This window comes from Alosa sapidissima, chromosome 8 (genome assembly GCF_018492685.1).
Source record: "Alosa sapidissima isolate fAloSap1 chromosome 8, fAloSap1.pri, whole genome shotgun sequence".
In the NCBI taxonomy this organism is placed as follows: Eukaryota; Metazoa; Chordata; class Actinopteri; order Clupeiformes; family Clupeidae; genus Alosa; species Alosa sapidissima.
Window position 1 is genome coordinate 10,936,267 of NC_055964.1, and position 144,179 is coordinate 11,080,445.

General features: G+C 44.7%; 4 protein-coding genes across 6 annotated transcripts; 2 read left to right on the forward strand and 2 right to left on the reverse strand.

The window, feature by feature from the left end:
- Positions 1–29,085: 29,085 nt before the first annotated feature.
- On the forward strand, positions 29,086–94,852 carry dapk1 (death-associated protein kinase 1). 2 transcript variants are annotated; one of them, XM_042100923.1, is made up of 26 exons: positions 29,086–29,360; positions 29,885–30,057; positions 53,632–53,853; positions 56,121–56,259; positions 57,064–57,193; positions 58,332–58,380; positions 58,541–58,567; positions 61,215–61,367; positions 62,350–62,395; positions 62,507–62,596; positions 63,114–63,206; positions 65,937–66,056; positions 67,667–67,765; positions 67,995–68,093; positions 69,058–69,156; positions 69,780–69,977; positions 71,130–71,327; positions 72,528–72,626; positions 76,128–76,205; positions 77,182–77,398; positions 79,692–79,877; positions 80,257–80,454; positions 83,164–83,302; positions 83,500–83,620; positions 89,703–89,891; positions 90,984–94,852. In XM_042100923.1, the coding sequence occupies exons 2-26, from the start codon at positions 29,996–29,998 to the stop codon at positions 92,370–92,372; spliced, it is 4,440 nt and encodes a 1,479-aa protein (XP_041956857.1). In that variant the 5' UTR covers positions 29,086–29,360; positions 29,885–29,995; the 3' UTR covers positions 92,373–94,852. The 2 variants fall into 2 exon arrangements, with proteins under 2 accessions (XP_041956857.1, XP_041956858.1); XM_042100924.1 differs by having other exon boundaries at positions 29,086–29,261.
- A 3,221-nt stretch (positions 94,853–98,073) lies between these two features.
- Positions 98,074–101,948, forward strand: ctsla (cathepsin La). The gene is made up of 8 exons (XM_042100888.1): positions 98,074–98,191; positions 99,159–99,293; positions 99,389–99,511; positions 99,692–99,844; positions 100,433–100,657; positions 100,817–100,985; positions 101,126–101,243; positions 101,359–101,948. Exons 2-8 carry the CDS (start codon positions 99,171–99,173, stop codon positions 101,456–101,458), a joined length of 1,011 nt encoding a protein of 336 aa, XP_041956822.1. The 5' UTR covers positions 98,074–98,191; positions 99,159–99,170; the 3' UTR covers positions 101,459–101,948.
- A 959-nt stretch (positions 101,949–102,907) lies between these two features.
- fbp2 (fructose-1,6-bisphosphatase 2) lies at positions 102,908–111,548 on the reverse strand. Of its 2 annotated transcripts, XM_042100886.1 has the most exons (8): positions 111,241–111,548; positions 110,305–110,467; positions 109,830–109,922; positions 109,223–109,231; positions 108,282–108,422; positions 107,680–107,817; positions 105,457–105,576; positions 102,908–103,258 (listed from the first exon to the last, which is right to left on the reverse strand). In XM_042100886.1, exons 1-8 carry the CDS (start codon positions 111,411–111,413, stop codon positions 103,070–103,072), a joined length of 1,026 nt encoding a protein of 341 aa, XP_041956820.1. In that variant the 5' UTR covers positions 111,414–111,548; the 3' UTR covers positions 102,908–103,069. The 2 variants fall into 2 exon arrangements, with proteins under 2 accessions (XP_041956820.1, XP_041956821.1); XM_042100887.1 differs by lacking the exon at positions 109,223–109,231.
- Positions 111,549–116,189: 4,641 nt separating this feature from the next.
- On the reverse strand, positions 116,190–119,011 carry fbp1a (fructose-1,6-bisphosphatase 1a). The gene is made up of 7 exons (XM_042101956.1): positions 118,705–119,011; positions 118,334–118,496; positions 118,148–118,240; positions 117,914–118,054; positions 117,524–117,661; positions 117,209–117,328; positions 116,190–116,695 (listed from the first exon to the last, which is right to left on the reverse strand). Exons 1-7 carry the CDS (start codon positions 118,872–118,874, stop codon positions 116,507–116,509), a joined length of 1,014 nt encoding a protein of 337 aa, XP_041957890.1. The 5' UTR covers positions 118,875–119,011; the 3' UTR covers positions 116,190–116,506.
- Positions 119,012–144,179: the final 25,168 nt, after the last annotated feature.

Genomic DNA, 144,179 nt, shown 5'->3' on the forward strand with positions numbered 1-144,179 from the left:
CTCCTTAAAGCACAAACATAGCATCTCTTGTAGGCAAAATGAAACAATGGTGTCAGTAAACTGCTGTTTACTCTGACAGATTCCCTCCAAGCCTGCAAAGAAAACCCCAGACAACGTTCCCATTGTACAGAAACAGACTTCTTCTGTGGGGAGTTTCAAGTCCCCTTCTGCCCAAAACCAAATACAAAAAAGAAAAACGTTCAAATGAAATTATCATGTGTGTTATATTATATTTCAGTCTCCAAAACATATCTGTCAGAATGTCTTAAATTTAAGTCAATTCCCAGAAATCTGAGCTGGTTTACTGATGACATGGTGGCAGATTGCAGACAATGCCTTTCAGCGACTGATTGGATTATGCTCTATAATCTGTAATCTGCCTTTGAAAGAGGAGGAGACTGCTTTCAAAGGCCACTGATTCTTGAATTGTAAAATGACACTTTTCTTGGCACAGAATACTCTTTGCTCTTAAAAATGTTACAGGACATATCTAAATACAGAAGACAAACTGACATATAATGTTTGAGTAAAGACTTAAGAGAGGTAAGAGAGGGATAAAAGATTGTATCTGCTGCTGTGGTGACGTTCTGGTTTTGTTGTTGGTTATTGGCTATCACAATCGCTGTGACAAATCCAACTCTGCTGTTGAGTACAATTCCCTGTTTGCTTTGGCACCTGTGCAAAATCCTCTGAATTCCCTCACTCTCTCTCTCTTTTCAAGGAGAAAAGCCCTGTAAACACATTAGCCTCTTTCTCCTCTCTCTCTCTCTTTCCCTCTCTCTCTCTTTCTCTCTTACGCTTGTGCCTGACTCCCTGGGTGCTCAGACACGACTGTGGTTCTGTGGGATTCTCACATGTAAACAGTCATGTTTTACCACAGCTTCTTGCGAAACCTCAAATTTGTCAGTTACACAAGTCATTTAGTGTTTGTGGCCTGCAAGGTGCAATGAAGGTACTCGGGGTATAAACCATAATCTAACAGCCCTGGATGAAGGAGCTGTGGTCAGTGGCTTGTGGCAGAGGTATCCATGTCTGAGAAACAAGTCCTCCTGCCTTTAAACTTATGATCAACAGGATGGGGATAGAACGTAGGAAAAGCCATTAATAAAAAAAACATGTAATCTTTTTATAACCATAAAAAATTTCCGCTCAGGGCATAGATTTTGACAGGAAGCTCTGTTCTCTTTGGCTTATTTCTGGTGGTTTCCAATGATTTACTCTTTCAACGATTAGATTGGATACTCTCACAGTTCCCACCATCCACTCCCAAAAACACAAACAACAGGCTTTATACGGGGCCGACAAGACACAGAACAGACCACCGATGTCACTCTCCGGGACTCGTCACAAACAGAAGGGCTCATCCACGAGCAAACCAGACAGCACACTCAAGGCCTCTGACCGCAAAGTCCACACACACCCCCGCCCTAATCCCCAATCCCAACGTACTCCCCCACTCCAAAGTGTGTGCGGAGGAGTTTGGCCAGCAGGCCTGAGACTCTTCTTTCCCCTTGTGTATGAAAAACTTGTGGTGGAAAATTGTCACCCCTCCGTGCTGGTCCTGTTTGTTCCCCCTCCCCACGGCTGCATGCTAACCAGATGCTTCAGTCTGAGGAGAAACAGAAACAGATAGAGAGAGAGAAGAAGAAGACACCCAGGGAATGAAAAGAAGGGATCAGAAAGAGAGAGAGAGAAGACAACCAGGGAATGAAAAGAGGGGATAAGAAAGAGAGAGAGAGAGAGAGAGAGAGGAAGAGGGAGGGAGAGCTAGCCACCTCTTCCTCCTTCACGAGTGAGGAAATGGTGGAGGCTCTGGTGAAATACTGCGCCGTCTGAATAGAGACGTGTGCATATCTGATGATTCACGCCTGCGGGGAGCGAGGGCGAGAGGGTCAAGGCAGGGGAGAGGGGAGGTGGGGAAGGGTAGGGTGGGGTGGGGGTGAGGGTGGAGGTGGAGAATGTGGGGGTTGGGGTGCGGAGGAAAGGCAGGGCTCCACCGTGAAGCTGAAGAAAACACATGCCGGCCTGCCCCTGATATCTGTGTTAGCTTCTGCAGCACTGAGGCCTGTCCATACAGGCTCACCTCGGCTGCTGCCTCCCCCGCCCTGCAGAGCTCCAGCCCTGGGGCACCCGGAGTCGGGTGTAGGGTTACCGGTCCGGGAGCCCTGGGTGTTCCTGGAATCAGGGGGCTAACGCCCAGGCTAGATGGATGTACCACTGGGAAGGGGGCATACTGTATAAGACCCGTCAGTGCACCTTAAGGAAGGTCAGCGCTTGGTCTGTGCAAAAGATGGCAAAATCAAAAAAATCAAATTGAGATACAGCAGTGTGACCTTCACTGAGCGCGCTGTTGCTAAATAAGACAGCCGCACGTGACTGGGCTTGATTAAGTGCTGACACGGAAAAGCACAACATCAGGAGGAGTGTGTGTGTGTGTGTGTGTGTGTATGCCATATCTGTAAGAGCAACATATTTTGGGGAAAAAAGAGAGACAGAGGGAGAGTCAGGGAAGGAAAGAAACAGGCTGACACTTGACCTGCACCATGTGTATTCTCTGTGCCTCATTAACGTGACAAGTGAATTAAAACCTCAGAGTGAAAGAAGGAGAGCGAGGAAGAGAGAGAGGAGAGAGCGAGAGGAGAGAGAGAGGGAGAGAGAGAGGAGAGAGAGAGGAGAGAGAGAGAGAGAGGAGAGAGCGAGCAGAGAAATGCAGCGACAGCCAATGTGCTCCAGCTGTCTATCTGAGCTTCATTAGAAACACAAACAAAACAAATCAAGCCCTTCGAAACCCAGCTCTTTCTAAACTGGCAAAAAGCATCGCTGTCATTACAACTTTTCTAGACACTCACAACCCTCCTCCCCCCTTTACTCAGTCCTTTCTCTCCGTCCTCTTGTCTTCTCCTCTGTCCATGTCATCCTTTCATTCACACACGCTCATTGTGCTGGCAGAGTGGAGTAAAGGATTCTGCCAAAGGCCTCGTTACCCACAAGCCCCTTCAGCTTTGACACCAGCTGGCTGTTCACCTCCACCCTCTCCAGAGTGTCAAAGGGGTCTCCCTGGCTCCTGCCTCAGGGCCCAGACCTCTACTCTGTAGCCAGAGAGAGAGAGAGAGAGAGAGAGAGAGAGAGAGAGAGAGAGAGAGAGAGAGAGAGAACGAGCGAGTGAAACAGCTGCCCATCCCAAACTGTGTCAACGAACACAAGATTATTTTAAGATGGGGGGCCCCTTTGAAATATTGTCACTCAGCCTGTAACCAAATACCTCCTTGAGCCTGGCAAGATTTATGGCTCCGGCTCACTTCATTGACCTCGCAGCTGCATTAATGTCTCTTTCCTGTGATGTCATTACTGGACATGTGCATCTATTGAAGGACTGGAGCACAGAGATAGGGCATTGCTGTTTTCCCTTTACACTTTAGCCAACATAGCATGATGTTACAGACAACTGAAGCCTATCATAAAAAAGGGCCCATCTCATGTGTGGTGTGTTTTTAATAAAGTTATGAGTTATTAGACAGTCAAAGTCCCTTTTATGCACTTCCCCTCACATGGAAAAAGCAAGCTTGTGACTAGTATCTCATAACCTCATGTAGCCTCTTCTTGCTTGCATGAATACTGGTTGAAATCTTTGCTGGCTGTATTGAGAAATTTGATTATGATACTGTTTGTTCATTTATAGCAGTTAGTCTTTTTAATAATGCTTCTTGATGTTATTACAACTGATGACTGAAACTGTGCATCTGTCTATGTCTGCCATCAAACCCTAGATAAAACAGAATCATTTGTTCAACAATCCATCTTCAAATTATTTTTCCTAAGTCCTTTTAAATGCATGTTGAAAGTACTTTAAAATATTGTCTATTGTAGTTGTAATATGTGGTTAAAAGTATGTATTTCAGTATTGTGCATTCATTTTTGTATTTTTGGTATTTGTGCATTTTCCGTGGCTTTGCAAATGAAGCAAGAACATTTTCAGACTATGAGCCATCATGATCATCATCATCATCACCAAGTTGACTATCAGCTGGAATATTTAACAGACCCACAATTCTGTAATTGGTACATCTCTTGATGTACAGTTTTTGCCTTTCAGAAACCTACAGTTGGGTGCCCTCTAGTGGCCACTTGTGGGCATCCAGGCCTGAACGTTTGCAGTAGTTAAAATGTATTTGATTAAATAAAGAGAAGGATGTTTTATCCACCTTCAGAATATAAGCTGTTTCTTAATATTCTATAAGGGGGGGGGGGGGGGGGATAAAATGTTGACCCTCTTAGAGGTAGAGCTAATGTAACCTGGCAGCTCAGAATGATGACATTTGAGTACTCTTCAGAATGTCCAAAGTAAATAAATAATAGTGTAAAACACAATTTTATAAACGGAAAAAATCAACATACCATGATTACTATAAGTGTTATAATACTCTATTGTACTTTAATAACAAAGGTATACAATTCTAGTGTACTTTAATAACAAAGTTATGAAGTATTTAAGTGAAAGTGCAGTGAATAGAATGTTGCAGTGATATGTAGGGATGTTGTTATTACACGGGATCTGGTAATATACTCCCCCTTTAACCTCAAAACCAATGTGTTCTTCCAGTAGTTTACAAAGATTGGACACTTGAAGCTTGTAACATTTTTTTTTATTTACCCACATAATCCCTCTGCAAGGGGAGCTGCCACGTTATGACTCACCTAATCAACTCACCAAATCCTGACATTTGTTTGGTTTGTTTCACCTGACAGATTCTGGACACATAAAACTCAAACATGCCTTCTGGAGAAGGAGGGAGGCATGGCTCATTTGCTGGCATGGGGAGTGAAATTTCCTTGGATACCTGCTCATCTGTCAGCGGCTCCTCATCCCTCATTATGAAATGTATACGAAGGCTCAACAGACTGAGAGCAGTGAGACATCAGTCAGCCATAGGCAAACAGGAGGCGGGTTCAGACGCGGGTTATGTTGCTGTGTTTCGCCCAGCGTGGCTACTCCGTCTCTGTGGCTGTTACCGAAGCGACAGATGAAAACAAATCCAGGAGCCATCGTGTGTCTGGAAGGGACAACCACGGCTCTGTCCGTTCCCTAACAATTAAAGAACCTCACCAAACTGCTCATGTGTTTGACTAAAGGGGAGACCACACAGAGTCTTCATGTTTTGATTCTAGTGATTCAGCTGTGGACTTGAAAAAAAAAAAAACATTCTCTCAACCCCCAGGTGATTGAAAGAATAACATGTCAGCTGACTGCTGGGCAAATTGCAGAATCTGCGCGCATGCAGCACAAAGTCTGAGGAAGTGACATCATCTGCAGGAGACTGAGCAGATGGTGTCTGGGCTGCTTTCCAATGTGGGCCCTATATAAATAATTCCATCTATTCATTTAATCTATTTTGGTTTTAGTTCACATTTGACCTTACTCTTACTGTTCTATATATTTTTAGTGATCATTTTAATTGATCAATTGCTGTGTATGCTCAGATTAGGTCCCCATTATTGGTTCCTGTGTTATTTTTACACTAAATATTTGTAATGGCATTCGTTGGTTTAATAGTGATGCAGCTGATAGGAATGGGACATTTGTAATTGTAATATTTTGGCAAAGTCTGTGAGTAATAATTATGTGAACATTCTTCATGGTCTACCCCTATAGACATGACGGAGTAGTCATGAGAATGTTGGTAATTGTGGTGATGATATGATCTATGCTCGCACATTCATTTCCTTCACTCATTTTTCATGTTGGCTGGAAGGTTTTTCCCTTCACAACCAAAAACAATTACTCCACCAGTCAAACGAGAGGAAGAATTCCAAGAAAACCCATGTGGAGTTGCGAAAGCATGGATCCTGCACCCACTGGGGACCTCAATTAGAGCAAGAATTGGACTACACTTAAAAGGCCATTATTTCAATTACAGCACAGGTTGATGAGAGGTTGTACCCCTCCTGGGGAAAGACCACCTTCCTCTGCTTGGTGATACAGTGAGGAGAAGCACAGTATGTGTCCAGGTGTGTGATTGTTTTTTGTATGTACCATAGGTAGCGTACATGTATATGTGCCCATTAATTGTACATAGATGTTAGTGTGTGTATTTTAGTACTGTAGGTACAGTGTGTCTGTATGTGTGTGTTTGGTGTGTGTGTGTGTGTGTGTGTGTGTGTGTGTGTGTGTGTGTCCTTACTTGAGGCTCGATAAACATTTTCTTCCTCTCAGCTGAACTTCCAGTGGCCTTGACCTCTAGTGCCTGACAATGAAAATCAAATTAGAATTAATTGCCACTCTATCCACATCCATCAGGGTGCCAGGCATAACAGCGAGCAGAACAGCATTAATATTAAAAAAAAGAAAAAAAGAAAAGAAAAATCACTGAAAAGAAAACAAATAAAAACAAAAATGACTAGCCTTGGCGGGGGGCTACATTTCAGCCTCATTTTTCAAGACGGCTAAATGAGGTGTTTGTTGGCGGGCAGCCGCTGCGGGATATAAACCCGGTGAGTGTGTGTGTGGGTCAGCTCGGAGCAACCTGGGAATGAGGGCAGTTGTGTTTGCTCCTTGTTTTTGTTTCTGGAGTTCTGAGGGGTTCGCCGGTGGCACAATATGTTCACAAGACAAATCATCTGATTCATGTTCCCACCCTTAGCCCAGGAATGCACCAGCCATCTGACCAAGTGTGCAAGACATGTTAGACACAGGTCAGAAGGAATGGTTTGCCTCAGTTTGCTTATTTACCCATATCAAAGGAATAACTGCCCGAGGAGGGAGGGTAACAATGGTCCTGTTGAGGGGGAAATATGTTATGATATGATATATATGTCAACTAGATGTACCGCAGAGCGGTACAAAATATGACCGCCGCCCAGTCCAGCACATTTTTTCCACAAAAATAAATCACGCGGAAAGGCCTATATGATTCTAACTGTCTCACTAAATTGCATTATCCACACTCAATTCTCACTGGTATCTGCTAGACAACAAGTACCAAAACATGATTAGTTCATAGATTTCACATGTAAAATTCATTTTATACAACCCCACCCCATCTTGCCTGTTCATAATTCTGAGAAATTCTTGTGTGCATGTGTGCGTGTACATGTTTATGTTAATGTGTGTGCGTGTGTGTGTGTGTGCTTGTGTGTGTGCCTGCGTATGTGCCTGTGTTTGTGCATGTGCATGCACGCGTACATATGTCTACTGTGTGAGTATGTGTCATACGAATGATTACTGTGAATGTATGTGTGTGCGTGTGTAACTGTTTATGCACATGTGTGCACATGGAATGGGTTAAGATCACCCCTGGAGGCAAACATACAGAAAAAATTGGTCTCCTAGGCCCTACGGTTCTCGAGATATTCACAGAAAACTGTCTCCGGCCACCTACAGGCCAGTTGGTGTATAGTAACATAAATTAATTTATTGTGTGGCCCCCCATGAACGAAATTCCACGAAACTTGGTGTGCATTCAGAGGGTGTCATAATGATCCTACACTTCCAATTTCGTGCAGTTTTGACTATGTTAGGTCACAGATACCTGCGATTACAACACCTCATTTTTACTTTTTTGTGTTTAACTAGGTGGCGCTATACATGAAATGAGAGGTTATGGAATGGGTTGACATGGCCCCTTGAGATCAACATACAAAAAAAATGGTCCTCCTAAACCCTACGGTTCTCGAGATATTTACAGAAAACTGTGTCTGCCCTACCCTTCTTTCGGGGGTCCAGTCCAGCGGGGGGGGGGGCTACAGATCAAAACGAAAAACGATGGTTCCATGCTATCCATGTGGGGTTACATGCCCACCAAGTTTCGTGTACCCTGGTCTTACAGTGTCCCGGGAATCCTTGACGGAAATTTGGACATGCGAAAAAGAAAAAAAAAAAAATCTGACTAAACCTATATGACCGCCGCTTCGCTGCGCGGCGGTCATAATAATATAGGTGTTTCTTCTTATCTGCTGGAATTTCATATGATTCGAGGAGGTTGCCCCTCAGCAGTTTTTTTATTATCATTTTGGGTGTCAAACCCACTGAGGAACTCCTTTTCACGTTAGGCCAACAATTCTGCACTTTTGAAACCACTGTGGTTTCTGCACTTATGAAACCACTGTGATGACAGAACAGTGTACTCCAACACGGAAATCAAAGCTATGTGCAAAAAAGCTACAATAACTTGGTCTCTAAGATGTGAAGTTGAGTGCATGTCGTTAGTGTGCCTAAATACACATGTGTGAGTCATGTTGCTGCAGTTTTAGGTCTACAGGGGGGGCGGGGGGGATCCCACACCCCGTGAAAATTACACAGTCGTGTTTTCAGAAAAGCATAACTTGTTACACAAATACGCAAACAAACAAAGCCGAGGCATAGCTAAGGTCTCCAAATTGCTATGTGTGTAACCATCAAATTACAAGGTAACATAATAGTTTATATAGCTATAAAAGCCGTAATTATGTATAGTGGCTTCATAAATACTTTGGATCTCCAATTTGGGTCTCTCCGAAAGGCTAAATACCTTTCTGTTAATTTGCTCTCTTTCTTGTTGCCTTTGATGATGTCGCTGTGGTGAGATTGAACGTTTAAAAATAATAGGGTTCCTGATTGAAACAGTTGACTGGGAGCATGCGGGCATATCGAGGGAAATTATTTCCCCCTTCACTCGGATGGATACAGGGCCAATAATAAAACGCCGCTAATCGGAGGGGAAATGTGGAGAAACCCAAATGGATTTTGCAGTGAGGGTTTTTGAACCTCTGCTTCATTAAAACTCCTTTTCTGTTTTTGTTCAGGCCCCATTGACTGTAGCAAATCTTTTTTCATCTTTTTTATATGATTTTACTTGGTAGTTTGTCATTAAAATATGATGGGGCATTAGTGCATGCCAAGTTCCTGAATTCTGGTACTTGGCATATGCAGACATACAGTATTACACTCATATGTATCAATAACATAAAGAAAGGAAAGACTATGACAAAAGTTAAAAGGGCTGGGTTTTGGTGTCTATTCTTGTTTCTCAGCTCTGAATGGGAATATAAAACTCAATTCCAGTCAAAGATTTATGGTCTCTGCCGGCTCTGCGTATGATTGAACTATAAGAAGGTCGGACACTATCGTCCACCCTGTGCATATTAGTGCCAAGCGGGCGGCCCAGCGCAGGACTTCTGCAGTTACACAGGGGGCAAGCCGTCTCTGGAGGAGATTATGGATTTTATGAAAAGCGGCGTCAAATCCCATTGGATGTGACGGTGCTTTTGAACACTGGAATCACTGACAGGGGCGGAATGAAGTTAATTAGATATAGGAGTGGTCCAACAGTGTGCTCGCTGAACTGTGACGCATGGGTCGCTGCTCACTCCCCCCTCCCTTCCCAATTTGACTCATGGCACAGTCTCACCACAGACACTCTCTCCGTTCCCAGGTTTGGATTGCTGTATTGTAACCATGTGTGGGTCGTTTGTGGAATGGAAAAGAAATTGAGAAAAGAAAAGAACAGAAAAGAAAAAGAGTATTTTCACTGTGTGAAGTAAAGTGAAACCATATTTAGCTAGCACTTGTGCACTGTATAGGGAGTGGGGAATTTGGAGAGCTCCATCACTACCGAGCCAACACAGACAGAAGTTAACAACATTTATTGTTTACAGTATACACTTACCTAGAGGCATATCAATTTAAAAGCATACATACATTACCTGTACCACTATAGTCCCTGTACTATTTGTCCCTGTAACCTTTGCAGATTTGAAGTTGTACTACATCAACAAACATTTTGGATGTTCTCATGAGGAAGTGCTCTATGGTTACAGCATTCGTCATCGTACTGTGCAAGTGAGCCAGTGTTGCCACACAATCACATTAGGGAAAAAAATACCCCTGGCCCACTGTTGATCAGGCTCCAAGAGCCGAGGGCTAATGTGCACCGACGTGGAAAGGGGCACTGGGAGGGCTGAGCATGGTGCTGGTGGGCAGCACACAATGTTCCATGACAAGGTCGCCGGGGGAGAACCTAGGGGTGGATGACGGGTGTTGGGTAGAGGGTGGGGTGTGGTGAAGTGAGTGAGGGAGTTGGGGGGGGGGGGGGGGGTAATGCTGCCACACCCATGCTGGGGTTCACTATTCCGCTGTTTCATCCCCTCCAGTCCGCTGGAAAAGAACCTTTCAAAACAAGGTAGGGCCACACTCGGGGGCCACTTCAGCTCCAAACCTCTCATTTCCCCTACTTACTTTTACTCCAGTGCATGTGAAAGTAAGGCGTCAGGTATTTGTAATGGTCTTCATGCACATACTGGATGTGCAATGTGTGCTTCAGCTTTGGTTTGGTTTCTTAAGACATTTAACTCTTTTTTGTGTTACCTGATTGAGCAGTGTTTGATTTCAAATTTCAACAAAAAACATAATTTATTTACTTAAGCATTCATGATTCAGTTAGCCTCTGAAAAATAAGATTTGTTTGCTAAATTGTGTATCAACGCTCATTATCACAAGTGGAACACTGAAATCACTGACAAAGAGAGATACATTACATGTAGGCTACCATTCAGATTCTTCTTGTGGTCTGATTTATGACATGGACTAAGCCATGCACATGGGCAACACCACCTTCTTCTAAAATAGCTCAGTGTAGGGGAGTATCATCAATCAAAATAATAACCAAAAGAATTCCAAGCAAAGCAGAAATTTGGCATGCCCAAATTCTCCTGGTAAGCCATGGGAGGGAGGCGGGTAAACACTTGAACACATCTGAAAGTCAATGCTCTGGGCTTCGCTTCACATTCTTCTCCTGATTCTCAGCACTGAACTGGCTCTTCTTCAGACACCCCCACACACAAGCCAACTGTGATCAGTTGAATCAGAGCCTAGATGAGTGTACTGATAGCAATCTCCTAAATCACGGTGCAGTGTCAGTTACAGTGTTGTTGCTTAATTTTGTATTTTGTGTCCTCACACAACCACACACAGTAGTGCAGGATGGGTTTGTAAAGGGGTGCATATGTTTGTGTGTGTGTGTGTGTGTGTGTGTGTGTGTGTGTGTGATTTCCCGTGCTTTATGAGTATAAAAAGTATGAACCCATACTGTAAGTCTGTATATAATTTGATTTGTATGCAAAAATATGCAATACCATGGATGTTTGATTACCTAAGGGGGGCTCAGGGAGTTACAGGCCCTGGTGGAGCTGGTCACAGCCCTGGTTGAAAGCATGAAGAAAAGGGGTGAGATGGCAAAAATATGAGGAGACAAGGATCAATAAATTTTAAAGTACATGCAAAAGCTGCCTCTGAGATGGTCAGTCAAAATAAGGCCTTGGAAAGCTGCTCTCTGGTGAGCCTCAGATTGCTCTTGAATGTGCTGTCCTCCATGTCCAAAAAAATCATCCATGCTAATCCTGTTTTTAGGACAGGCAGTTTGTCACTCTCCTGGAAATGTATCATGACAGCCCTTTAGCAAACAAACCTGAAGGTCAGTTATCAACATAGGCTATGCTACACAAACATATCTTAGGTAGGCAACAGGTATGCTGTGTGCTTCACATAATGGCATGTACATAAACAATATAGAAACATGAACAAGTAAAAAAAAAAATCCATCTATAAAACAGTTAGATTATTCACAATTTGCATTTTGCTGCATTCTCCTGAATGAACAAATCAATAAGTGTTTTACCAACGTAGCAGGTAGAGATTAAACGTGTCTGCCATTTTTCTTTTCACTCCAACAACAAAAGCATTTGAACATAATGCACTCGTAGCTCTGAATTCACAAATGGGAAGTATCATCTTCCTGATAGCATGTGAAGGCGGCATAAACTGGGAAGTGGTGACATTGCTAATGTTCATAGGCTAGCTAACCAGAAGGTAACATCACACAGTTACTCAAAGGTAGTCTTGGAAGTACAATCCAATACCAGTCACCTGCTCTTATGAGTATAATACGATACGAGTACGCTTATGAGTATAATTACGAGCAGCACCAAATTCCTGGGGGTGCACATCAGTGAAGACCTCTCCTGGACCACCAACACTGCATCACTGGCGAAGAGAGCTCAGCGCCGCCTGTACTTCCTGCGGAAACTCAGGCGAGCAAGTGCTCCACCAGCCATCATGACCACATTCTACCGAGGCACCATTGAGAGCATCCTCTCCAGCTGTATCGCTGTGTGGGGCGGAAGCTGCACTGAATACAACAGAAAAGCCCTGCAGCGCATAGTGAACACAGCTGGAAGGATCATTGGTGCTTCACTCCCCTCCCTGAAGGACATTTACACCACCCACCTCACCCGCAAGGCGACCAAAATTGTGAGTGATTCAAGTCACCCCGCTCACAATCTGTTTGATCTACTGCCCTCTGGGAAGAGGTACAGAAGCCTGCGCTCCCGCACTACCAGACTCACCAACAGCTTCATACACCAAGCTGTAAGGATGCTGAACTCTCTCCCTCCTCTCCCCCCTCCACCCTCAGCTACATAACATCCTGGACATTGGACCCACAATGGCCGCCTGCACTACTCCACTTGCACACTTGCACACTTGTACACTTTACAACTTGGTGTTGTTGTCCTGAAAACACAACACTTCTGCTGCTCTTACATAACTTGCACCACTATGCCACTTTCTTTATTACTTAGGTCAAACAGAACTACCCAAGCCTTTTATTGGCCTGACTTTGCACTAGTATTTTATTGACTGTCCATGCACAATTTCAACCAAATTTTGCTGCTCTTATTTTTTCATTATTATATGTGCCCTCTTATTTACTTATTTACTTACTTTTTTGTTTACTTGAATGTTATGTTTGTCTGTGGACTTAAATTGGTAAAATGTCTTGTCTTCACCGTGGGATAGTGAGAAACGTAATTTCGATCTCTTTGTATGTCTGGAACATGTGAAGAAATTGACAATAAAGCTGACTTTGACTTTGACTTTGACTTTATAACATAAAAAATAAGGAAGTAGGTTACACTTTACTTGACAGTAACGACATAAGACAGTGTCATGTCACTCTTATGTCAATACTGTCAAGTAAAGTGTTACCGGAAGTAACTTAATTGAAACAAATAAATTTTTTATCTACACCAAAATGTTGTCCTGGTAGCTCTCACACAGCTCCTAGGTGGGAAGTCCCCAGTTCAGGTGTGACGTACCCCTCCTTGACTCCCACTTCCCAGTTGCTCATGAATGAAAACACTGAAACACCGGTAGCATTGTCAACTAATTACACCTTTTCCATACCAGTCATTTATCTGGTAAAGGAGGTGGGACAGGCTTAGCCTGGTTAACAGCAGGCCGCTTCTCAAATCTCAAGTGAGATTTAGAGTGGGTCTGGAAAGGCTTCATTGAACTTTCAGGGTTGCTATCAGCAGTGAAATTAAACTTAAATTGGTGCATTAAACTCTTACCAAATTGCTTCAGAAGTGCAGCAAACACATCTTTCTTGTAAATGAAGGTTTTATATGCAGTTGTTTTCTCAATTCAAAAGAAAGTACACATCCATATCTGTTTAATCCTGTCGCCATCAGAGACACAGAGGGGCTCTGCATCTTTGAGGCTGAGCCTAGGCCTAGCTGACTGATGCACACCATGGATAAAACCCGGGAAAGGATTGTTTATGAAGAGGACAATCAGTCAATCAGCATTGCAAGTAGTGCTTTGAAGACAGCTTGATCTGTGCTGGCTGGACACTGTATATGGTTCTGGTTCATAGGTGCCACTATATGATCAAGGTCGTCATCAATGCTACTTAGGCATGTAACCCAGGACTTGAAGAACTTGGCAGACATGCAGCACATGCTTCTGTCTGGACTTGAAAAAATCAGGATATCATCAATATATAGGATAAACACAAACGTTTGAGTACAGACAAAAGGACACCTATTCAAAAGTTGACTAGTACTTATACTGTCAACCCCTTATACTGTCATCCCCCAGGAACATGGTACTGCACATAAACGGAAACATAGCCTACATTGCAGAGCCACTTCAACTTAATTTATGGTGAATAAACGTTACACTACTGTGCACAGCCCTATGCTTTTCTGACGTGATGATGCTAGCACGTTAGCAGCGGTTAGCTAACTATGCTAACGTTGTACAAGTCTCCTCCAACAAGTGACCATCATATTACACACAAAGCTGGCAATGCTGAGAACAATAAACATCCTTGTTTATCTTACTTACATTGAGTTAGCTGTGTGGCTTAATCTACAGATGTGGGGCCTGTACTACGAAGGGAGCTTAACCTACCCAGATGTAACCCAGGGTTACTTTGTTAAACCAGGGTTGACAAAACCTGGTTATCTTAAGTGGTGTTAATCGGTACTACGACGCTGATTATGAAGTTGATTTGTTGAGCCGGGGTTAACTATAGACAGTAAAAGAAATGGACCACAGACTCCGTCGTTTTCAATGGGGGGGCACTGAGTCAAATAGAATGATTTTTTAGTTGGTCCCCCCAGTACTGCGCAGACTCACACTTAACTTCGTGACGTTAGCCATCGAACTGAATCTTGTAACTCATATGATAGATACACAGAAATTCTTCTCACACTTCCTTCGCCTTCAAAGTCATCAAAGTTAAACATTTATTTATGTACTATTATCATTCTCACCAAGTCGTGTTAATGTTGAAGCTACCATACATGATCATCTTCAAAAACAGTCATGCTAAAACAAAACAAAAAAGTTATAGCCTTGAAGCTAATCTTCTTTCCACTTTTCCGACCTACGGTCAATCCATTGAAAACCTCTGAAATGATTAGTGCCGTTTTGAAAAAAAAAATTAGGTTTACTTTTTTTATTATTATTAGGTTGCCTCTGTAATGCTTTACCTTAACATACGGTCGTGTATGCTAGGTTTTGCTTATGAGTTACCGTCATAGACAGTAAGGTGGACTGAGCTTCTTATCCAAACAATACGGTTATCTCCCTACGGCGCGAAAGAGAGATTACGTCAAAGCTAGCTTCCCTCCAACCGAACAAGCTAACCATTCTTCTTACGGGTAACCAACGTTACGGACGAGGTAATGGAGTCTGTTTTGCCTTTGTAGTGTTTATGTAGATTACACAGAAGCTACAATATCGGCACAGGATATATGTTATATGAAGTTATGGTATTTCAAAAAAATCCTAGAATGAATGGGCTTCTATGGGAGTTAGCAGAGAGGTGGTCCCTCCAGCCTACGTCGATTCTTCTACTTCCGGGAATTCGCCTGCCCCCTTGGGGTTAACCTGTGCGCGTTCACATAAAAGGGGCGGGTTGCAGCGCAAGTCACCACTTTCAATGATGACGCGATCACCTTATTTTACGGATGAGGAATGCACAATTATTATGACAAGTTATGAGGAATTAAAACCCACTCTACGACAAAAATCAAATACGTCGGCAGTGAGCAAAGCAAGGCTGTTGGCAACGTATTACAGATCGGGTAGCCTAAATGCCTAAAAGTAAAGTTTTATTCCCACATGTTCTTCAAATATGTGTTACGGAGGATTAGTAGCTTGCGGAATGTCTGAAATGAGTTGAAATAATTAAATAGCCTAATTTGAGTTCATAGAAAGGCCTACAGATGCAACCCAATTCAGAAGTGGGCATAGATTACAGTAATAAGGATAATTGAATGTTTAAGTAGCCCCCATTGACTGATTTAGTGTATGCCTAATCCTGTGAACATTTCAGATGCAACACCATTGCCAAACGCACATGGCAGCAGGTGAAAATGAAACACAAAAACATTATTCAGAATAGTAGGTTTATATAGTTATAGCTTGCATTAATATTTCTTAATTATGAAAACATGTAGGCCTAGCTTATAGCCTTCACTTGGCCTCTGTTTTACAGCTAACAAGAAACAGTGTCTTCGAACACTACTGTAGGAGGAAAGGCACCAGAGTGTTTTACAGTAGCAGAGGAGTTGGCCATCGCAAATAATAGTGGAAGGCCGATTATGGAGGGGGTTGAGGGAGGCATTCGGTCGGATTCTGGTGCTGTGGAAATGTGTAGCCTTTATGTGCAGGGTACAGTAATATGACATTCAATTCAACAAGTTTGTTAAAATGGTGATTTTTATTTATTAGGCCTACTGTAGGCTATGTCCGATTTATTTTAGGCTATTCTTGCTCAGATGTTCAGCATACTGTAGGCCTATGTCCGATTTATTTTCGGACATACAGTATTCTTACATCACCGATTGAATACATGAATGTCCACGTACGGGCATTGCTATGAGACGTCTTCCTAGATCATCTGACAAAGATAACGAATTCCCTCGGCTGACAATCTATATCTTCATAGAGAATATCGTCCGGGTAGGCTATATATATTTTCTGGCGGTCTCTAAAAACAGCCCTGCGAAGAGAATCCCTCACGATTTGCGCTCCAATGTCGTATGGATCATCCAGTTACGCCGACATGTCTCGGGAGAAATTGTTAGTGGAGGGGTGGTACTTATAAAGGGTGTGGTTAACGGAAACCTCGGGTTAACCAAGAACATAACCTGGTCGGAGCAGGTTTGAGATAAAGCGTAAATTGCCATGGCAGCATACCTCGGTTAAAACCTATCCACCTTTCGTAGTACGGGTTAATCGGGAAGTTACGCCACACGTGATCAAGTTACTCTCGAAGTTACCCAGATAAGCCAGAAACCCCGCTTCGTAGTACATGCCCGTGGTGGTGGAGCACTGTTTGTTATGGTTTGCTAAGGAGTAAGTTAACCCTTTGCTTAAAATAGGGGGGAGCTGGAAGGATAGAATTTAATCTAATTTAATATAATTACAGAAAGCATAATCAAGATTGAAAGCCATTATTCTGTGTATCGGTGTTGCCTTAATCCCATACATGTCGTTTGGCCGTACTTTTCAACTCACATCACTATAAAATCCCATGAAATCCCATAAAACCGGACAAAAATCAGCTGCTCCCATTGAATTTCTATGGAGCCGTATGTGTGTCTCCCTGCGCGGAGCTACTGAACTGCCATTGTCTCATCTGCGTTCGATGGGCGGGGCTTGCGACCGGTCAATTGCCCCACCCACCACTCTTATGCAGACCATGGTGAAATTAGTAAAGATAGCGGCTCCTTGTAAACATTTGAAAGCAGGGGAAACCAGAGGAAAGGGGTACCTGCCCTTGACAGTAAGACCAGGGTAATTGATGCAGGGCCACTTCGGGGACATTAAAGTTTCTTTACCTTACCTTACCTTACCTTATGGAGAGGAGTGGTTTCTGGTGTGATGTCTACAGCGCAGTCATAAAGCTGATGTGGAGGCAAATTGATGGCTCAAGCTTTGGTAAAACCAAAGACATCAGGGAAATCAGAGAATTACTGGGCTTAGGAAAGATAATCATACACGTAATCGAAAGACAAAGATTTTAAAAATATCTCCTGTATCCAGAAACCTACTTAAGACAGATGAAAGTGTTATTTCCATTATGTTATTATGACCGCCGCGCAGCGAAGCGGCGGTCATATAGGTTTAGTCAGAATTTTTTTTTTTTTTTTCTTTTTTTTTTTCTTTTTCTTTTTTTTTTTTTTTTTCTTTTTCGCATGCCCAAATTTCCGTCAATGATTCCCGGGACACTGAAAGACCGGGGTACATGAAACTTGGTGGACATGTAACCCCACATGGATAGCATGGAACCATCGTTTTTCGTTTTGATCTGTAGCCCCCCCGCTGAATTGGACCCCCCGAAAGGAGGGTAGGGCAGACACAGTTTTCTGTGAATATCTCGAAAACCGTAGGGTTTAGGAGGACCATTTTTTTTTGTATGTTGATCTCAAGGGGCCATGTCAACCCATTCCATAACCACTCATTTCATGTATAGCGCCACCTAGTTAAACACAAAAAAGTAAAAATGAGGTGGTGTAATTGAAGGTATCTGTGACCTAACATAGTCAAAACTGCACGAAATTGGAAGTGTAGGATCATTATGACACCCTCTGTATGCACGCCAAGTTTTGTGGAATTCCGTTCATGGGGGGCCACACAATAAATTAATTTATGTTACTATACACCAACTGGCCTGTAGGTGGCCGGAGACAGTTTTCTGTGAATATCTTGAGAACCGTAGGGCCGAGGAGGTCCACCTTTTTTTTGTATGTTGGTCTTAAGGGGGCATGTCAACCCATCCCATTACCACTTATTTCATGTATAGCGCCACCTAGTTAAAAATTAAAAAGCAAAAAATTAGGTGTTTTCATCTCAATATCTCTGGCTGACAAGGTCAAAACTGCACGAAATTAAAAGTGTAGGATCATTATGACACCCTCTGAATGCATGCCAAGTTTTGTGTACTTTCGTTCATGGGGGGCCTTACAATAAAATAATTTATGTGTACATTTAGTGACGTACACCAACAAGGATTCCTGGGACACTGAAAGACCGGGGTACACAAAACTTGGTGGGCATGTAACCCCACATGGATAGCATGGAACCATCGTTTTTCGTTTTGATCTGCAGCCCCCCCGCTGGACTGGACCCCCCGAAAGGAGGGTAGGGCAGACACAGTTCTCTGTGAATCTTTTATGGTATGTTGGTCTCAAGGGCCCACATCAACCTGGCTCATAATCACTCATTTGTGATTTGCCCCTCCCCCCCCCCCCCCCCCCCCCCCTCCCGCCCCGGTCAAAAATGAAAATGCAATATTATTCTGCTTTAATCGCCCCTATCTTCAGTTAAGATGTTCAGAACTGCACCAAATTGTATGTGTATGATTGACCTGGCATTCTCTGGGGGTATGCCAAGTTTCGTAGAATTTCATCCATGGGGGGGGCTAAAAAAATTAGGTTATGTGTACATTTAGTGACTGTACACTCATTGGCCTGTAAATGGCGGTGCACACATATAAACATGCACACACACAGGCACCCACATACTATCGGTATTAGAACGGCCGATACATAATTACAAATTCAATAGGATCAAAAGAAAGCCAAAATATTCATCATCATCATCATGGCTGCATTTTCAGTATTGGCGATAAGTAGTCGTTTGTCCACTAGATGGCGCATCGTTGCAGTGAGACGTAATTTTTTTGGAAGTTAAAAGTGGGTTGAAAAAATAATGGACACTTCCTACAAGGACTGTAATTTACCGCAGCGAACATCTAATAAGGACAGGACGATGTTCACATGAAGTGTAAGTGAGGATGAAGTGAGGATGTTTATCGGACATGCTTGGTTTTTACTGCAGGTACGTTAATCTTGTAATATCAATAAGGACCTAGGTAATGTTACCGTTAGCGTTGGTTGAGTGATGGAGGCATTTGATTTATTGCATTTGTAGAAAACTATACATGCGGTTATACCAAGCAAATGTATAGCAGCACTGTTTGTATCTTTCGACTGTCATTTATTGCACGTGCTACAAAATCATTCTGTGCAATGGAAGATTTACCAACGTTACACCGGTCTGATACAGTTTTGCCTATACATGCGTGAGACTGAGACGCCTGTTTATTTTGTTTTAAGTGCGTGCAGGGTGTGAGAGGGGAATCGATGTGCTTTGATTCCAGCTTGGTAGTTGTAGTCTGTGAAATTAAAAAGCACGTGTGTGTGAAGTATCCAAACAATGACACCTTCATTTCATTATGGCTGCTTTAGCAACACACCTTAAGCTACTGTGTAGTGGGTCCCATTTAGAAGTGGCTACTTCATTCGCGCTTTCCTTGACTCATGGAACTGCGTGAATGTTATTACAACTTTTCGCCACGATATGACAGTTTAAGTCTGCTTGATACTGTAAGTCGTAAGCCATTGGTTTCCAAAGGAGATTTTATTTGTGTCGCCAGCATAGCCTATTGACAATTTATGTTGTAAATAGGCCTACCTTATAATCCTACCTGTAGCTTAGGGAAGCTAACCGCTTTCTATTAGGATCTAGTTTGTTAGTTACAGTTTTGTCATAACTCCCTAATGCATTTTTGCATTTAGAATAGCCAGAGCGTGTATATCTCAATCTGAAAATTAAACAATATCGGGTGCCTATGGACTAGGCTGGGTGAACCCAGCCTGATCTGCCCGCTATTTATTTTTTGATTTCTTAAAAGATTGAGCTTGGTCTGATGAAAGCCAGACTAGCCATGGACCTCAGTTACACAATGCAAGGGAACATGAATCAGCCTATATTTGCACGAACAATAACGGACAAAAGCTCTTCAACTTTGGCCCGTTAAAATGTGTATGAACAGTCTAGCGACGCATTTCATCAAGGCCCATTTGGACATGTCAGTTATTTGCACCACTGGTTAGATGTAAAACAGCATTTCGTTTCAGACTACTGTTACTTAATTTGTGCATTAACAATAACGTTTCAGACTACTGTTACTTAATTTGTGCATTGACAATAAAGTATTACATGAACTAAAGATGACTAAAATCTTATGTAGAAGAAGAAATATTCACAAAAAATCCATCCATCCAAAAATGACCTTTGTTTTTGATAGCTGTTGAAAACGGCATGGAACTGACAGAGATGTTTTTGTTTATAAATACATAAAAAATAAATAAATAAATAAATAACATTATGCTGATACCTTTTGCTTTTCCCAAATACAATGTAGCCTACAGGTGTAAGTGACCTTTCATCAATCCAGTTTCAATGGATGAACTGTGATGACCTGCCCTACTTGTGATTGTTTAGAGATTTTAAAGGTTTTATAACAATGCTACATCTTCTTTGGCTATTCTACAATCTATTCACCTTTTCAGCACAAGTAGGCTACTTTCTGTGCAGCCGCACACACACACTCAGGCATGCCAAACAAGCATACACAAAAGTTTCAAGAGTGGGGGATGGAGTAAAAGATGGAGACAAATTGAAGTGTGATTTATTTTCGCGGAATGGATGTACAGGACTGAGCGGCGGTCATATTTTGTACCGCTATGCGGTACATCTAGTTTTAACATCTGTTGGAAAAAAAATCTGCCAAATGGTTCTGCTTGTGGGTCCAAGGAATGGAAATATGTCAATGTTATGTCTTTCCTGCTACCTCATGTGCAGCCAAGAAGGTTAGTATGCTTTGTTCAATTATAGGTAGACATGCTAAATAGTGCTGAAGACAAGAAAACAATTACTGTTATTGAATAGTAGGTCAAGTAAGTGAAAGTGGTTTTGCCTACAAGGATTTTTACATGTTTAACACTCACTGGCCTGACTTCTAATGCTTTTGTTGGACTACTACACTGATACTGAATACAGTACATCTACTAACTATTTTAACTTGCATTGCCTACAATTTCACCATGGTCTGCATAATTGGTGGGTGGGGCAATTGACCGATCGCAAGCCCCGCCCATCGAACGCAGATGAGCCAATGGCAGTTCAGTAGCTCCGCGCAGGCAGACACACTCTGACAGCTTCAACATACGGCTCCATAGAAATGCATTGGGAGCAGCTGATTTTTGTCCGGTTTTATGGGATTTCATGGGTTTTATAGTGATGTGAGTTGAAAAGGACGGCCAAATGGCATGTATGGGATTAAGGCACTGGATTTTAGAGCCATGGAAAAAGATATGGAGGCAGGGCCATCAGGACAGACCTCAAGACCTGCAACTCCACTGCCTTCTCTACAATGGGCTACTACTACTTCCCCCATCCCACTGTTAATAGGGCAGAGGTCTCCCACCCCCACCCACCAATCCCGATTGCAAACTCTGAAAGTAGCCAGGAACTGCTTTGAAAATTATAAGCATGTTTTGAGATATATACCACAGATACTGAGAAAAACTGCAAATGCCCAAGTCCAAGTCCAACATAAGCTTGCATTTTGGAAGGTGACTTGTTTGGCAACTCATGGAGGCCTGACATGCCTTAACCTATCATCCTCTTGACAGGATGAGTTTTCGCACTCCTCCGGGGCATCAAACATGATACATTTAAGGGTGAGGGCCAAGGAGAATTGATCATGATTAGTGTGTGTTGGTGGCAGTCTGTGTATGTGCTCTGTGTGTGGCTGTGAGTGTGTGTGAGTATCTGTGCCAAAATGCGTGTGAGTGAATTAAATGGGCAGGAATTGAACTCGGAGGAGGGGGTATTTTCTTATTTCGAGCAGCTGTAAAAACAAGTGTGATTTATGGCCACACCTGTGCCCTGTTAATGAGCCAAATGACACCGCGGTGCTCGAGCCCCGACAGGCCAGCCCCTCTTACCCCCTGCTACACCACCCCACCCCTCCCCTCCACCATGCACCTCCAGTCTCCTGTCACAGGCCAGCCCCTCTTACCCCCTGCTACACCACCCCACCCCTCCCCTCCACCATGCACCTCCAGTCTCCTGTCACAGGCCAGCCCCTTTTACCCCCTGCTACACCACCCCACCCCTCCACCACCTCCAGTCTCCTGTCACAGGCCAGCCACTCTTACCCCCTGCCACCCCACCCCTCCCATCCACCACCTCCAGTCTCCTGTCACAGACTAGCCTCTAATACCCCCTGCCACACCACCCAACCTGTCCCCTCCACCACATCCAGTGTCCTGTCATATTGATGCACTTCGCCTGGACGTGTTTTTCAAGCACTGGGTCATCTGTGTGTGAGAACAGGAATAGATTGCAGGACTAATGTTACACTGAGACTTTGAATTTGATGATCCACAAAGTGTCTCATTTGATCTCCACACTCTCTCTAAATATACAGTAATCATGTCTCAAAGGTGATGAGATTTTTATTGAATTAGCTTACGTTAATAGATATTCTGGGCTGGAGGAAAAGCAGGTCCAAGAAAAACAGTGTGAGCTAAGAGGCGGTGAAGCCTATTGAACTGAATGAGAATGGGGAGGGGAGGGAGAAGCAGGTGCCTGTGTCTCTCCAGGTTAATTAAACAAAGCAGCAGAGAGGACCACACACAGCTGGCTCATAAGACAGCACAGGGAGCTACACTGAAGGGAGGTGGGGGGGGGGGGGGTAGAGGGAGAGTGTGTGTGTGTGTGTGTGTGTGTGTGTGTGTGTGTGTGTGTGTGTGCGCGCGCGTGCGCCTGTAAGGGAGGGGCATATAAATGATTGGAAGAGAGAGAGGGCACGCAAGTTATGGGAAAAGCCAGGGTATGACTTGCAGATGGCTATTAGGGGAGAGTTTGTGTGAGTGGCTGAGAACGTGAGAGTGAACAAGAAACTCCAAACCAGGAGACCAATGGGACTGTAACTATGCCTGTATCTGTGTGCGTTTGAATATGTCTGTACGTATGTGTACTGTATGTATGCATGTGTGTGCTTTTTTGTATGTGTGTGTGAGAGTAAACTCTGAAATGAGACGAGTGATGCTAGAGGCCAAATTCCTTGCAACAGTCAAACCTCCACCTCTGCCAGGCTAGAGGAACAACATTAGACAAAAACCTCAGGGGGACAGGAGACGGAGAGAGCTGTTTCTAAGAAAGGCCTCTGGAGAACTGATTCCACGCCAAGCTTACTCAATAGTCTCTGTATTCCAGACCGCCTCACAAACCATGGCCTTTCATTTGGGTCAGATACTCTTTCTGCATTGCACTCATTACATCTTGGTAAATTTAAAAAAAACAACAACATTGATCCAGGGATGAGGTCAGTCCTCGCCATTATGTTCAAGCTGTGCACAGCATACTTAGAGCAGCTTTAAGGCTTCTCAAACAATGTTTTGTTGCGTGAATTGAACAATTTCAAACACAAGAGGGCGCTTTATCTCTACTGCTTTAAACCACTACCACTGAGAGCTAGTCAAGATAAGGGTTGTTTTTAAATCAGTAGATTTGAATGAGGGTCACAAATAATTATACTTCATTCAAATATTCGGCATATAAAACAGCAATCTTGTATTTATGGAATTGCATTTATGAGGGAAAATCAATGCATGGACCTAAAAAACATACAGGGAATGTATTTTCTTATAATGCAATGTACATTGGCATCAGGAGTAGCTATTAAGCATGTCATCTTATCATTGTCATACATCACCGTATAAATAGCCATTTCAGTGACATGACTTAATAACGTTACCTGGTTTGGTACAGTACCACTATATGTTGTGGCATGTCTAGTACTATATGTCCGATTGCACTTGGACATTACAGGTGGCATGTCGCTGTACATTGTGGTAAGCTATGAATATTAGTGTCTTGACCAGATGACCTAATAACATGTTATTACCCTTTCTTTAAATGACCTTCATCATGGACTCTTGATGGTCTGCTGCAGGCTTATGAGGCATCAAACAGGATTCATGTAATGAAGAGATGGGGTAGATTTAGTGTGTAGGGTTTTATTTGTATGCATATGTGACTGTATATGTGTATTGTCTGGTTTTGTTTGTACTGTATATGTGTGGAAATGCTCATTCATGGAAGTCTCATGCTACACAATACTTTCAAAAAATCGAAATTGCGCTTGACGCCCAGCAAACCCTCAGTCAATGCCTCCATGACTCACTTTTCATACAGCTGCCATCAACCCGCTGGCCTGAGTGCGCTCTCTCTCTGAGGCGAAGAAAAGGGAACAGTGCCGTAATAACAGAGCTTGGCCCAGATGCCTGCCTACAGCAGCGATCTGTGATGACAGATCAGCCTCTCAACACTGAAGTCACTGGGACTTAATTATGAGTTATTGCCATTAAAGTACCGCTGTCAAACATGGCAGTGCACTACGATACAACATCCTTTCATCAAAGTGATGAGTGGAAGTTCTGATATTGACAACACGACGTCAAGACAATCTGTTTGTTTTGGTTACAGAGGAGCAACTAGCCTACCTCTCATTGCAAAACATGTCTTTTGTACAGGAAGAGAGACACACAAGGTGCTGAGATTATTTATTTGCATGTTAGGTAATTGGAGGTTAGAGGACATGATTATGTGTGTTGCGGCGTGCAATTAAACACAGATTTAACGGTTCACACAGACCTGCTCAGCCGCAGCAGAGAGGCTGACTCACTCCACACCTACACGCACTCGCCAGGACCTACGTGCTTGACGAGTGCTGCTGAGGGAGGTTGACGACACCCACGCAGACGCCCTCGCACAGGAGCACTCAGTGTAAACATAATTATGCTCTCAGAATTCTCAGGCTCTCTAGCTCTCGCTAGCATTTTGTCTCTCTCCACACACACACACACACACATACACACACACACACACACACACACACACACACACACCTATCTCTCGTTTTCGCTCACTCATTCTGTTTGTTTCTCGATTTGTTTCTCTCTTTCCCTCTCTCCACTCTCTATCTACACAAATACACACACACACACACCTACTGGCAAAAACACTACATAGATCATGCTGATAATACCAGTGAATATCAGACTGAATTGCAGACATCAACTGCAGATCTTGTTCCTGAGTGAGAACTCATCATTTTGAGAATATGGGAAGCAATCTGGGAAAATCCTTCACATGGTGCAATTTTACCAACTCATGATTCTGATACCATCCTAGCAACATCCAAGATTTTGGGAGGATGGTATCCAGGATTTTGCTAGGGGACAGTGTCCAGAATGTTGCTAGGATGGTATCAGAATCTTAAATTGGTGAAATTTCACCAGATAGCGTTGAAACGGAGCAAAAATCAAGGATTTTTGAGTGCACTATGTGAAGGATCACATCACAGATGTGTTGTTTTTTACAGATACAGGAGTGTTAAATTCCTTGTGCTTGTTGCAGAGTCACTAACAGAGCAGCCTATATTTCATTGAAAAAGACCCGCAACACCTCCAGAAGGCTCAACAGCGGTGTCTAGAGTCCCAGACCCACCCCCTCCACTTTTGTCATTCCTCTTCATTGCTGTGGTGGCCACTAATTATATGATCATCAACATAACCAGCCAAAATGCAAGCCCTTGATGCGGGCACCAACAGCTGCCACTCCAGAAACACAATAAGATTTTACAAATCAATTCAGTTCAGTCAATTCAGGTTACAACATAACTCCAACTAGCCTGTGAGTGGCCAAGCCGTAGTCATTGGCTTGCCTTTTCAGGAGCCTCAGATAACCGTTTTACAGATCCTTCTAGTGACCGCACTCAAAAACAAAAGTCCAACAAAAGTGATATGGCTGACTTTTCTCCAACGCCTATCTCCACTGAATTGCTTGTAGTTGCCCCGTGGCCACTTCTCTTTCGAACAAACAAAATTCTACTGCCCCTTTCATTTGCCTTCAAAGTGTTAACTTCAGCTCTCTTGTTCTCAAGCAATCCCGTCAGTGATTTTAAAGCGTGATTATGTCTCCAAGTGTAACAACCCTAGGTCAGGCTAGTTTTTACAACCAGACAGAATATGCTTTAAAGAGCCATGACCCAGCTGACTGCTTGTCTTCACCAACCCATTGACTGAGGTTCTGTGGAGTTGGAAGAACATCATAAGTGGCTCCTACAATGAATTTAAAGCGGTTAGCACCGGTGGCCCATAGCTCTCTCCAGCGGATCTTCCCCTTCTCAACACCATTTCCCCGAGCGCCGCTGTTGAGTCCCCGAGCGCCGCTGTTGATGCAGGCAGCTCACTGTGCCGGGATTAGTGTGTGCTTCACTTCACTGTGTGTATGCTGTGTGTGTTTCACTAATTCACGGATTGGGATAAATGCAGAGACCAAATTTCCCTCACGGGATCAAAAGAGTATATATACTTATATATATACTATATACATGCTCTTGCTCACGCTGCAGTGCGCCTTGTTCAGCTTCCTCCCTGTTTTCACTTTTGGGGCAATGTTCTTGGTGACTGGATCTTTGGACTGTGACCAAGTCATCTACCGACTGGTCTTAGCACAACTCCTCCACCCAGCTGGTCATTGGTAACTCCAAAATCCCCTTTCCATACAATTCTACAGTGCTTCAACGACGTGGCCAAGGTGAATAAACTAGATTGTAGTACCATGTCTGCATCTTAGATTTCTCAGATATCAGAGAACAACACGCAGTGCGGTGCTAATGGGATAATGTGAAAATCACGTATACCACACATTTACCAGAACATTTACCACCATGGTAGAGACACAATCCACAGATCGTATAGGCTGCAATTTACTGTGGAACCAGAAGATGGTGCTATTGCATTATAATACCAAATCAGTGCTGTATGCAATGGATCCCATGGATACAATGATGAAGCATCATGCCATTTAGGATTGGGTCTGGCTCAACAGTCACTCACATCCATAGTGTAAATGTGTATTTTTGTCAATATGCCTACTGTCAAAATATGTTTGGATATTACACCTTAAAACATCTATAATTTCACTTCATGTAATCATTAAACTAAATACACATGTTGGTATCCCTCTATGTTTTCAGTCCCTTCTGTACCCTTAAAAGAGTCTTTTCAATCATCACATTGATATTGATTGAAACTAATTCATATCAGTGTTTGATCACTCTCACTAGGCAGTGTTCTGTACGTGAGATGCTCGCTCACTGAACATGACAGCGAGGGGAGGCCCTTTCATCTTGTGTCAGCTTCTGGGGAAAGGCCACTACTGATCGCCATTGTAAATGCTCAGTCAAGGTGAAACGCAACATGTCTGACACTCTTACCACTGGCTCCCTAGGATGCCTATAGCACCAGACTGGGGGTTATACATCAAATTAACCTCACTATGTTTCAGGAGGGGAGAGAACATGTAACTGGCACCAGCGGTTGTGCATGAGTCAAGTAATTCTATGTCCATGCATCCCCTGGGACACCGGGGAATGCATGGAGAAAGTGGAGAATATAGATAGTGGGTTTCCTATTTTTTCAAAAACGATCCACAGAAGTAATACAAAAGTATTATAATAATGTTTTCTTTTAAAAGCCCCTTTCGTTTAAAAAAAAAAAAACAGTTGTAGCTACAGTAGTATCACTCACTATTGTCCAAAATAATCACTTGTTACAAACTTGTAAGAAACTTGTAAGAAACCTGATTACAGATAATTGCTGGGAAAACACTGACTTGTCTTGCACAATAATCCTCTCTTGAGCCCTCACTTACTGTATGTGATAGTTGTAGAATTATGAAATACCAGTTGAAAAAAAGCAGATGTGTAGATTGGTCATTATTTCTGAGAAATGATGCACTACCTTCTCTCTCTGCCCAGACACACCCTAGACTAAGCTATCCACTTTTTAACTAGATAACTCTTTTACTAACACTTTTGCTCCTTTACTCACCCCATGCCACCTTCTATCCCTGCCCAATTGGCATCATCATGTCCCCCTTTCCTCCTCTCTCTTTAGGCTATTCTGAAGGCATGTTTACATGATCACATGTTTACATGATCACATGGAACCATGGAAATATAGCCACACAAAGGCATAACCAGAAAAGCACATGCAGATGTTGCACAACCAAATTCAAGTTTTTGAATATCTGCTTATTTTGGCCACAATATCTGGACTTATTTTTCTACACTGCCGTTCAAAAGTTTGGGGTCACTTAGAAATTTCCATTCCCCTCCATTATAGACAGAATACTGAGATCAGTTGCATTGTTTTTTTTTTTAATCAGCACTTTTCAGATTACATTATGTGCTTACATCATTGCAAAAGGGTTCTCCAATGTTTTCTCAGTTAGCCTTTTAAAATGATATCACATTAGTAAACAGAATGTGCCTTTGAAACATTGGATGAATGGTTGCTGATAATGGGCAATGTAGATATTGCATTAAATATCAGCCATTTCTTTCTGCAACAGTCATTTGCAACATTAATGATGAAAGTGTATACCAATGCACAGTTCATATGATTATAGCCCTGTTCAGCTCCCAATGGCATAAGATAGAGTGGCACAAGGAAATGATAAAAAAATATCATTATACATTATTGTTTAAAGAAAACATACACATATCACCCATGTGTTCACGAATTTGTACAGAATGGCAGGAACTAATGTCACCACCATGCAGAAGCTCTGTGAAACAAGCTTTTATGACACGTGTGTTATTAGTTTAATTGGCACTTTTAGATCTCCTAGACATCACCGTTACTTTAGGAAAACAAGGAACATCAGAGCTTTACTCAGTACTATTTCGTGTGTTCATGCTGATGGTTACCTTAAAATCTTTCTGCATGGGAAAGACATCCTATCGACAATCAACTCTATACTGCCTCCTTGAGACGGAAACATTTCGCCACTGGTGTTGCATTACACATTCGTCAACACGCACACACACAAGGCGGCACACACAACGCACTCACCAATAGTAGTAGGGCTACATTGTTACAATACACCCATTTCCTGTAACATTTTACTTTCATGTGGCATACGAAACGGTCGTTGCTTCTGTCGCTTTACACTGGAGTTCACCTGCCATCTGGACATGGACGTCTGCAGGGAGTAAGAGGAGGTACTTTTGAATTTTATATTGCTCATTTGTATCCCTAGAGAGAGCGACAACGTAGGCTTGTGCCAAAGGAACTGAAGAAAGGTGTCGATTCCGCTTCAGGTTTGTTCTATCTTTTGTGAATTCCTTTTTTCCTGAACAGTGTTAACCTTTTGGCGAATATATTGAAATATTTGGATGGGCTTACGCACCTGCTCTGTTAGTAATTATAACCGGACATTGCACAAAGAGCTGAGCCTTACGTTAGAGTCCGTGTTCTCTAGGCAACGCCAAACCTTCAGCTGTATTGCTTGTTTATGACCCAGTTGGGCTTTTGATACACTATACATTTAGAAAGTGTACGCTATGTCAACTTTGAACACGGTTCGATGCCGTAAAGCTTTTTTTATATTAATTCTTCACTTAATATATCTATTTGCAGAGTAACTGAGTGGGAGTGTGGTTGTGAACGAGGCTCTCCTGAAGTGCGTTCTACCCGGCTTCTTCTTTACTAAACCAGCCTCGAAGTGCACAACTAAGGCTAACAATAAACGTTGCTTTTTGCGTGAACATATGCGTAGCGTAGTTGAAATCACATTTTTACAGAGTTCAGCATATAACGCCCATGCCTTTGTTCTCTTTTGTAGAGCAAACATGAGAGGGGTCCGACGTAAACTGTCAAGAGGTTGACAGAGATGGGTTGCTGAAAGCGGGGGCGCTGATTTGGGAATCCCGGGGAGCAGGAAGCGCCCATCACCATGACCGTCTTTAAACAGGAGAATGTAGAGGACCAGTACAATATAGGAGAAGAACTCGGAAGGTAAGTGACTATTAAGTCATTTTTGCAGTAATTTTTGGTTGGTTTAGCTGGCGACGGAAGCGGGGTGTGGTGTGTGGATTCTGGGGTGCAGAAGGGGCTACGCGAGTAGCGCACATAGACTTCAATTGGTTATGGATGGCTGCTGACTTAGAGTAGTGAAATTATACGAGGCAATTAAACTGATCGATTATTTGGTATCTGTATAAATGTTTCTCAAGTCTGTACTCAGCCATTGACATAGAAGAAAGCGATCCTGGGCACTTTGTCGTAGCTATGTGCAGCTTAAATAGGTTCTGATAAAGAATGACATGATTGATGTGACTAATTTGGGTTGCCATGACAAGTTTCCACTCATGTTTATTAAACCTTTGGAGAGTAATCTTCGTATCTGTCTGTGGTCGATCCATCATTAGACATGTTCCCTGTATAGAGCGCGCATGGGAGCAGTTGCTTTACACAAGTGCTCTGGACATGTTCGTATTTCGGTTGTGTGGGAGGCGTTTTCTGTGTGCCCAAACCGCTCTCTCATTGGTGAAAATCAAACTTAATCAGACTGGTCTGCTTTTGAAATAATATGGAATATGGAACTGCGTATAGTCTACTTGTCTGATTGTATGCCAATAGGATGCACACATGTCTCACAGGATTTAACAGTGAGCTGGATTGTGTTACCTAGAGGAATATGAGCGCACCGTGATTTGGGGTATTTCTAACCACAAAGTGCTTCCTAAATGTATCTCAGGGATTTTGCCATGCCCTGCATGTCAATTGCTTTAAATTGATTGTATGACTCTCTGTCTCTCAAATAAGCATGGGATAAAGGCAAGCTGCTCCACTGTGTGTGTGTCTATCTGTCTGTCTGTATGCACCAGTCACTAGTTTGTGAAGCATTGCATTCAATTTGAGTTGTAATGGAGAAGTACTGGCACATAAAGTGGATTGGGTTGCGCTTTGGGATGGGATGGGAACTGTTGGTAGAGTAGGAAAGGATGGTTTGAATGCTCACGCATGGAGATGTCCCCTGTGTGAGTATTCAAATTAGGATTGATCATGCAATAGACACCTGGTTCTGTAATTGACAGACATTTGCATATTGATCATTTGACTATTGATTATTGAACTCGCCTAGTCTTGTGTAAAATATATCAGCTTTTTGTGTTTTATTCCCTCTTTGTAGACATTTCAGCAGAAGGTCAGAAGAAAATGCAAAGTGCATTAATGCCATCTCATTTCAGTACAGTCCCCCTACTCACACTATTTCTCTGCAGATCAGCCAGCAGATCTTTTGTTTTCGTTTTGTTTTACTCAGCCAGTGTGACCTGTTTCCTAATTCTTTTACACACTTGAGACCAAAAAAAGCTTCCAACCAGTCAGTATTCTACCCCCGACTTTGTCTCAGACTGGCGCCCTGCCCACTCAGAATGGGAAAGGAAACCATCCAAGCGGAGAGAGAGAGAAGTTGCTGGTTGTAGTCATGCATGTTTTCATTAAAAAGCAAGGGCTATTACACAGGCCAAGACTGACTGGGCATAACTCATTTGATTGCCGAGGTGGGTCGGCGGCGCATCTCCCCCCTAATGCATCTGTGGCACGTCTGCGTCGATTTCCTCTGACATCCTTATGGTGCCTCTGGAGAGTTTCATCTTGAGAGTAGAGACAGATAGAGATAGAGAGAGAGAGAGCAGTCTTTTCCCGCAGTGTTTTCCCGCAACCCTTCCCGCAGTCTTTCCTCACAATGACTCCTCATGAATCTTAAGATGCTCGGGAAGAAAAATAGATCACATTGGCCTACAAAAGTGTGTCATGAGGTCACCACTGCCGGGTCTGTGGATGTACCACTCCTAAGTCTGTGACAAGGAGCACAGGCCTTGGATAATGATGAATGGGAACATTAGCCGTGTGTCTTGTACATTGCAGGCAACACCTTTTAATGGATTAGCATTAATTAGGCTAGTCGGTTCAGCTAGGCTGGACCCATTTTTTTGGGTGTATAAAGTAGAAACGAGTCTCCCGTGTTTGATTATTGAGAGCTAGTGCTGGTTCAGAGCTCTCAGGGAATTATGTGTTTAGTCTGTCTGTGTGGAACAGGGATGCTTGTCTGTCTGTTTGTGACTGAATGGAAACTTGTTGGAAATTGCTCAGCAAAATAAATACATGTAGAGAGTGATGTTTGTGATGATGCCATTGAGCTCCTGCCTATAAGGTGTACCAGCATTTTCTCAGCAGCCACCTTCAGTGCCCCCCCCACCCCCCACCCCCTCCTAGTGTTTTGTCTTGAAATGGGGTATTTCTTAGCCCTTAAACTCTTCTTTTGCCCTCTCTTGTGATCCCTTTTCAAAGCCGTGTGTGTGTGTGCGTGCATGCTTTTAGGCTTGTACATCTCTGTGTGTACGTGTTTGTGTGTACATTCATGCTTGTACATCTGTGTGTGTGTGTGTGTGTGTGTGTAGCCTGTGTTTGGGGGGGGGGGGGCTAAACTGAATCGGCCTCTTGTGGAGCTCTGAAAGCATTTAATGGGTCCACATCAGAGGCAGGCTTGTGTGCTGCTCAGGATGGGGGGTTAAACACACAGCCCCACTCGATGGGCGCCCAGAGCAGGCCCGGAGACTGGAGAGGAGGAGGAGAGGGAGAAGAGGGAGAAAAAGGAGCCCCTCTTTATTTTTGCCCCGGTCTGGTGCAAGGGTGGTCGGTATAATAGAGGCTGGGATTTGAATGGGGCTTGTTGGTTCGCGTTGGCACCGCCACAACGTCCTTCCCTCAGCAAGGCAAGTACGATTGACTGCCACAGAACAGCACAGAGGGGTCATTTTGGGATTTAAGTGTGTGTGTGTGTGTGTGTGTGTGTGTGTGTGTGTGTGTGTTGTGATAACCTAGTTCTCCAGACATTTTGCTTAGCTCTTTTTCTTCTCTTTGGAGTCAGAATTTGACATTTGCGCTGGTTTGAGCCATGATATTGAAAAGGGCCTCAAAATGCTTTTTAAAATACCTTTCGTGCCACACGCCATCCACACACTGGATTGATAGTCCTGGGGAAAAGGTTGTGCTGTCTAGAAGCAAGTCATTATGACACGCCAGTGCAGCAGTTGAACACACTCAGACCTAGTTTTGAGGGCACACACACACACACACACACACACACACACATACATACACACATATGCAGTCAGTTCAAGGAGGGCCCTCTTCAGTCAGCTGGCAGCAGGTGGATGACATTTGCAGAAATGTTTACTCAGTGAGTCTGCATGAAGCCTCATTTAACATGCCTGGGTAGTGCCAAAGAAACCGGTGAGGAGGCCTGGTCCGGTCATTAGTGAAATGATCAAAAAACAACATGCAGACATACACCCTCATGCACAGGCACTCTTTAAAATATGGACATCTACCAGCCACTGGCAAATAAATGGTCATATTCACCAGCAACTACGTAGTAAATAATGATATTGAGATGTCTCAGCGGCTTTCTTATTTTACCAGCCTTTCGCTGGTGGCTGGTGCTCATTTCCATCCCTGAGACACACACACACACACACACTCATTCAGCAGCAGTGATATCTGTGTTACAGTGTCAGTAGGAGTCTCTGAGGCTGCGAGGAAGACTGGTTGCTCGCAGAGTGTCCCCACTCCTAATTGGTTCCCCTTTTTTGTCTCCTCGGTGGGTGCTGGGATTGGGAGAGGGAGGGGCCCAGGGGGAGGGGAGGGGCCGGCACTGCTGCAGTCTTTTCCACCCTATGGCTCAGCCCCCAAAAATGTAGGCTAATGGTCTGGTCTGAGTTGAGGAGGGTGGGTGGGGGTGTATACGAATGCATGCCACAGTTTTCAGGGTCAGTGTGTGAGCTGGCTGGAGGTGAACTGTTTTCAGAGAGCCTGGCTCTCCAGGAACGTATTCCCGCTCTAAACTTTGGATTTGGATGTGCCCAGGAACCGTCCCGTAATGCTATGCGAAGATGCAAAACACATTTCTGAGGGAGTGACCTAGATTTTCCTTCCCGATACAGTGTGTGTGTGTGTGTGTGTGTGTGTGTGGGTGTGGAGGAGGGCAGAAACTCTAGATTGCTGAGCCGGACTGTCACGATAGCTACTCCTCATGATGAACAACTACTTCTCCACCCCCACTGTCCCACACCAACCACACGCCACCCCCCCCCATCCATGTACAATTACAGAAATGAGAGTGGGAGCCTTGAGTGATCTGAGTGTGTTGTCAAAGTCAAAATGGCGTGTAGCTTTAATGAACATCCCTGTTTGAAGTTGCTCAAGCCCAGAAATCCCATGTAATGGCTTAACTTAACATGGGGAGACCACACCAGGAGTGCTTGCCTTGTGCAGAAAGTTCAGCTTTTAAGCTTCGAGTGGTGCCTAATGAGATCGATGAGAGCTCTCTCTGTGTGTGTGTGTGTGTGTGTGTCTGTATGTGTCTGTATGTCGGTCTGTCTGTCTGTCTGTGTGTGAAGGCAAGGAAAGACATGATGGAACGTAAGACAGTAAAAACAAGCCCCATTGTCTGGCCATCTAAGCAAGTCAAGGATAATGGTGAGAAAAAGAGAGTGGCCCAGGGTCGTTCCGCCTCCTCCTCCTCCTCTTCCTCCTCCTCTCCCCCTCCTCTATCTGTGTGGAGTCATTTTGTCTGTCTGCGGCACACGCTGCATCACACACACACACGTCACATTGAAGACAGCCGTCTCCAGCAGAGACTACATCAAAGCTGTTAGTTGGTGGTGGTGATGGGTTGGGGAGGGGAGGTGCGGTCATGTACAAAGGTTAGGTTCACTGTAGCAACCTGCACTACTGTAGGCTGCAGCCCCACTGCTTTCCACACAGAGGGCCATTACACACACACACACACACACATACAAACACATAGATGCAAATGCTGCTTTTTCTATGCTTACTTGTGTTTGTATATACATATATTGGGCCTACTGGTAAGCGCTTTGGACTTATAACCTGAGGGTTGCCGGTTCGAACCCTGATCAGTAGGAACGGCTGAGGCTACCGCCACTACCCCTCACTGCTACCCGAGTGCTGCTGTAGCAGGCAGCTCACTGCGTCGGGATTAGTGTGTGCTTCACCTCACTGTGTCTTTCACTAATTCACGGATTGGGATAAATGCAGAGACCAAATTTCCCTCACGGGATCAAAAGAGTATATACTTACTTATATACGTATACTGCGATATGACTGCAAACGCATGGACACACAAATTTACACATACATACATACATACATACACACACATACACACACTCTGATACACAGGCACCAACACTGTCTTTTCATTGTTTTTGGTGTCCCTTTTAAAATATGCCCCCTCACCCCCACCCCACCACACTCCTCTGTGCGCGCGCACACACACACACACACACACACACACACCTTACCTTACCTCCAGTTGTTGTGTGTCGTGTGTTGTGATGGTAGAGAGCAGCGCGGCTGTTTACGGGGGACGGGGCAGCAGAGGTGCTGTGGCGTGCAGGGGAAACTCACTGAAATCAAAGCCCAGGGTGCCGGCCATTGTCTGCGCCCGCGCTCCACTCTGACAAATGGAACGCCGGCCACAAAGGATGGCGTGAGCTGGGGATGCAGAGGGTGGGAGGGGTGTGGAGGGACGTATGTGCGTGTGTGTGTGTGCATGTGTGTAAGGGGGGGTGTTGTGTTGTGCCTACCCACCCCTCCTCTCGTTTGTGTGTTGGCCCATTACTGGTGCTGGACCATACAGTGAGAGACCCAGTGTCAGGCGTGGGTGCCATAGGGAGGATGTCCTGTCATGCGATCACCATTGTGTGCAAAACGGAGTATTTGTCGTAATATGCTAATGGACATTAGTAATGGCCATTAGTAATTTCACTTTAAAACCAGGAATTTTTTCACTGTAAAGCAGGAGTTGACCCCTTAAGCACATACGGCACTTTGTGCTGTACAAACTGCCGTGTGAAGTGCATGAGTAGAACTTTAGCCTGTGTTGTCATTGATGTGTATCTAAGATTATCCTACGTTGTTATCAGTAAATTGTATATCAGTCAGTATCATAAAACCAATTTATTGGCGGCCTCTCTTTCTTCTCATGGTTTTATGTGCTCACGCTATTGTACATTGTCACACATTCCTTACAATTAATTGAAGGGTGCTCAGGAATCTGACTAAGCAGTGTGGTGGCTTTATTCTTTTAGTCCTCTTGCTGCTTCTGCAGTTCTTCAGGTGGATTATCCTGAGTAATGATGGAGATAAGTGACAGGCATGCACTGAACTCCTCTCAGCTCTCTCTCTGTCTCCCCTCTTGGCCTCCTCTTGTGTACACACACAGTATACTAATGACTCAACAGTGATGTGTGTGTGTGTGTGTGTGTGTGTGTGTGTGTGTGTGTGTGTGTGTGTGTGTGTGTGTGCGCACACATGTAGGAAAGCAGTCAATACGATCAATAACTGACCCCCCTTCCATCCCCCCATAGATGCATGGACTGGTCTGCTATGTTCTCTCCATTCACCTGTTAAAAAGGTCATTTTCAGCACTTCAAAACAAACCAGCCGTTCTACTGAAACAACCTCACCTGTTTTTTTAAGCCACCCACCCCCCCCCCCCCCCCCCTCGTGACAGCGGGCTCAAATATTATCATTAGAGTTGATGGCCAAGGACGAACGGTAATTTCTTCCCCCGTCTTGGTTCAGCGCTCAGATCATGAAATGTTTAGCCACAGCGGTGCTGGAGGTTCCCCCCCCCCCCCCCGTCAGACCTAATCCGCTCCCGCCATGACATCTCATTTCACCCACCTCCCCTACAGCCTCTCCAAATTGACAATGCTTGCCATATATTGGCCAGGCAAGGGGTCGTCCGTATGCGTGTCATCGGTGATGATATGGCCACTCAACGTTGTTCTCCTAGCCCACAGCAGAGTTACATTTACGCCTTAGCTGTTTTATTGCTGAAGATGCGAGGTTTTATATTCATCGTACACAAAGGCTGGCAGTGAAAAGGATTGATTGCTCATGCGGCCTGTCAGCCAGCATCTCAGCAGGTGTCGAGAGTGATGTATTGTGGCGACCATTGACACACACAGTCACAATTGATGCTCCTTACTCTCCATGCGATTTATTGTCCTCTTAAACCAATTCAAGCACAGCGCCGCTGATGGTGGGCCTAACACACTCTGGCAAAGGTATTAAAATTCATCTGTCAAGAGGGAGAGAGAGAGAGAGAGATAAAAAATAAAGAGATGGTTCTTGAATATGCTATGCAGCTATATGCTGTAAGTGTCATTGTTCCGCTGCTGTCTGCCACTACCTTGGCCACGCTGTCGTTGCCTGGTTACTGCCATGCTCTTGGCTGGGCAGGATTTCCGGGTATTTTCTCCCCAGTTAGGCAAGTTTTCCTGTGGCACCAAAGATCTCGGCAGACAGCGTTTGTCATGGTTTTCCTACCGGGGTCTTCATTTGAGAGTGTCTTCTTGACAGTGGCATGCTTTTTATCTTCTGTATAACTCTTATTCACACCTTCTAATGTGTGCATGCTTTTTTACTCCTGCTCATGGTTTTCCAAAACCACTATTTTTGTTTCTGAGTTACGTATTATGCACATTTAAGCCATTTTTTTTTTGGATGACTTCAAACAATGATAAATGTTAATGATTTTTTTTTTTGTCACCCATATTTACATTCTGCAGTGTCCCCATTATGTTGACAGTGAAGGAGTGGAACGTGTCAGCAGAAAAACTAAATGCCATGAAACCAGCCCACAGGGCCTCCTTGTCAACGGGCCCGCATGTTTTGACAGCAAGCAGTCCAGCACGAAACTAGGTGAATGTCAGTTTCAGTCCACATGGGGCCCTTTCAAGATAGGACAAGGTATGCACAGGAGGGGGTTGTTTGAGACGCACACACACAGGTTGTCCTCCCCCCATTCGGTTGCTACGAGAACCACCCATTTATTGTGTGTGTGTGTGTGTGTGTGTGACTGCTCATTTGTTTGTGTGTGTGTGTGGCACATGCTTAATATCAGTTGGATCTGCTTGCCTTAGGTCTCTGTCTATTAGGCCCACTTTACCTAATGGGACCTGATTGACTGGGATGGAAACTGCTGAACACTCTTTCCCTGTGTTTGCTCCCATTAGTCACACTTATTTGATTATATGACAAATGGGCACTGAATCAGTGATGATTCACAGGTGTAAAGAATGGAATCGGGGCGGGACGGGGCTGGGGGGTTGGGTGTAAATGCCCCCCCCCCCCCCCCCAATAATCATATGAAACTGTTATAGGGCATGACGGGGGCTGATTGGGGCCCAATGTTCAAAGCAAAGGTTCACCCCTACAACCGATGACATGCCGCATGCCACCATTAGATATTGAAGAAAAACCCAAACATTGTACTGTACTGTTGTACCTCTCTCTCTCTCCTTGACGCGTGGCATCTTTGATTTCTATAATCCCCGGCTTAATTATTTATGTGTGGCCTGTGCTGTGGTGGACAGGCTCGGGCGATTTCAATGCATACAGATGAGTGAGATTCAAACAGCGGGGAGCGAGGGGAACAAGACGTGCGCTGACAGCTTTACAATGGCGCCGCTCTGTTGCTGGACGAGAGGGAGAGTAAACACCTAAACATGACTTGACTGCAGGTGTCTAAAATTAAGCTTCTCAGTATGCTGTGAACACACTGTTTTGTTAACCACACACACTCACAGTAACGCACACTTTTTCCTCCAGCCTGGAGATGTTAATTTCTCATTAGTAATTTGGTTTGTGCAGAATGTTGTGACACACACACACACACACACACACAGAGGTAGACACACCTCAAGTTTCGTCAAGTTCTGATACAGTGGTGCAGGCAAATGAAAAGACTAGCATTCTCTCTTGTGACCTCTGACCCCACAGTGGTCCTCTGAGACAGCCAGTTCCACTTCCTGGAGCGAGGAAAAACAAACATGAAAGAAGAGAGCGTGCTAAAAAATGTCCATGTCTGAAAGACTATACCCCCCCACACCACCACCACCACCACTACCCCCAACCCAAAACACTGCCCCTCCCCCCAGCATATTTTCTGCAATGCTCAGTCTATGAATGCAAGTCAGGCTCTGGTAATTGCAGTGGAATTGATGCTTATGGAGCCTAGGCTGTGAGGGAGGAGGGGTGAAGCGGGAGGCCCTGTCTGCATACTCAAGGCCTTAGAGAGTCTTAGCAGAACACAATAGTGTAGGTATTACACATATACACACAGTATATTGTGTATTGGTTTCCTTTCACAGCGCATACATTTTTTTTTCTTGAATTTCCCCTTGAGGATCAATAAAGTATCTATCTATCTATCTATCTATCTATCTACACACACACACGCGCACACGCGCACACACATAAACAACCCTTGGAGAAGCATTAGTAGAATTTAGTCCTAGTGTTTCTGAACACACCCCAGACGCCACTCTGCAAAGCCCCCCAAGTATCCTTGGCTGAAACCTTGGGAGTGCATCTGGGCTCGTGGTAGTGCTGTTTCCTTGGTTACTCTGGCACAGTACGCTAGCGGCACCATTGTGGAGCCGTTGCGTAATGTGTGCGGTTTCGGGCTGATCCAGATTAGTGGGCTCAGATGTCTCTGAACTGTCCACCCACATTCATTTTCAGCTAATAAACACAAACTGACTCACATTGGCATTACCAAGCAAAATTATGCACATTTGAATAAGTGCTTGGAGGGACCCCTTTTTTAAAGACCTGCAGTACTGTGCCCACCTGTGTGTGTGTGCGTGCGCGTGTGTGTGTGTGTGTGTGTGCATGTGTGTGTTTTATTATTAAACCCATAATCTAAGCCTGTTTGTTTTCTAGATTGCCACTTGGCAGTTCTCACATCACGACTCTTGGTTTCTTTATGCATGCTCTGCTTTGTGCTGTTGCATTCGGCCTCGGCAGATGTGTTGTGGAGTGGGAATGTTCCACAGTATTATGATTCTGCTGGGTAAGGGTTTCTGAAAAAGACAACATGGCGAGATGATAAATTAAAAATCCAATTAGACGTAAACTGAGATAAGCATTGTGTGAAATACAATAAAAGAGGTGGAATATGGTGTCATAAAACAAGAGGAGAATCTTACAAAATCTTACGAGGGATTTAAGCAAGGCAGCTGTGAAGGGAAGTGCTTCAAGATTGAAAGGTTGTGTCCAAAGCCAAAGTTGTGTAGTTTTCAATTAGTTACCTGGCCAATGGGCTTTTCAGTTCAAACCACTGATTTGTTATTATGAAAAATTAAAAAAAAAAAAACATTTAGTGCAGTCATGTCACAAAAGAGCTCTCAAGCTGCAGCCCCTGTAGAAGTGAATGCACTTCAGTTTTTCTGTCTGGGTTGTAGATGCCCAGGAGGCAGTTGAGGGGACATTTTGGGAAATGGGCAGGTTTTTTTTTATTTTCATTAACGTTTTTGTTTGTTTATTTCATTATTTATTTCGGAATGCAGATGCCATGGCGGCCTCTCAGCCTCGCCCAAATGCACCCATCAGGTCGGGTCATGTGCGGCCGACACAATTCAATTTGCCCGGGAGGAAGAAAATCCCTGCTCTGAACACAAAGCCATCAGTAAAGTTCGCCCCACAGTATTGTCATCCGACCCCAGCAGTGGTGCTCATTCCAGCTCGTTGTAACCTTTAGAAACAACAGCCTCAGATTGGGGTTGTGTGCCCGCATTTGTCTTGCTGAATAAAAAGTAGCGGATTCAAGCTGAATGGGACAGCCGGACTGTAGATGCAAAGCTGAAAATGTGTTGTGTTGTTAATTTCTTTAAACTCTGAATCTCTGTATGGTGGCCAACAAGAATGATTTAACTTCAACAAGCGTAATATTCTCCATATTATCCATCTAAAATCTCATATGCCGTTGTATTACTTTCTTTACATCTTAAGTTCCTGTCCGTGACTGAAATAATTATTTTTGTGACTGTAATTGAGTAGCTGAATCTGAGGTGCAAGAAATATTCAGAGACAATAAGCTTGTGGTAGGAAGAACTGAAAGAGCAGTGTTTACCAGCGGGTCTGCTCACTGTGTTTTTCTGATTTTGTTTTGTTTTGTTTTGTTCACAAGGGAACAGTGCAGCGCAGTCTTAAGAAATCAAAACACTTTGTTGCAACACAAAAGCCACCATTTTGTTAAAGTCGCTGTGCAAACCCTCTTCTTAGTTTCATCCTACAAGCCAAACACTGACTCTGCCTGTTTCAAAGCTTACTTCCCTTGAGTGTCCAGGCCATAACCATCAAGGTTAGCTGACTCATGGCCCTGGCTTTTGACACATTGGTAGACGCATGTTGTTCATTCATTTTTCAACCTTTTTATATAACAGGTTAGATTTGGCAAATGACGCAGAAGGTGTTTCCATAATAGGAAGTCCTTGCCCTGTCAGGACAGCCAGGCTGGTTTGGATCACTGTCTCCCAGTGGGCCTGTTTGACTGATCTGGCTCTGTGTATTTATTGATCCTCATATGACCCTGCTCCCTCTCTCTCTCTCACACACACTCACACTCACTCACACACACACACACACACACACGCGCAAGAGCATATTGACATGTAGTGCACACATGCACACCATCTGTCTTTGGAAGCCTTTATTTAGTTTGTTTTATTGAATGGCATCTGTCAGTTTGAAAAAAGAACTGAGTTGAACATATTAACCTAAGAGCTATTGTGAAAGAGGCCTAACATGAGCTTTGTGTGTGTATGTGTATGTGTGTGAGTAAGATGGTAATAATTACTCGGCAAACATTCCCAGAGCGCAAGTTGGAATTTGGTGAGAAAATGTTTGAGTCGGGACTTTGTTTGAGCAGAGATCTTTGCTTAGGCTATGAGATCATGACCAAGGCCCCTTCTCTCAGGCCTATCTGCCCAAAGAGGGCAACACAAACCTACAGCCAGATAGCAAGCCTCACTGATACACATTACACACCACAGTCCCATAGATTTGCTCAGCTTATCAGCAGGGTTTGGGCTTTGAAAAGTTGTGAGAGAATCTCTGCCAGAGACGGAGCTACTCCCGGAGGAGGTGAGTGCCAATGCTGCAACTGCCTGCTTTTAATGACTCCTGTCAGACTGTGGAGAATATCACAGTAAGCTGCGCAGTGGGAGACACACAAAGTGTGTGTGTGTGTCTGTTTCCCTGTGTGTGTGTGTGTGTGTGTGTGTGTGTGTGTGTGTGTGTGTGAAAGAGACTCCTAGAGAGAGAGACTCCTAGGTGTGTCTTCTGTTTGCAAAAGAGAAAAGTGCATATCCTCCTGCAGAAGTAACATTTCACAAAAGGCATTGTCATCCTAATGCCAACCATCCTCCTTTGTTTGTTTAACAGATCAAGCCAGATTGGGCTATGAAATAAGCCCAGCATAGGGCACCTCTCTGTGTAATGCAATGTAATATTTCTCCCCCTGGCTATAGAAAGCGGAGCGATGTCGTGGCAGACTTCAACAGTCTGGCAGCCCCCTTGAATCGGAGGGTGAGCCAATGGCAGGGCGGTACAAAAGCTGCTTTGTCACGGAACCTTGCAGGGGTCGAGACACAGGCGGTGAGATTACATGGAGCTGTTATTATTACCACAGGACTGAACTGGGCAGCGCTGAAATCTACTCTAGTGTTTGCGTCCCAAAAATGCATAACAGTGAGGGGCGGAACGCCTTTATTTTAAACCTTGCCAGAGGTGTAGGCCAAATTATACAGTATGTAACGGCCGTTGCCAACCAACACAAAAAGGGACATGGATTAGTTGGCCCTTGGATGAGTTATTAACTGTAATTCTCAACTCCAAGAACAATAAAAACAACATTGGGTTGTTGCAGATTCTAATTCAATTCATATTATATTAGACCCATATGCTGTGTAATTTGTACCAGGTTTAATTGTATTATTGTTGTCATTATTCAGTTTAATTCAATTCAGTTTTATTTATTTATATTGTGCCGTTAACAATGAGCGTTATCTCATGGCAGTTTGCAGAAGCCCATAATTGCATCAGTACTGTAGATGAAAATGGCTGGCAGCTGATCTTGGCAGAGCAGCAGCAGCAGGGATATATTTGTGGATGTACCAGATGAAACTGGTGGCTGTAGGAGGTCCACACCTGCTCCTCTGTAGCGTTGGCTGGGTTGGGTCAGCTCCAGAGCCCTAGCCGAGAGTCCTCACCGGCAGCCAGCCAGCCAACCAGCCAGTGTGCCTGGCAGTGGCTGTGAGCTTCCATCAGTGGTGTGAGGCCCATGGAGCCTTTCCCCCGGCTTTTCCTCAGCTCATTTTCTCATCTCTCGTTCACTCTCTCTCTTGTCCCCCCCCTCTCTGACGTCAGCCCCTCACACGAGGTGAGATCGCACTCCGGCTCTCCGGCGAGATGTAAACATGGATCCTGTGCAGATGAGCGAAAGGACTCTCTCTCTTTTCCTCTCCTCTCTTCTCTCCCATCCTCCTCCCCCTGTTTTGGCCAGGGGCAGTTGTGTGCCGTGAACCCGGTGCCTCTGTAATCTGAGCCGCGCTTGCAGGACAAAGGTGGCTTGCCTACTCGTTATGAATTTTGGGCGGGGGGGGGGGGGGGGGGGTGGGCGGCTTCTGCATGTCATAACCAACCTGCATGGCTACCAGTGTGGCTTTGCTTAATTGTGTGGGATTTTTTTTGTCTTTGCCCATCCCCCCCCCCCCCCCCCCCCCCACACACACACACACCCACCCCCAACACTCTGCGCTATTTTTCAATTACTCACATGAATGAACTAGCCGGCTGCACTGAATGGAGATTGAGAGATGAGAGGACACCCCCTGAATCTAAATGCAATGTCTCAAGGCCCCAAATGGACCCCGTTTGAGCAGACGCAGCATTTTTATCCCAATTAAAAGCCGCACTGTAGTAATGAGTGCTCATATTTTTCTTTGGCTCGCAGACCTGTGGACATTTAATTACTGAAGAGATGGCTGTTTGCACTGTGGACAAGAATACATTATCAACGCTTGTACTGATATTTTATTAGGACAATTTCCAGTTGGTCAATAGGTGAATGTTTTCTTTTTTTGGAATCTGTGCACAGTAGTATGTCTTTGTCGGGTGTGACATTTGTGGGGTGGGAGGGGTCAGGGATCCTGACATTTTAGGCAGAATTAGAGTGCGTTTGATGCACCCATCAGTCATACTTTGTGCTGGATTATGGCAGGATTGAGGCCAAAGATTAGGAGGATGGTTATCCCCCCCCCCCCTCCTTCCATGTCTCTCTTTCTCCCCCAGCTGCTTTGCCCCCACTCTCACTGAGACCCCGACCCCAGAACAGCAGCTCTGTGTGTGTCTGTGTGTGTTTGTGTGTGTCTGTGTGTGTTAGAGATGATGCTTTTGGGTGGACACTGTCTCTACTAATGAAAGATCTCATGAAAAAGTAAGCAGGGGGAATGCACACCCAAGTAGAGGTGCTGGCCAGGAGCTCATCAAAATATGGACAGAGTAGCTGCTCAATAACTCTCATCTCTTTTATTATATATTGAAGGCTGACATTTCGGGTTCACAGGGTTCCCTTCTCTAATGAACCTTGATAAAGGCAGTTTGCCGAAACGTCTGTCTTCAATAAATAATAAAAGTGTGGCTACTTTGTCCATATAATGAAAGATCTTCCCTCAACACCCAACACTCAAGACCTGTGTGTCTGTCACCTAAGGTGTGTTTCACTACCACTTAACATACTATTATTATGTACATGCACACTATAAACACACACACAGACACACACACACACTATGCCCTGTTCAGTCAGCTATTAAAGAAACTAGATGTACCGCAGAGCGGTACAAAATATGACCGCCGCCCAGTCCAGCACATTTTTTCCACAAAAATAAATCACGCTGAAAGGCCTATATGATTCTAACTGTCTCACTAAATTGCATTATCCACACTCAATTCTCACTGGTATCTGCTAGACAACAAGTACCAAAACATGATTAGTTCATAGATTTCACTTGTAAAATTCAGTTTATACAACCCCACCTCCATCTTGCCTGTTCATAATTCTGAGAAATTCTTGTGTGCATGTGTGTGTGTACATGTTTATGTTTATGTGTGTGTGTGTGCGTGCTTGTGTGTGTGCCTGCGTATGTGCCTGTGTTTGTGCATGTGCATGCATGCGTACATATGTCTACTATGTGAGTATGTGTCATACATATGATTACTGTGAATGTATGTGTGTGCGTGTGTATCTGTTTATGCACATGTGTGCACATGGAATGGGTTAAGATGACCCCTGGAGGCAAACATACGGAAAAAATTGGTCATCCTAGGCCCTACGGTTCTCAAGATATTCACAGAATACTGTGTCTGCCCTACCCTCCTTTCGGGGGGTCCAGTCCAGCGGGGGGGCTACAGATCAAAACGAAAAACGATGGTTCCATGCTATCCATGTGGGGTTACATGCCCACCAAGTTTCGTGTACCCCGGTCTTTCAGTGTCCCGGGAATCCTTGTTGGTGTACGGTCACTAAATGTACACATAAATTATTTTATTGTAAGGCCCCCCATGAACGAAAGTTCACAAAACTTGGCATGCATTCGGAGGGTGTCATAATGATCCTACACTTTCAATTTCGTGCAGTTTTGACCATGTCAGCCAGAGATATTGTGATGAAAACACCTAATTTTATGCTTTTTAATTTTTAACTAGGTGGCGCTATACATGAAATAAGTGGTAATGGGATGGGTTGACATGCCCCCTTAAGACCAACATACAAAAAAAAGGTGGACCTCCTAGGCCCTACGGTTCTCGAGATATTCACAGAAAACTGTCTCCGGCCACCCACAGGCCAGTTGGTGTATAGTAACATAAATTAATTTATTGTGTGGCCCCCCATGAGCGGAATTCCACGAAATTTGGTGTGCATTCAGAGGGTGTCATAATGATCCTACACTTCCAATTTCGTGCAGTTTTGACTATGTTAGGTCACAGATACCTGCGATTACAACACCTCATTTTTACTTTTTTGTGTTTAACTAGGTGACGCTATACATGAAATGAGTGGTTATGGAATGGGTTGACATGGCCCCTTGAGATCAACATACAAAAAAAATGGTCCTCCTAAACCCTACGGTTCTCGAGATATTCACAGAAAAAACTGTGTCTGCCCTACCCTCCTTTCGGGGGGTCCAGTCCAGCGGGGGGGCTACAGATCAAAACGAAAAACGATGGTTCCATGCTATCCATGTGGGGTTACATGCCCACCAAGTTTCGTGTACCCCGGTCTTACAGTGTCCCGGGAATCCTTGACGGAAATTTGGACATGCGAAAAAGAAAAAAAAAAGATCTGACTAAACCTATATGACCGACGCTTTGCTGCGCGGCGGTCATAATAATAAACATACACACAAATATGCATTTTAATCTGTCACACACCTCCTCCATCACATGCACACACATACGTTCACAGCCAGCCACCATTCACCACAGATTCACCCACAAGCATATTTATCCCAGCAGATCATTTGCTACCGTGAGTCATGAGTCATATATACTGTCATTGTATGATGCTAAGGGACTTATAGAATTGTATTTCAAGGGATTTGCAGAATTTGGTGTTTGATCTAAATACCTAGAGACTGGGTGCTTTTTAAACAGCCAGGAAAGATGAGAATGCCCTGTGGCATTAAGAAGATCAATATTTGAAAGCAGTGGGAAATGCCCCCCTACATAGACAGACACACACACACACGTCATGCTGAACGACTTGCTTGTCCACTTTTGATTAGACAATGACATCTGACCAAAGATCCTGCTGATGACTTGTGAAGGCAGCTCACTTCCCCTTTCCTCTGTACAGCTGACTGCGCTGTGGGACCAGGTCAGGTTGATGAGGGGAACTGGGAGCGTGAAGTGAGGCACTCTAGTCGGGTTTTAAAGAGCGCACTGTGGGCCCAGCAGTGGAGATAACTGTGTCTTTCTCAGAGGGTTTATTGCACATTCTAAGCACTCGTATCTCCCTGCTTCTAAATGTACATGGCCATCGGGAGTAGAGGCTGCTGGGTAATACTCTTCGTGATGGTTAGGTAGTACAAAGCACCTCTCTCACCCGAGATTAGAATTTGAATTTTTATTGGGAAGCAGTCTTTCTCTCTCTCTCTCTCTCTCTCTCTCTCTCTCTCCATTGACATGACGAGTTCCTGTGTTGTCAAAGCATGCACAGACATGAATCCAAATATAATACTATTAATACATCATATAATACTATTAATAAATCATAATATCAATACGCTGAGTGGACCCTGTCTCTGTGAATGTGGTAGCCTAAGGACAGGTCAGGGCCGGAATGGTTCCCGAGGGCCGCTCTTGTGCACCTCGGCCTCGGCCTCCTGACAGAAACACCTGTGTGCTTATCTGCTCACAGGGCCGTGGGGAATCTGACTGCCAGCGGAGATGGGGCTTTCAGCAGAGCCTGCCATTGCCTCAGCCTTAACAAAAGCTTTTGTTCAGACAGCTCGCAATTACCTGCAGATCCGCCCCCACAGTCTTAAAATGTGTAGAAGAGCTGCTTGAAACATCCCTTGTATTTTTCTTTCTCCCCAGGCTTTAGTCTTGCATTTTGTACTGTCTTGTCTTTGCTGTGCAGGGCTAACCATTTTTGGATTAGAAATGTGTCATTTGTCAACGTCTTTGACATAATTGAAGGCTTCGCAAAAATGAACCTTTTAAAGGGACACCAGGCAACGTTTTCGTGTTGATTAATCATCTTCGTAAGTCGGTATATGGTTAAATTACTTATTACGGGGCGAAAGAAGGCTCTCTCGCCCACCCCTACTGCCTGTAGAAAGAATATTCCACTTGCAAATTCGGTGTATCCTACCTGCCGACCGAAGCAGGATCAATTTACAGCACAGAGGCAGGCTAATGAAACGCTAGAGATTGTTGCAAACGTGTGTATAATGGCAGAGCCTGTGAAGAAGCAGCGAAAACCCTTGACGGAAGACGCAAAGAAAAGGAAAAGAGCTTCAGACCGAGCGAGGGGGAGTTTCGTAGAGAAAAATCATCAGGCTTGCCTGGTGTGCCTTTAAAGTAAAACGGCTAATACAGAACCACACCATGGGCAGTCTCCAGTAGGATGACCAGAGAGATGTTGGGCATGCCATGCACAGCTTGTGCCCACCATATAATAGTATCGGCTGGCAGCAGGCTGAATCGTGAGCCCAAGTCCCAATTCTCCATCCACGCTCATTGTTCCGGTGCTAACTCTGGTGTCATTACAGTGCGTTCTGGGAGGAGGTGTGTGAAAATTATAAAAATGATAAGCCTGACCAGCCCCCCCCCCCCCCTCCCACACACACACACACACACACACACACACACACACACACACACACACCTTATCCCAGAGTATGGGAGCATCCCCTGAAGTATGGTTCAGTGTTTGGGATGTAAACAGCTGCTGTGTGTGTGTGTCTGTGTGTGTTGATCACTGTAATAGAAGCTTGGCCGAGAATGGGTGCCATAAAGCCATAAATACCTTGGCCCCCGTGGCGTTAGACCAAAACACACACGCAGACACCAACACCACTAACACTCTCTCTCTCTCTCTCTCTCTCTCTCCCGTCTCTTTCTCTCTCTCTCTCCCGTCTCTTTCTCTCTCTGTCTCTCTCCACCCACTTGGTTTGTGTAATGCAAATGTCTTGTTTTAGTTCGTCCCTTCCCAAGGACCTCAAGTAGGCCTCTCATACAGTAGGTACAAGGAAAACAACAAGGAAGGGGGAAGTATGGCTGGCAGTTCACATAGGTCCACTTCCCAACACTCCCATGCATCCCATTACGCCCCTTTCAGACTTGTGGGCAGAAGACACACACACACACACACACACACACACACAAAGAATAGAGTGACTAAGGAGAATCTCATTCCTTGAACCAGCATGGCTGGAAAGGAAAACAAGCGCAGCCAAAAGAAACAGCAACCTAGCAACCCACACACCTCCACACACACACACACACACATGCAGACACGCGCGCGCGCGCACACACACACACAAAACCGATTGTGTTAACTGGTGGTGTGAGTAAAAATAAGGAGTTTTTTTGTTGTGGTTCCTGTCTCCAGATGCTTATTAAGTCATGCATAATTAGCTTGGCTGTGTGCATGGCTGCATCCTCCCAGTGTTTTGTTCAGGAGGCCAGAACGTGGAGATTCCCCTGGAAAGGGATCCCACCAGCTGTGGAGGGGTTTCCTTCCGTGTGTGTCTGAAATGTGCTTCTAAAACAAGCTACAAATTCACAGTGAAGGGATGACCTGAAAGGGATTTCTTCTTTTTTTCTGTTGCTACTTTTTAGCATCATTGGGGCTTGACAGGCTTGATCCTCGCCCCTTACCGAGATAACTCTGATCCATCTTCTTCTCCCTCGGGGAAGCAAACACAACCCTCAAACACAACCCCTTGTGCTCGGTCTGCTCTGTGTGCTCAGTCTCCCTATTAGACGAGAGCTTGAGTGTTGGAGTGATTCAGATGACCCAGATGAAACGCATAGCCGCTGGCATGTAAGTGGATATCTGGTCCGTATCCGGCCCAAATCCGGTCCGTGTCCGTGAGGTCTGGGTCCCCTCTACTCTGAATGAATGGTGGGAGTCGTGGCTGAACTCCGTCACGATAATGCGGAAGCCTTGATTATGCTGAGCCCCTAGCCCCACCCAACCCGACCCACGCAGGGATTACCCAGCCCTTGCGAGGGGCGTAGTGCCTTTTTTCTCCCCGCACACAATGTAAAGCCATGGAGATGGAGCCAAGGTCATGTGAGGCTGTGGAGGCCTTAACGCTTCACTGGTGGCATTTCCTGACGTTTTCCTAACCCCCCCCCCCCCCTTCTTCCCGGAAAAACGTGGGATTGTTGTAGCATTAGCAGTGGCTACACTGGCCAGAGCAGGAGATGAACTTTAAGTTCTTTTAACTTCAGTTTTGTACCGTATTGCTGATAATGCAGCACCTGCATATGCTGGTCAGCTATTGTTAGGAATGGAAAAAGATACGTATGAATGATAAGCAAATAGGGCAGCCTCTTTTGCAAACCACAGACGAGAAAGGAGCCAGAAGATGTAAAGTGAGGATTAGCAGCAGAGGGTCTGTGTGGGAAGGAAGTAGCACTTGATCGCAATCATACACATAATTGCAGCTAAAAACCTGCCATCTCATGGTTCCCATTTCTCTCAACTACTCTACCCAACTTGTTCTACCTCTCTTATTCTCATATCACTTTGTGTCCCTCTCTCTAGCCATCTCTCTTCTTTCAAATTTTCAAATTCAAATTCAAAGAAGCTTCATTAGCATGACTTTTTGGGTACAGTGTTGCCAAAGCCAGTGTTAGATAGCACAGTAGAAAGACAAAAGAAAGGAAATAGACATACAGCAATGCGGGTAAACACGTGAACACAAAATAAACAATAGCGTGTGTGTGTGTATATGTGTCTCTCTCTCTCTTAGGGCTGTCACTTTACGTTCGAAAATCGATTGCACAATCGATTGGACCAAACAACACAAGTTTCGAAAACTAAAATAGGGAATCGATTTTAACCAAATATAAAATAATTCCGAAGTGCAGAAAGCATTGCGAACGCTAAAAAGAAAATTACCACCAATTTTACGCACCGGGAACAGCTGTTTCAATCAGCTGCTATGCTGCTCGTGTTTTGCCAAAAAATGGAGGACAACGCGATCAACCTGTGCGACATGTAGAGAGACGAGTGATGGGCCCTAATAACTTGAGGAGTTCGATGTGGAAGTACTTCGGATTTTTGGTATATCAAACTATGGAGAAGAACAAAGCGGTAGGCTACGCAAACTGTGCAATCGAGTTATACGTAGGCGAAATTTGTTTGACATTTCTAATCGTAAACACAGACACAGCTAGGTTGAAGCCTGCAGTCATGTCACTGATGTAATGGCAGTCCACTCGGCTTACTGGTTTTCGAGAATGTTGCACTTCTGTTTGTCATTGTGCACGGAAACTTCACGCCAATAAATCAGAAATATTGCTGGCTTGCGTCTACAAGCGCCCTCTTTACGTTGGTCCTGCAGTTGTTTGTGGATTGGCCTATATTTGGCGTTGAAAATGGAAACGTCTTTAGACATAAAAAATCGATTTTACAATCGATTCAATGAACACTTATGTCTCAAAAATCGAACAGGATTTTTTCACAAAAGTGACAGCCCTACTCTCTCTTGCTCGTCCACACACACACTGCCTCGTAGAAGTCCAGTCACGGCCCTTTTTGCACCCCCCTCCAGCCAGGCCGTGAGTGATGTCACCAGCAGCGCATAATAGGGCTGTGAATCTCCACAGGGGTCAAGAGAGGGGAGGGAGGAGCTGCACTGCCTATATATATATACACACACACACACACACACACACACACACACACACACACACACACACACACACACACACACACATACATACATACTCACAAATACACACACACACACACACACACACACACACACACACACACACACACACACACACACATACATACATACTCACAAATACACACACACACACAGACACATACACAGACATACACACACACACTCCCTCTCACCCAACACTACCATGGAAACGGGCACAGCTAAGCACCCATGCCCACCACTGATTTAGCGCTGTCACAGATCAAACTGCTCCAATATGCCTGAGTGCCAGAGGCCCTGTTTTGAGTCCCCCCTGCGTGCTCTGGCATCAATTTACCAGCCTGGTCCTGTACTGCTACCACACAGCCCATTGAAACGGCCCAGTGTTGCACAAGTGATTTTGTGTGGTTTGTTAACAGCTCTCCACTTTTGAAGGCACCATGCATGTATTGCTCTTGCTGCTTGTGTCCGTTTGGCCTGGAGTTGAAGTGCTCCGCTGCACAGTGCTGCTGAACACGTGTGATGGTGAGCAACCAACCATGCTGATGCGTGTCCAGTTATATTGCTTTTGTAGGCCACCACCACCACATAGACTGGCCATCTCTCTCTTTCTCTCTCCCTCACTTTCACTTTCCCTCTGTTTGTTTATCAGTCTCTTTCTCACCACCCCCCCTGGTGTCCCATTGGCATGCAGGCCCCTGTGTCTGTGCAGAGGCTCACATATATGACTGCAGATGGCCTGTGTGGATGTCTCGGGGCCTGATTGGTGCCTGACTGACAAAAGGTGAGCGGGAGGGAGGCTGAATGAAGGCCCTGTAACTCCGATTAGCATGAGAAAAACACTCCTCCAAGGGACCGAAATGGCACTTTGTTGTCTTATCAGAAAGTCATGATGAGAATCATCCTCTGCAAAGTGGTCTGCCGTGCTGATGTGTCACGTTGTCCCCTACATTTATGATCTTGTAGGTGGATAAATCTGCTTTGGTTGTCACTTGACTTTTTTTTCTTGTCAGCATGTACACAGTGATTTCTATACTTAGCAACTCGCTGCTATAAGCAACAATATGCTTTGTTTGTGATGGAGCAATAAATCTGCCCTGGGTCATGGACACTGTTATGAGGAAGTGAGGCTTTATATAAAAAAAAAAACAGAAGTAGGAGAAGGAATGAGAAGCACTGAGTCTACAGCGGTGGCGACAGTGTGGGTGTGTGTTGCTCAAACCCTCGAAGCCAAGGAGCCAAGCATGTCGGCAGAGCCCTGCCAGAGTGCCCTTGTTGACTGATCGCTCAACTCCAGCACTGCCAGATTGGCATACCGGTGCTGCCAGGGTTGTCCATCCACTGATGACCATCAACGCATGATGAACCAGCCCCAGCTGGGAGGAGAGCCTCGGGAGCTCCCAGAAAGCCGAGGACACTTGCACACCTGAGTGCTGGCCCACTGGCCTGTTCCCTGGCAACACATTTACAGTTCACCCTGCAGTCACAACACCCCTTTCACATCACATAAGGCTAAAATCACCCCAAAAGGTCAAGCACTAGCAGGACCCCACGTCTAACTCGGCACGGCCCTCAGAGAATGAGCGCAGCAACAAGCCATGCGGTGACTGAGCGCTGCGGAGGGACTTGTCACACATGACCTGGTCCGACGCTAGAGCAGCCTGGGTCACTGCAGGTCCTTGGCACCGTTAGTTAGATGAGGTTGGGGCACAGTGCTGTACCGACTGCCCCGTGTCACACTGCCCGGCGCGTGCTGCTGGGCCACTGCTGGTTAGCCAGAGCCTGACTTCCGCTCCTGCTTTTGCACTTTTAATGGCCGCTGTCAGTGACTCCTGCCAGACATAGTTAGCGTCACGTCGGTTTTGAACATGTAACTAGCTAATGAGTGTCTTGACTGACAGCAGGTGTTCTTATACTGCGACTGAGCGGTGCTTGATTTCTCTGAGTGTGTTATGCAAGGTGAAGGCTCTCCTTCAAGTTTTTTTTTCCTGTGTGTAGGTGTATGATTATGTGTGTGCACTTTTGTGTGTGGTGGTTATATCAACACAGGATGGTTATGGTCTCCAGACATCTTGCTTTTCGTTTAAATAGTGTGCACGGGTGTGTGTGTGGGTGTGTGCGGGTGTGTGCGTGTGCGGGTGTGTGCGTGTGCGTGCGTGTGTGTGTGCGTGTGTGTGTGTGTGTGACCGGACTAACAGTTATTTATCTCCCCTGTCTTCTCCTGCAGCGGTCAGTTTGCGGTGGTGAGGAAATGCCGAAAGAAAAGCACAGGTGTGGAGTACGCCGCCAAGTTCATCAAGAAGCGGCGCAGCAAGTCCAGCCGCCGCGGGGTCTCCAAGGACGACATCGAGCGCGAGGTCAGCATCCTCAAAGAGATCCAGCACCCCAACGTCATCACGCTGCACGACGTCTTCGAGAACAAGAGCGATGTCATCCTCATCCTCGAGCTGTGAGTGTCTCTCCTTTCCAATCAGGGTCATCCCAAGGTCAATGCATATCACAATCTCTGAGATATACAAACTAAGGTATTCAGTTACAGGAACTAATGGTGGAGATGTGGGAACTATTGTAGTGAATGATAGGAATAAAGGCTACTGGCATTAGCAATGGAGACCTACACAACAAGCAGAGCTACATTGTAAGTTCATGTGTGCGTGTTTTCAGGTTATTTGCTCAATCCTGCTAATAGGAGACTCCACTTTTGAGACAATTGCTATGCTGATCTCTGACCGAGTCCTTATCTCTGCCATCATCTCACGGAGGTGACTCATCTCGAAGTGTGGCTCCTGAAGCCACACAAGGCACCGTGCAACTGTGGCCCGATCTGTCTGGCTAGGTCTCTATATGCACGCTCAGGGAGATGTTTATCAACTCATCAACACCACAAGCCCCGAGACGAGCCACTCCGTTCCTCGTTTACCCTGCATATCGTGCAGCACTGAGTGTCGGCAGTATCCTGAAACACATATTGATATGCTGAGCTGTTTGTTGAGTTCATGCGAAGGCAAGTAAATGTCAGGGGCGGGGTGGGGAAATGTGGAGAGCAAGTAAGTCGCAGAAGTGGTCAATATTTGTCTGAAAACCCTGATGACGCAAGTGGGTTTGAGAGGAGAGGAAGTTAACACCGCGTCTGACTGTGGAAAGCACCACAAAACCAAGTGCCATGATCCTGTTTTCCGCCTTTGTTTATTGAATTGGAGAGGATTACACAAATGAGTGAATAAATCCATAATCACAGTATGCTAAATAATTAGTATCTTGCTTGTTGTGCAAACACAATTCAGATTTGTTGTACATGAGAATAGGGTGTTGAATGGCCTACTATTGTACAGTATGCTACAGTTTATGACTTAAAAGTTGTTTTACATTTTAAGTTTCGCTTCCTGTGTTCAACGGACTGTATTTAATTCAGTATGAACAGTATGTATTTTAATCAGTATGAGCAGGATTCATTTGAGCTGAAATCAGGTAGTGGTACTTTTGGTGGTTTCTATGGTGGATTATATTTCCATTTTTGTATCATAATGCCATTTGCCCTGGGGACTCCCAAAACATGTCTCCTGGAAGAGCAGGTTGCCCCCCCCCCTCCCCCTCACAGGTCTGTTGTCTGGCAGACATGGTTACTGTTAAACAAGGCTGCCCCACAGCAGGTTTTTATGTTTTTATGTCCTTTGTTCACATTTTGTAACATATTATCCATTAGCGCCCTCTCTCTCTCTCTCTGTCTCTCTCTCTCTCTCTCCCTCTCTCTCCCTCTCCTTTGCTCAGGTTAAGTGCTTTGCCCTGAAGGCGCCACAACAGCACTGCAGCCTGGAATTTCAACAAGTTTAGGTTACATTAGGTTACAAATTCTCCACTTCACTGCTCGGCCTCCCTGTTCTCAGTTATTCTATACGGCACCCCCCCCCCTCTCTGTTCTCACAAAACATCATCAGTTGTGTGTGTGTGTGTGTGTGTGTGTGTGTGTGTGTGTGTGTGTGTGTGTGGGAGAGTGAGAGAGAGAGAGTGTGCGTGTTGTTCTTGTGTAGTGTGTAAGCGATATGTCTGTGCCTGCTGATTGTTTTTGCAGCTGGGCTGGACGTGTCTCTGTGTGGCCGTGGTGGCTGCGCCCAGTCGAGCGGCTCTATTATCGGAGCTTTATCACGGTGTTAGCACACAGCTGCCCTCCTGTTTCCTCTTCCTGCTAAATAAACAGGCCTGCGATCCGGCTTATGAAGGCCACACATACACTCATACATACACACACACACACACACACACACGCACACACACACGCACACACACACACACACACACACACACACACTCATACATATACTCATACATATTTACACACATACATACACACAGATACACACACACACACACACACACACACACACACACACACACACACACACAGACACACTCACGTAACTACCCACATACGAAACCACTGATTACTGACCGTCCCTCAACCCCGGACTTCAGAGACCATCAGAGGGGCTGGCTGGCTGCGTCTCTGCTTGAAAGACCCCCCAAGGCTCTGGCAGTCTAGCAGTCTTAACAGCAGTCTTTTCAGTTTGCGTGCAACTCAAAGTTACTTTTCCTGAGCAAACACAGTAACTATAGGGCTATAATTAGAGCATTTACTCAACCGGATGACTGGTGAACTTTGACCTCTGTGGTGTATTTGTGTGTGTGTGTGTGTGTGTGTGTGTGTGATCTGCCCTGCAGCGTTGCCGGCGGAGAGCTCTTTGACTTTCTGGCCGAGAAGGAGTCGCTCACGGAGGAGGAGGCCACCGAGTTCCTCAAGCAGATCCTGGACGGCGTCCTCTACCTGCACTCCAAACGCATCGCCCACTTCGACCTGAAGGTCAGCACCACAACCTCCTCGTCCACCAACCCCCGTTCACCCGTCATGTCTGCATAACCGCCCCAGTGCTTGTTATTAGCCGCTCTAAAATCAACCAACCAGCCACAACAAATCAATGCCAGTGCTTGTCACGGTATCCCTCTATATCTGTAATTTGTCCTTGACATTGTTTACTGTTGTGTAGTTATGAGGCAGACTGAAACAAGTCACTGTGTGTAGCATGCTTGCTCATCTGCACTCAGTGGTCTGGTACATAGCACTTCCCTGTTAGCCAAGACGAGCAGAAGTAGGTCACGGAACAGGTAAATCAGGTAACACGGCAAATTCTTGTGAGGGAGAACAGGAACTGTAAACGGCTTTAAAGATGAACTGACACACAAACACGATTCTCTGATCTGTTGTTGTGGTCTTCCGGACATGAAATATGACCGGTGTCAGTTTTCTGCCTGAAGCTTTCCACGGAAGTCAATGATGTGTTCTCTCAAATATTTGCAAGCAGACCAGTTCATTAAAAGTGAATTGGGCCATTCATGTAGTGTTTTCATGGAAGAGGTGTGTTTGGAGCCCTGGCTGCAGTAGCCCACTGCTTTCTAGAGAGGGCTTCCCCAGGTTTGCATGTGATTTCCATGTGTGGTGGCGTATTTCCTGATCCTGTGTGAAGACTGACCTGTGCCTCCCATATCACTCTCTCCATGTCTCTGTGCTCTTTCTTTTCTCCTTTCTTTTGTCGTCTTATTCCCCCTTCTCTCCCCATCCCCCCCCCAATTTCTTTCATTTCTCTCTCTCTCTCTATCTCCTTCCTAGCCGGAGAACATCATGCTGCTGAACCGCTCGGCTCCTCACCCGCGCATTAAGCTCATTGACTTTGGCCTGGCCCACAAGATTGATTTTGGCAACGATTTCAAAAACATTTTTGGAACTCCGGAGTTTGTAGGTCAGTGGCTTCCACTGGTCATCTGGTCATAAGGAAAGCTTAGAGCAAAGATCCTTAATATAATTATATTATATATAATTATCAACCGTCTCTGCTTAGAGGAATCCATTAGAGCATTTAAAGCAAAGATTCTAGAACAGAGCTCTGTTCTAGAATCTTTGATTTAATGCATCCTCCTGCACTAGCATTGGTTTTTAGGGGTGAGGAAATCGGAGTATCTGATGTGCAGTGGGCTATGATCTATTTATGAACATTTAGGTTGTGTATCGGGTTTGGCACCGATTGACACGTCCACAGAATCTGCCCAAATTGAGTGAAGTGGCTGATTTAGCAGGCCCTTGGCCCAGTCCCATCTCTCTCTATCTCTATCTCTATCTCTCTCTCTCTCGCTCTCTCTCTCTCTCTCGCTCTCTCTCTCCCTCAGTCAGGCCTCTCTGTACCGGGGCCAGTGGTGCCAGCAGGGAGCACTGAGACGGAGGAGATAATAGACCTCCAGAGTGCGTCACCCCGCAGATGAACTGCAGAGAGCAATGGCCAGCTAGCCAGGCAGTTAGGCAGGCCCCGTTGTCCTGCCCACTGTGCACACACACACACACACACACACACACACACACACACACACACACACACACACACACACACATCCCTCTCACCCGTGCGCACCCACTCCATAACCCCCCTCCACACACACACACACACACAGTCACAGGAGGCTCTGGGTGGCAGGAGATGGCATGGTGAAAGAGAGGGAGGGGGTGAGCAGCAGGAGGCCACCAGATGCGCTGAAGGCAAACACACACTCAAATGCAGCAGACGGGCTAACTGTCCCCATAACCAGCCTGTCTGAGGCCAGGCTGCTCTTAGGCACACTCTCCCGCTCATACAGATTCAGATGCAGCAGAGTTTGAGCTGATCATATGAAAGGCAGTTACTGTCTGCTCAGTCCTTTATTTTCTATATTTATGACCACTCTCTGTCAGGCTTTAAATAGACAATGTAATGAAGCCTGCAATGTGCATATGCTTAACAAATGTGGCCTTGTCTAAACTGTTTTGTGTGTGTGTGTGTGTGTGTGTGTGTGTGTGTGTGTGTGTGTGTGCGCGCACATATGTGTGTGTGTGTGTGTGTGATCGCACAGCTCCTGAAGTGGTGAACTACGAGCCCCTAGGCCTGGAGGCAGACATGTGGTGAGCACTAATGTTCCCCTGCACACACTCCCAGACAATTATTCATGCGCTATCATTTCTCCATTTAACTCCCTCTTTATTTCCCCCTCCTTTTCTCCCCCCCCCCCTTTCCCCTTTTCTGTCTCTCTTTCCCCCTCTTTCCTCATTTATTCCATTGCAGGAGTGTCGGCGTGATAACTTACATTCTGTAAGTATTCATTTATTCAAGACCATAACAGTAATGGTGATTTAGCACCGTGCGTTGTGTGAAATATGTGCACGGCGTGTGCAACTCCCTATTGACTCCACTAGCGAGGCCATGTGCGTAATTGCGGTGCCGTTATACAAAGCAGGGAAATAAAACCTGATGGAACAGTGGCATGTGATTACGATCAGCAATGGTGCCGCATGCTGTAAATCATTTAGGGGTGAGGGAGGGACTCTTTAGTTTGGTGGAGACACTGCTGGTGAACAGCATGGGCACATGTTGTTGTTGTTGTTGTTGTTGTCACTAAATGGGAAATGTGCTCGTTGTCGGGTGGTTGGGAGGGGGGAAAATTGTGTGAGTTATGGGAGTACCCATGGAATGGAGGGAGACTAAAGTGAGCCATTGATTGTCATGCTGATGCCGTATTGGTGGCGTGTCTAATAGCCGGGGTCACAGAGGCTCTGTCCCCCGGGTCAACCTAAAGCCGTGGCTCTCTCAGTGTGTGTGGCGAGAGCACTTTGGAGGAGGGTTGAGGGTTGATGCATGTTGGGCATTGGGTACAAGGTGAGCTGCAGTGTGTGTTTGTGTGCCGATGTTCAAGCTGAAGAAGAACTGTGTGTGTCCATATGTGAACTTGTAATGTAACTGAAAAATAGTGTGTATGTGATTGTGCTGAAGAGAGCCTCTATCTGTGTGTGTGTGTGTGCATGCATGTGTGTGTGTGCATGTGTGTGACAGAGGTAAAGCAGGGCTGTGTGTGTGTCTGTGGGCTCCAGGTTTGTAGTGGAGCAGATAAGAGGTCGTAAGAAAGGAGGAGTGGGCTGTGTGAAGAAAACCAGAGCACCTCTCTCAGGCGTCTGCTGCCGATAAGCATCCGCTTGCCTGGTCTCACATGCACATAAACAAGCGCGCGCGCACACACACACACACACACACACACACACACACACACACACACACACACACACACACACACACACACACACACACACACACACACACACACACACACACACACACACACACACACAGTGTCACACACACACACACACAGTGTCACACACACACCCCTTGGCCCTGTCCTGACCCTGTAATGCCTAAGAGCGTCCTCTTCTTTCCGCCTACTTCCTCCCTCTCCTCTCTCATCTCTCCATCTCTCCACATCCTCCAACACCGCCTTCTCATCCTTCTCTTCCTCCACCCCCACACTCTCTCTCTCTCTCTCTTCTCTGCTCCTCCTCACAGAACTGCCTCTCTCCACATCAGATGTTTTCTTTCCTGCTGCTGTCCAATTTTACTCCTCTCCTCTCCCTTATCCTTCTCACTCAGGCTTCCTGTCTGTCTATCTTATTCCATTCTCTCTCGTGTCCTTTTTAGGCCCCTCCTTTTGAAAGCTACTCTCTTGCTTCCTTCTCTCTGCCCCCCCACTCTCTATCTTACAATCTCACTTTTCCTCCCACACATGTTACCCACTCACTCTCCACATGTCTATCATGTAGTCTCTCTCTCTCTCCTCCCCTTTCTCCTCCTCCACCTCCTCCTCTCCCTGGTCCTGAGTTGTGCTTATTCCTCAGCTTGGCATCTCCATGTCTCTGTAGCTCCAGACCTCTTTTCCTCCTCTCTTCTCCCCTCCCCCTCTCCTCTCCTCCATTCTCAGCCCCTGGGTCTGGGCCTGACATCAGGCTATTATCACCATCATCCACAGTCTTTTTCTCAGGTGTTTTGCCCCTCCTCATCTCCATTGCTGCCCCCCCCCCCCCACACACACACACGCGCGCGCGCACACCGCCCCCACCCCCATCCCCATCCTCCTTTCTCACCGAGTTCCTCCAATCACGTCTGTCAGCCCACGGTCGACAGTTAATTGGCTGTATGATCTTTGGCTGCGTGACCCCCTCCCAACCCCCCCCTGCAGTAGCTGCCACGCCACCATAATTTAAGAAATGCAGACAAAAAAAAAACAAAAAACGAAAAATGGGTTGGGTTGGCTTCCACCCGTGCCACCTACAGACGACTGGCGGGGAGGCTTCCTTAATTAGCCATTTGGGCGATAAGAGGGAGGCTAAGGGAGCGCATGAGGTCATCTCTCTGCTCTCTGCCACAGTCAGCACTCATTACCTTAAAGAGGACTTAGAACCTCTGCCTGTGTAAGCATGTCGCAAGAGGCTTTATTTTAGTTTAGTTGTGAATAAATGAATAAACCCCATAAATGGTGTCGGGCAGTGAATGTGTGTGAAAACACTTATCAGGGCAAATCCCCTTAACACACACACCACACCGCTTAAAATTCCTGCCGTACAGTAAACAAAAAAAACACAGACGGGCAGATTGTGCATGAGCCAGTTGAGATTTACTCACTTGCATTTGACTTGTAATTCCCTGCTTGATATTTTGCCACTTTGACCTAACCCAGACACAAGCTATTTAGTCACAGTTAAGCAAAAGGCTTCGCTAGGGGACCCTTGTGGAGTTGGAGTTCTATGATTAAATTGTAGGTAATTGTATGTTGATTGTCGATTGATGGTAGGGGGTGGACCTCCCCATGACCCATGTCCTTACTTAAGCTCAATGGTCTGTCTGACCAGATACAAAGAAGGGAAATGATCACAACACTTCCTTGACCCCCCTCCTTCCCCACCCCCAACAGTCTGAGCGGTGCATCCCCGTTCCTCGGAGACAACAAACAGGAGACCCTGGCCAACGTGTCGGCGGTGGATTATGAGTTCGACGAGGAGTACTTCAGCAACACCAGTGGCCTGGCCAAAGACTTCATCAAGAGGCTGCTGATCAAAGATCCCAAGTAAGACACTGCCCCCCCCCCCCCCCCCCACCACCACCACTACCACCACATTCACCCCCTTGCTAAATGCATTAGCTTTGAGACCAGAGATTAACTCTGAGTTGACCACATAAAAGCAATACAGCATTTTTTGTCACCAGTTGGCATTTGCAAAGAGGCAGCAGTCACGCCACAGGATGCCATTAAAACCCAAAGTGTCGAGGCAGCACTACGTGACATTTTAATTACCGACATCACTAAGGTCGTATCACGGAATGGAAATGCAAAACGACAACAAAACAAGGCACGGCACACAGCGAAGCAGGAAAACAGGAACATGAAGTGCATCCGTGAAAGCCTTTGACCACGGCACTTCCTGTTTGGCTTGTGCACTTGCTTCGGCTCATCCTCCGCAGACCAGATTGTGGTAGGCCATCTCTCGGCCGCCGCCCGTCACTCGCTCAGCTAGCCGCTCGACGCCGCCGAAGGCCGGCGTCTCTCCCACCCTCTCGCTCTCATTCAGCTTCACAGGGCTGTTGAAAAGGGAAGCACAGCTCGTCTAATGTGGAAGTTAGCTGGCAGCGCTCCTTACAGCACAATGGCAGAGCCAGCCCACACAAGCATGCTCTTTAAAAATGCACCACACCACACCTGGGAATTACGATGTGTCTACTGATAACATACTGTATGCGCTACTGAATGGAGCGCAGACATGAAATCTGTCAAACAGCTTTAGCTTTCATGTATATTTCACGTGTCATATTTCACTGCCCTTGTAAGGTGTTTGTCACATGAAACGACAAATCAGATAGGCCTACACCATGTTTTATGCTTTTTTTTGTCGTGCGGTTTTTCTCTTACAAATTTTCCTTCACTTTATTTTGTAAGGTGGTTTAGATGATTCATTTTATTAAAAAAAAATATATATATATAAATGTTTATAAAAAACATGTTTGCTGTGTTAAGTATTTTTTTGTCTGATTCTGTTTGTCCTCCCCTGCAGAAAAAGAATGACTATTCAGGACAGCCTTCAGCATCCCTGGATCAAGGTTTGGGTCATCTGTTTTTTAATGTGTATGAAATGAATTTCAAAGCTGAAAAGATTGGCTCGGGGCGAATCTCACTGTTGTTCTGTCCCTCTCTCTCTCTCTCGGTCCCAGCCAAAGGACACACAACAGGCACTTAGTAGAAAGGAGTCTGCGGTGAACATGGAGAAGTTCAAGAAGTTTGCCGCGAGGAGAAAATGGAAGGTTTGTTTACAACTCGATGCCACTCGCAGCAGTTGTTTGTACTTTCAAGGTTCTTTTGAATCTCAGAATCGCGAACGTATATACTTGAGAAAAAGAGATACACTGATAAAATGTCAGCTGAAAATATGGACGTTAGAAAGGATGTGGTTGTTTGTTGTCCCAACCAAGATGTGTCAAGCGTTGGTAGAACGTTGCAGTAAAATAGCACCATAGTATGTAAGCCACAGTGGAGCAATACCCATAACATTGCACAACCACAGAGGTTGAGGCGAAAACTTGTTAGTGTTATTCAGAAGCATCGAAATGCTGAGGACTTAAATCCAGTCTGTTCATGTGTACTGCTACTCCCAACAGGCATGCTGTCTCAATTGTTCCGAATTGTTGCCTTGTGTCATGGTGTATGCAACACTCTCTTTCCCTCAATTGCTAAACTCTCTCTCTCTCTCTCTCTCTCTCTCTCTCTCTCTCTCTCTCTCTCTCTCTCTCTCTCTCTCTCTCTCTCTCTCTCTCTCCATAGCAATCTGTGCGGCTCATCTCGCTGTGCAACCGTCTGTCGCGTTCCTTCCTGTCCAGAAGTAACATGAGCGTGGCGCGCAGCGACGACACACTGGTAAGACGTGGCCTTTGACGAGGCGAAAGGGCAAATGAGCCCTAACCACACACACCACGCGTGCCATCTCACCTAATTACCTGTCCACAGAGCCAGGGAAAGAGACCACATCCATGACACACACTCTCTGCTGAGTCAAAGGGAGAGTTCATTACACTAAAGCACTCCAAAAACACACACACACACACACTAATATATATATATATGACAATGGAGGTTTGTTCTGGCTGAAGAGGTGTGGACATAATCCCTGAATACTCAATTCAGTTTTAATGTTTAAAGGTGCCATGTGTAATGTCCGCCAAAAAATCAATTCATACTCCACATTCCATAAAAGATGGGGGCAGTATACCTCCAGAAAGTGAGTTGGTCTACCCTAGAGTAACAACCTACGTGTATTGCAATTTGACAGTGTATTGCAATTTGGCTGGTGGTTATGTTGCCCGCATACCGCCTCCCATGGCCGAAACTGGTATTGACACCTGTCGGGCTGTGGCTAGTAATTTAGCATGCTAATTCAGGTTGATATCTCTGCAGCACTATACCTTGTCATTTTTTTAATGACATCATCGCCCTAATTTCTTCTCATTCTTTTGATGAGTGTAGCTCATTTTTTGGATATTTTTACCTCAATTCTTACACATGGCACCTTTTAACGCTCGATTTTGTTTTTGTTTACTTCTCTCTCTACACCCCCCAAGGCTTTTAATCATTCATTGATTCATTACAGACCCAGGGGTCACAGTGGGTAATCAAATACAGAATTTGTTTGGACCTCCAGACTCCAGGAAGTGAAGGTGGAAAGAAACATAGCACACAGGTGTCCAGGCTCCCTCGAAGGCCCTGTGCATTTGTGATTTAATGATTGGCCAAATGGGAACAGTCAGGGCCTCTGTTTTGCAGCTGCAATGTGAATAAATGTTCTTTTGACCTCACATTGCATGTAGAAAGGGGTTAAGCTCCCCGCCATCCTTTCTTGGGAATGGCTAAATATCAAGTCAGTTTTGATAAAAGTTTAATTCATGCAATTTTAGTGGTTTTTAGATAGATATATAATAACCACCTCAATCTCAAACTGATGTAGGCTTCAGCCAACAGAATAAACGGATGAACGGATGGTATCAGTTTAGCCCTGAGGTTAGCTCATCTCCTGAGTGGCTGCGAGATGAAGATCTCAGACCGATTTCTCCTGCCGCCTCAGCTTGGTTGAAGAGGAGAGATAACATGCACATGCCTTTGTTTGCGTGTCCCGGCCACCTCCCTTTTCTAACCGTCATGACACCCACTGAGCCTCTCTCTCTCTCTCTCTGGGTGTGCAGTCGGGGGAAGAAGAGAACCTGTGGTTTTGCTGTTTTGTATACAGGAAAAGGGTGTGATCGACACCCGTTGCCGAGACGACGTGCTCTTAACCACAGATTTCCCCTCCTGTTTTTGGCAGATGTGAGGGGTTTTTTTTTTTTTGTTGTTGTTGTTAAAGCCGCCACCCCTGTCTCCCCAAATGGCTTTTAAAGGGTCTTCCTTTATGGTGGGTGCATGTGTGTGGCTGGAGACAAACCCAAAAGAGGAGGCCAGGGTGCAGTAAAGCGCATCCTCTCTTTGTGGGACAGAGGAGCAAGATTGTGTTGGAAATGTGGCCATTAACAGAGGGAGATTGGCCTTTTTGTCGTGCAGCCACTAGTATGACCCACTTGTCTTTTGATCCTTGTAATCTGACCCAGTGGTAGTTCCATCAAAATGAACGTGTGTGTGTGTGTGTGTGTGTGTGTGTGTGTAAATAAGTAAGGGGAGTATCTGTTAATGTGCGTCGATCTGTAAGTGTGTGTGAGTGCCTCTGTGAAATTGTGTGTATTTGCTGTTTCTGATCGTCTTCCACTCTCTATCTGTGTGTGTGTGTGTGTGTGCACAGCCATAGGAGCTGTCTTGGCTGGCAACAGCAGTCACAGCGCTGCTGGAACACCGGGTTTGTCAGAGCAGCGTGGGTTGATCACTCCTCTCCCTCCTATCCCTTCTCTCCTCTGTTCTTCTCTCCCCTCCTCTCCACTCCTTCTCTCTCTCTCTCTGTCTCTCTCTCTCTGTCCTTCTCTCTCTCTCTCTCTCTCTCTCTCTCTCTCTCTCTCTCTCTCTCTCTCTCTCTCTCTCTCTCTCTCCTCTCCCCTCTTCTCCATCCTCCTCTCTCCATCCCCTGCCCGTGGTCATTCCAGCGAAGCGGTGCAGCTGAGCGTGTAGAGCCTCGGCTCTGAGCTGTCACAGCCACTCACCCTGCAACCGACGAGAGACCGAGAGCGGCAGAAAGCGAGGGGGGGGGGGTGCACGAACAAACGCATGAAAATCACCACTTTCTTTTGCAGAATTCTGCATTATTCAATAGCATTAGCCGGGTGGGCTGTTTGTTTGCCGCTGCCCGCCACCGTATTGTGTCACACCAACAGGATTTGGCCACGCCGCGTCTGTTTAAAGAGATTACAGTTTCCCCTATCGGTGTCTGTCGAGTGACGTGACGGGGCTAATCCGCGTCCGCACTTTGGCTGGAACACAGGGGCTTTCAGTTGTGGTTGCTCAAAAAGCGCCGGTTCATGTAGTCAAACTTGCCCACAGTGGATTAATCACTGTAACTTCACCTCACTGTGGTCTCCTGTTTGCCCATCAAACCTGTATTACCCATAGCCTACAACCAATAGATTAAAAAAAGCTATCAAAGAACTTTTTTGTTCTTTTTTCTTTTCTGTGTAGGATGAGGAAGACTCCTTTGTGATGAAGGCCATCATCCATGCCATCAATGATGACAACGTGCCTGGCCTGCAGCACCTGCTGGGGTCCCTGACCAGCTATGACATCAACCAGCCCAACAAGGTTAGACCCGGCAGGGACGAGGATGAGCAAGAGAAAATGGGTTGCGTTTTTGCAGACACTCTCTAGCACGCAATCACACACACACACACACACACACACACACACACACACACACACACACACACACACACACCACACACACACACGTCCGTTCAACTAAATCAAATGCATGGAGTGAGTGATGGAAAGACAAGACAAGACGAGGGGACCAAAGAGAATGAGAGACACAGAGGGAAAGAAATATGCTCCCTCTAGTCTACAAAATGAGTGCCTTTTCAGTTCCTTTGCCCCAAAGAAGCAAAAGTCTTATTCACGGTGATAAAAGTAAATCTTCCCTCTCAATTCCCCACACCCTTACTGCATTAGCTGTTGGTTAAAAGCCTCCCTTTGTTGTGGAGAGATGTGAAATATGTCTAGTCTGTGGGCGTATGGTTTTTTTCTGTGTGTGTATTGAGATGAGATGTTGGAGTATTAAGCATTACTGTCCTATCACATTCAACTTTTCTAATTTATCAAGCAGTACGGTAAAAAAAACAGAATAGGCCATAAAGGTTTTTGAAGTGTGTGAGAAATAAATCTGAGCGTCATCCTTGTGATTTCCCCCTCGAGCCCCACACCAAAGGAGGTGTGAACGGCATCTCTGCGGCAGCATCTCTTTGGCGATTACGGGGAAAAGCACAGTTGCCTTTGAGGAATGGATAGATGGGGGGGGGGGGGGTCCGTGGGGCGTCCATGGGTGACATGGACGCCCCACGGTATACTGTAGTCTGTGCACTGAAGTGAGGCGGACAAGCTTGCCGCTGATTGCATCGCTCAGACCCATCCAGCTGTGTGTGTGTGTGTCTGGGTGTGTTCGAGAGATGGGGGTGGATGGAGATGAAGCATGTGTGTTTGTGTGAGGAGAGTGTGTTGATGTGTGAAGTGTGTGCCGATGTAAGAAAGAGGAATAAGAGCCAGACAGTGATTGGGAGTGTGTGTGTGTGTGTGTGTGTTAGAGTGTGTGTGGGGGGGGGGGGGTGTGTGAGGGGAACATTTCCCATAGCTCATGCATTTATGCAAAACCACATCAGAGCCAGCATGCTCAGTGATTTAAACATCTCTCTCTCTCTCTCTCTCTCTCTCTCTCTCTCTCTCTCTCTCTCTCTCCATCCATCTTTCTTTCTTTCACCCACCCTCTCTGTCTGTGTCTCTTCTCCCCCCTCCCATCTCACTCTCTCTCTTCATCACTCCCTGGCTCTTCTGTCAGTACTTAAGCCACCACTGAGAGATGGGGTACTCGCAGTGTTGCAATTAAGTGTCCGCTGTGTCGACGATCATAAACGATTTTACCCTAATTGTGTGGAACTCACACTCCCTCTCCCCTCCCTCACTCTCTTGCCCTCCCTCTCCTCTCCCTCACACTCTTGTCCTCCTCACTTCTCCAAAGTCATGTTATGAACCTAATGATGATGAGACTGTCATAGCCACTATATTATGAGTGCACACCCTTGCTGCAGAAATCATACTCTGATGCTGATCTCTCTCATTCTCATCCTCCTCTCTCTCTCTGTGTGTGTGTGTGTGTGTGTGTGTGTGTGTGTGTGTGTGTGTGTGTGTGTGATACATTTCAGCATGGAACGCCCCCCTTACTAATTGCAGCCGGTTGCGGGAACATCCAGATCATTGACGTGCTGATGAGAAAAGGAGCCGAGATCCAAGTTCATGACAAGGTGCAACCCCACTGACACCACAGTCTCTCACTCACTCACTCACTCACTCACTCACTCACACACACACACACACACGTTTCCACCTCTCCTGTCTTCCCATCACCTCTCACCTTTTCAATATTGCATTAGAACAGAGGCCTTAATGGAATATGGAGTCCATTATTTATCGATGTGGCCATCCTTAGAGCCTTGAGAAATGTCTCTGTGCCCCTCTCTCTCCGTCTCCCAGTCGGGTGCCAACGCTATCTACTACGCAGCCAGGCACGGCCACATAGAGACCTTGAAATTCCTCCATGAAAAGAGATGCCCTCTGGACACCCAAGATAAGGTGCGTCCCGTACACGTACACACACACACACACACACACACACACACACACACACACACACACACACACACACACACACAGAGAAACACCATGTGAGTGTATGGATGTATGTGTTAGGTGTTAAGTCACAGTATCAGTGGGTATATGTGTGCACTGGTGGCTTATCTGTGTACCTACACACAAGCTATAGGGGTGCCTACTTTTATGTGTGTTCATGTATATATGTGTGTCTGTACATCTGAGTGTGTCTGTGCAGGGGAGGGTGTGTGTATATCAATGTGTGTGTGTGTGTGTGAACTTGTCTGTGAAGGTTAACTCTCCTCTAGCTCCTTCTGCAGGGCAACACCGTTTTGCCACTCCTCTGACTTGCTTGCTCATAGTTGCCATGGCTACACCGCCGAGCTGTGCGATGCAGTCTGTGAAGACTGTGTGTGTGTATGTGTGCACATATCCATGTGTTTTGTGTTCAAAGTGTGTGTGTGTGTGTATGTATGTATGTATGTATGTATGCATGTATGTGTGTGTGTGGCTGTGTGCTTGCACACATGCGGTCGGCCTTCCAAATCCCAGTTGGCAGGAACTGAGGCAGAACCTACTCAGACACGCTTTGCCAGACTGTCGCCTCATTATGGGATGCAAATTGTCCTCTAGGCCTCCCCCCCCAGCCTGACGTTAGCAGTTAGAGGGCTGGTCAGCATTTGGCAGCAGTTAGCACTTGCTGTGCCCATCAGCATCCACCCTCTCCCCTCCGAGCACTGAAAGGGCCATGGGGGAAACTCCTGGGCCGTGTCTAAAGCACCTTGAGACTATTTTTAGCTGTTAATGGCACTATTGTATATGAATACAATTGAATTGAACTGAATGTGTTCCTGTTCATTTTTGTTGTTCTCCATCCCTTGTTAACCTTTTCTTTTCCTCCTCTCACCTCCTCTCTGTCTCCCTCTCTTTTTCCCCCTCTGTCCAGTCAGGAGAGACGGCACTCCACGTCGCCGCGCGGTACGGCAACGTGGACGTGGTGCAGTACCTTTGCAGCATTCACGCCCATCCGGACCTGGTCGACAGGGTAGGTAACCCCACCACCGACGTCTTCATGGAACCACGCGCACATCTGTGGGAACATGTGGGAACACCTAGCTGGCCAGTCCTGATTAAATAAGCACCATCACTTTAGCCACGCTCCCATTCCCTTCCTCAGCCCACTCTAGCACTGGTAGTTTGTGGAGAAATGTACATACTTCAGCTTCTCCGGGGCTAATTTAATTCACTTTTAGTGACATTTTTATGAAAATCTAGAGATAAGATTTGGAAATGTGGAAATGCATATAGACATTTCATAATGTTTGCTGTAGATATGTCTGTGTGCATTTGGGCTCTATGTGTGTGCCTGCACCATCTGTCCTCCTCTGCAGAGTAGACTGGCCACACATTGTGAATACAGGACGATAAGTAATTCCCTGACCCGGGGCATCCTCTCTCCACCACATCATCGCACTCTGATCATACCTGCATTACGTAACTCAGCTCTGCCGTCAGCCCACAGGCTGTGGGTTGTGCCTGAGGTCAAAGGTCAACTCCTCATGCCCACAACTCTTTCTCTTTCTCTCTCTCTCTCTCTCTCTCTCTCTCTCTCTCTCTCTCTCTCTCTCTCTCTCTCTCTCTCTCTCTCTCTCTCATTCTGCGCTGCAGGAGCATGAGACACCATTGCACTGTGCAGCGTGGCACGGCTACTCGTCGGTGGCGCGGGCTCTATGCGAGGCGGGCTGCAACGTGAACGCACGCAACCGCGAGGGCGAGAGTCCCCTGCTGACGGCTTCCGCCCGTGGCTTCAGAGACATCGTGGCCTGCCTGCTGGAACATGGGGCCGAACTGACCTCCACCGACAAGGTAAATTCAGTGCATAATGAACACATGTACATAATGTATGCACCATCAGGTTAAAAAAATGTGCTTTGGTGACATGATGTTTACAGCTTCCCACCTACCTACACTACATACTGTATGCACATGTAACCTGCGTTAGTTTAGCCCTGCACTCGCCCTGACATCGAACACAGCACCTCAGATTGGGAGTGGAACGTGAGCTAAAACCCATAGGCTCTAGCATCTTTTGCAGCACCTCAGATTGGGAGTGGAACGTGAGCTAAAACCCATAGGCTCTAGCATCTTTTGCAGAACCTCAGATTGGAAGTGGAACGTGAACTAAAACCCATAGGCTCTAGCATCTTTTGCAGAACCTCAGATTGGAAGTGGAACGTGAACTAAAACCCATAGGCTCTAGCATCTTTTGCTAGCACATCTGTTAAGGCACCGGGAGGAAGGTTTACACAACGTGCATACTACACAGCTACGTATCAGCTAGCTACCGTAACACACACACTGTTGGATACACACTCCAGATAAAAATGGGAGGCAACCTGAATGTCACTCTGTTCCTTATGTTCCTTATCTTTTCTCTCTCTATTTCTAACACACACACACACACACACACACACACACACACACACACACACACACACACACACACACACACACACACAGACTCTAATGAAGGCTTCCCTCCTACGCTCCAAGCTATAGAGGCCAGTACTTAACCACTTAGAGGATCATCATCTGTCAGGCTAGTGTGAAATAAAGGATCTTATAGGGCCAGTCACCTGTCCTAGTCTATATGCTGTAGGTGTACCACTGCACCAGTAGCAGGGAAAATCAGTTACTGAGTTCTGAGTTTCTGAACATGTGAGCAGTAGCTCTCTCTCTATCTCTCTTTCTCTCTCTCTCTCCCCCTCTCTCTGTGTATGTAGGAGGGTGTTTAGAGGACATGCAGGAATTAGGGGCGCTGGGAAATAGTGTGTAAATGTGCATCGATGTGTGTGTGATGAAATGATGAAGAGATGCATTTGTGCTTGCTTAATGATGGATGTGATGTGCAGAAGAGGGAGTGAGAGATAGAGACAGGGAACATGCATGTGTTGTTTTGTTATAATTTAGCTCATGTTCACATCTGTGTGTGTGTGTGTGTGTGTGTGTGTGTTGCAGGACGGTCACACTGCGCTGCACCTGGCCGTGCGGCGGTGCCAGGTGGACGTGGCAAGATGCCTGCTTGCCCACCTCTGTCCCGCCGACCACCAGGATCGCCACGGAAACACTGCCCTCCACATCGCCTGCAAGGATGGCAACCTGCCCATTACCATGGCGATCTGTGCAGCCAAGGCCAACCTGGACATCCCCAACAAGGTGAGTTACCCCTCCCCATGACCACAATACAACGGTCCAACATCTAAGGCTCTCAGTGCAGGTACACGTTACATAAGGATAAGTAAGTGTATTTGGTACCTTCACTGCAAAACATGTCTACAATTGTTAGTTGTGGTAGCATATTGCAGATGTCTTCTTGCTAGTCAAATATAAGAAAATCCGAAAAGCAAAACTTGCTAAACGGAGCAGGCATGCAAGCTTTCTTGTGGGTTCTCTGAAATGTGAATGTAGTAAAATCATTTTCAGAATCATTAACACAAGAACACATGTTCACAGAACACAGGTAACTCTTTATACACATCAAATCGTTTATGTGTAAATGCCAGTAGCCACACTGCAGTGGCAGTGGCACTGGCTGTGTAGAGCTTACTCATGCTCATCAAGAGCCATAGAGAACACATCATGAAATCCAATTTAGCCTCCTGACATCCCTCTCCCCCTGTGGGGATAATGCATTGTAAGCAGGCCTTGCCCTCCACTGCGGGGGCCCCATATCTGCCCCACAGCTTTGCCCAGTGCATCACATAAAGAGTGCTTGGGCTCCAGGAGGAGTAATGGGTTTGAGTTTGCCTGCAGCCCCGAACATCACCGAATGTTTTTTTTTTTTTTTTTTCTCTCTTCCTCGATCTGCGGCGTTTTGCTCGTGATGCGTGTCTGGAGAGGCACTCGCATCTCTCAGGGACACACACTGGTTCTGATGGAAGATGGATGTTCCGTCATGCAGGGTTTTAGTTTCTGTCGGCAAAAGGGCGCTGCCATTAGCTCGGAACTGAAACCGGCCTGTCAGCACCACCGCCCAGCACCCAAGTTGAAGCACCACCACCACCACCCCCTCCAACCCCTCTTTATTGCAAAGAGAGTTGTGCTGCAGTTAGAAGAGAAGACTCAGCAAAGCAAACCCTCTGCATGCAGTTTGTCTTTTCTATTTCTTTTATTTTTCAGCAGTTAGAGAAACAGAAAGAGATTAAGAGGAGGACACAGAGGGAAGTTAAAGAGACACACTGAGAGGGCCATTAAAAGTTTGCAGAAATAATGTTTCCTTTTTGGCTTTAAACAATAAAAAAAACTCAGCTCGCTTAGATGAATCGACAGAGGTGTGTGTGTGTGTGTGTGTGTGTGTGTGTGTGTGTGTGTGTGTGCACTAATGGTTGCTTTCCTCTTGTGTTTGATCCTCTACAGTTTGGAAGAACCCCGCTGCACCTGGCGTCCAACAGTGGTGCTCTGGAGGTGGTGCGACACCTCTGCGTTGCCGGGGCCAACACAGATGCTGTCACCAACGTAAGCAACAGTGATTTATATACCCCAACCACTCGCACAACACATCCATCAGCCGTACCTGCAGTATGGTCAGTGATGCCACGGGAGTAATGATCATTTTGAAATCTGATATGGGGGAGAGGAGAGAACAATGGAAAGAATGGACAGAAGCAAAAACAGAAAAAGATTGAAAGAGAGGATGAGAAAGGAGGAGGTAAAGATAGATATTGAGACATGAATCTTATCATTGGGCTCGAGTAAATTCCCTTTATGCCGCGCAGACATAATAGGAAAAAGGACATAATGGCTTGGAGCCAGGCCATCTATAATCAACATGAAGGTTGTGTTCTGGCTGGCTTGGTTATAACCCAGGGGAGTCTGCTAGTGAATCACAGCCCAGACGAAGTGTTGATTTACCGTGCGTTAGGAGGCTAATGACACATTTTCATTTTCTCTCTTCAAATAGCAGTTCATTTGTTTGTGAGAGGCAATATTAATATCCATTTTCCATTCTGTGACTGTATGCGAGGAGTCTGAGAGCTAGCGAATAGGAACAGGGCGCGTGTTTCCATTCGACCGGCCTCTGCTGGAGATTTGTCTCTGGAGTTCTGAGCTCAGGCCTGAGTATTCGGCCTGGAATAATATATGGGAAGCAACTAGGCAGTGATTGTAATCTGCTAAGACATTGATCGCTCGCAAGTCGGAGTCATTGCAGAGAGAGAGAAAGTGTGTGTGTGTGAGTGTTTGGTACACTGTACGTACATTTCACCATTGATTTTTTTCTTTTTTTTTTAGCTTCCTGTTGGCTGTTGTTATGGTCTCCATATGTAGTATTTCCTTTTCATTGACTCTGTAAAATGTATGTGTGTGTGTGTGTGTGGCAGAGATGGAGAGAGAGAGTGTCTGCCTGCACTTGTGATGTGTGTCAACCAAGAGCGATTCTTCTTTTTTTCCCATTTTCCCCAGAGAGCAACTCTTAATTAAAAAGTGGAGTAGCATCTCTCTGTGTTCCCCCTGAACCTGTCTGGTGGAGAGTGGGAGGAGGGGGGGGTGGAGGGGAAAAGGTGAAGGACATCTGGCTTTGAACAGACAGGGGAACATTCCCAATCAATAACCTTCACCCTCACTTTCCTCTTCAGGCCTGCTCTGGACACAAAGGTCACTGTGTGTGTGTGCGTGTGTGTGTCTACACGTGTGTGACTGTTTCTTGACTGACCAGGTCCAGGGCAATGGCTGGAATCAGTGTTTTTTCCCTCGGCCACTGGCAGTGTTAATATTGCATGATGGCTGATGCACTGTACGTGTACATTATAGAAGGCCCCTATGAGAATCCATAATTCATTCTTGGCAGCAGGGTCTGCACCTTCTGAAATAGTAATGTACTCCCAATGGCTGAACTAAATCTCTATGAATTGTGGTAAGGTTGGAATAGTCTTTATCTCGTTTTTATTTCCCTGCATTTCTCGTATTTATGACTGCAGTTTATTTTTGTTTAAATAATGTTATTATTTATGAGCTCCTATGTATGTTATTTATTATTGTTTATTTGTCTTGTCCTGAGGCTGCTTGTGTGTTGCTGTAGCACAGACAATGACTCCCTCCATATCAGCCTGCTAGCAGAGTGCAGGCGTGGAGTTTGCTGAAAGTGGCCAAGATTTCAACTCCTCTAGGAGATGGACACTCTTCCGCTCCCCCCTGTGTTGAAAAAGAACACCCCTGAAAGTGTTAAATCGATAGATGGTGACCCATGGGCTCTAAGCAAGAGAGAGGGACAAATAGAGCGAGGGAGGGAGGGTGGAGAGGAGAGAGGGATGGCTTGTGGAACACCAAGTGGAGGAGTGCAGTGGCAGGCGGCAGCTGTTTTGGCCGGGGCGCAGGCACTAGCAGCAGCTCTGTTTGTGCATAATGGCCCATAACGGCTCATTTCCACACGCACGAGTCCTCACACTCCACTCAGCAGCCGACACACAGGCCGACCACTTGCTCTCGCACTCCCTGGCTTCTACTCCTCTCCTCTCCTCTCCTCTCCTCTCACAGCTCTCCTCCTCCCTTTTCTTCTTCTCCCCTCTCCTCTCCATCCTCCTCCCCTCTCCTCTCCTCTCCTCTCCTCTCCTCTCCTCTCCTCCCCTCTCCTCTCCTCCCTCCTCACTGTTTCAGCTGCTCGTCCTCGGGATATGAATATTAAAGTGTGTGTGTGTGTGTATGCTTAGGACTGTGTGTGTGTATGTGTGTTTTAGGTGTATTGGCACGTTCTCATCAACATGTTCGGCCATGTGTTACATTAGTGCACATGTTTGTTTGTTGTTGAAAATTAAAATTATTCTGTGCAAATACGGACCGGTTCATGTAGACATTTGCTGATATGATATGTGTGTGTGTGTGTTTGGGTGAAGGATTATACCTCTGTAGGATCCACCACTTAGTGTGTGTGTGTTGTGTGTGTTAGTTACTGCAGCACCAGCATGTCTGATGTGGTGCTGAGTGAGGTCTGGCCGGTGGGGTCGCACTGCTAGCTCAGTGGGAAAGCGGCACGTTATGGTGAGCAAGTGCTTCTCCTGTGGTCTCAAGGTGTGTGTGTGTGTGTGTGTGTGTGTGAACATCCTTGTTGTGTGTTTGTTGAGTCTGCATATATTGAGAGTGCTGAAATGTTATGTTTATGTGTGTGTGTGTGTGTGTGTGTGTGTGTGTGTGTGTGTGTGTGTAGTATGCATCATATGCACATGTAGTGTGTCCCAGTGGTCCTTAGCACAGCACGTCCACGCTTCAGTTGCAGTCCAGTGAAAGGCCGTCAGTAATCGACCGCTGCCGCCCGGTGTCTCTGTGTTATGGTCACGTTAAGCCTGCCTGCCTGCCTTCCCAGGGATGCATCCACACTTTTAGCCAGCCTATCGATTTGCACACTCTAATGATCTCTCACTGGTGTGAGCGCAGGGCCTCAATCAGCCAATCCGCAGCGATCCTGCGGGCAGGGAGTCGGGACGTGTGTGTGTGTGCTTGTGTGCTTGTGTGTGTGTGTGTGTGTGTGTGTGTGTGAGAGAGAGGTGGGGGTAGACTGGCACACCTCTGGCAGCACCTATTATAGTGCAAGAGGTCCCAGTTGACATGAGGGGAAGATGGAATGGGAGTCTAATAGACCTGTCACTCACTCAGCTGAGCGCAACTCGGCAAGCTGTTATTAACTCTAAGCTGCCCCACTGATGTGCCATCTTGTGTGTGTGTGTATGTGTGTGTTCTGGGCTCACCAGGGCTTAACTGGAATGACTCTCAATACAGTCATGGCAGACATTTCATGGAGTTTGATAACTGCACTTAGTGCAAGGCTTGACCACGTGAATATCTCTCTGGATGTCCAGATGGCTTTCCTTCCCTCAGCTTGTTCCCGCTTCACCTGAGTGACCCTGCGGCTCGTGTTCCTCTCTGGTTCTGTGCGCGTCCTGTCATATTCTCTCCAGTTCCTCATCTGTTTGCTCCGGTTCCATAATCCTCCTCCTGTTGTTGTTTTTTTTCCCCCTTCTATCTCAGGATGGCAAGATGGCGGAGGACCTGGCCGGTGCAGAGGGTCATGAGCACATCGCCCTCCTGCTGAGCAAACTGAAGAAGGTAAGAAAGTCAGCTCTCTCTTTCTTTCTCTCTTTCTTTCTTAATTCAATTCAATTCAATGGTGCTTTATTGGCATGACAAAAAAGGGCATTTGCATTGCCAAAGCAGTCATATAAAACAGTGCACAGACATAGATCTAAACTGCTCTCTCTCTCTCATATCCCCACTGTATATGGCCTCCTCTGCTAGGCCTTCTGTATTGTATTGTACTGGGCAGCACCTTTAGGGCATTTATTGATGGCAGTGGTCAGCCTTGTGGCCTACGCTGCACCATAAGGAAGGTGTGCAGTGTGAGAGTGCAGCTAGAATCATCTCAATTAACATTCCCTGAATAGATTAATATCTAGCTTTATTACCTTATCATAGCCAAGATATATATTGCAATATAATATTTTGTGCAATGTGTTATGGGTACCATCTAAAGGACACTTTAATGGCATTAAATGCGATGCATAGTCACTCCTGCTTTACATTTGTCTTCTTTATGTTCATGGAGACATGCTAAACGCGCTTTTAACACACTATGTAGGTCAGCAGAGTGCAGTTGGGATGTGGGTAAGCAGGTGGGGGTCTCTCCGACCCCATCTCACATCTGGTTAATTAGCCTCTGCCTGTGCAGTTTTTGTGCTAATTGGTCTCGTCTGCTTCAGACAGTGTCATAAAATAATTGCTCTCACAATGCATTCATTTCATTTAGGCTTTTATGGCTGTGTAGCTTAACCTGGTCCATAAAAAGGAAAGTCTTTCATTTACTTGAAATGATATAACCTTGACTAAATTCAATTCATTTCTGTCAAAAGGTTTTGTACAAGGCGCTCTGGACGAATCACAAATCCGATTAATATACTTTTGGCGGCATGCCATTTGGTTTACACACACACACACACACACACACACACACACACACACACACACACACACACACTGGCACCCATTGGCTGTGGTGAAATGTAAATGGCTGTGATTGGTCCCTCAGGACAACCATAAAGTGGGCTACATCCAGCAGCTGCGTCCCTCGCAGACGGCCCAGCCCCGCATCAAGCTCAAGCTGTTCGGACACACGGGCTCCGGCAAGAGCACACTGCTGGAGTCACTCAAGTGCGGCATCCTGCGCAGCTTCTTCAGGAGGCGCAGGCCCCGACTGTCCAACACTGCCCGCCACCCCGCCTCCCCCATCAACTCCAAACCTGCAGGTAGAGCACGTTCACATTCACAGTCAAAAACAGACGTACACTCATTGTTTACATTTCAGTAATCATTAAAAGCAGATTGTTTTGTCCAACACTACAAACATACCTGTTCATCAGCATATGTGCTTCCTGGGTGTGGAACCCTTCATCATTTTGGTGTTAGCTAGTTGCTCTATCAGTTTGCTCCACATTGATATTGGCATTTGCTAGTCAAGCACTTACAATACGGCACACAGTACCAAGAACACCTGAATGTGCACAAAGAGATAACCTCAACCCTGAAGCAGTGCCCTTCATCTAGATTGGCACAAACGGCACATTCTGTTTTTTTTTTTCGAGGTTAACACTTTATACCCTAACTCAGACCTGCTAGTTCCAGCCATACAGTCTGGCTGATCACATGACCTCCATACACCAGGTGCTTTACTTCAATAGGTAATTGGGTTCAGTTCGCTGACCCAATTACATGGCTACCAGCTCAGGACCTCGCCCAAGCCTGAGATTTATTGCCAGGAAAGCAGTGCATCATTATAAAAGGTACTGTTACGGATAGAAAAGGCTATTGGGCATTAGTGATGATTGAAAATACTAGGCTAATGTGCGCATCTCTGGTTCGATATCTGCTGTCCGGTGATGGACGTGTCTCTGACACCATCTGACCAGGGTTTGGCTTCAAAGAGAGTTGGCAGCCTTCCTAAAACGCTCTGAGCTCATCGAGGGGAGACAGTCCATGCACTCTCTCCTCTTTCTTTCTCTATCTCTCTCTCTCTCTTTCTCTCTCCCATCTCCCTCACTCTCTCTTGGCCTACCTTTCCTGTCTCTCTCTCTTACCTCATTTAGTCCTCTGTCCTGTTTCCTCTTCTCTCATTTTTTGATCTGTTTTTTTCTCTCTCTCCTTTCCTCCTACTGTGTCAGTCTATTTCTCCATCTTTCTCCCTTTATTCTTAGTGTCTTTGCACCTCTTTAGAAGCTGCCAACTTCCTCTGGTAGACATCTAAGTTAATAAAGCTCGACAGAGTTCTTTGAGTCGTGCTGCAGCCTCTGTCGGCTGTGTTTCTCTCTTTCTCTCTCTTTCTTTCTCTCTCTCTCTCTCTCTCTCTCTCTCTCTCTCTCTCTCTCTCTCTCTGTGGCACCTCTTGGCATAGCTGATGAGGGAGGGAGACATACCCAGCACGGTGTGACAAACACGTTCCGGAGGCGAGAAGGAGAACGCAGAATCCCGGCGGCTGTCAACAGCAGCATCCCTCAACACGTTCTTTTCTTTTCTTCAGCCTTAAAATACACCACGTGTGAGAGAGCAGTACAAATGCAGAGAAGTGTAGACACAAGCAGGGATTCTCTGGGAGGAACAGAAGACCTATTAAATAGTTTTTTTGGATGACTTTCTTTTTTGAAGAGCAGCTTAGTTTAGGAACGACTAGGTACATGTAGTGCAATCAGAGTAAGACTGGTATATGTATGGATGAAGCAAAAATAAATACAGTGTCCTAGATTAGAGATATAGTATCAAGCATACTTTCACTTGGTTTAGATGGCCCTACATGACTGTTATGAAACACATTTTCATGCTTGTGTTTCATGATCTGACACCCTCCCTACATCTGTGGTGTCGCAAGATTTCTGCCACTTGCCAAGGGGCTGTGTTCAGCCTTCCACATAGTTTCACATGGAGTTCATAGTCAATTTAGTTTTCACAGGAAATTCTTCACCTTTGTTTGTAATGTTCTTTGGAATGAGCCGGTCTCTTGGTATTCTGTGAGCAGGCCTATCTGACAAGGGATCAGACGTCTTTACAGGCTGCTGAAGAATACTTGCTGAAGTCTTTATTAAAACCACCCCTTTCAATCTCTTCATCTGCTACTGTGATGCTAATTTCAGATTCGTCTGACTTCTCGCCAGCCGTGTCGTCGACAGGTTTTTAATGTCTCTCCTCACCTATCAGATTGAGACGTTCTCTATGAACACAAACATCTGAGGCATGCATGTCCACCCAGGCCGTGAGAGAAGGAGACCTTTCATGAAGGCCCTTTTAAACGAAACTCTTTTTTTTTTTTTTTTGACACAGCTGCTGAGGCGGCATGTATTTGTGCTTGCACTTGCAGAGGACAACAGCTCCTCCTTGTGGCCAAAAGCAGAACTGCCCCTTTTGGATTTATGTTGACTATATTTAGAAATTGTCAGTCTAGCTATAACAAAAATGTGTCTTACAATGTGATGCATTTAATATGGTTATGTTATTTACATATATTTCCATTCTCTGCTTTGTGTGCATGTCTGTGTCTGTGTCTGTCTCCAGTCTCGGTGAGCATATCCAACCTGTACCCGGGCTGTGAGAACGTGAGCGTGCGGAGTCGCAGCATGATGTTTGAGCCCAGCCTTACCAAAGGGGTGCTGGAGGTGTTCAGCCCCATGCACAGCGCTCTCTCCTCAGCCGACGACCAGGCCACCAAGGCCATCGACATCCAGAACGCCAACGTCAACGGTGAGTGTCCGCATCAGCCATCTACAGTCATGTTCCCTTCAGCTCATTAACACAAACTAGTCTTTCTAATAGTCACTACAATGTTAATCTGCTGAATTTGGATCTGATGGATTGTATTAGTATATACTGAAAAGAATTAAGATGAATCATGTACTGTTTTTATGATTGTGATCTATTTTAAGTGAAGATTATTTTTCATTTCCAATGAATTGTGGGATTTTCCTCCTTTTCTATGATTTTTAATCTTTTACAAAATTACCTTCGCATCATTAGCATGACCTGCTAATGCACCCATCACAAGATCCGTTTGGAAGCAGATCTGGAATACAGGAACATTCTCATTGAAGTATTGTATTCTCTCTTGCTCTCTGTTTTCTAGGAGTGGGGGATTTCAGCGTGTGGGAGTTCTCTGGCAACCCGGTGTATTACTGCTCGTACGACTACTTTGCAGCGAACGACAGCACGGCCGTCCACCTGGTGCTCTTCAGCCTGGAGGAGCCGTACGAGACGCAGCTCAACCAGGTCACCTTCTGGCTCAGCTTCCTCAAAGCCCTCACCCTGCCCGAGGACAACATAGGTGAGGGCCAGACAAACAACACCAGGGCTGCTGCTGCTGCTCTCACTCTCCCTCTCAGGATGCAAATCTCTCTCTGTCTCTCTCTCTCTCTGCCTCTGTCTATCTATCTCTCTATCTATCTGTTTCTCTTTCTCTCTCTCCCACACACACACACACTCCCTCTGTCTCTGTCTGGCTTGACTTTTTTCATTATTTCCGATGCTCTCTTCAGCTCTCTCGATGACGTTTTATTGTTCTTTCCTCTCTGTAGCTGAGTGAATCTCTTTCTCTCATCCTTACCCCATCGCTCTCTGTTGCTGTGGGCACCCCTCTGCCTCTCTCTCTCTCTCTCTCTCTCTCTCTCTCTCCTCTCCTGGCCTCTCTTCTCCTCTCTACCTTCATCTTGTGTACACTCCATCCCCCTCTGTCTCTCTCTCTCTCTCTCTCTCTCTCTCTCTCTCTCTCTCTCTCTCTCTCTCTGCATTCACTCTCTTCCTCCCACACTGGCCTTCTCTCACAAACGCGCGTGGGAGGTTCCCGTCGCAGTCTTCCTGCTCTGGCATTTTTCTATATCTTTCCTTCTAACTCTCGCTCATGCACCGGGGAGACTAGCTGAAATCGTTCTGTCATGGCGCACTGACACTCGTCAGAACGTGGCGTCACGCAAGCATAGGATCCTCTCACTGTGACTATAGCGGGCGTAATTAAATATGATGTGTTTGTTTGTTTTTTTTGCATGAGTCATGCATAGGGGAGCAGAGGGGTCAGGTCAGCTGTATGATGCACCACTGTTGTTGCAACCTTAGCAGACTCTGCCTTTAGGGAGGGCATCATTTATTCTTTCACTGTGCTAACTCTCTCCTCCATTCATTAGTGTGTGTGTGTGTGTGTGTCTGTGTCTGTGTCTGTGTAAGTGTGTGCATGTGTGTCTCTGTAAGTGTGTGTGAGTGTGTGTGGGAATGAGACGGCTGGGTTAAGAGACTGCTCAGTTCCCCTCAAGCTGAAATATTAAAAGAGGCAGAGGCAGAAGTTTCATCGTGTCTCTATAACAAATGTCTGTTTCTCTTAGTGGTGGGTGTGTGCCATATTGTAGTACTTGTGGTACTTTAGATTTGTGATAACTTTTTTCTGTGTGTGTGTGTGTGTGTGTGTGTGTGTGTGTGTGTGTTTGTAATTGCATGGGTGGGTATGTGCATGTGTGTGTGCACGCTTCTCATTCTTTCTCTCATGCAATTCTCTCTCATCATTTCTCTAGCCTGGCTTGCCTTTTGTTTCCTAGCCTGTGAAATTTAGCATCTCTGTCTCGGTAACAACATTTAGAGGTGGTTGTGTTGGTCCAAAGACTGCCTTAGTCATCCTTTAGTTCAGCGTTTCTCAAACTGTGGGTCGCGACCCACTACTGGGTTGCGGAGACATGCCAGGTGGGGCGCGAACTGACGTGAAAAACAGGAGTTTTTTTAATTTATTTTTTTATCTGTAGCCTGGGCCCAGGTAGCACCCAATGCGCAATGGACGCACTGTGTTATTCACTGGGAAGCGCTCGTGTCAAGGCAGCTTAGTTAGTCCCGACCTATATGACATTTTGAACGTTGCTGTGAGAGTGGTGAATCAAAACCCGGCCCTTAAAAGCGCGTCTATTCTCCGCACTTTGCGAAGAGATGGTAGCTGACCAAAAGGCTGTACTGTTTCACAGCGAGGCAAGGTGGCTTTCCCGAGGTAAAGTCCTGTCGCGCGTGTTTGAGCTCCGAGTCGCCTCTTCTTGGAGGAAGAGCGCATGTTTGAATCTGCAAGCACGTTCACTAATGAACATTTCTTGACGAAGCTGGCCTATCTTAGCGATATATTTGATATATCTTAGCGATACATTTGAGTTAAATGTCCAGTTACAAGGCAAAGACAAGCACCTACCTCACCTACCAAATAAGATTACTACATTCACCAAAAAAACTTGAGTATGGGACAGGCGCCTCGATCGCGACAGTATTATGCCTTTGAGATTTCTGAGCGAAATCGCTGAAACGTCTGATTGGGAGCCACTCTTGTGATCCCATGTATTAAACAGTAGGCCTACATCACATCCCTGCAAAGTTTATTTAAAAAATATTTCCCAACCAGCAGTGCTCAGTATGACTGGATTATGGATCCATTTAATGCAGCATGTTGGTATTTCATTGGATATATTGTACAATGCTGTAATGGCCTATGCTTCCTAATATGTTGCTGGAAAACAGAAATATGTGTGTTATGTATTTATTTATTATTATATCTGCAGCACCAGCTGATTTTAACTCTGTTGAAGAGGATATATTTAGAACTTGTCGTTATTTCAATAAATTTGACAAGTTTAAGCTTGACCTACCACTTTCTTAGAGCGATGAGGGACAGGTGGGGCTCGAGAATGCCCCCTTAATCAACGTGGGGAATGAAAGAAAAAGTTTACCACTACCACAGTCACGAGTTGGGTCGCGATAGTCTGTAATTTTTAAAAAGTGGGTCCCCAGAAAAAAAGTTTGAGAAACACTGCTTTAGTTGATCTACCCCCTCATAGGTTGTGAGAGCGCTTATGATGATTATCAATTGTTTTAGTCGTTCTTCAGTCACAGTTTTAATCTTGATAATCACACCTCCATGACGAGTGTCTGATGCTGATTAAGAATGAATAAAGGATGGCGATCCTGGTGAGAAGGAATAGATACTCAACCTAAGCTGTTCTGCTTTTTTATTCCCCAGCGTTCGGAGGGAGGATCAAGAACCCCCTGCAGGTGGTGCTGGTGGCCTCCCACGCAGATATCGTCAACCTGCCCCGCGCCTTCGGGGGCGAGTTTGCCTACGACAAGGAGAGATCACTGCTGAAGGAAGTCAGAAACAGGTGACATTTTCAGAGCAGTTTTACTTTTGTCTCGTTAAAGACAATTAAGTTGATTGTGTGTATGATTTGTCTACAATGTGTCACCTTTATCACATACGTATAGTATGTATGTGACAATGTAGACTTTCTATAGGAGTGTTAATCCTCCTTACCTGTGTGATCCATTGTGTGTGTGACTTGTGCTTGTTTGTGTGCAGGTTTGGCAATGACTTGCAGATAGCGGACAAGCTCTTTATCATGGACGCAGGAGCCTCCAACTCCAAGGACATGAAACTACTGAGAAACCTGATACTGGAGTTACGCAATAGCATCATCTCAGTGAGTTCTCACTCTACACTGTCTCATTTTTAAACAGAGAGAGAAAGTGAGTTACCTGCACACTCTTACATTACATTCAGGCTTACATTCACACTTGTCCACTGTAAAGAAAGGCTGTGAAGTACTCCAAGACAGATATTTTCATACACACAGACTCCACTGTAATGTACGTTTTTCCGATTCACCCGGAGAGAAGAAATACTCTTTTCTGATTGGGTGGTGGGGTGGCTATTAATTCTGAATAACGGGACACCTATGAAGTAGATCTGGTAAATCACCGTTCCATATCAATGCTAATGAATGGTAACTATAACATAGTAGGACGACGGTTGAGCCTGGAAGCAGGCTTCGCAACAATGGAATCAACTGTAAACAAGCTAACTGTCCATGCTATCTCTATTATAGGGCCAAAGAAAGTTCAACAACAAGCTGAAAAAGTCGGCAAACTGAACAAGTCGACTTCATTTTAAACGGAACCGCTTGTTTCCTTTGTGTGCTATAAAGGCATGACTATTGTTGGAGTTCCTAGCCCTTCGCCCCTCGTCCATTAATTCCCTATAACAGGACACCTCCGTTACCCCTTAAGAGAGCATGACCGCATGTATAGGGCCATGAAGATAGGCAATCTGTAAGAAAGGGCAGAGCAGGCTGTACTCTTCCTGAGGAGGCTGCGGTCCTTCAATGTGTGCAGCAAGCTCCTCAGGATGTTCTACCAGTCTGTTGTTGCCAGTGTCCTCTTCTATGCAGTGGTATGCTGGGGAGGAAGCACAAAGAAGAAGGATGCGGGGCGAATTGACAGGCTGGTAAGGAAAGCTGGCTCTGTAGTGGGAGCTGAACTGGAGTGCATCACTTCAATATTTGACAAAAGGACCCTGAACAAACTGATCAACATCTTGGACAATGAGTGTCATCCACTCCACAGCACTATTGTTAAGCAGAAGAGCCTGATCAGCTGGAGACTTCGCTCACTGCCTTGCAAAACAGACAGACTGAGGAAGTTATTTGTCCCCAGGGCCATTGAACTGTTCAATGCTTCACTTAAGGCAGACATGTCAAAGTCAAGGCCCCCTGGATGATATTTGATTAGTATTAGAACAGGCCCGCAGGCCACAGCCGCTGCTGTTTTGCACGCACCAATACTCCATTTCCCACCATGCAACGGTAGCCACGAACTCACTGCGGCGCCGCAAGTGGTCCTCGGCTTCATTATTCATCAGTATTCAGTCAGGGCAGATGTCAACTTTCAGCTACCCCCCTCACCAGTGTTGTGCCTGAACACGTTCATTGAACGAAAGTTCATGAACTCGTTCATATTTTGAGCGAACGTGAACTGAACGTACTGTATTAGCCTACTAGGCCTACTGCCTGATGAACGTTACTGTGAACTCGTTCATTCTGGTGTCTGTGAACGGCACGCTCTTTCAGTTTAACTTCGTTGAATAGGGTGTCAGATTTCTACAGAGCCTTCCAGGCGAAAACCCGGCTAAAACACACCGTAAAAAGGCCTTAATATGGCAGCATGCAGGTCACCATTTGTCAAACTATGGGCCGCGGTCCGCAATGTGGACAATGGTCTGCAGAGTGAAATTATTCCCGGGCCATCGTCTGATAATTTTGATCAAGGAGCCGCGGACAGAAAAAGAAAACAAACATTTCTGCAATTAGTAGGAAATACTTGTTTGGTGTCTGTGAGAAACTGAACTTTATCGTTCTCACTACCTCATCCGCGTTGCCCTGCAAGCGCAGACACGAGAGAAAGAGACTCATTTGTTCGCACACACACGCACACAGTTCCCCACTGCGTCCCTCGTTGAATGTAAAATGTTTTGTTTGTGATGTTAAGTGTTGGTGCATGTTTGGTGGGCTTTGGGTTATACAAGAGATGTACGGGGGTTTTTATTGTTGGTGTCGGGTGTTTGCCGCCGGTTTGGCGTTCGTTCACGCTGTAAACCAATTGTTTGGTTTGCGGCGATTCCGCTCATTCATTCATTCACTCATTACAATGTCATTACCAACTTCATTCTTGTCAATAACAATTACATAGTGTGGTACCCACTAGCTTGTCATCCATTTGCCATGTCATATCGTCTGTATAGTGCCCATAATCTGGTTAACGCATACATCTACTCACAACACTTCCTGACGCTCCGACCTCTGTCACTGTCCCATTGCGGAAGCGCGCTCCGCGCCGGGACAGGTTATTTTAAAACATTCTGCAGGGGTAGGGAGCAGGGCATTATGCTACAGGGGTGTTTAGGATATTCTTTTGGTTGTTTTGTTTCTTTATGCCTTGTAGTTAGGTACATATTTATAACAGACATATGTTTTGTTCATTATATACTTTTCGGTTGTTTTCTATATCATTGTTATGTTGATTTGTTATGTATTAGTGAGCCCTATTCTGAGTACTTCCCTAGCTCAATGGTGTGCCTCAATTATCCCCATTTAGCAGTAATAGCTGGGGCTATTTAATGGGGTAGCTCAGTTCCCAAAGGGTGCGTAGTACGTGAAGGACTCTCCTGTTGTGAGGCAGAGTAAGTTATGTGTTATGCTGATACTTTGGACTATGCATTGTTTGTGCTATCTTTGTTTGTTTTTGGTAGGGAAACGTATTTTGTTTATTAGTGTTGCTATTTTTGAATATGGTGAAAAAATAAATAATTGAAATTAACAGAAGCTACATCCAACCTCTCCTGCAAGTGCCGTTTTCTCCATCTCCACCTAAAACTCACAATCCAACACGTGGGGTGACCGCCCGGTCGCTCACAGTGTCATCAAACATAGAGGCATAGAATTAAGTCGTGGTATGGGCGTTTATTCAATGCATGCGTGTGCACGTTGGTAGCAAAGCTAAGCTTCAACCTATTGGAAGGCTATTTAATTATGAAACGACATTTAATAGAACGACGTGGATTTATGCAACTTCCATAAAAAACAGAGCACAGACTATATAAAACACTGTTTGGCATTAAGTATTAAAGTCAGCCAAAAGCTATTAATTAGTCTTAGTTAAAGATAGTTAAAGATCTCCAGATCAGTGATTTACGCATGATCTGATCCGCCATTTACCATTCACAAAAGCTGGTATTGTGTTTCCTGAATCCTTACATTCAGGCATTCAAATTAAATGTAATTAGCATATAAATATTCTATCAGTGTATGATGCTTGCATGAGGGAAACATCCCAAAACAACGGCACCCATATAACTGCTGTTGTTTTGAGAAGTATTTCTCATGCAAGCATCATGCAACAATGCAAAAACAATGAAACTATTGTAGGCCTAATTATATTTTACATTAGTAAAGCAGTACTCTGATGTGCATGTTTTCACAAACTTTTGTGAACAATCTTAGCACTTTAAACATTGACTGTTTTGAAGTGCATGTATAGCAATATAGTATAAAAATAATAATAATTGTGATATCATTATGATAATTTGATGGGGGGGGGGGGGGTGGGAGGAGGGGGGGGGTTCATGTAGGTGGGCCCTATGACCCCAAAGTATGCCTTGACTGGGCCTCAGGTCAAAGAAGTTTGAGAAAGGCTGATGTAGACGACAAAGCAGCAAGGAGGCATCGTATGATCATTTAAACAAGTTTTATGACAGGGTCGGTGAGGATGGGGAAAATCGTACATTTCTGTGCAAACTTTGCCCACACTTCAGTCACAGTCATTATTCATTTAATCATTAAATAAAATACAGTACACGTCTTGGTTCAATAGGTTACGTGCAGTCATTTTAATATGTTTTAATAAACATTGAACCAGTCGCCCTCGGCTTGTAGCAAATTAGTTTTTTTGGCCCTCTAATGTATTTGACTTTGACATCCCTGACTTAAGGGAAGAGGAGAGATAGACTTCTCTGCATAGTCTGTCTGCCTCTTCACCCCCTCCATGTTTGGATACTGTCTGTCCACTAGCTACTTTTTACCACTGTCTTTCTGCCTCACTGTTTGCGTGCTATATTAGCACATTAGCACATATGCATAACCCCTCCCTCCATGCCATAGCCGAACTGTGGCCACACTTATACCTTTTCTTAAAATAGTTATATATATAGATATATAGACTCTATTCTTGCACTGTTGCACTATTGGACTTACTCATTTGCACTATCGCCATGACCACTATTACCATTGCACTATCACCATGACACCCACCCTTGATTGATTAATCATCACTATGTGGATACTGTTTTTAGAATTGATTTAGATTAAGTGTTAGTTAGTATAATTTGTATTTTAGTATATTTAGTATATTCTTTAACTTCTATCTTCTTTCTGCTGTTAGTGAATGTGTGTGTGTTGTCTGTATACCACTGAGACCTTGAATTTCCCCTGGGGATCAATAAAGTATCTATATCTATCTATCTATCAGTCTTACACAAACACACACAGGCACACTCACTCTCTGTTTCTGTTTGCTCTTTTACACATACACACACATATACACACACACACACACACACAGAGACTTGTCTCCTTAGACCACCCACAGGTGTTTGTCTCGCACTCGTGTAAGCACAGCGACTCTTCCAAAACTCAGATCTGAGCTCAGTAACAACAATAGTAGTTTTATGAAAAGAGAGTAATGTTTTCTTTCTGATCTGTAAGTGTTTGCTGTGGGGATGTGTTTTTCTGTAGAGGTGTCTCCGTTCATATTGACTGTCTGAATTCACTTGCTTAGTGCTTTTCACACCTACAGCCCATTCCCCTCTTTCCCCCTCTCTCTTTCTCTTTCTCTCTCTCTCAATTCAATTCAATTCAAGGTTGCTTTATTAGCATGACTGTAAGTACAGTGTTGCCAAAGCACAATTAAAACAGCATAACAATAACTCTCTCTCTCTCTCTCTCTCTCTCACTATCACATACACACACTTTTTTCCTCACTCACTCACTCACTGTTCCTAACTGTTTCCTTTCACACCTTCTTTCAAGAGCTGCTAACTAGCTCCTGCCATTTCTGCCATTTAATGAGATATGCTCCTTCTTGCACACACATCCGTTTCCTTCCACTCTTTTGACCGCCCTTTATCCCTGTGTGTGTGTGTGTGTGTGTGTGTGTGTGTGTGTGTGTGTGTGTGTGTCTGTAATTCTGTGCCTGTCCTTCACAATGACTTCATCACAGGTCTTCTGGGTGATTAAACGGCTATCATCTCTTTCTCTCTCTTTCTCTTTCTTTCTCTCTCTCACTCTCTCTTGCACCCTTTTGGTTTCTTGGTCACATTTCTAATGGCTTGTGAAATAGCAATTACATTTGCAATATGTCTCTTTTTTTCCCCTCATTGCTATGGCACCCATTCACAATAAAAGGATGTAAATAATATTTATTTCTCTCAAAAAGCTCATTAAAGCATATTACAGCATCATCTCTTTTTTCCTCTCTCCTCTCACTTTATGTCTAGTCTCACTTCAGTTTTGCAAAAATAATCTTGCAAACACTACCAACAGCCCAGTTGGTACTGGATACAACTGTTTTGGTGATCTGGTTAGCCACATTTTACACTTGGACAATTCTGATATTAAAATAACAAATAATAACAAGGTAGCAAGGTAGTAAAAAAAATTGAAAGTATTAAGTAAGTATAACTATATATACTCTTTTGATCCCGTGAGGGAAATTTGGTCTGCATTTATCCCAATCCGTGAATTAGTGAAACACACTCAGCACACAGTGAACACACAGTGAGGTGAAGCACACACTAATCCCGGCGCAGTGAGCTGCCTGCAACAACAGCGGCGCTCGGGGAGCAGTGAGGGGTTAGGTGCCTTGCTCAAAGGTACTTCAGCCGTGCCTACTGATCGGGGTTCGAACCGGCCATCCGGTTACAAGTCCGAAGCGCTAACCAGTAGGCCACGGCTGTCCCAGACCTGTACCACAAGGGAAAGCATGAAGAACAAACGAAACTACACTATTAACAACTGAATTGTCATTTAGTCGGTTGGAACTCATTTCATCTGGAATTCAACAAAGCACATGTCATTCTACATTAACCCATTTTCCACCACATTAACAGTTTGCTGTTTGATAACAGACACTGAATGGTAATGATCTTTCTCTTTCCCTCTCTGTCTCGGTCAGGCCTGTGGTCCCATTACGCTGCTCTCGGAGAAGATCCTCGCCGTGCTGCCCACGTGGCGCAAACTGAACGGGCCCAACCAGCTCATGTCCTGGCAGCAGTTTGTGCTGGACGTCCAGGAGCAGATCAACCCGCTGGTCAGCGAGGAGGACCTGAGAGAAATCGCCCAACAGCTGCACAGCATGGGCGAGGTGAGGGTGGTGCTGTGTGCATAAGAGGCTGTGTGTGTGTGTGTGTGTGTGTGTGAGAGAGAGAGAGAGTGAGAAAGAAGGAGGGAGGCCGAGAGAGGGATAGCGAGAAAGAGAGAGAAATTAATTGAGAGAGAGAAGGCTATGTGAAATACTACCACAAGGTGTCACTCTACTCTGGTAATACCAGTTCATCTGTAAACAATTTTCACTTCCACATAACTTGTTTACAGCATGAGTTCAGTGAGCTGGAATGTTTACCGGAACCCATTTGGCTAGTCTTGTGCAAATGTGGTTTGGTGAGCTTGTCCGTAGTTTCAGCTTTACTAGCCGTGTGCTATCATGAAGTGTACAGTGAATAGTTGTACTTGTGTTGTGATGTAAATGATTGAACACACTGATGGTGGTTAGTGAGGTTCCTCCTTCACTGTAAAGCCCTTTGGGTGCCTTGAAAAGTTGTTGTTGTTGAACTTCTATCATAGTCCCATAAAATTTAAGGACAGAATCATCTGTAATGGATATATGTTTGTTCTGTGAATATAAATAGCCACACAGAGATCATGAGATCATGAAAATGTATAGTTTATTGCTTCATTGCTTATTCGGTCTCTCTTACCTGTCTCATTTTGAAACTTTTAAAGGATACATTATGACATAGATATTTTAAAGGATACATTAAGTCACTGTTACCCAATAGAGTAAGGAGAGGGACAAGGTGTTCATCTTGTGACTGAATGGCATGTTCAAGCTTATCCAGACCTACCAAGGGACAGCATGAAGTACCACAAGGGAAAGCATGAAGAACAAACGAAACCACACTATAAAGTAAATACTGCTGCACAGTGTGTTTGCCATAAGCCAAACTATTTCCAGTAACACAGAAATAAAGTAGCGTCTTTAGCACTCTGATGATCTGTATACATGAACACGGACATAAACAAACAACTTTTCATATATACAGGACATCTACATACACCGTTTTAGGTCTCTGTCATTCAGGCTTCTCACTCACACACACACACACACACTCTCTCTCCCCCCTCTCTTTTGCTCTCTCTCTCTCTCTCTCTCTCTCTCTCTCTCTCTCCACCCCAGATCAACATCATGCAGAGTGAGACAGTTCAGGACGTGGTGCTGCTGGACCCACGCTGGCTGTGCAGCACGGTGCTGGGCCGCATCCTCTCACTGGAGACGCCCAAGGCCATCCACCACTACCGCGGACGCTACCGCCTGGAGGAGCTGCAGGACCTGGTGGCCGAGGGGGACGACGCCGACGAGCTCCTCCAGGTGCTGGACGCCATGGACGTGTGCGCCCGCGACCTCAGCACGCCGGGGATGGTGGACGTGCCGGCCCTGATCCGCACCAGCGGCCTCCAGCGCTCCTGGACCGAGGAGGAGGAGGACGACGACGACGTGGAAGGCGGCCAGAGCGACGCCCTGATCTACGGAGGAGTGAGGATCGTCCCCGCCGAGCACCTGGCGCCGTTCCCCTGCGGCCTCTTCCACAAGCTGCAGGTGAACCTGTGCCGCTGGAGCCGACAGCAGCAGCAGAGGCCGGACGGAGAGGCCGAGGGGGTCGAAGGGGAGGGGGAAGCGGGCAGCTTCAACATCTGCGATGATGTGCGACTGTGGACCAATGGGGCCAAAGTGTCCCTGGAATATGTCGAGGCCATGGTGCTGCTGGTCAACCACGGGCAGGGCATCGAGGTGCAAATCCGGGGCCGGGATTCGGAGCGGGCCCGATGCTGTGCCCTGCTGGACACCATCTGCAGCATCACGGAGGGCCTGTTGGCCACCACTCTGCCCGGCCTGCTGACAGTGAAGTATTACCTGAGCCCCCAGCAGTTGCGTGAGCACCTCGGCCCAGTCATGATCTACCAGCCCAAGGACTTCTACAGGGCACAGGCGCAACGCGAGAGTTGGCTCACCAACACAATGGGTGGTTACAAGGAGAGCTTCAGCAGCATCCTGGTTTTCGGATGCACGGACGTCCTACGGCAGGGAACCTTGGGGGCTCACGTGCACATCTCCGATGTGGGCTTGCTGGCTCGCCGGAAGCTTTGTCGCATGCTGGACCCACCCGATGCACTTGGCAAAGACTGGTGCCTGCTAGCTATGAACCTGGGCTTAAGCGAGCTGGTAGCTAAATACAGTGGGGGTTCGTCTGGGAACGGGGTCAGTCCTAGCGTTAGCCTGGCAATGGCTAACGGTCTTCCTAATGGATCCTGCTCGTCCTCGCTGCCGTCCCCTAGCCCCACCGCTGCCCTGCTGCAGGAGTGGGGTCGCAAGCCCGAAAGCACCGTGGGTGTCCTGATGACCAAGCTGCGGGAGCTGGGTCGCCGTGACGCAGCTGACTTCCTGCTCAAGGGGGCTCCCGTGTTCAGGGTTAGCCCTGAGGCACTGGCCACACCCAATGGCTACGGACCCACCTGCAACGGTGGCGGCATCTCTTACAACTCCATCAGCTCCGTCATATCACGATAGAGGGAAGGAGTGAGGGGGAGAAGTCGGAGCAAAATGTGCAATTCAGATGGAGCAGGATAGGCACTTGTTAAGGCCTCCGTCCTCCTAGCTCTCGTATAAATGATAGGATGAATATGTGAAGACTTTCCATGCTTTGTATTCATCCACATTGCTGTCCCTACCTGTTTGAATGTTTGTCAGCTAACGCATCTCATAGAGAGGATGTGCACGTCTGTTGATCCCGTCTATTCTAGTGCTTTCTATCAATATATTCATCTCATCAAGTTCGATTTCTAAAAATACTGCTAAACTGTAAAAAGCAAAAAGAACGATATCCCCAAAGGATTTCCAACAAGCTGAATTTATTCAATGCATTTTAAAATGAAGTTTATTTTGACAAAATACATTCTTCTAAGTGTGTACTAATGATTTAAAAATGATGGCAAATTAACGCTTGAGAGCACTAGCCGAGGCTAGATAAGATGTGAAGAAAAACAAGAGTGACATTCGAGTGCCTTTTCAATGGTAACTTGTCAAAAGACCACCTTTTTAGACTACAAATTGGACCCACCCTCTACCTCCACAAGACAGCTACCCATTTGTATTACTCGACACAGAATAGCTGTTATTTGTGCCCATGCAACAAAACCTCACTATTAGCTTCTCTCTATAAGAAGAGAATTAGCTCATGTGACTCTCTAAGCTGTGTGTGCAGGCGTACCAACAGAGGCCAAGAGTGCTTGGTAAAGATCTGTTACACATCATGATCCATGTAAATGTGTTCTCGTGTTTTGCTAGTGACCAGCTGGCTAGGGGGGAAAACACTCAAGAGCTCATAGATGTGTGAGGAAAGGCTATTTTATTGTTATGAAGAAAATCAGTTAGCTTTAAAAAAAAAAGTAAAAAAAGTAACTCTGTTTCTCCTGGGAGTAAGAGACGGTTTGGCCAGACTGTTACAGTGTTTCCCTTTGGCAGTGTAGTGACGGTAACATCAAAAGTACACGGCAGTTTTACCACATGGCATTACACAACATCTGGGCAAAAATCAGCATCTTGCTGTCTTGCATCGTCAAAGATATGTACTTAGCTATATCAAAAAAATGTTCATGGAAGCTGAAATTCATGAGTCCTATGGAATCCCAAGCTCTACAGTAGTGATATCATGTGATGTGGACAGGACATCTTGTTCTGACACAAGCTTCAGCAAGTCATTGCCGCATTTACTGATGTGTCAGTACATCCAAACAGCTCATCTGGGTGTGACCTGAGTGTTTCTCAAAAGAAGGGTACTCTTTGATTGCTGTTGCATATTAATGAATCTCTCCATTGATCTGAGTGTCTGAAGGAGCATGTTCTGAGTAACATCAGTCTAATAATATGAAACCACTTCTAGATAATAATAATATTCAATAAGAATGAGTTTAAGTCATGTCTCAGCCAGATGACATTTTTAGGTCCAGAGTAAGAAAATTATTGTCTTGGGTGTAGAGGGATTTTTGCTCTTTGACAGCCAAAACTAGCTATTGCTAAAGCTATTGCATCTCTTTCAGCTAACAAGCCTTTGTGTGTTTTTTGTGATGGATCATGAACCAAACAAAAACCCTTTTTATATTGAGAGCATGTGCAGAGCAGGGTACTGTTATTGTTGTGTATTCAAGGAAGTACAGCTGAGAGCGAATACTGTTGACTGCACTGAACTAATGGACATCCATCGACTAAGTAGTGGTTGTGGAGGGAGCCTTCTCAATCCCAGTCAGAGGAAATTATTTCCTGGAGTTCTGAGGAGAGTGATCCTCCTGCTTATTGTTCAGCATCTAATTTGTGGCCTTCTCCAGGCATTTTCGCTCTCCATGGTCCTCTGCACAGTGCTCGATGAAGCCCAGCTCCTACCATCATTCCATATGAGTAGTCTTAATTAAAATGTATAAAAATTGAATGTACTTCATCCGAAGATTCAGACAGTTGGACTGAGCCGCAAAGAACTTGGGCAAACCCAAATGCCACGTGAGTTCTTGACACAAAGAACGCTTGACCAGGTGAAGGGTGGTTATGAAGAGTCACCTGATGGTAACCCATGAGTTGTACAGTACAGGGGGAGGCCACTCTCCCTCTGTCTGAACTGCAGTCAAGTCGGTAAAAACATATGTATCCTAAAGGGAACCAAACAGACGGTGTTTTCTCATTCTAAAAGGCACATTTGTATATATTGTGATTGAATATACATGTAATTACTGCGCTGTCTCGCTTTGTGTCGGGTTTTCTCCCTCTCTTTGTCGAGCAGTGGTTCTATCACTTTTTCCCCTTGTGAGGCTCATGCTATATGATGTCCTTTTTAGGGAAAAGGATGTTATTGTATTTTAAAAAAGTCTTTGTACAGTCATCTCTTTGCACATGACCTTTGTTCTATTTATATTATGTTCTTAAAGCATGTCTCAGAATGTCATTTCCTTAATACTTCCTTTAAGTGTAGTACATTTTATAATAAATTGTTTACGTCACAATCTTGTGTGCAATTTTTTTCTCTTCAATCAGATAGTAAAATGTGAACTATCATTAATATTTTGTATCCAGTTCCGTTTTTGTTTTCCTCAGTTAAGTTGTACAATGTCGTTGGCTTTTGCAAGAGTCGTTTACACTGCAGAAAACAAGCTCAGTAAAACGCAGTCAGTAGACGAGGATGACTCTCACATGTGGTCCCCTCTCCCACGCCTCGAGGTTAGGCAAGTTGGCGCTTGTCTTGGGTACACCGCAGCAAAACCTCTTACTTGGCCCCCTTTCCAAAGACCTCCTGATGGATTATTTGACTTCCATTGATTACAATCCATTTAACATCTGTATTACAAACTTGTATTTGGACAAGTCAGTTCTTGAAATAGCAAAAAGTGGCCTTGCGCCAAAAGCCATGTTCAACAATGTTGTATGTTTCAAGTCACATGAAGTACTAGTGATTTTATGGGAGATCATGAGAACTTACTATTGTGTAAAGCTATCCTGTCCGGCAAGGGATTGAGCCATCATTTCCTTTACAGCGACGTTGGCCACAAGCAGCCTGGTGTGTGAGACTGTTAAAAAAACTATTAACACTTACTAATGAGATTAAGGAAAGTTGAAGGGGGCACTTGTGTGTGTGTGTGTGGGAGGGGGGCACTTGATCATGCATTTCAAAATTGTTGCCTTATCAGACTATTCTGATTCACTTATGTGTGTTTAAACAGCATTGGTTTGTTTTAAAGCAATGTTACTGTAGGGCTAGAATTGACCTGATAATTCCAGTTCTCAAACGTTATCTTTCTACCCAACCCGTTCCATTATTCAATAAGCCACCATCCTGAATGCAATCACTTCACTAGTGAAGATGTTTCCATAGTCAATACTAGGGTTTAACATTTTTCCCGAAAATGAGATCAAATCCCGGGAAATAGCTGTTTTTTGTAGTTGTTTTTAGTTTGTGCCCAAGTAATGTATGATATCACTCATATGCGTTCCCAAATCGCAAACTGACATTTTTATGTTATTTGTATCATTATTAGGCCAAAAGAACACAGTTTATGTCCATCGACAAAGTTTGCAATTATCATTTCTGCTGCGTGCGTGATAGGCCTAGGCCTATCTGCCGCAGCACTAACTATGAAATGCCAAGTGGATTGTCTTGACAACCCTTATAAAACCAATATATTACAGAACTCCATTATAAAAACTGACGAAATCTCCTAAAGTAAACCATGGAATGATTTCTAAACCATTCTGATAAACGAAATCCATGATGTGGCTATTGAGATTTGTTAACGGCTGCAAACGGGAATAATCACTCGAAGTTAACCAAATGTTTCTTTATTAAGGCAGGACAGGCATATTTGTCTTTTAAACATCACAAAGTTCAAATAAATTAAATAACCCCCCATAACACCTGACAATCCGGTCACACAACATGCACTTTGCGTTTTCATTTTCAAGTCTTTTAAACTGCTCCCATACAAAGCTGGCAGTAGACATCCTTTTAGGCGGTAGATACTGCTGCGTAGGCTACTGAATGCAACGTTACCGTAAGACAACGCGCACTGGAATTTTTTTTTACTTTCATTTCCCGTTTCCCGTCATAACATTTTAAATAGTAAATCGGGAAATAGTTTTGATCAGATGTCCCGGGAATCCCGTCTCCCGTGATTAAACCCTAGTCAATACATTTAAATGTACCCTTGCTCTAGAATCTCTCAGCAATAAAAGATAGTCTGCCATTTTGATTTTGTGTAAGGGTTCATATTTGAGTTCAACATCCAATCAAAATTAATTTCTCTGGTTTAGAAATAAAACTTCAGGAAGACTGCTGAGACTCCATTAACTGGCAAACTTAACCATATTATTGTGGTGTGCACCAGTTTTAAGAGAAAATAACGCATGCCAGCCAGCTGATCTTATTTGGTCAAATGTTTGTTTGATGTAAAGTATGTGGTTTAGTGTCAACCACTTGCTTTTTGGGTTAACTTATCTAAGTTGAAGAATATGCCATTATTTAGGAGAATGAAGCCAAAAGGCTTTTCTGTTAACACCTACCCAGGTTGGTCAATAAACCATGTACAAGAAAGGAATTCCTCCTAACCACTGGGGGTCAAATCAATATAATCAGGTAGAAGGTGGGCCTGTCTGGTTTCCTTTTGCACCCCTGTGGTTGATGGGGCATATTGGTAGACAGACTTGTAGCCCACAAAACAGGAAAATGTATAGTGCACTGCTCATTGTGATATTTGTTATGCAATCAAGGTTTTAAAAGATATGATGAAAATGCAGAGGTGTAAAAGTCTGGCTTTGGAAAGTAAAAGTCCTACCACATATTTGTTCTACTATTCACTAAACCACCACTCCTTAGATCAGCTAATTTATGAACTCATCTGTGTTAAGTGCACAGGGGGAACCAATACATGGTAGGACTTTTACTTTCTCAAGCCGGACTTTTACATCTCTGAGAAAATGTTGAAGTGATTCACATTCATTACTAACTCCCTTTAAGAAACTTATCTACCTTGCAAAACAAAACAAAAACACGAACCTTGATGTTGTTAACTAATGTGTCATGGCTGTTTTTTTGTTTTGTTTTGTTTTTTTTACATCAACACAGAAAATAGATGAGCCATGAAATCTGACCTGTACCCATTGTTTAACTAAATGTATCTGCTCAGGTAGTCTTTCGTTTTGAAAATGAACACTTTTGACATCACAGTAGTCAATTGTGCAAAACAAATATTAATGTTTCAAAAAATACAAAGGTAGCGGTAGCTTCATTCAAGCTCTCTGTGAGCAACTTGAAATCACTGGAAATGATATGCTATGCTTGAACAGGTAAGGCTATGGAATAAAAGTGAAAATAGCAGAATCCAAGTAACAGCATAATAAGAAAGAAGCCAAAGAGCTGAAGCACAGTATTTAATAAAAGGGTTATGTTTCTACAGGAGTGTTTCAATTGTTGGGGGCCTCTCTGACCAGAACCTTGATCTAGCAAATTAACTAAGGTTAAAAGCCTCTAGTAGCCCAAATTATAGCATTTTATTTATTTATGTAATATACATACACAATGTGTTTGTATTGGGATGACTGAATTTTGCAGACTATATATAATTTCCTCCATAGACCTACTGGGAAGTTTTGCTTGTCTCTGGTCATTGTTGCTGTTGCTGCAACATCACGTGCCGCCAAGTCACATGCTAGGGTGACTTCACATGGGCGGGATCGACATTAACAGCCAACCAATAAGAATAGCCTATTGCAGATTATTCATTCGTGAAACGGCTTTATAAATTTGTATTCTCCACTATCACAAACATTGTATACTTCTCAGCGTCTTTGAGGTGAGTGGTAGCCTATCTTACATTGCACTGTTTTACCATTTACCAAACCCAGACTTTATTTTATTTTGTGGATAGGTCCACATTCCATAGATTTTGTATTATTCGTTCGCTTTGCAGCTTGGTTAGGTAAGCATATTTTGCATTTTGTCTCTAATCTGTCGTATTTAGCAATACATCTAAACAGATACACAGGTCTGATAAGTAGGCTGTTATATCGTCGAAAACGCGTTTGACGTGAAAACAATAATTGTTTTATTAGGGCCATATTTGTGTTTGTAGGCCTAGTCATAGCCCATTTACATCAAAGACCTCGCCAAGTAGTCTAACGTAAGATTCCCTGACTGTGGCCGCCCGTCGAGTTCCGTATAGTTTTGGGAATCTGGATACATGAATGAATTAAATTTCGTAGTATCACTTTTGTTTTCGATTTCCTAGTCGTCGAGCTCCTGGCCTTGTTTTTGTTCCTTGGAAGCGTTTCAGCTGCATAGCTGGATCCGCCCGGAACCCGTGACTGGGACAAACAAAGCACTCCATCTTGCGTTCTGCTTACTTCATTAAGGCTACGTTGATCTTGTAGATTAACTTACAACGGTTTTATTTTCTTCTTTATTAATACAATGCTATATTTTTTGTTTGATGAAGATGTTGTGTAGGCGTATTTAAAGTTGGGTCAGTCAACATTATTTGGCAATCGCTATTCAACAGCTGCGGGCTTGATTTCCCTGGCCAGGAATGTTGCCTAGTACATATTGTCCCCGTTAGAAATTGCATTGGTAGCCTACTGAATTAAGTTCTGTCCTAATAGTGTCTCAAATGGTTGATTCTGTACCCACTGGACACTTTAACTAGAATGAAACGTGATGGTAGACAATAGGCCTAGCATACAGTTGAAGGGGACTGAGGCTACGTCTACCCTGCAGCGTGATTCAGCAGAAAGTTTTGACCTGTTCCTTTTCTTTATCCTCAGAGCTTTGTGAAAATGTACGTGGTGGCGGTGTTCACGTTGTGCCTCGGTGCCGTTTTGGCAGCTCCGAGTTTTAATCGGGTACTTGATGAGCATTGGGACCAATGGAAGTCTTTCCACAGTAAAGAATATCATCAGGTTGGTGAATGAGTGACTTGAATGTGTTTACAAACTGTGTGATTGGAGTTGTTTTAAGAACTGTGTCACTAAGTGACTGCACATCTTCCCTCCAGAAGGAAGAAGGATGGCGGCGGATGGTGTGGGAGAAGAACCTGCAAAAAATTGAAATGCACAACCTTGAGCACTCCATGGGCAAGCATTCCTACCGCCTGGGGATGAATCATTTCGGTGACATGGTAAGATTGAGATGAATCATTTCCTTGGCTAAAGTTTACTAAAAGACAGATGTGTACCAGAGTATCGGTTTTGCAGCTAATGGTTTTGATCGAGAATAGTTCGTCAAATAATGTGTTAATGTATTGACTTGTTTAGTTGTGTAACACAAGTTGCTCAAGAAGTTGTTGCTGTTACTGCAGACTCACGAGGAGTTCAGGCAGGTCATGAACGGTTACCAACAGAAGGGGCAAAGGAAGTCCAAGGGATCCCTGTTCTTGGAGCCCAACTTTATTGAACTTCCCAAAAAGATTGACTACAGGGAGATGGGATATGTGACTCCAGTGAAGGATCAGGTAAGACCAGCAAACACACTTGTACCCCGCAATGTTTTGCTGTTATCTTGTCCCTCCCTACCATACAGAGAAGCAAAAACAAACCCCTCCCCCCAGCTATATTTAAACAAGTACATAGTGCAGTAGTCAACAGCTCGAGTGCAGCCATGTTTATGACTTTCTATATGGCTAAACTGGTCGGGCCAGTCTCCTAGACACAAAATGTCTATAGATAATTGCTTTATAGTTCACTAAGTTCAGTGAGCAACACTGATAATGCACCTTAAAAAAGTGTTAGACTTTGTTCTGATATTTTGGAGGAACTACATAGATGGTCATGAACAATACATGGGGGTGTTTGCTATGATGGTGTCAGTGTAAAGGTTCTTATTCCTTATGAGGTTTTTGTTGACATATGACCCTTTCTTGGCTTGACGTGCGAAAATGTAAACCAAGGCAACTACAGATTGCCGGGTTGCAAAAAGTCAAGTTTGAATGTTCAGAAATCAAGGTGCATGGGAACACTTAGAAACAGGTGTTCATTATAACACCATGCACGTGTTAAGCAAGTGGTTGAACCATGTGATCATTTATGGCATTGTTCCTCAGGGTGAGTGCGGCTCTTGCTGGGCCTTCAGTACCACCGGAGCCATGGAGGGCCAGGTGTTCAAGAAGACGGGCAAGCTGGTGTCCCTGAGCGAACAGAACCTGGTGGACTGCTCGCGGCCCGAGGGCAACGAGGGGTGCAACGGTGGGCTCATGGACCAGGCCTTCCAGTACATCAATGACAACGGTGGCCTGGACTCTGAGGAAGCCTACCCCTACCTGGGCACTGTAAGTGTTTTCATTTTGTCTATCATATCCAACAACTGTGTGACTGGAATAAAATGATGATTAAAAAAAACAATAAATGCTGTTTAAAAGATTAGAGTGGTTTGGAAGATGCTATACAGGAATACAATTGCTAAATGACCTTTCTTGTGTCGTCTAAAGGATGATCAGCCCTGCCAGTATGATCCCAAATACAATTCTGCCAACGACACTGGCTTTGTGGATATCCCCAGTGGAAAGGAGCGCGCCCTCATGAAGGCCATCGCTGCCGTTGGGCCTGTGTCTGTGGCCATTGACGCTGGACACGAGTCCTTCCAGTTCTACCACTCGGGTGAGGAACCTTCACGGTTTTATCTTCAGCCACAGGTTTGGCACAAAGCCACAGTGAGAAGTCACTGCCTCCTGGCAGTAGCTGACTGCTATCCTAAATGTCAATGTCTTGTGATTTCTAATGATATATTTTATTTGTAGGTATTTACTATGAAAAGGAGTGCAGCAGCACCGACCTTGACCATGGTGTTCTGGCTGTCGGCTATGGCTTTGAGGGTGCAGATGTTGATGGCAAGAAGTACTGGATTGTCAAGAACAGGTATAAGAAGCAGTTTAGAAAGCATCTGTTTCAATTATCATTCTTTTCTTTATTCAAATCCTCATTATGGGACTTGCGCTCATTGGCTTTTGGTTGTTTTTCTTTCACCCTGCAGTTGGAGTGAGAAGTGGGGTGATCAAGGCTACATCTACATGGCCAAGGACCGGAAAAACCACTGCGGCATTGCCACAGCTGCTAGCTACCCACTCATGTGAAGAGGTCACCAGTCGCACCGCCACTTTTACTCCTTTATTATTATTTTTTTTTAAAGGATCGCTCCAGTGTCTCACCCGGCTGGCTTGGGAAGTTTCAGCATGCAAGTATACAGCAAGTTTCGGCTTTTTTACGTGGATACACGGGAGTTGTGTTTAAAGATGTTGAGACTGAGTGCACTATGTAAGGGAATAGTGGGACATTGAGTTCTGTCCCACTACACGGGAGTTCTGTCCCACTACAGCCTTGAAGGCTGCTGCTCCAACCCTACAGGTGACTGTCAGGGTTGATCTATAGAAGAAACAACACTGTTCATAGAGGGAATTGACTTTTTTTTTTTTTTGGTTTTATGCCGCCTTGATTTCTAGGTTTTATAAATTGTTATGTAAATATGTGTACTTCATTTTGGAAGTGTCTTTTATCTGTTTGTGTGAAGATTTTCTTTTTATTTCTACCTCCTAGCACGATCAAATAAAAGTTACTTTTCTTCAATCATCGTTGTCTGTGGTTTTATGAATATGTATACATATCATTTCATCAGTCCTTGTGGGCTGCTTTTTTCTACTTTTATCAATATTTACTTAACACTTTATAAATCTTAATACATGTATTACAAATTAATATATAAAACTGAACTTGAATATATAAATCTGATAATAAAAGACTTGAGTTTAGAAGTGCCTTTTGTCTAGTTGGATTATAGACATGGATGTTGGTGTATTACACATTTATCAAGAATGTGTTTCTAGTACTTTTGCAAAGTTTTTCACAGGTATTTCAATAATCAAATCTCCTTCAAGTGTTTTTCAAAAAGTTGTGGTTGACTAGTTGTTCACAACCTGAATCGGAGTTGAGTCTCGGGACACAACAATGACGAAAGTGACAAGTGCCTCTTGGCAAGGACTTTTATTTACATTGTCAGAAACTTTTGAAGTGGGAGGATTATTTTCCTCTCCAATGGCCCTATGTTTACTCGCAACCTCGCACTTGACCTGCCCAAGAGAAAAGGATAGAACATGGAACCCTGATGTTTTTCCTCTCTACGTGACGAATGTACCCACCCACAATGCACCAATACACAATGAGTCAAAGAGGGAGAGATATAGCTGCAGGAAGGACATTCCCTCTGTAGCCTCTACCTATGTACGTTTACATTCATTAGTGCAGCAGTGCTTTTACTATCACTTTTTCTTGTGGCTTAGAAATCTGGTTGGGACACCTCTTCATAGACATGCTTTAGGCTTTTAGTGTTCAGCTATATGTTGCTCATCATGGCTTTATCTCAGACCACATACTTCAGTCAGTACACTGTTAGTGTGCACTGAGCGCTTACTTGCGTACCACTTTTCGATGGTTAGTATTGTCCCAATATCTGCACTATATACCTAAACTAAGTATACTGATATGAAATTATCTTTTTTTTACAGTCAAAGACATTTTCCACGACTACATTGTTTTCCCACTTTTATTGCTATTTTTGGTCTTGTAAAAAGGCAGACAATGTCCCTGGCATGAGAGTTACTGTCACACTGACAAAATGAACTGAAATGAAACTCGTGTTGAGGTGACCAGGGGCCAAGGGGCGGCATCGTGGTCACGTTCACAACGCCAATCTACTTCTGGTGTTTCTTCACGATGGCCAGGAACTCCTCCACGTCGTCAGGGGAGCCCACTATGAAGGGCACCCGCTGGTGGAGGGCCTCTGGCTGGACGTCCAGGATCCTCTGGGTGCCCGTGGTAGCCATGCCGCCCGCCTGCTCAATGAGGAAGGCGATGGGGTTACATTCGTACAGGAGCCTCAGCTAAAGGGGGGAGAACACAGAGAGAGAAAAGTGTTACAGAGAGAGAAGGCAACAATTCATGGCAACTGTTGCCCATGCTAGCAGACTTCTGGCTCTGAAGAGATAAGCTCTGGAACAGATAATATGGGAAGCATAGGCCTACTGTCAAGAGCAAACTTGTCATTAACCCAGACTGGTTCATTGAAATATTTACCAAACATTTACTTTTCTATTATGACCAAATGTAAGACATTCAAAAAATGAAAGTGGTTAATGAAATTTTTACATCAAGAACAGTGTAAATAAATATGTATATATTAGTATCTGACACTAATCATTGAAAGAACAAAAATCTAAATGAATTTACCAAGTTCATGAACTTTGAATTTATGAATTTCACTATTACACTTACAAGATAGGATCACTTTTTTTCCAAGCTAGACCGTATTGCATCATATTTCCTTCTGATTAATGCTGCCCAGTCAGCAAGGACAAATCTACCAACAAACAAGTCCATTCAGATAGCTGTTTGTATACTTGCAGTTACTGACAGGAAAACTGACAGATACGCAATATATTCTTACTGGCAATAAGAATAATCAATAATCAATAATCTTATTCTAACATCTACTTATAGATATGCGCACTGTGTTTACTACATACAATATTTATACTCATTTACCCTTTTTGAATTCTTCAATTTCAGTGCAATTCTTACATTTCAATTGCAACCTATTATTTTTACAATTTTAGTGAATGTAATCTCTAACTGTGAATTTAGTCATTAAAGGAGAATTCCAGTGTGATATTGACCTAAAGTGTGTTGAATGATACCGAGAGTGAACGTATGTCTCATAGCCCATCTCGGCTTGTCCCCTGCACTCCAAAATCTGGCGCTAGTTATTGGCGCTAGTTAGTGGAAATGCATGGATTCCAGTTTCTTCCAGTAGCAGCAACTGGAATCCATGCATTTCCACGGAATTATTTTTGGAATCTGATCCTTTATCATACCTGTTCATTCTTACTCGTCGCTCGACTTATCCTGACTAAATTCAAGATGGCTGCAAACGCTAAACTTCATGAAGATACTGTCTGTATAAATCGTCTTATAAGTAAACTACCAGTGCTTTTTCAAAGTTCTCAATGTCTCGTTTTAAATGTCAGGGCCCTCGGAAGTCTACCAATGAAGTGTGGAGATACATTGAGCCTCGTAAACGGTGTAAAACAGTGATTTATTTTCATGGCTAGCCCGATGCCGAAGCACCACCATTGAAAAAGCTGTTGGTAGCATCGGCTAACTAGTGCCAGATTTTGGAGTGCAGGGGACAAGCCGAGATGGGCTATGAGACATACGTTCACACTCGGTATCATGCTTCAACACACTTTAGGTCAATATCACACCGGAATTCTCTTTAACTTTACCAGAATTGATTACAATATTTTGTCTGGCAATAGCATTTTTTTGTAACAATATGTAGGCTATTGCCTTACACATAGCCTTACACACTCTAAAGCTTTTTTTTTTTTTTAATCTGCAGATGTGACAAGATGTGCCATTTAATCAGCAGCAATTCAACATCAGCTAAAGTACACTATATAGGAATAGTATGTGGATCCAATCAGAGGTATGTGTCCCCAGTTTACGGTCTATTACATATTCTCTGATTCATGTTTTGTTGTTGCTTTTGCTGTTGCTTTTGGTTTGTTGGTTAAATTTAGACTAAAGTGTGTTTTTAATAATTCGAAAAGGAAAAAGCCCCCACTCCCACCCAACCTCTCCCTAATACATGCGCACGCAAACACACACACACACACACACACACACACAGAAAAACTCTTCCGGAGTTGTGAAAATGAGGCTGACAATATCCTGTATCCAGTGGTTGTGCTGAGTGCCCTGGTCAGTAAGTGCTGAGGCAGCATTTCGACAGCAGGTCATACTGGTGTGTAACAGATGTTAGTGCTTAGTGCACAGCTTAAAATGAAGAACTGGATTGACTGACAAAAGCATAATACACTAATAGGGATGTCCTGCCTTACTACACTTGGTTACGTAATCATGCCACAAAATAAACCACAGGCACAGGGAAGCAGTCATGAGGGCTACTCAAAGACCAGGGGTCAATGTCATGCCATACCACACCGGCTGGTGTGGCATGACTCATTCCACAAACCACGCATTATAACCATAGATAATTGATGATGTGCAGAATTCTCACCTTTCCTTTGGGACTCTTCTCATTGGCAGGGTACATAAAGATGCCTCCATAGGCGATTGTGCGATGAATGTCTGACACCATGGACCCCACATACCTGGCACCATATGGGGCACCCCCGTCCTAGAGGTGGCAGAAGCATACATAGAAGTCTACATTATGTTCAACTCGACATGACATCAACATGAAAGTTTAGCTGATATATACAAAGCATTCGACGCATTCAATTATTATGCACTGAATTCAAATTGACCAAGAGTGCTATGCTTTTCTCTGTGATGCTTCACAATACATTATATACAGATGTTATTCCACATCAGTGAAAAGAAAAACATTAGGGCACATAGTCAGTGTCAATCAGCTCTGTGAATCTATGACAGCCACAAGAAATGTCCAAGAAATGGTCAAAGGCAACAATTCAACACACACACAGTGCACAGGGGGCAACACAGTGTTCCATTGGCCGTACGGTGGTACAATCAGGTTGACACGAGAGATAAGAGACTTCTCTCCACTGCTCCGGGAAAGACAAACAAGGCTGGGATCAAGGTTCAAAGCAACTGCTTTTGAAAAACACAACAGACCCTAAGCAAGACAGGTCGTTGCTACTGCACCAATACCGGCTGTATGTATTCTACAGTATGTATACAGGTGTGTGATATACGTGTGAAGGTTGATAAGCAGATTAAGCAGGTGTGCTCAGTAGATTCGTTTGTGATGGATTTATGGAATCAGTGTGAGTGTGGCGGGAACACTGAATGGAGCGGGAGTCATGTGTTGCTTAGTCATGGACCCCGCTGTGTCATGTGCTTCCTCTGGCGTCTGTGTGTGTGCGTGTGTGAGAGTGTGTGTGTGTGTGTGTGTGTGTGTGTGTGTGTGTGTGTGTGTGTGTGTGGCTGGCTGGCTGGATAGACTTAGTTTGTTTATGTAACTAAAAAAAAGCCAATCATTTACCACTTTTCATGTCACACACACACACACATACAGAAAAAATAGCCACCACTCAAGCAAAAGAAACCAATAATAAAAAAAAGCAATGTCAGACAAATGCTTTCTGGGAATCAATATTGACGAACAGTCAGTCCTGCCCTATTGGTGAATTAAAAAATCCAGAGATACACAATAAAGAATCTGCTGATGAGTGTGGCTAAGAGTGTGTATTAATTGCTGTAAATGAGCAGTCTGGTTTCTTTTTGTGTGGATTCATCAAGTCTTCAGCCCCATGTAACCAGATTTGGCTTGTGCAAAGCTGAAGTGTCGAATTAGCTGAGTCTATAGATTCCATACGATCATAGTCTGGCATCAACCCCCCCCCCCCTCCCCCATTCCACCCCCTACTTCTGCCTGTAGCCAGCACACATCCTGGGGAAGGAAGTTAGTGACGGGGCACTGTCTGGTTTTGGAGGTTGTCACCACTCCTCTGGTCAGCTGATTCTGTACCTGCCTGATCCTGACGTGCCAAGTGATGTTTTAACTTATTTGTGTGCTATTAGACACTAGTTCTGCTTACATGGAGAAAAAAACAACCGGGGAGCATGGTCAACGACTCACAGTGGTTCATGTGACCGCTGCTACAGCAGGACGTCCTGAGAGTTGGTGTTTGAGCTCACACGCTACATGATTTCTGGTAATTTTGTGTGTGTGTGTGTGTGTGTGTGTGTGTGTGTGTGTCTGTGTGTGTGTGTGTGAGTGTGTGTGTGTGTGTGTGTGTGTGTGTGTGTGTGTGTGTGTGTGTGTGTGTGTGTGTGTGTGTGTGTGTGTGTGTGTGTGTGTGTGTGTGTGTGTGTGTGTGTGTGTGTGTGTGTGTCTGTGTGTGTCTGTGTCTGTGTGTCTGTGTGTGTGTGTGTCTGGGGCAGCCGTGGCCCACTGGTAAGCACTCTGAACTTGTAACCGGAGGGTTGCCGGTTCGAGCCCCGACCAGTGGGCCGCGGCTGAAGTGCCCTTGCGCAAGGCACCTAACCCCTCACTGCTCCCCGAGCGCCGCCGTTGAAGCAGGCAGCTCACTGCGCCGGGATTAGTGTGTGCTTCACCTCACTGTGTGTTCACTGTGTGCTGTTTGTGTTTCACTAATTCACCGATTGGGTTAAATGCAGAGACCAAATTTCCCTCACGGGATCAAAAAAGTATATATACTTATACTATACTGTGTGTGTGTCTATATGTGACTGACTGTGTGCATGTGTGTTCCGTGTGACTGTGTGTGTGTGGGGGAGATTGGGGTCATACCTCTGGATATTTCTTTTTGTGTATGTACTCATTCACTGCAGGGTCAAAGTACTTGGCATAGCCTTCATTGACACTGTAGGTCTTTCCTTTCTTCTTAATCTTTACATTCCTCTCCGTGAGAACAAACTCACCCACAGCCTGTGAGACAGAACACAGCAATGTTACACCATTCATAGAGAGCTAAGAAACCCCACCCACCCACTGATACCAGTGAAATAGTTCTGGGCCTGCAAATCCATTGGGTCCACTCACAATATCTGTGTCAGACCTGTTCAGAGGACCCTGATGGATCCTCTGAATGTGTGCATAGATGTGGCTTCTGGTTGTCTTCTAATGCCATTAAAGATATATCCTAGACCTAGTTTTCCCGTATGTCTCAAATGTACAGTATGTCACCCTACGGCTATTAATTGTTTTACAGCTGCAAATGCTCCCATTATGACCCAGGTGTGTTATTCCAAATGAGTCCAAGTCATTCTGGCCTACGTAAACTGTAAATGATTGATATGCTATAAAATTAAATGATCAAGGAACTCTGCCCAGTCCCCTGCCAACCTTGATTTCACCATATGGGCAAGATGATTTGTGTAAAGTACACTTACCGGGTCCAGCATGAAGAAGTTGACCCCTGCCCCAGTACTCAGAGCGACTAGAGTGGCACTGCCATAGAGAGCATAGCCAGCACACACTATCTGGTTGCCAGGCTGTAAGGCATCCTTGTCAGTGGGATCCCCTTCTGAAGTCTGGAGGTCCAGAGGAAAAATAAACAACTCGATATTTAAAAAGTGTATTACATTTTGAAGGCACAATGATTGTTCAAGGTACATTCTTTCTGTTTTTTTCATGAATTGTTTTCATGACAATTGTTAAGACTGTTTAGCCATTGTGCCGAGGATCATAATGAACAGGCAATTGTTAAAGAAATATCGCCATCCAGTGTCAGTAAAAGTTACTGCAACGTTTATTTAATTGTGAATCAGAGGGCTATATTTCAAAGCGAGGTTACTGGCCTATTCAGGTAACTTTGGGAGTGACCGCTGATCTCCAAAAGAACTCTTTACTGCATGCATTGCTTCTTAAATGACATATTGTTTTGAGATCAGAAGTAACTCCCTAAGTTACCTGGGTAAGTCAGTGACCTCGCTGTGTAGTATCTTTCTGATTCCATCTCACTCTATGACATACAGAGATGCATTTCTGACCGTTTTCAGAACCTGACCCCAGGTCTGTAGAGCCAAATAATAATTCTGTGCAATCATATACTGATAAGTCTATGATTAAAATCTTGGCATACATCTTCATTAAATCTGGCTTTGATGTTACACCGCAAATGTTATGTGTGGCCAACATATTCAGTGTTGCAAGCAGATAACATTTAAATGTATTGTGAGTTTAGTCTTGTTTAGAAGTATCTTGAGTTAGATTTCAAACTTTGGAAACTAGAAAAAAATACCCCAACATATAATACAAACAATCAATGATACAATAGTGCTTATCCAGCTGTCTGGATTTGGCTGCTGGTTTGCTGGATAGCTGGATCTACCTCGTCAATCTGTGTGAGACAATAGCACAACAATGGCCAACATCAATTTAGGTCATTTTTACATTTTGCGAAATGCAAATATTACTTTCACTTTATTCAAGTGTGGGCCATTGTTTTAATTGTGGTGATTTTTTTCTCTATGTGTGATTATATGTGAGTATCTATAGTAAATTCCTGTGTATTAGCCCCATTGTGTAAACTGCAGGATAGTGTTTTATGCCAGTTAAAAACCCCGTTTTGACCCCGTGTATTAACCTCATAGCTGAAGAAATTGTATAAAATCAATGTATAAACCTCTGCTAATAGTTGGGAGATTACGGTACCATCAGCACAAGGTGAAATGTGTTTTAAACTGTGATATTATACAGATGTGTGTATTGCATTTCAGTATGAAAGAAATTGAGACACATGGAATGATGTTTTTCTACTTTTACTAGTCTATGCCACTTACACTCATAAAGTACTGTATACACACACACCCCAAACGCAGCAGCTGTTCCCATAATCAACACTGCTAGTCGGAAACAGTTCCCTTCATAATTCAACAGTGCTTACATAACATATTTGTAAGTCTAATTATGTGTATACAACTGCACAGCACACTCACCCTTTTGTAGATGGCGAAAATGGTGCCAATGGATGCCAGGCAGTCAATGTTGGAAGAGCCGTCCAGCGGGTCAAAGCAGACCACATATTTACCCTGTGAATGGTGTATAGTTAGTACGGTACCATATCATAAACAAACAACAAAAGCAAAACAACAACAAAACAAAGCACACACAAAAAAACAATTTATATTGCTAACAGTTCCAACACTTGTTTATGTATTCTCTGAGGACTGACCATGTTTACTCATTTATTTAGAGCTCATATTCAGAAAGTCACACAAGCCTACCTAACTCAATGCATATAGGCCCTGCATTTAGTCATGCAGGCCTACCTAACTCAATGCATATTAGGCCCTGCATTTGGTCATGCAGGCCTACCTAACTCAATGCATATAGGCCCTGCATTTGGTCATGCAGGCCTACCTAACTCAATGCATATAGGCCCTGCATTTGGTCATGCAGGCTTTAACCTACTCTCTTGTCTGCTGGAATGACAATGGCGTCCTTGTTCTCCTCAGAGACCAGCATGCAGGTGCTGTATGACGACTGGAGCATGTTGACGACCAGGTCGTTGGACAGGACGTCCAGCTTCTTCACCTCGTCGCCCGTCACGTTGGTCTTGCCAGCGATGCCTTGCCTGCAGAGATGCAGTGAGGGCGAGAGACACAAGGCAGACTTTACCAAACAACAGTGCACAACAAAATGGACACTAGAATCTGCATCATGTTGCGTTGCCTGAGTGCAGACAATCATTCCCTCTGGGCTTTTATTGTCCATGAGTGTAGCCAGTTGTGTATGCTTTTATTTAGCTATTCCATACATCCTAGCTTAGCTGTAGCCTGAGGAATCTGACACAAAATGTATACTGTGACCTCTGCTACTTGACCTTGGGGCATTTCTACATTCAGTTGATGTTAAATACCACAGACTACCAACAATAGTATAACACCACACCCATATGGGGTAACACAGCTGTGGTTATTTTTGCCATGCATTATTTGAACAAGATAAAGTGATAGATCATTCTTCTACAGTCATTGATGTTAATATAATAATATAAATAAAGGGCTGAGTACAAAGCCTTAAACTGTTTTGTGATTGTGCAGGACATGAGACCATACCCAATCTCTTAAACTATTGCAGGTCAAAACACCAAGAAAGACTATTGAAATGCACAACTAACAGTTTTTTCAAACCACACTAAATTAAGTCTGACACACCATCTTGTACAGCATGTGAAAGTGAATGTATGAGCAAGTCTACATTATGGAAAAAGAGTATGCATGCAAGTCTACATTATGGAAAAAGAGTATGCATGCAAATGTTCTCTGCCATAACTCTCTTTCCTGCTTGCCCACTCCTTCTGACACTTGCAGACTCTCTGACCTCAGGTCAACCAGCACGACTTACAGGTGAACCAGACCCGCCTTCCTCACCGCACACGAGATGGCTTTGATGGCCGTCAGCATGGAGTTGATCAGCTGGGTGAGCTCGCCGGTCGAGCCCTTGACCTTCCGGCCCGTCTCCATGACGAACCGGGTCAGGGTCCATACGTCCGTGTCGAACATAGACTGATCCGTCATCCTGCCGTTGGTCAGCCCAAGATGGTGTATGCCGTGTTCAGGGGAGCGTGTGTGTGAGGGTCTCTGGGTGAGAGTGAATCAGGGAAGGCAAGAGGAAGCGAGCTGGTCCCAGTCCTAGCATGCGAATAAAGGCCATGGGTTATATTTGTTGGTCGAGCATGAGGGGGATCGGGTATCAGAGTTAGCACAGCCAGTGACCACCAACAAGACATTACCAGGGTGTGCTATAGACAGGGGGAGTACTGCTACTCGGGTATGTGGTGTAATGCCATGGTTAGAAGAGAGGCAGTATTATCAATAATATCAATGAATGAGAATGAATTTGATCTGAAACATGGAAGCTAAAGACTATCATATTGAAAAAAGCTTACGTTTACACTAAAAGAAACATAAATACAGTATCTTGTGGAAATCATATCATCTCTCTCCATGTAACATTGCACAATTAGATCAGATATTCCAGATAAAAAAGAATCAATGTGGGTATAAACATTCCAAAAAAATACCAATTGAACATCGTAATGAACATTTCTCATGAAATTATGCTGGAGAAAATAATGTAGAATTTTATAAAGAAGGCATGAAGGTGGCACTAAGCACTCCAAGTGTGCCTCAAATGTCAATGGAGCTTCATGCACTTCACCTGACCTTTAAGAAAAGGTCGTCACCCCTAGATACGCAGTCACTCCACACTATGATTTTACACAGGAGTGCCCTTGAAATAAAAATAAGTGTGTAAAATCAAAACCATTTAAAGTATATGACTACATATTATACAATGCATCAAGTATATTAGTAGACACCCCAAAGCATAGTAAATATCCCGTGCAGGCCTCTGTTTCCCTTTTTTTTGTTTCCTGTTGGTCCACACCGATTGCAGAAAACAGAACACATTTTTTGTAGAAGTGGAAAAGTCCAGCTTCAGAAAGTAAAAGTCCAACCATGTATTGGTACTACCTGTGCACTTAACACAGATGATCTCACCAATTAGCTTCTCTATCTGGCTGGAGAGCTGTTCTCATTAGAATCAGCTGGTTTAAGTGAATGGTTGGCACAGATACTGTATGTGGTAGGACTTTTACTTTCTGAAGCTGAAGCTTTTTTACCTCTGTTTTTTTGTAATCTGCAGAACACACCTTTACATCACAAAGATCACTAGATGAAACCAGCATACTGTCTTTTGCAGCTTTCTTGACATAAATATTGTGTGTCCACCAGAGGTCCTGAATGCACCACAAGGTCATCTGTGTTGCACTGACTAACAATGGCACTTCCTGGGCCATTCCTCTTCTTATACTTCCACAATTAAAAGGCTCATTGTCAAACCTGATTTTAAGCTTCCTCATGACTGCAAATAGTGTCTTGTAGATCTAGAGATCTTCCATAGCTTTAAATGGTTCTTGGTTGGTGGCTGTGTGGAGAAATGAGATATGCCTGACACAACCTCATTAAGCAATAGATTCAGGGACATATCTCTTTAACCACAGCTTGCTAGTAGGTGAAAGTTCAGAGATGTAAACTCAATATGGGTGTGTAAGACCAACAAATAAAATATGATTTTCATGAAGGATTTACAGTAAACAACCATAATTCTTTGCCCACAACCTTACAGGCAAGGTGTGCCTTAGGGGCTCATATTACAAAACATAAGAGTTGCTATGCTATCACAAAAGAGCATATTTGACTTGACATACAGAACTTTGATTTCAAATACATTTCTGCTGTGTTGATTTGTTCCACAGCTTTCTCTGAGAGCATATGCAATATGATACTTGACCAGAACTTTTTAATGTTTTTGAGAACCCTTCTATCTGCAACATAATATCAATGAACTGCATGAACAACAACTTGTTTTTCCTCTCTAATTCATCACACAAACAGGCTGCACCAGGAATGGCCTCTCTAATAGGGATGTAAGGGATGTAGGTAAATAACCTCTGAAATTCGATAGGTCTACCTCTGGCAGATCAATATCACTGCAGAAACCTGCATGTCTTGTAATGCGTGGAATACTGGCTGTTCCAGTGGGCCCTCTGGCAAGATGGTGTGAATAGCCTGACGAGCAGCAGGACAGACAGAGAAGGGAGAATTATCAGAGCAATTATTTGTATGCATATTACTTATACTGCATACAGTACACAGTACAAGTCTACAAGTCTTTGGTAATGCAAACTGTAAGGATGCTTTGTAAAATAACGACAGGAATAGCTTTTACTTATCAAAAAACCCAAACAAACTCTAAATCCCCCCCAAAGGTTTTAAACACTTCAGAGACATTTCCAAAGTTCTTTGGTGGATTTAGAATGCCTTGATTCTTTGTCTGTTCATGTAATGCCAAGTTACACAGGTTTCTGCCTTTACTGGCTGAACTAAACAACTTATAGTAATACAATATAGAAATATAGTATTACACACACAATGTAATGATCAGAATCAGCATCAGAAGTGTCCCTACTTTTACTCTGCCTTTGCCATATTCTCTCTATCAAACAGACAACTGTTCAACTTGACCAGGATAGCATTGACAAAGGTAGCCTAATAACTCTGTGTGACCTACAGTGTGACCTCATCCCTGATCCACGCCGTTTTCCATCAACCTGGAAGGATATTTGTTATTCTAGTTAGTGGAGCAGGTCACTCTTTAGGTAGGTAGGTAGGTAGGTAGGTAGGTATATATATATAGATAGATAGATAGATAGATAGATACTTTATTGATCCACAGGGGAAATTCAAGAATTCAATGTGAAGAATTCAATGTGAATCTCAATGCTGTCAGTGAGTGAGTTTTCTACTATGTTTTTTTATTGCCTCCTCCAAGGAGATTGTTTTCTTTACAGTTTGTCTGTCTGTCTGTAAGTGTGATTACGTAAGAAGAAAATGGCTGATTTCATGAAATTTGGAAAGGTGTAACATGCCCCAAGAAAGAGCCTGTTCAATTTTGGACTGGATCTGAATCATGAGAAACACAAATTTTGTTTCACTTTTGTTAACATTGTGAGATATAGCAATTGGCCTCAGTGGAGGAGTGCCTGTCTATTTTCAAGTGGTTTATTGGTCAAACAGTGGTGAATGGTGAGAGGCATTCAGATTGAATGGTGAGAACAATTATTACATCCATCAATATACAGTGCAACCGGAAAGTATTCAGACCCTTTCAAGTTTTCCACATTTCAGGCTTACCTTAAAATGGATTCAGTTCATTTTTTCTCTCATCAATCTACACACAATACTCCAACACTCCATAAAAAATCAGTTGTTCGGAGTGTTTTGTAAATTTATAAAAAATAAAAGTCTGAAATATTCCATTTACATAAGTATTCAGACCCTTTGTTATGACGCTTGCAATTGATCTCTGGTGCATCCTACTTCTATCAATGGTCTTTGAGATGCTTCTACAACTTGATTAGAGTCCACTTGTGCCTAAATAAATTCATTGGCCATTATTAGGAGAGGTAGACATCTATTTATATACAGTCTCACAGTTGATGGTGTATGTCAGAGTGAAAACCAAGCCACAAGGTCAAGAGAATTGTCTGTAGACCTGTGAGACAACGTTGTGTGAATACACAGATCTGGGGAAGGATACAAAAAAAATTCTGCAGCATTAAAGTGCCCAAGAGCACGGTAGCCTCCATTATTCTCAACTGGAAAAGTTTGGAACAACTAACAGTCTTCCTAGATCTGGCCGCTCAGCCAAACTGAGTAATCCGGAACGAAGGGCCTTGGTCAGACAGGTAACCAAGGACCCAATGGTCACTATGAATGAGATCCAGAGTTCCTTTGAGAGGATGAAGCGTAAAGAAGCGTAAAGAAGCATAAAGAAGCAAGTGTCATAACAAAGGGTCTGAATACTTATGTAAATGGTATATTTCAGACTTTTATTTATAAATTTACAAAACACTCCAAACACCTGATTTTTTGTGGAGTGTTGGAGTATTGTGTGTAGATTGATGAGAAAACCCCCCGACTTAAATCTATTTCAAGATGAGTCTGAAATATAACAAAATGTGGAAAACTTGGAAGGGTCTGAATACTTTCCGGTTGCACTGTATTTTCCGCTTCCGGTTGCAGAGCGGTACAAAATATGACCGGCACCTAGCCCTGCACATTCTCTCCACAAACATAAATCACGCTTGTCAATTTGTCTCCATCCCCTACTTTTGTGTATATAAATAAGTGTACATATGTAACAGGTTAGACCTTAATAATAACATAATTGCACAAGAGATCTAGTTTATATAGTTAGTATCATAATGGTGTGTGTGTGTGTGTGTGTGCGTATGCCAGTGTGTTTGTGTGCTTGCATGTGTGCGTATAGCATTCAGAGGGTTTCATAATGATCCTACACCTCAAATTTCCTGCAGTTTTGAATATGTCAGCCAAAGATACCTGCAATTACAACGCCTCGTTTTTGCTTTTTCATTTTTAACTAGGTGGCACTATACATCAAATGAGTGGATATGGGAGTCGTTCACATGGCCCCTTGAGAACAACATAGAAACAAGGAAAGCTGGTCATCCTAGGCCCTACGGTTCTCGAGTTATTCACAGACAACTGTCCGGCCTACCCTTCCCTAACCAGGGAATCGTTGACACAAAATTACTGAAGAAAAAAATTTACATGAAAAAAAAAAAATCCAGAAGAAAAAAACCCTGACTAAACCTATATGAACGCAGCTTCGCTTGCGTGGCGGTCAATAATTTGTATAAGGTTGTATTCAATGCTGCTGGAGTGTACGGAGTGTAATGGAAAATCAAATTGAGTCCAAAATGCATATTGTATAAAGATTTCCAGGCTTTAATTAATGTAATTGTCCTCATTTCAATATCATGTCAATCCGTTTGGAAGTGTAACAGAAATATGTGGTCCATTCTTCTGATGGAATGATCATTATAGTAAACGTTTCACAGTGCCCTCCCAGCTGCTGGCCTGGTTCTGTACATTTGGTCAATGCTTTTTGGTCTCCAGTGTGTTTTGGTTTGTGTGGGTGAGGTATGGAGCGTGGGTCAGGTTGACCTTCTCTTTTGGTCGATGCTTATTGGTCTCTGGTGTCAGCATTTCCAGCAGCAGCTCTGCTCCGCTCAGCTGCCCGCTCAGGGGAAGTGTTTCTTGTAGATGTTGATGTACTCGTTCACGTCGTCAGGAGAGCCCAGGACCACAGGGACTCGCTGGTGGATGCCCACGGGCTGGATGTCCAGCACGTCCATGGCCCCTGTAGTGGCCTTGCCTCCAGCCTGCTCCATGATGAAGGCCATGGGGTTACACTCATAGAGCAGCCTCAGCTGCAGGGAGAGGGAGGGAGAGAGAGTGGGAGGGAGAGAGAGAGAAAAACTTATTAGAACTTTCATGGCACACTGAGCCCCCTACTGGTTGACTAGGAGACTGCAGTACCAATGACAGGACTGGGGGTCAGTCACCCCCATTAGAGAAATCACTGCAAGGGGAAGACTGAAGACTAATGCCATGATGTGTTGCTCAATCGGTGATTCAATTTCTTTTTTTAAATCCATGGTGCAACAAAGCCTAACAGCCAGGGACACACTGCACACCCTGTGTGTGTGGTGTGTGTGTGTGTGTGTGGTTGTGACAGCAGTGTTACGCTTTGATTGCACATCTCCCATGCAGTGTCTCCCTGGTGTGATAGTCTGGTCATACAGAACAGGGAAATGGATTTCTGCCAACAAGATTCCTGGACACCACATTCACTATACTTTACAACTTTGCATGACTTGACAAAGAATACAAAAGAACAATAACAAAGGAGTGCGGTCACAACCACTTCCTCTTCCTCATACCTTTCCCTTTGGGCTCTTCACATTGGCTGGGTACAGGAAGATTCCTCCGTAAACCAGAGTCCGGTGAACATCGGCCACCATAGAGCCCACATAACGTGCGCCGTACGGAGCACTGCCATCCTGCACACCAGCATGTTCATAACATGGGCAGTGTCAAGTCACAGTACAAATACATAGACGTATAGAATACGACTGTAATCTTTTTTATCAATCAATCAATCAATCGCAAATACTGGTACAAATATTGACAGGGCACTAGGGTAATGATAGGAGTAGGTCCTTCAAACAATACATTTTATTTGTTGAGCTATATACCTCTGGGAACTTTTTCCTTTGCAAATACTCTGTTACAGCCGGGTCAAAGTACTGGGCATAGCCTTCATTCAAGCTGTATATCTTCCCCTTCTTCTTGATTCTCACATCTCTGTCCACCAGAATGAACTCCCCAATAGCCTGCAAAGACATGTAGTCACTATTATGCAAACTGCACATGAAAAACAACACACATCTCTGCAAAAAGTAAAAGTGTGCATTGTAAAGAAAGATTGATTTAATACAAAACACACTTGTCTTGTGAACTACAAGACGTGATAAAAAAAGGTCTTTTGAGGACAACCTCAACATTATCCCACAAGGCATATCCTGACAAATGCTGTCCTGTATTTGACATACTTGACATACACACAGACGACCACAGCGACTTACTGGATCCAGCATGAAGCAGTTGACTCCTTGACCAGTGGAGAGCACCATCATGGTGGCACTGCCGTAGAGTGCATACCCCGCCGCCACAATGTTCCTGCCCGGCTGCAGGGCGTCTGATTCACACGGCTCGTCATCAGAGTTCTGGATAAATCACAAAGAGTGTCCTCATCAATACAACAGTTTGCAGATTCTATCTTTTGTCGTTAAAGGAACAATTGTAGTCCATGGTATTACCTTTCTGTAGATTGCAAAGATGGTACCGATTGAAGCAAGGCAGTCAATGTTTGAAGAGCCATCGAGAGGATCAAAGCATACCACATATTTGCCCTATGAACCCACAAATGGATTAGAATTCATGTAAAAATAAAACATTCTAACACTTATTTTACTCATAACATTGAACTGACTCCTGTGTCCTACCCTGCTTTCAGCCTCCACGATGATGGCCTCCTCATTCTCCTCTGTAACAAGCACACATGATGTGAAGGATGACTTAATCATGTTGATGACCAGGACATTGGAGAGGATGTCCAGCTTCTTCACCTGGTCACCCGTCACATTTGTACTTCCAGCAATGCCATAACTATGTAAGACAATGAGGGGGTAACCACAACAGCTGAGTTAACGGTAATTTTGGTCAGGCAGACGAAAAGTAATGGTGGTAGTCGTGCAATGGGTTTTCTTTGGTTGAGTTCTTCAACCAAAGAAAAGTTGAGTTCTTACATTTGCAGGAAAACAGGCAGAAGAGAGCTAAATGTGTTATTGTTGTTTATTAATAAGGTAATACTTACAGATTAGCGATCCCCGCCTTCCTGACTGCACTGGAGATAGCTTTGATGGCTGTGCACAGTGAATTCAGAAGCGTTGTCAACTCTCCCGTACCTTTAGCTTTTCTTCCTTCCTCTAATACGAATCGTGTTAGAGTTACCACATTGGTATCGAAAGACCCCCTGTCTGACATCTTGGAGAAAAGTTAGGCGCTACTCTCTTCACGGAACTGACAACAATAAAGATGATTTGGTCACTGAGTGTTAAAAGGATTTGGGGCTGGTTGCAAACACGGAACTTGTTGGCCGAGGGGGTGTGCAAAATGCTTAACCAATCGAGATGTCAGATTGCGGAGCAATTGAGGAGTGGCCGCTGGAAAGTTGCAACTCCAGCTTGCCTTGCTGCGAGCAACCGGTCTGTAAAAGAACCGATACTGTAGTGGGGATGGGGTCGCGCGCGTACAATGGGTTCTCTCAGGCTTGTAATTTGTTAAGTAAAAGCTGGCACGTCCGAACGTGTGAGCAAGCATTTTGCTGCGTCATCATTCACATGTAAACGACAGAAGCAATGTGTGTATACGCGCGAGGCCAGTGGCCACATTTAAGTCACGTTCTGTTTATTTTTGAGTTGATAATTTTAAAACACCAATATGATGTTATTTAACACTAACCACCCATCACTGAAATAGCCTATGCTAATGCCTTGAACAAGTGCCCTGAAGTGGAATGTTTTGGTGCAATAGGCTACAAATATGTTCTACTTTAGAGGATGTTTACACAATTTTCCTGATGACCATTAATTCATTAGGTATGTGAAAAGCTTGATTAATAAATGGTTGTTAGGCTACTCTTGTAGTTACCACTTGTGATCACAAGGAGGCAGTACATACCAATAACTTTCCCAAACATCTGATTCAAACAAGCCAAGTAAGTAGGCTACTCAAATAGCAAGGTCTATCGGAGTCCGAAAAAAAGATTCATTATATTCCATCAGTCATGATTTATGAGAATGAGATCTGCAGGTCTTGAAGCCTATTTTTCCCTGGTGTATAATCTAATCTAATCTTATTTTAAAGCAATGGAAAGACACAGGCTACAGGCCCCATTCATGCAGGCATGGAAGAGAACTGTAAAATAGGCCTGCTATTTAGATACAAAGAGATTATGTCTCTCATCAGATAATAATATATTCATGGGTTTCATCAGGTCCCTTTCCACAGGTGTAATCAAGCACCATGCAGTCTGCATTCATAATCTAGGCGCTTGATTTTATACACCTGTGAAAAGGGACCCGATGAAACCCATGAATATATATATCTTATGTGTTATGGTTTGTATATTATAGTATTTCTTTATTTTCATTAGGCTATTGATTGAATTGGCATTGTTGGTTATTATTGCTATTCTCCTTAATGTAGTCTTACCAACTTGTTAAATTATTTTACTGTTAAATTTAACTTTGTAGCCTATTGTTGTTATGTGTATGTCGCTTTGGACAAAAGCGTCTGCTAAATACCATAACCATAACAATGTATGTGTTTTGTTGTTAACAAAGAGATAATCACGTGACATACCCTATGGGGGGAGCTGTGGTGCAAGCGGCTGCTATAGGCTGCCACATTGGGGTCCACGAGTTCAAATCCTATGGTCATTTAATTTCCCGATTCCACCCCACCTCCCTCTCCCACTCTGTCCTATCTGAATAAAGGCACCCCCCTCCCATCCTCTTCCAAAATAAAATAAAAACATATAATTGCATTTTTAAATTGACCCATTTCTTTGAAACAATCAACAAGTATTAGAAGTGTAAAGGCACACGTATGCATAATGATATGAGACGTTAGGTTCAATACAGTTCAGATAATTACATGTAGGGCCTAGGTATTTCTGTGGAAGAAATGTGCTGGACTGGGCGGCGGTCATATTTTAACACATCTAGTTAACAGTAGGCTTTTTTGTGTGTGGACCATGTCTCAAATTAAAGTTCTGACAAACAAATTAGGTGACATAGCCTACTCTATGTCAGTTAGCCTAGGCCTATGTAGTTTAATTAACGCCAACAAACATTTGACACCTTTTCAAAATACTATTGCTGCTTGAATGTGTTGAACATCAGCAATATTGTCAGTGAATGTTAGGGGGAGCGTACCTACCGGGGAACATAGGACCCTTTTTTAAAACCCTAACCCTAACCCTGAGTGGGGAACATAGGGATGACCCCATGTTGGGCTACTACTTACAGATTCACTGTACCGAAAAATGAACTGAAACGTGACCTCAACACCGATACACTACCGAATCGTGATTTTTGTGTACCGTTACACCCCTGAACATACCCACAATGCAGTGGAATTTAGGGCCGCTTAGGAGCTGGAAAATCAGTTGAGTATCAGCTATGTCCTCTCAATTATTCTACTTTAGCCTGCTACTTAAGAGTTGAGGTGTGACAAAGACTTATACACTGTTATACACTTATATACTGTTACCCTAAGCTTACAATCATATCTGTTAACACAATTGGTTCTTTTGGGAACAAGGGTTTTTTATTCAGCTTTTGAACTGATGGGCCTAGTGCAGTATGCGATGCATGAGAGACTATTTATACTACATGTAAGAAACTACTATATCTGTAGATCAGAAGAAGGGGGGAATGTCACTGTCAGACATGTAGAGACCTGAACTACACAAAAACTCATCAAACAAAATAAAAAAAGTCTTTCTACATCTGAACTGGATTTTGGTGTGTGGGTCACAGAAGGGGGATTCTGGTTCATACCTTTCTTACTATAGAACAAATAGGGGGAGATGCTGGGAGAAAGTGGTTGTCATATACTTTGGTAATTTCCTGACACATTGCATGCTTAGAGACAAGTGGCTGATCGATAGAGCAACATATAAATCTCCACATAATCAGCCATGCATGGGCAAATGATACCCAGGTCTGGTAAAACAACTTCGAGTCTTTCATGCATCCTTTGCAAATGCACTGTAAACTTGACAGGACGGACGCGTGTTGGTGTGTACCTGTGCCTGCCAGCACGTCACGTCTTTGCGTCAGGGAACATCCATTGTATTCGACTCAATGGCATCCATGCGTGTTTTGTGCGCATGACCGTATGTGGTGGATGGGTTCCTAGTAACTTAGGGCTCCGAGGAATCACAAAGGGTAAGTAGTGCAGAGATAGCAGCAGGGGGAGAACCGAGCTTGGTGAAATTACGATTATTTTACTGTTTGTGAAAGGCTGCAGGAAGTATAGCAGAGGTCTACTGTGCGAGTCGAAAAGGGTGTTAAATTACAAGGAAAACTGCGTCAACTATTCTCCACAGTGCTGCAGAGTTGGTGTCATTGTAATTGGAGGTAGGTAAGTTAAGGTCTTTCTTATGTTTAATGAAATGTTTTGTCACGGACTAAACACTACATTGTTTTTTTTTATTATTATTATTATTTGTCGTGGGCACACAGTAGATTGGCACATGGTATGTTGCGTGCGATAGTGTAATTATTTATTCACACGAGTTGCAAGGTTTGTCTCATGTAAGAACAAGAAGGAAAACGTCGTCATGTATAGTTTGGCAATTCTGTAATTGCTACAGATGGTCTTATCTACATGGACAGTATTTTGATGTGACTGGCTTTTCCAGCGTATAATCAATCACCTGCCAAGCGGGGGAAAAACGCTTATTGGGAAAGGTTACTCAGCCTTCCTTCCCTAACCATTCAAGTTGGTAATCTGCATATTAACAAGTTACATACTAGAACATAAAGTGCAGTGTGTTGGACATTTGACGTAGTAGTAGTAGTCTTTCTGGGAATTATAGCCAACTGGTTGTTCGAAAACTTTAGTAGCCCGTTTGTCATAGCCTGCTTGTTACAAGTTTACGTTATGCTCGCATATAGCAGCCAAACCACACTTCTGTTAAACTACATTGCTGCTCAAATAATTGTAAACGACATATGCCTTTACATGAAAACTGCAGGTCAAGTAGCCTTCATGCACATGACTTCATGTTATTGTAGTCAGGAAGTTTTACTTGACCTTGCACCGCCATGATATTCTCTGAGGAGTAACCGTGAGCTGCCTTCATCCATCCACTCCGGTGAGAAACGGCGCGCTCAGACTTGTGCGTCATTTTTGTTAACCATGGATTTGAGATTTCCGCCGTATCATAGTAGCAATACTGAGACAAGGCCATTAGGTTTGACGTGCATAAAGGCACCTGCACTTCGTTATTTAAAATGTAAATCCTCATTCGTGTTGTAGTACAGTATTGTACAGTGTAGTGATGCTTTAATGTTCTGTTAAACAGTTCAGGCCTACCTGGTTTATTTTTAAAATAGTTTTTCAATTATGGACATTTTCCCATATATACAACACAGATTTATTGTTCTGATTTATGAGTCAGCAAAATTATCTGTCTTCATAATATGTTGCATAGGTTTGGGCATAGGTCCTGCTCATCCTGCTGAGGTTTACAGGGACAAAAAATGCAGTGTCTGAGACCTTACAGAGGGTTCATTATGCCCACAAAAGGATTTTCTGATATTATCCCAGGTGAAAATAAAGCCACTGCAGCGGATGCCTACCAGTGGGTGATGGCATTCCTTTGGCATGAGCCTGTGAAACATTTCAACAGGACACAATTTCAGGCAAAGCTCCCACAATTTTTTACCCCGTTATCCTCACTTCATAAAATGAGACCATCTTTCAGTTAGGAGATAGCTGTTTACAATATGTGAAGGGTGGGCATTTGATGTGGTGGATCAGCACTGGACATGGTCAGTGTGCAAGGTTTTGCATCTGTGAAAGGTTCTTGTCCTTGTACATTGAAAACTGATTTGTACACCTTTTTACTATATATGTGTCCCCAGACTCTTTCCACAAAGTGAATGAGTCTGGTTTTAACCAGGCTAACTATCTCATACCACCCTCCACAAAAATGGGAACAGGTTTAAGCCATGTTGTTGAAGAAACCACATTTCACTTTTGCTATCAAAAACAGATATGCATGCCTGAAACCTGTTTTTGATAGCAAAAGTGAAATGTGGTTTCTTCAACAACATGGCTTTAACCTGTTCCCATTTTTTGTGGAGGGTGGTATGAGATAATTAGCCTGGTTAAAACCAGACTCATTCACTTTGTGGAAAGAGTCTGGGGACTCACGATTGGGATATGTTTCCAACACTAGCATGGTGATGGGCGTAGACTTTGCATTAACGTTGAAATCATTGGTCCAGCCTAACCAATCACCTTGATCAGGCTTTGCCTAAACTTTATAAACTCTGGACAACAATATCTGTATCTAAATGCAAACATGCCTTGACCTTGATGATGGAACTACCATACTTGGATATCAAGTTACTTTCAGGGATGTTGGAGGGGGGCAGTTTTGTACTTGACACGTGCAGATGGCTGTGCCAAGTTTGACTGTGGATTTAAAAATGGAGAGGACATATGCTAATGATAGTTGTTAGGCTTCACTGGGACTTTGCTGGCCATTCATGCATGTGTTTTGAGTTAGGGCCTTTGTTTGACATATGGTTGACGCCTTGCAATTTACACCTAACTGAGAAGCCACATTATGCTGAGTGATCAAAGACCAGTTTCCTCTGGAGGAACCCGTCACATCCTCTACGTCGTTCACCGTCATCCACACGTCGTACCTCTCTCTGTCTCTCTCTCTCTCTCTCTCACTTTCTACCTCTCCCCTGTCTCTCCCAGGCTGGAAAAATCCAACCCCTAGTCACCCTGTTTGTTTTTAGGAAATTACTTCCACTCTGCTGCCCGGTTAGAACTGTTAGCAAATCAAATCTGCCCCTGGTCATCCCCACAACCCCAGTAATCCCTAGAGGCAAATGTGGGCAAATGTTTTCATGCGTGGGGATTTTGATCCAGTGCAGCAGGAGGATAACTGGTAAGGACAGGATGGATGGAGACAGAATTGGAGAGCCCTTTGAGAGACATTTGGACCCACAGTGTTGGCTACATCCACACCCTTTTAAAGTAGTGGGAACACATGACAGAATGAAGAATTGAACTGCACTACAGATGCTACCACTGACAACAAGGCTAGTAAGGCTTATATTTAAGGTCTCCATGTTGCATTCACCACTTGCAGGCTAGTAGTGGACGTCAACGTAAGTCATGGAGTCGGGAGAACATTTTTTTTACATTTAACCTTTATTTAGCCACGCAAGTCATTAAGAACACCTTATTTACAATGCCAGTCTGGAACAATCTGCTTCACTGATTTGTTCTCAACACTTGTCATCAGAGGCTATATAGAATGCAGTTGAAATGAGCCAACATGTTAACACTTAGTTGAATTGAGAAAAGCCTTTGGCATTTTTTTCAGTGCTGTCATTAGTAGGTGTTGACATGCTTCTTCAAGGCTGGCTGGCTGATTGCAAGATTTTAGGTCATCCCTTTTGGCTGCATTGTAGTGGAAGACACTAATGATGAAGTGGCATAATCACCCATAATTGTTAGTGCCTTTTAGATTATTACCTGGGATTCTCAGGGTTAAGAGGCCCAGGACTTTGATCAGCTCAGCTCGACTCCCTGCTGACTTAATAGCTTCAGATTAAATACAAAGTACTGAAGAGGGGGGGGGGGGGGTCAGCAGGTTTGGATGGTGGTAGCAGCAGCATGGGTCTGTAAATGAGACCAAGTTCATTGGGATTGTGGCCAGTCTTGCTTAGGAGTGTTTACAGAATTACCCGGAAGCGATTATTTAGAGATGAAAGCCTTGGCATGATTTTTAAACATCTTGTTAAATGTTTTCAAGATGTAAAAGATAAGAAACAGCCAAAAAAGGTGGTGCGTGTGTGTGTGTGTGTGGGGGGGGGGGGTTGAAGCCTACATGTCCATGTAGTTGGATTTTTGTATTGTGATAGGGCAGATGTCAGTTAAATAAGAACTATAATGCACAACCTCATTAAGAAAAATAATAGACCTTTATAATGTGAATAGGATTGGGTACTGAGAACCAGTTCCAAATTTCCAAGAACCATGGATTTGTGAAGACGTGCATTTTGGTTTTGTGTAGCTCTGTAGAGAATTCAGCAGGCCAGGAATACTTCATTGAAATTTGCCAGTTTTGGTAATCAGCTGCCAAATGACCTGTGACTGATCAGATAAAACGTGGAAATGGGGCCTACCCAAAATCCCAGAAGCCAGAGTTTGAATTGCTCTCGCCGTTTCTCAGTAGTTCATTCAGCACCTGGACTCAGGTTTCCCATGGTGCATACGCTGCTGCCAACACGAGGTGAACTTTCCCTTTCCCCACATCTTAAGACAAACATGCATGGTAAATTAAAAACTGGACAGAACGTCCTTGCGTCACTGGCCACTTTTGGCTTTTTAACATGGCTATGTGTCAAAGTGTAAAAATGGACAGGGAGCATCATCACTTGTGCATTTGGTGGATTCCTAAAAGGGGCCTCGTAAAAATGTGGACCAGACATATTCTTATGTTACTCTTACTACCTGGACCAGATACTACTATTAGAACAAGGCCTCTATGCCTTGAAACCTGTGTACGCTTGTGAATGAAATGTACTTTTCGTTATTTGGCTTCTTTCCAGAAAAAGGAGGCGTGGAAGTGACTGTCTTAATCCGGGCATTGAGTGTCACTTTGGGGTGGCTACCCAGCTTTCTTTGACTGCTTTCAATTTGCCTTCATGTAGCTACTTGTACTGTTTTAAGGGCTTGGTGGCCAAAGGAATCTGGCACAAGTAGAAAATGTCAATCAAGAGAAGATAAAGAAGCCCACATCGGTTGTCCTCAGGCCTGTTCCTCTAGGGCTGAAGACCTAGTGGTCCCACCATGACCACAGTGTGCTATATTTTACCTGACTTTGTCCTTTCTCTGGCCTGGAGCCTATGTTAAAAGCTGGGGGCTCTGACCTGACCCCTTGTCCCCTGGTGGTGACGTCAGGCTCGGCCCACCATGCTCCTCTACTCATTGTGTCCAGAGGAGCTCGAGGGGATGCCCCCTTTGTTTGTCTGATAGAGGCTTGTTGGCCCAGCTGCCTTTGAAGTCTAAGTTGTAGTGCTTAATGAGAGAAGTCCCTGTCAGTGGCATCTGTTGAAATGAGAGCTCTCTCTCTCTCTCTCTCTCTCTCTCTCTCTCTCTCTCTCTCTCTCTCTCTCTCTCTCTCTCTCTCTCTCTCTCTCTCTCTCTCTCTCATACACACACACACACAGTTGCCGTCTCTGCTCTCAATGTTTGCCTTTTTTCTTGGATCTACTCGAAGCTTTATGGATTTTTCAGAAGTGAATATAAGCTTAGTGTTATTGTTGAATTCATTAGTCAACCACTGAAACAACATTGTTGCACCAAAGGTGAGGAGTACAAATTCGGCTCACCTCTACCATTTGCAACACTAATTCCAGTGTTTAACTCTATGTTGTCTGACTTCTTTTTTCCTCACCCTGACCTAGTTCCATTTGACAGGGCATGTTTAAGAACTTTGGACTTGACTACTAAGGTGTGCATGTTTAAACTTGAAGATGGACTGCAGAGGCTGAATGAGCAAAGCCGACTGTTTTCAGCTGGGATTACCCCCCCTGTGCACAAAACACCCACCCTGCAAATGTGTCAGGGCCACTGACAGAGGCTTTTTGTTCTTCATAACGCTAAGCCTTTTCTTCTGGAGACCCCACTTTTGAAAGTTTAGTCACGTGCCGTTCATTTTTTTGCCTGTGATTGGGAGTTAACTCTTTCAGTGCCATGTTTTTAGGCCTCCTCCCTTTTCACAATGGCTTGTGTAGTGTTAGGTTTCTGTTTTGGTCACAGTAATTGTCAAATGTCATGCGATGGTTCTCACAAGACCTCAGGTGTATGAAAGAATGCCTGATAGTTTGCACGTCGGTTTCTTAATGGGATATTTACAGTACATAATAGTTGTACTGTTGACATTTTCATGTCGTTGCAACCCCTATTAAAGTAGTAAGTGAGTGCTAAATGTTTTTCTTGGCTCTCTAAGTATGTATTTTCCAGCTGTGACTCACCAGTGTGTACAGTATCTTGCTCTCATGTGCCTGGCTCTGCTAACCTCAACAAACAGTCTGAAGCTGGTGGGTTGTGTGCATTTCCCTGCTGACTTGTAGGCCTTTGGCAAGTCTTTCCCTCATTGTCGCACACACATTTATTAGTTGAGCTCTTTATTTATTCATCAGCAAGTGGTGAAGCAGAAACACATTGTGACAGACAAGTGGAGGAGAGGGGCTAAGGAGCTTTTAATAGTGTATCTTTCTCGAGGAGAAATGCTGCACTGTTGAACAGCTGTGTCATTCCCATGGTGTGTGTGTGTGTGTGTGTGTGTGTGTGTGTGTGTGTGTGTGGGGCGGGGGCACACACACTGTAGGCCTTGTGAGTCTCTGCCCAGGCTAATCTGAACTGCTGTGAGCGCCACAGAAAATCAACTGCCTTTCAGTTCCAGCATGAAAAGATGTCCCCTGGGATAGGTGTTGGAGTGCCCTGCTGGACTAGGCCTGCTCTAATTGAGTGTTTTAATAGCCCTTCGTGGTAGAGAGCATTGGAGAAATGGCTTCCAGTCAGTCTGTCACATTTCTCTAGCTTATTACAGTTATTAGACTTACTGAAAATAATGAAGTTATGGAATTCTTTTCTTTGACCCAGTTATGAAAATGGATTCAGTCATGTCTTGAAAGGCTAGGCAACTGCAAGGAACACTTGTTGTGGAATTCAGCGGGCATGCATGCATAATTTATGCAGGATCTAACAGGTCTAAATGCTGCCTCCCACATGACATTTACTGAATTAATGTTTTTGAGAGCCAATGCCTTCCAGTGAAGTACTCTGTTGTGAGTTTTTTTCTCTCCCCTCTCTCTCTCTCTCTCTCTCTCTCTCTCTCTCTCTCTCTCTGTCTCTCTACGAGGTGTGGCCTGTGTAGAATGAACATGCCTTTACTTCAATCAGCCGAGTTCTGCTCTGAGGGCTCGGCGCTCTGGCCACAGGCCTCCTTACATTTCACATGGAAGTGTCTCCCAGTCCCCACTGCCCTGCTCAGATTACCCCTCTGAGTGTCTCAACGCTGGGCTGGGCTGCTGTAGCGTAGCGTGGTGTGGTGTAATGGGCTACTGCCCAGCCTCGCCAGTTTCTTCTGCTCGTATTTCTGCTTTTGTTACTTAGAAATGTTAGCAATGGCGTGTGATCTTCAGATGAATGGGGATCGCCCAACATGTGAGAGGTTCTTGAGCTTATTCGTGGTTGCTACCGAGAAGTTGTGTTGTTTTTGTTCTGTGTATTTTTTTTTTTTTTTTTTTTTTTTTTTTCTCGACTGGTTTTCAAGTATGTTTTTATACACCTTAGGAACTCGTCCCTACTTATGTCACTTGTGAACGATGTGACTACATTTGTTCGGATTAAGAACTTGATTTTATGTGTTTTGCGTTTGTGCTATGCCTTCATGCGTGTTGTAGGGGGGACATTAGAGAAGCAAACACGCAAAACACCAAGAAAATGTCCCTGAGACGCGCTCTCTTTTCTCCTTTTGTGGCTTTAGCGCCCTTGACCAACAATTGCCTCCTGCTGATAACTCATTTAGTCTCCCTCCCGACGGAGGCCCTGTGTCTCACCCCCTTTTGTTTCACGGCTGACCTGCACATTTTCCCCCGCTGACCATAAAGGCCGGTAGTAAATCGCGCTGTGAGAGGCCGAGCTGCAATGAGCTGCAGGAGTATGGAGAATGATGTCAGCCGTCCCGTCCCCAATCTCTGCCAGTGTGTCCACCACCTACTGCTTGGCCAATGTACAGCTGTTGGCTAGGCTCATGAGCTAATGGTGTGTACATGTTTCAGGGTGTTAGTCCCAGGTGTTTGGACTAACAGTTGAACTTCAGTATGATTACAGTGTGTTTGAAGGGAAAGTGCAAATTGTAAGGCTCTTTTGTAAGAGACTTTCCAAACTTGTTCACAAATGAGCCATACTGTAAATGATCTTTGATGATGGATGTCAATGGTGCAAGGATTGCTGTGATCAAGATCAGAACAACAGTGATTTAAGAGATCTGGAGAACGATCTAGAATGCGGAGATGTCCCTGGTGTATCTTTTCAGTGGCTGGTCCTTTTGAAAATAGGCGATGTGAAGGAGTTGGGCCAACTCGGTAGGCCGACATGCTTTCGCTTGTTTTTGTCCTCACCACAGTCCCCTCTATAGGGGCTCAGCTTTTCACCAAACTGTGTCTCCACTCCTAATTAGAGCAAGTAAATTGCTTCCTGCTGTGGTTTGGGCTTTCCTTGTTTACAGTCAGGCATTGGCGTCCCGGTGACATGGTCGGTCTTGCTTTTCCTGTACCCTTGTTAAATCCTGCCTCGGCATGCATCTCTCCCACACACACATGGAACGCATGCATGCACTTTCAAGAAACTCTAGCAGGCGTGGATGTTTTTGGCTATGAGCCAACACATGTCGGCTATAGGCCCGCAGCGTGTAAAGGCGTAGAACAGAGGAGTGGAAAGTTGTTGTCCCCCCCACCCCCCCCACCCCTTTGCCTACTGCGAAATTTGCTTATTAACGACCAAGCCCTTTGGCGTTCTACCCCTTGATTTTGATCTACCCAAAAGCTTCCTGTGCTTGTGTGCTTCTTTTTCTGCCCACAAAATTGGGTTCACTGATGGTTATCTGTCCTCCATGGAATTCATGAGGCTGCCAATATTCATTTTAACATGACTTGTCATTTCACTGTTATCTGTAATGGGGGACCAGGTGAACATCCATGACTACAAGCAAATCCCTCTGCAGCATAGGGATCTGTGTGTGTGTGCCTGTGAGTGTGTGCCTGTGTGTCTGTGTGTGCCTGTGTGTGTGCGCGCTTGTGTGTGTGCTTGCGTGTGTGCATCTGTATGTGTATATGTAAGTCCAAGCTGACTGCTGTTGTTGACTATTTCTAGGCTGCAATTCAAAGACCTTCTCATATTTCTGTTTTCAAGACTGGGGGGGGTGTTCTCCTAGGTAACTAGTTTCCATGTGGATGCACCTCTTTGACGCGCTGCCTCCAGCTCCTACCTCTTCTCGGAGCAGAGAACAGACGAGTTAATTTGTGTTTATACAAAAATGTCACCACCTTGCCTCGGAGGTGTTTCACATGGAGGAGGAAAGGAAACAAAGATGGCCACTGCTCCAGGGTATCTTTCTAGATCTGCCTACTTTGTTTGTTCAAATGCACTGGTCCTGTTGACGTGATGAGGGGGCTGACAGGTTCAGCTGCGCTGATGGGCCCCATTTTCCATACTTCCACACGTCCGCATTGCAGGTCCAAACACTAACAGGAGTTAACTTATTTATGTATATATTTGTCTGAGAGACAGGAACAATTAATTTGTTACCTTTTGTAGGGTATTTGTTAGGAATTAGTTTTAATCCTCAAATTCATCTCCATTTGGTCGCTGTGGACATTTTTCATTCCCTGGAACCACTGTAGATGGAACTGTCCAGTGTTGTCATAAATATTCTAAATATAGCTTTTGACAGTACTAGTTGTGCTGCTGTTAGTGTTGGCAAGGGAAGCCTATTGACTTTTAGTTGGTGAGCTTGCTCGTCTTCATAGATAGATAGATAGATAGATAGATAGATAGATAGATAGATAGATAGATAGGTAGATACTTTATTGATCCCCAGGGGAAATTCAAGGTCTCAGCAGCAGCATACATACAACACAAACACATTCTTTAACAGCAGAAAGAGTAATTAAAGTATATAATATAAAAACACAACTAAGCAGTAAGGACAGTAGAAGATAAAGAATATGCTAAATATACTAAAATACAAATTATACTAACACTTAATACAATATATAAAAAGATACTAAATTACAAAAATACAAATTACAACTAACTACGAGGAAATCATAACTAACTACGAGGAAGAACACGAGATATAGTTGTTGAAATAGAATGTTCAAAAGAACTATGTTAATCAGGCTATATATTATGTAGTCTATACTGTGTATGTATGTAATTATTTAAATAAGATGAAGATGGTGCAGCATGTCATACAGATGCTGTAGATGACAGGATGCAGTGGTTCCTGTCCATGTATCCTTAGAGGGTGTGTCAGTGCACATCCATATGTTACACACCACAAAAGGGTTTGCACGGAATTTGATCCAGATGAGCATTCATTCATTCATGTGCACTCACTCACTGCACTTCATGACGTTTTTTCTTTGATCATTTTGATTGTTTGGGAGCAGCGCCCATATTAAGTCTGAGGATGGCTAGTGCTGTCGTTTTATATCAAAGTTGTTAGTCTGGACGTAAAACCACTGCACTGTGGTGTCCCAGCTCCCCGCCTAGAGTGCTCTAGGGCTGATGTGGATGGGCCCTGAGACAGAGAAGTCCTGTCTGGGGTTGAGGGCTCTGCCGGCCCTCGCTGTGCAATGGCTTGATTAAAAATTCCTCCACCTTGGCCCTTGGTTGGAGAGTCTGCCCCAGTGATGCACATCACTTTCCAAGAGTGAGGTAATGTTTTTACTGAGGGTGAGGAGGAGGGGGGCAGTCTTGTTTACGGAACAGCTGACCATGGCAAACCTAGAGAAAGGGCACTGCAAGAAACCCTGACCAAGCCGATACTCTTGAGTGCTGGGCTTACTTGACGAGCACACACACTCACACACTTACACTCACACACTTACACTCTCACACTCACACTCACACTCACACTCACACTCACACTCACACAGAGCGAAGTTTGGAAATTGCTGCACAGAGGATTGTCCCACTAACCTGGCTTGTGTTTGGGACAGCATTTTAGGCTAATTTGGTCAGTGCCTGCTGATTTGGTTTACAGCCTGCCCGCAGCCACTGAACTCATTCCCAGGCATTCCTGTGGCGTGAAGGTCGGCCGCTGCTCCCTAAACCGGCTGGAGCTGCCCACTCAGTTGCCATGCTGGGTGCCACAGCGTTTCAGTGAGCTCATCTGTTAAAAACGTTGGACTCTCCGCTCCGTTCCCTCCAGGCCCTCGTCATGTCCTCAGCGTGAACTCCTGACCCCAGCATCACAAGTCCACCTTTTGTTTTCCTCTCTCCGAATGCTTTCCTCCCCACAATTTTACCAGAAATTGCTCTGTTCATTTTGCCCTCTGAGCCCCTTTTTTTTTTTTGCAGTGGATGCAATTTGCCCCCTGAGTTCCTTTTGTCCGAGTGGTTTCCTCCGGAGCTATAATTGGTGGTGGGGATCGGATACAGGCTTCTGGCTTTGATTGGAGAGAACAGTGACCCGGAGCCACAATGGCCGTGTCTGTTCCCCCTCCAGAGGACAGTCCACTGTAATCGAGCAGCTTCCCTGCTGTGTGTGTGTGTGTGTGTGTGCGTGTGTGTCACTGTGATGGTATAGAAACATATCTCACCCTTAGATGGGGGACACTAATGTTGGCATAGCAACATGGCTTCTTGACCCTGTACGTAACGTCGCCCATCCCACTCCATCCCTTCTTTTTTTTAAAATATTTTTCTATATTTTTTGGGGCTTTTATGCCTTTATTGCAGGTAGGATAGTGGAGAATGACAGGAAGTGAATGGGAGAGAGAGTCGGGGTGGGATCCGGAAAGGACCACGCGGCGGGAATCGAACCCGGGTCGCCAGTGTACGGTGCAGGTGCCCCAGCCAGTTGCGCCACGGCCGGGGCACTCCATCCCTTCTTGTCAGCCCCATCCGCCATCACTCAGGGATTTTGGCCAAAACCATGCCTTCCATTTTGTGATGCTGAATGCTGCTAGCTGCTGCTGCCGTGTGTGTGTGTGTAAGTGTGTGTGTGTGTGTGTGTGAGTAAGTTGATTGCCATCTCTGTGTGTTCAGGGTGTTGCACACTGAACTGTGAAACATCATCACCCCCCCCCCCACACACACACACCCATCCATACTTCATTTGGGAAGCTGAACTTGCTTAATGATTGGCCATGATTCTCTATGTCACTTTAGATCATAGCCCCCCTTTGTTCCATTTTTGTCAGTGCGTGTAATGGAGAATAATACCTGTGGAAATGGCCAGTTCCTGTCTTTGTGATTGTTCATACTCATCTGACTTCTTTTGTGCAACACTCCCCGACTCTCCTCATGCCTGCTAATCTTTTAAGAAATGTCGACTGGACTCGATTGGCCAATAGGACACAGATAGAGAATTAACCGCACGGCTCGGTGAAATTGCTTTTTCTTCTTGGTAGTTAGTGTGAAGAACGCAATGTGTTAGGGCAAAATGGCTTGATTTTTAAAGCGAGGGTATAGCTCAGGAGTACTTTGTTGTGTGTGTGTGTGTGTGCGTGTATGCGCATATGAATGTGTGCATGTCATGGTGCCTCAGAAAGGATGTCAGGAACTCCAAGTGTCAAACCCCTTCAGGAGCAGTCATAGCTGTCAACAGCAATTATGGCTTCAACGGCAACACAGCATGCGTGTTTCCATGTAAAGAATCCTTTCTGTGTGTCTTTTATCTCTAAGAAGCAGGAAGGATCCAGCCTACCTGAACTCTCTCCAGTTTTGTGTAATGCCTTTTGGCATAGTTGGGTACTCCTTGATATCAGAGCAGCTACTTCCAGTCTAGTCACTGGATCAGTTTAATGGCACAGCATAGCCGCCACATTTACTTATTCAGTTGAGATAAGTCTTCTCGTTTACATAATGACTACTGAACTATCGTTGGAACTTCTTTTGATGGAACAAGAGTAATACCAATGGCAGTATCACCTTACAGTGTGGTCATTGTAATTAAATAGCAGCTGTGTGTGATGCAGACTAATTAGGCTATTATTTAAATACACTTTTCTTATCACTTTCCAGGCGCTGTTTGTCCCCTTGCCAAGCTGGGCCATTTCTGACGTGGGGATCTCAGTTTGGTGGACAGCTGGTTGAAAGGTAGGGCATGTCTCATGTTTACTTACAAGTTCCTCCATACATATTCATATTGTGAGGTCAGTTACAGCTGAAGGTTCCTAGCTCTGCTGAAATTAAATAATTAATTAAATAACTGATGGCATGAAACTCTTCAAGAGTGACGCCTCAACTGTCGACACCGCTGTTGATGGTAAGTGTGGCTATACAAGACAAGAGTACCCAATAGCACTATGGAATGGAAAGTCTCTGAACATCACACACACACACACACACACACACACACACACACACACACACACACACGTCATGCAGGCAACTCCGGCTTGAGTTTCTTGCTCCAGGACTGAGCATGTCGGAAGTAAGGTGAGGCCTGAACCAGCATCTTGCCGACTGACAGCTTGACCCCTTTACCCCCTGAGCCTGTACCGTTAGGGAGCGACAGCCATGAGAGAGAGAGAGAGAGAGAGAGACCCCCTCCCCCATGTAGCCTGTCCCATCCATAGTGAGTAAGCATCCTCACACAGAAAGGCCTTTGTGAGGGCCCTCGAATGGCGATGAGACAACCGGATGCGTCTTTTGACATACCATCAGCAGCTCAGCACTCATCACTACACGCACACACACCCCTCCTCCCAGCACACCTCTGTGACCCACTTTCGAAAAACATTGTGGTAGAGTGACTTTAAACTAGCCCTGCGGCATGGAAAGAGAATGATCTTTGGTATTACACTCACAAGATCTCCTTGGTTTCCATTTGTTGGTGTGAGAGAAACACAGCAGGTTTGATGCACTTGATGTAGTTAACAGTGGGCGGTTTGTTCAATTGAGTTGAATAGGCTGCTGTGTCGTTTTTATTTAGTGTTAATTTCTTCTTTTTAGATGGAAGTTAAATGGGATTAAGTGCGGAGGAATGGAGGGGAAGTAAGGAGACCTGCACAGTGTCGCGTTGAGGACCTGTGTGTGTGTGTGTGTGTGTGTGTGTGTGTGTGTTCAGGGATGCACAAATGAGGCTTAATGAGAGTCAAGTCAAAGGCTCTGCCCATTCCTACTCACCCCCTCACTCTGTCTTTCTCTTTTTTTCTCACACACACACACACACACACTCTTGATCGCTCATTCTCTTTCTCTCACTCTCTCTCTCTGGTCGGCTTTCTCCTTTTGTTTCCCGCACACAGAGGCCTAAGCCCAGGCCCTCCTTTATTTTAGCACAGGAAGCAATTAAACTCTGGTCAGTGGCATTGTGCAGAGCCCTATTTGCCCTGCTTGAGGATGACAGCACCCACCAGGCCTGGTTGGACAGCTGAACCACTGAGCACAGAGTGTCCACTTGGCCCCCGCTGAAGTGGTGGAACGGAGAGCGAGGACCCTCCCCCCCACCCCCCCACCCACCCAAACAGGATTAGGACTCTCTTTCTTTTTTCTCTCTCTTTTCTCTCTCTCTCTCTTTCCCCTCCCTCCTCACCCATCTACTCCTGCATTCTCAGTGGCCCACTGGGATCGCTCCTCTGACTGTTTTTCTCTCTCTCTCTCTCTCTCTCTCTCTCTCTCTCTCTCTCTCTCTCTCTCTCTCTCTCTCTCTCTTTCCCCCACTTTTTCCCTGAATGGTGAAAGAAATCATTTAACCAATGTGATTAGTTCTGTTTCCCTCCCTCTTTCATTCTCTCTCTCTCTCTTTCTTTCTTTCTCTCTCCCTCTCTCCTCTCTTCCTCCTGGTCTGAAACCTGGCATGTCACATCAAAAATGTTACTAATTAGATAAGACTAAAATTATAGCGTAGAAGTCCACGGCCTTGGTAGCTTCATGGTATATTTTAAACGCTGGGTGTTGTAGATTTGGGGCGCGGGCGTGCTGTGGTTTTATGCCACATGTCCTGTAGCAGTACAGCCGGGAGACATCTGCCTCCCCTCTACAGTATGTGTGACCACCCTGTTGATGCCTTGAAAACATATTTCACAGTGAATTTGCAGAAGCATACAGATTGCTGCCCATCACCGCACAGTGCTATCTATAGCTGGATGTGGGGCTTGTGGATTGTGTGTGTGTGTGTGTGTGTGTGTGTGGGGGGGGCGGGGTGGCGTATGGTTCCCACAGCAGCAGCAGGGGCTCTGGCACGGAGAGCACCACTCGTCCCCCCGCTGATAAGGCTGGTCCAGATTAGCAAGCCTGATATCACGCTGAATGACAACGAGGCTATTTAATCATGCCTGACCATGATGTCATCTCATTAAGTCACAGTCTGATAGTCCCCTGGTTCTCTCTCCCTCTCACTTACTCTCTCTTCCCCCCTCTCTGCACCACACCACGACACGACACGGCACAACACACCTCTCCTGCATCCCCCTCCCTGCAGACAATGACCAAGCCAAGGCTATCAGATGATCACACACACACACACACACACACAGACAGACACAGACATGCTAAAATAAAATTATACAGATTTTTTTCTTTCTGGGTGGTGGTGGTGTGTGTGTGTGTGGGGTGGGGGGGGGGGGGGGTTGGACCAGCTGCTCCTGTTGTTGGTCAACAGATGGAGAAGATGAGCTTGGGGATCAGAGCAGGAATATGAAATCAGATGAGCACAATAGGTGCGTCCTCAGAGGAGTGCGCCCGGGCCATCACTATGCAAAACCCAACATGGCTTAATGGATCCAGTGTCATACCGACCCACTCAGATGTAAATACTAATGGCTCCACAAGGCCCTCTGCTCATACACGGAATACAATCTGCTTTTAGGAAATTACCTCATCAGAATATGGAACCGTTACCACTCAGTTATATGTTCAATCAAAGTCTTCTTCAAAGTCTTCCAGTTTTGCTCATTGTGTTTTTGAACCTGTTTTTGTCGTGAGCGGTTTTGTAACACTGTATGGCTGAAATTGTAACACTGTATGGCTGTATGGAAAGGCTTATTTGAAGGGTGTTTTGTGGCTGTCGAGCACAGTGATCATCTGCTGCTGGATGAGATGGGTGATTGATTTCACATACTGTCATGGCCTGTGGTCTGGGTCATTGTTGTGTGGATCCGGCAATGGCATCATTCGGATGAGAAAAGAGCATTAAGGAAATCCCATCGCTTGATTCGGAGGGGGAGGAAAGTGATTGATTTTCAATGGCCTTTCCAGCCCCCTGCTAACATAGCTTGACCTGAAACCAATTCAGGCCATACCGAGGCGTCACTACGGCCTGTTGTGTCAAAGGTGAAAAGCAAATGATGAGGATGAACACAGGATAAGGATGGTTATGTGGGGCTTGATCAGGAGGATATTCCATGTAAGTGGTTTAGTGATAAACCTGGGCCAGTTCCAACTCTAAGCAGGCCATAAAGTAGCCCCATGATTGTTTTCTTTGGAGAATGAAGCCATAGAGCCCTCATATTAGGAGGTTTATCACCAAACCATGTGTCTGGAATAACTCCCAAATAGGGACTGACTCGGGGATGGAGAAGACCCTCATCTGGGACCAATCCAATCCATTACCAACTGCTGATGGAGGGAAGGTGAGGAACTTCTTCCCTCACCCTTCTCCCATGGGGATGCTAGCATGTCTGTACTGGACTAATTTATAGGCTTGGGCATCCTGTTTGTATCTACATAGCCTACAGTAACTATAGTAACAGAGTAGCTTTCCTACAGTAACTCTGTAGGCTATTTCAAGTGTTTGTTTCTCTTTACGTGAATATGGAAATGCTCCAGCGTTCTCTTCTCTATCTGTCCCTGTGGGGGTAATTGCTGGGCAATGGTAGGCGGCCTTGGGCCAGTCCTCTGGGTGCCAAGAGGGAGAGTTTGCCCATTCCACACATTTCTGCAGCCTAATCCTCCCCAGAACAGACCCTCTTCTCATTAGCACCATTATAAAGCCCTCAGTGCGAGAGCTGAGTCTACACACACCAAAAAGACTGAGCTTCGGAGTGCACCTCTAATTAAGACTGACAAGGTTTGGTTAAGCCCAGGAATGTCTGGGATTGTTCCCCGAGCCAATATTTTAAACACGCCTGCAGTGATGGTCAAGGAGTTGGCTCCTCACTGCTAAACTGATTGGGTTTTGTTTACCAAGTTCAGGGGCCAAATCCTCTCGTTAAACTCTCCCTGAGAATAGTGTTTGAATGGCGTTGTGTGTGTGTGTGTGTGTGTGTGTGTGTGTGTGTGTGTGGGGGGGGGGGTGTTGGGTGGATCAGTTTTCCATCCACTGTAATCCTTTTGGTGTTCACTTGCTAAAGTTGCTGTTCCTGATGGTCACTTTGTACTAGTTTAGATAAAGCGAGAGAAAGAGAGAGAGATGGCAAGACAGATAGACCTTAGGTGGTCGAGGATAGAGGGTCAGAAGACAGAACCCAGATTTACTATATGCACATGAAGCATACGGGAATATAGAGGATGGTTCTTTGACTGATGCCGGGAGTCAGCAGGTGCTATGTGTTAATTAATAGTCTGGCAGTGTTATTATTATTAACTTTTGGTTGCAGCAGCAAAAGCCCCTCAAGGTAACTGGGCCACTTACAAGTCAATCAGTTGTGTTAAAAAGGTCTTTGCCAGGGGCCTCCTGTTTGAACTTTGAGACGAAAGAAAGAAGGAGAGAGAGAGAGATGGAGAGAGACTGAGACTGAACTGTGAGGAAGGCGAGATAATGTGCTTTCCAGGCGTTTGATTGGCTGTTCTGGAAAGGTCAAAATGCTTAGCACTGAATAGTGTCCCTTTTAGACGAATGCACACGAACACACATGAGCAAACATGAACACTGTTGGGGAGAGGGGATCCTTCACAGTTGTTATGGGGGCTGGTACCTTACATGAGGACAGAGTTATTGGGAAATTAGGAAATGTGTGGAAATGTGGGAAAGTCACAAAGCTTGGTATAGTGAGATTATGTGTCTGTCAGAACTGGTCAGTGTTAAAACAGCTGGTGTGTGTGTGTGTGTGTGTGTGTGTGTGTGTGTGTGTGTGTGTGTGTGTGTGTGTGTGTGTGTGAGACCCACGGGGGTCCCTGTATTAGTGCAGTGAGGTTTTGATGACTAACTCTCCGGGCCCCTCAGCCTGCGCGGCTCTGCTCAAGTGCAAAACAAATAACTGGCTCCAGTCTGTCCTTGGCCAAGTGCGGGGGGTGGTTGATAAGAGCGAGAGAGCAAAGCAGAAAGAGAGAAAAAGGGAGAGAGAGAGAGAGGATGGAGCGTTAGGGGGAGGGCAGAGCAACAGAATGGATAATGGGAATGTCCAACCCACGGCCCCCCCCCAGTTACCCCTTTGGTGCGCAGCGTGTGTGTAGGAGGGCGCTCAGTGCGCTCACTGCTCAATGGACTGTCTGATTCATCATTCACCTCTCTCTGGGTAAGCAAGGCTGTTTGGTTTGGAATATCAACGTTAAGCCGTAAACTTGTTGGAATGGTTTTGTGTTTTGACCTTTAGCTAGAGGAAGACATCTAGTTATTAATTCATTTCATTCATTCATATGTTCATTCATTCATTTGTTCGTTCACTGACTCACTCACTCATCTTCACTCATTCACTCACACTTCATGAACCTCTCACTGTATTTAGAGTTTACTTTCTCTTGGCTCAGACAAAGACACAGTGTTATAAAACATTTAATATACTGTGCATGTGTAAGTTATACTATATTTTCTGGGATGGTGTTCAGTCAGGCTAGGGTCAGTCCAGTTGTGAAGCAGGTGGATACCTCAATATGGTCATTTTTAAAGCTACATGTTGTTGGTGTGTGTTCGCCTCTAGGTGGCAGTGTTGTCAGAGGAAATGCAGACTTCTTCCAGACCCCTTGCCCACTCAGCTAGCACACTGTTTGAATAAATCCCTTCTCCCTGCAGTCTATTTATTTATCACCAACAGAATTGCAGAGAACTTGATATGCTTGACTATTCCTGTAGTCTCTCTCTACAGTCAGTCTCTCTCTCTCTCTCTCTCTCTCTCTCTCTCTCTCTCTCTCTCTCTCTCTCTCTCTCGCTCTCTCTTTTTTAGCCTGCCCTTCTCAGGGATAATAATGGCTCACGGTGGACTATATATTTCTGTTCGGTGAGCGGACCTGAATAGAAGCTGGTTGGCACCGGGTCCACGGGAGCTGTTAAAGAAAGAAAGAAAGAAAGAAAGGGGGGTTAGGAGGGTGGGAGTTGAGAGACAGAAGAAAGCACCCAGTGAAGCGCTCAGCTCAGTGCTGGATCCCACTGGCGCTGTCTCACCTTAGGGAGAGCGAGGCGCGGTGTTGTAGGAAGTCTGGAGGTTTCCAAGGCTGTCCGGGCAGAACCGTTTGAAGTCGGAGCACCAAGGCAGCACGCTCTCTCATCGAGCCCATTGCTCTGTCTTTACATGTTAATTACAGTCATCTCTGCCGTCATTGCCAGGAGAAACTCTGGAATTCTCTCTCTCTCTCTCTCTCTCTCTCTCTCTCTCTCTCTCTCTCTCTGTGTGAGAGAGACAGAGAATGAAAGAAAGAGATAGTGGGGACGAAGAGACGAAAAGAATCCCCCTCTCTGGAGTTCATCTCTCTACAAGTCTTATCATTTGTGTCAGACTCTCAAATGCACTGCGGTAAGAGTAGGCCATTAGCATGCATTTCCTGAGAGTAATTTGAGAGTTGGCATTCTCACCCCTTCTCGGGGTGTGTGGAAAGGTTCCACGAATTGCGGCAAGGGGTGGTGTGTGTGTGTTTGTGTGTATGTCTGTGTTTGTGTCTATGTGTGTGTGTGTGACTGTGTTTTTGTGTTTGTGTGTATGGATATGTGTGTGTCTATGTGTGTTTTAAGTGTGTTGAGGGGTTTTGGGGAGAGGAGACGTGCAGAGCCATTGGTCATGGTTTCCAGCCTGGACAGATTAAACACATTCCTAAAATAGAGGGGCTGGCTGTCGAAGCCAAGGGGAGCATTCCAGAAGCTGCTGTCCGCGCCGCGTCCTCCCGACCGGCCCCTGCTCATTACCAGAGCCCCGCTGACCCTCCAGGGCCCCTGAAGATCAGAGCACTGTGCGAGGGTGGCAGAGAGGGCAGCTCCTGCTTGTTTGGTATGATCCAGGACATGGCTGATAGATGGCTGTTGGGCCAAACTACTTCTGTCTGTCTGTCTGTTTTTTTGTGCAAAGGAGCAATTGCTGTGCACAAGGGTTAGTTAAGTTCATGATGGGCCAACTTTTTGAGCAATGTTGTTTATTCTGGCATATTCCCATTAATATTGGGCAACAATTTCATTTCTGGAGGACTTTAACCATCAGTAGACAAATCGTCATGATCATCCAGTCAGAATAAATGGGGCTGGTTATGTGGTTGTTATTGCTCCAAAAGTTGGCAGGTTGTCAGGAAGTGGAATAAAGGATAACAAGGAAGGCAAAATTTTAAGTGGTTTTAGTGGGTCTAGGGTCTAGGTGGCTTTAGGTCTAGGTGTGTGTGTGTGTGTGTGTGTGTGTGTGTGTGTGTGTGTGTGTGTTTCAGTCATCGGTTTTAATTGGGCAGGCAGACGAAGCAAATCTGATCAGCCAGTTCCTCAAAGCATTCCAGTGCTGCGGATTAGCCCCAGCTCTCATTCCTCTGATGGGCCGAGCGAGTGAGAAGAGGTCAACCTCTTAACCCCCTGCAGACCTCTCAAAAGCAGGACCCAAGAGCTCCCAGAGATGAACAGGGAGAGAGAGACTGTCTGTGTGTCTCTCTTTTTGTTTTGCAACATGTTCAAACATGTTGGAAAATGTATGAAATGAAATGCCCTTCCCACATACACGTTGGTGTCTAGATGTTTTGATTGAGGTCAAAGTTAACATTTATGTTCGCAGGTTGACACATTGGTTCAGATAATTGTTGGCTAGTGCCCTGATAAAGCTTTCCCAAATCTTAATCCTCACCTTGTTCTAACCCAGAGCCCAGACCTACGGGGGCATACTTAGAGTGGACCAGCCTGGGGGGTGGGTTAAGGGGGGGCTGGGGTGAAGGCGATAAATTTAGCCCGTTGCAGTACTGGTGATTATATTAGCATGTCTGTAGCGACAATTAAGTCACACTCTTTTCAGGGGACAGATACTCCCCCATATATATTTAGGTCACCCAGGGTGGTATGGGCTTTTTCACTTTTGGCTGGTCCTCTTTCTTCCTATGTCTGTCTCTGTGGGCACATTTGCATTTAGGTGATCTTACACGCTGCGGCTGAACTTGGACACCATATGCCTTTTTGGATGTCAGGCTGTTTGGCTGACCTGTGTGTGTCTTCGGCTGATCCAGGTACCGTGTGCGTGTGTGTGCTTGTGTGTGTGTTGATGTGGACATCTCCAGGGTGATGCAGTCTCTTATGCGTTGGCACAGAGGTGTCGTCCAGAACGACACAGCGTTGAAGTGGAGTGCCCAGACTGAGTGCTGCTCCAGCCAGATTTGATTAAAGCTGAGCACTTGTGTCAGCATTTATTTTTGTATTTTTCTTAGGCCGGAGACATTTTTTATGTGAATGAATATAGAACTCTCTCTGCCTTGGATTTTGAAGTAGTGCTGATTTTAGGCTTTCCTCTTTTCTAAAGCCTGTCATTTATGCTTCTTTTGGGCCATTTCTGTGGTCTTTTGATAAGAGGAGGTTCTCCAGAAGGACTGAGTGAATTGAAAGTGAGGGAGAGGGAGAGAAAAAAGGACAGAGAAAAAGACTTGAGTATTTTTTCTCTTCTTCTGCTTCATTCTCCTGCACTGCTGTTTTCTTGTGTGGATAATTGCTGGGCTTTGAAGGTGGATTTGGAGGGCTGCTCAGCATGGGGACTGGGGCTGATAATGGGGGGAACCGCAGCCCGACTGAACCCTTCTGCTGCTGTTGGGTCAGGATGTGTGTGTGTGTGTGTGTGTGTGCCAGTGTTAGCGTGCCCATAAATATGCAGAGGTATGTTGTGGGTCTGTTATGTATGTGTGACTGTATCAGCATATCTGTAAGTGTGTGTGAGAGAGGGGGAGAGAGAGAGAGTGATAGTGGAAGGGTGTGTGTGTATGCATAAAGGATCTGCACGTTGTGTGCTTAAATGGAGCCCAGCTGCTTGTTTTCACGGTTGACCAGCCACTGTTCCAGACACCTTCAGCCCTTCTTCTATTTTACTCTCAGACACCCTCTAGACCATCCAACCACCTCCACCCTCACCCCAACTTCCTGCCTCTGTCTCAGAGGTGTTTATCAGGTCCTACTGTTGCACAGGGGAATGTGTGTGTGTGTGTGTGTGTGTGTGTGTGTGTGAGAGAGAGATTTAGTGAATAAGTTTTTCCACTCTTTAAAAGAGAAAATGAGCATCTGTTGTGTTGATTGCAGACATAAAAGTGAGTACTTGCACCACTGGATCTGTCATTAATTACATCCAGAATAAGAAAGTGTCGCCCGCGTTGCTCTCACCAGGCAAACCCATGGTGTCTGATTGGGCCTTAATGAAGAGAGCAGGAGTAGTTGTTCCACAGAGCAATGTCTTTTCTGTCCATTAAGTTTAGTTAAGTTCAGTGTGATGCGCAAACTTTTTCATATTCTCTCATGTAATAATTAATACGTTATATAATGTAATAGGGCTGCCACTAACGATTACTTTCACAGTCGATTAATCTGCCGATTATTTTCTTGATTAATCAATGTTTGATCAATAAAGTGCCAGAAAATAGTAAAAAAAATATTGATCATTGTTTTCCGAAGCCCAAGATTATGCCTTG

Bases quoted from the DNA above. Each gene is read 5' to 3' on its own strand.
- dapk1 (XM_042100923.1), top strand. From the start codon at position 29,996: ATGACCGTCTTTAAACAGGAGAATGTAGAGGACCAGTACAATATAGGA. The intron at 66,057-67,666 runs GTTAGACCCGGC...GATACATTTCAG, and splicing joins ACATCAACCAGCCCAACAAG to CATGGAACGCCCCCCTTACT. The intron at 77,399-79,691 runs GTAGAGCACGTT...GTCTGTCTCCAG, and splicing joins CATCAACTCCAAACCTGCAG to TCTCGGTGAGCATATCCAAC.
- fbp2 (XM_042100886.1), bottom strand. From the start codon at position 111,413: ATGACGGATCAGTCTATGTTCGACACGGACGTATGGACCCTGACCCGG. The intron at 110,468-111,240 runs GTAAGTCGTGCT...GCATCTCTGCAG, and splicing joins AAGGCGGGTCTGGTTCACCT to GCAAGGCATCGCTGGCAAGA. The intron at 103,259-105,456 runs GTGAGAATTCTG...TCCCCCCTTTAG, and splicing joins AGAAGAGTCCCAAAGGAAAG to CTGAGGCTCCTGTACGAATG.
- ctsla (XM_042100888.1), top strand. From the start codon at position 99,171: ATGTACGTGGTGGCGGTGTTCACGTTGTGCCTCGGTGCCGTTTTGGCA. The intron at 99,294-99,388 runs GTTGGTGAATGA...TCTTCCCTCCAG, and splicing joins ACAGTAAAGAATATCATCAG to AAGGAAGAAGGATGGCGGCG. The intron at 99,845-100,432 runs GTAAGACCAGCA...ATTGTTCCTCAG, and splicing joins TGACTCCAGTGAAGGATCAG to GGTGAGTGCGGCTCTTGCTG.
- fbp1a (XM_042101956.1), bottom strand. From the start codon at position 118,874: ATGTCAGACAGGGGGTCTTTCGATACCAATGTGGTAACTCTAACACGA. The intron at 118,497-118,704 runs GTAAGTATTACC...TGTCTTACATAG, and splicing joins AAGGCGGGGATCGCTAATCT to TTATGGCATTGCTGGAAGTA. The intron at 117,662-117,913 runs GTAAGTCGCTGT...ATGTCTTTGCAG, and splicing joins ACTGCTTCATGCTGGATCCA to GCTATTGGGGAGTTCATTCT.